At 41.5% G+C, this 144,179-nt stretch overlaps 2 protein-coding genes across 10 annotated transcripts in view; one reads left to right on the top strand and one right to left on the bottom strand.

Moving 5' to 3' along the window:
* The window catches only part of dnah9 (dynein, axonemal, heavy chain 9), a 162,337-nt gene extending 145,603 nt beyond the window's left edge, over positions 1-16,734 (top strand). For both annotated transcript variants that reach the window (XM_031323915.2, XM_036001345.1), the window contains 5 exons: positions 2,708-2,878; positions 7,594-7,776; positions 13,879-14,132; positions 14,216-14,351; positions 16,112-16,734. In XM_031323915.2, the coding sequence (XP_031179775.2) occupies positions 2,708-2,878; positions 7,594-7,776; positions 13,879-14,132; positions 14,216-14,351; positions 16,112-16,339 (972 nt within the window). In that variant the 3' untranslated portion in view covers positions 16,340-16,734. The remainder of the gene's footprint in view (positions 1-2,707; positions 2,879-7,593; positions 7,777-13,878; positions 14,133-14,215; positions 14,352-16,111) is intronic.
* A 19,776-nt stretch (positions 16,735-36,510) lies between these two features.
* Positions 36,511-112,398, bottom strand: LOC116067480 (protein shisa-6). 8 transcript variants are annotated; one of them, XM_036001319.1, is made up of 11 exons: positions 112,298-112,398; positions 111,019-111,916; positions 108,852-109,012; positions 99,197-99,298; positions 57,809-57,847; positions 45,485-45,547; positions 44,327-44,347; positions 41,126-41,278; positions 38,817-38,920; positions 37,726-38,614; positions 36,511-37,694 (listed from the first exon to the last, which is right to left on the bottom strand). In XM_036001319.1, exons 2-10 carry the CDS (start codon positions 111,540-111,542, stop codon positions 37,733-37,735), a joined length of 2,049 nt encoding a protein of 682 aa, XP_035857212.1. In that variant the 5' UTR covers positions 111,543-111,916; positions 112,298-112,398; the 3' UTR covers positions 36,511-37,694; positions 37,726-37,732. The 8 variants fall into 8 exon arrangements, with proteins under 8 accessions (XP_035857212.1, XP_031179782.1, XP_031179784.1 ...); XM_031323922.2 differs by having other exon boundaries at positions 36,511-38,614; XM_031323924.2 differs by lacking the exon at positions 41,126-41,278 and having other exon boundaries at positions 36,511-38,614.
* Positions 112,399-144,179: the final 31,781 nt, after the last annotated feature.

The raw sequence follows: 144,179 nt of genomic DNA, 5'->3' as shown, positions 1-144,179 counted from the left end.
CAATAACAATAAAACTCTTCCCATATGGGTGCCTGGGACATAACAGCTTGTAGTTTGTTATATAAATGTTTCTGTGAGGTGGAGCAGCTCTGTGGGTGGAAAGAGTGTGCCTGTAAGTCTAACTGGCAAACTCTTACAAACTCTCAAGTCATCTAACAGGGAAAGATGTAACTGGAAAGGTGGAACTAGATGAGTCATGGAACACACATAATATTGATATAGATGCGGCACAAAATGCTGTAGATTTTGAGCTAGCAGCTATGTACCTCTATGGAAGGTGGATCAGCCTTTCCCAGCATGCCTTAGGACAAACAACACCAGTCCATTACAGCGCTATCATTTATGTAGACAATTCTCATTGTTTTGGTTTGACAGACTTTAATCTTTAAGTATTGTCTCACTGCTCGTATCAACCCATCTAGAGCCGCACCAGGCAGCTGCTTTCAGCGCCAAATCCACTCTGATGACCCTACTGTCAGGTACTCTGTACTCTACCTGCAGATACTCTGTACTCTACCTGCTCAGGTACTCTGTACTCTACCTGCAGGTACTCTGTACTGTACCTGCTCAGGTACTCTGTACTCTACCTTCTCAGGTACTCTGTACTCTACCTGCTCAGGTACTCTGTACTGTACCTGCTCAGGTACTCTGTACTCTACCTGCTCAGGTACTCTGTACTCTACCTGCACAGGTACTCTGTACTGTACCTGCACAGGTACTTTGTACTCTACCTGCACAGGTACTTTGTACTCTACCTGCTCAGGTACTCTGTACTCTACCTGCTCAGGTATCTTATTAGTTGAGACATTTTATATAACCCTGCTCTGCCCAACAATTAGCAATGCTAACTGTAGTTACTGTTTTGTAATGTACAGTGCCTACGTTTTGGTAAATTCTTACTACCTACAATCTCTGCACATTCATGAGCTTGAGCTCCTGGCAACATCAGGTTACTGCTTCGCCTCACCTTGTCCGTCAGATATTATTATTTATCAGTAAACACAAAGCTTGATTAAACCCTATCTGAGGTAAACAGAAGTGACGAGGTGGCTGGCGTTCCGGTGTGTGCGCCAGTGTGTGTTTGTGAAGCTCCGACGTGCAGAGAAACGGAAGAAAGTAGCTGCAGGTTGACCAAAATGAAGACTGAAAAACACAACTATTTTGGTACAAACATTTACTAGTCATGTGGCGGATAGTCCTCTGAAATTAACTCGCCAAGCGGAAAATTTACCCGCATTTGGCGACTGGCAGAGTTAATTTCGGACCCTGCACGAGACTATGGAATGTTAATGTACGTTACTCAGCAACAGGTGAAATAGGGGCAAGGTTGCGCGAATAAAGTTAAAATGAATTGAACTTTTAAGGCGAGGAGCGAGAAGCGAATTGCCTGTATGTGTGAAAACAGCTTTATCTCGCGCATCTGTTTTTTTTTTGGTTTTTTTTGTGTGTGGAATATATAGCATAATTATATAATTTTGTCATTCTTTCAGTGGGGGCGGGCCGCCCCCCCAAAACAATGGTAGGGGAAACACCAAGGCCAGACGTACTGTGGTCGTTTCACTTTTGAATTTGGAGTGTTTTTTTTTAATACTTCATTCTCTGACAGCTACAACCAGCTTTACTGGTGTCCCTTAAGAAAAACTGACAACATTTCCATGAATAACAGTGGTACAGAAAAAGTGATCTTGCAGACAGTCCAGATTTCCCCCATGAGGTCCCCGGGGAGGCAGAGGGAGTGGGGTGTACCACTTGTATTCAATTTCCCCCAATTCGGGCGCTCGGTGGTCACATCCTGGCTGTCATAGTGGCTCCGGTGGGAAGCACTGGAGCGTTTTACATTTGGCTGTCACCACACAGCCAAGCTGAGGGCAGAGTAGCTGAGATTTTGGCCAAAGAACAGGGACTGTAAAGGCCTGTGGGTCCCTGGGGGTCTGTGAGGCCATCGCCTCCCTCACAACCATCCGAAACAAACTTACAGTATATTTAGGAGAGGAGAGGGGTGGGAGGGGCAGCAAGAAGGAAGGTGAATCAGCAGTTTTACTCCTCTTTCAACAATATACAGGTGTATGCAATCAGCAAACGTTAGCCAGCAGGTACAGAGGAGATCAAACCAGCTGACTACAAAGTGTTTCTGTATTAAAAGCCAATCTATTTTCCATCAAAACTTTAATCAGGACATTGTGATTAAAGGGATTTTTATATAATGTAAGTGCCCCACAAAAAGCAGCCTTTTTCAGTTGAGCTTCCACTTTAATCTGCACTAACTTAAAAGCATATGGAAATTCATTATGGACTAGCAGATGGGAAATGCCACATTTCCTTCTTGTTGTGGTCATTAACAGTCTGTCAATTGATCCTGAGTGTTTGTTTCTCACCCAGAACTATCTCATCATGTATACGCTTCCATTCTTGTCCTTTGTCAGCAGTACTAAGAAACATCTGAGAGAGAAAAAGACTACTCTTCTGCCACGAAGTAATGGACTTGCCAAACTGTATGCTTTCAAAAAAAATAATTAGGATTATTGTTTAAATGTTGTCCTGTTCAGCTCAAAAACATGTATTTATGTTGTTGTCATGTTCAGGCTTCACAACATTTCAAGCTTCCTTAAAGTTCTGAATTTGAGGTTCACACAGAAATCCATAAAGTCTAGGTGAGGATTGATTTTGATGACACAAGAGTTCTGACATGGCTTTTCTTCTGCTCTAGTACATTGATCACACCCTACCTGCCGAGTCGCCCTACCTGTATGGCCTTCATCCCAACGCAGAGATCGGCTTCCTCACACAAACCTCGGAGAAGCTTTTCCGCACGGTGCTGGAGATGCAGCCCAGGGACGGAGGAGTCGGAGAGGGTGGTGGGACCACGCGTGAGGAAAAGGTTAGTGATTATTGGATGCTACATGTCCAAAAGTACGCAGACTACCAAACATGAGCGATTGTTGAACATTTCACCCCAAATCCATGTGCATAAATCTGCTGCTGTTGCAGCCAGTGTTGACGCTAAGGGTGTGAATCTTCACTGGTCTCACGATTTGATTCCATTACGATTATCCTGTCAACGATTCCAATCGATTCAATATCACAATGCTTCACCTCTTCAATTAATATTATTATTATTGTATATTGCTACACATGGTTTTCATCAACAAATTCAAGCAGTCAGATACAGTATGTATGAACTCCCTTTTTTATTGTATCTGCTCTTAAGGCCCGGACACACAGAGCCGATAACCGGCCGTTGGACAGTCTGGCGAGGTCAGTGACTCCAGTCTGTTCGGTGTGTTCCGTGCCGTCGTCCGTCCGAGGGGCCGTCGTCCTTCATTTTGGCCGATTTGACATGTATAATCGGTGGGGCGGGCACTGCCGGCAGTCGGCCTCAAATGACCCATCTGATTGGTAGAGTGCTAACCTGGAAACGGGAAGTGGAATGAGTGTGACTAGAGTCTCTCAAAATCTGACGAAAATCTTTTAAAGGTCCCATGACATGGTGCTCTTTGGATGCTTTTATATAGACCTTAGTGGTCCCTAATACTGTATCTGAAGTCTCTTTTATATAGACCTTTGTGGTCCCTAATACTGTATCTGAAGTCTCTTTTATATAGACCTTAGTGGTCCCTAATACTGAATCTGAAGTCTCTTTCCCGAAATTCAGCCTTGGTGCAGAATTACAGCCACTAGAGCCAGTCCCACAATGAGCTTTCCTTAGTATGTGCCATTTCTGTGTCTGTAGCTATTGAGGAGGAGAGAGGGGGGGCAAGGTGGAGGGTGGGGGTTGACCAACTGCCACTTTGCTCGTTTGAAAGCCATGGTGTCTCTCTCTCATGGGCAGGCCAAATTCTCTGGGCGGGCAAAGTAGGGGAGGTAACCTTCCTCCTTATGAGCTCATAAGGAGCAAGATTCCAGATCGGCCCATCTGAGCTTTCATTTTCTCAAAGGCAGAGCAGGATACCCAGAGCTCGGTTTACACCTATTGTCATTTCAAGCCACTGGGGGACCATAGGCAGGCTGGGGGAACGCATATTATTGTTAAAAAAACTCATAAAGTGACATTGTCATGCCATGAGACCTTTAAACTGACCTTTGTTGAACACGTTTCGGTGAACTATTTTAGTACAATATGAGATCGTATTCTGAACAAGCCGCCATGACAGTCTGTCTTTGAATTTCCGGAGAAACCAGACCCACATGACGCGTTCGTCCAATCAGCTGCCGGTTTTCATTTTTGGGCGACAATACAGATTAGCGCCGCCTGCTGTTATGGAGACGTATTACGTCTCGTCGCTTTGGTGTGTTCCGAGGCACTTTTTTGACCAATTTGGGGAGACTGATCAGCCCAACTGCCTTTTCTGCCGACGTTTGGCTGTCAGCTCTGTGTGTCTGGGCCTTTAAAGACACTTCCTGAATGTAGCGGAGTCTGAACACAGCAGACAACAGACAAAAGGCATAAACACCAAAAAGCAGCGAGCGGAAAATCAACAAGCAACATCAGTAGGCAATAATCGATTATGGTCTGTCACTGCATCCATGCTGAATTGTCCAGGTCCGCATCGCAATGCATCGATACAATGATTCATTTCAACACCCCTAGAGCCTGCTCATCCCAAAGCTGTTGGATGGGGTTGAGGTCAGGGTTCTGTGCAGGCCAGTTAGGCCTGTCACTATAACAAATTTTGCTGGACGATAAATTGTCCCAGAAATTATTGCGATAAACGATAATATTGTCGTTCTGAGACCATTTTCATCTAATATAATGATAATGAACTGGAAGACATTTTAAATATCCACAATAAATGAACAAAACAACCAAAAACAATAAATAAAATGGACTCTCAGTCTCTGTTAACAAAAAATGCACTGGAATAAAAAACAAACACAATCAAAAACAATTAATAAAATGGAAATTTTTTCGGCCGCGATAATTTCCATTTAAAATTTTTATTTATCATGTGATTAATTCATTTATTACATATTGCGACAGGCCTAAGTCCAGTCCAACATTTCTTTATGGACTATGTGCACAAAGGCAATCTTGAATGGTAAAACAACTACAGAGTTGGAAGCAGACTACACTATATATGCTGTAGCATTAAGATTTCACTGGATGATGCAACAACCAGGAAAAGTAGCCCCACTCAGGTATGTAGACAAGGAATAGGGCTGAAACTAATGATAATATTTATTATCTATTTTATCTGCCAGCTCTTTTCTCAATCATTAGATTAATAAAATAAATAAAGATAGATAGATAAATTACATACTGTACATTTCAGTTTTGGGAATTGTAACGACTGCACCATTCCCTCAACAGATGTCTTGTGCATCAATTTATACTCATTTTGCCAAAAAAAAAAAAAATACAGCATGACGTTTATTTACTTACTGGAATTGTTGGGTGTAAATTATAGAGTGTGGTCTAGACCTACTCTATCTGTAAAGTGTCTTAAAATAACTCTTGTTATGATTTGATACTATGAATAAAATTGAATTGAATTGAACTTGTTATGACAGACCCACTCACAGGTCTGTGAGGTTTCGGGGGTAAAATGGTGGCATTTGAACTAAAGTTATGATATTCACCCCTCATACCGCCGCAGATATGTAAACCAAAGGCTTTCACCAAGCCGACTGTCTCTCTAAACTCAGGGCTGAGCACCACATCCTAAATATATGCTGACAACAGGTGACATTCTCTGTAGCTGCTGCATACTGAATAGAAAATAAATTGCAGACCAACTGTTTGGGGCCTCTGGCAGCACCCAGGGTGATTTTACAGGGGATGGCGTTTTCTGGTTCAGTGCTGCTCTGAAATCAAGCTTATTTGAGTGTAAAAGCTTAAACAAATGTTCTGTCAGAGAGAGTGCAGCCTTGTGCACTCCCTCAATGGAGCAAGTGTCACTTTTTTAATATCATGAATAAGGGTCTTGGTTGTAGTGTTAGCTTAGTTAAAAAGTCATTCATGCTTACTGTTGCCTGAAACAAGCTGCACAATGTGAGTTATGTATCAGGCTTTCTTTTACTTCTCTTCTCCATCGGACTGATTTCTTTTCTGAACCTTATTTTTAATAAAGGCAATTATGCTTGTGAATGTATTTGGTTCAGTGTAAATTACTGGTGATAAGGTTACATTTACATTTCAGTCCCCTCTCATCCTGAAACCCTCCCCAACAGTTCCTCCTTATCTTATCTTATCTATCTTAACATCACTCACAGCTCTCCGCTCCACACTGTCCTTTTGAATGCACTGCAGTTTAAAATAACGCCAATAAACAGCTTTGGCCAATGGCTGATGTTTTACTGTGATTTTCATCTTTAAAAATCACTAAATGACAGCAGAGGAGCAGACAAGTCTTTTAGCATTAGTTCCTAGAAAATGTTAATGCTTACACATATTGTGTGTGAATGTTTCAGCACTAATGATACAAGGAAATGTCAGACTTGGCCCCATGATGCCATGATTACAAGCTAACAGAGTTCACCTACAGTGGTTTGGTTCATTTTTGTTTCACAAATCTTTATTATATATTTAATGCAGAACTTCAACAACATAATACAACAACATCAAGGTTAATGGTATTTCTGGAATCATGCCGAGATGTGCCATTTTTTTTAAAGTTACACACCATTTGACACAGTTCGCCTAGTCTAGCATTAGTTTGTATGGCAAGACATACTGTAAATCAGAGAGCCTACTGTCACCGGAGACGGTTTCTGTCACAGGTCTTATTTTACATCCATGACTGTCACAGCATAAAATAAAGGCAGAGCGCAGCAGAGCTCTACACCCGGCCGGCAGCTGCTTCTCTCGGCCAGGAGCAAAGTTTCGCCGCACTGCTCACTCGGTTCCTGCTGCTAACGTTCCAATAGCTGCACAGTCTCAAATAACGTAGTGACTATTTATTTTCCAACCTCGTACAAACACCCTTTGTCAACAGACTTGACTTGGTCTCATTAGCTCTGAGTCAGATTTAAACTTAATCCTGGTTCAGTTTGTTCTGTTTATTTAAGACTTTTCACAATAAGTTTCCATGGTAACAACTAAACTTGTGTGCGTGCGTGCGTGCATGCGTGTGATGACAGCCATGCTTACCAACGAGGCTCACTTTGTATTCAGCATGCCCAGTAGCTGCCAAACCAAGATCAGATATTTGAACTGAAAAATCCATAGATATGATGACCTCATATCCTTTGTTGGGCACCTAATCCGTTGATTGATCGCGAATGCTGGCTGCCTTGGGAAAATGTTGACACGGGCATTAGCTTTCATCACTTACCCACCAAAATATGATGTGAGCATTGATTTTCTGGAGGGATTAGACGGTTATTGAAAACAAAGAGCTGCCTTGCAAAATATATCTTCATGAATATTTATGAAACTGTCTATTTCAAACTGTAACGCTTTCTCAGGCTGTCAGCGTTGGCACGACTGAGTTCATCTAACGCAGATAACCCCAATCTCTCGTGAGTCTTTGATTTCATGGAGCATTCTCTCCTCTTCTGTGTCTTACCTGAGTATCTTCGTAACTGTAAGATGAATTAAACAATGTTCTTTTTTTTTTTTTTTTGCTGCCAATTCCCTCGCTCCCACACTATCAGGTGCGTGTGGTGCTGGAGGAGATCTTGGAGAAGCTCCCGGAGGAGTTCAACATGGCCGAGCTGCTGGCGAAGGCGGAGGAGAGGACTCCCTACCAGGTGGTGGCGCTGCAGGAGTGTGAGCGCATGAACCTGCTCACACAGGAGATGAGACGCTCCCTGAGCGAGCTCAGTCTGGGACTCAAGGTGAGGACAGGGGATGGTGATGGTGAATGGTATGATTACCAGCAGGGCTGGAGGAAAATATGCAACATGCGATAACGTTGTTGAATATTGCAATAACGATATTATTTGCGATAAATAAACAGATATTAAAGTGTTCTCGGTTCTGCTGCTTTCAGTATTCTGCTAAAATAAAACAAACTGCTTGTTGGGACACAATGGAAGTTGTTCATTAATAAACATAGATACAATTGCAATTATCTCTTTCCAAAATTCTTGAATGAGGGTGCATTCCCAGAGGCAGTGGAACAAACTACCCTTCTGTATACCGCACTTGACACAAGTGTCCGGTGTATTAGGGTGGATGTGATGTAGCAACTCTGGGGTAATGTATGTTCTCATCACCCATTTATACTGGAGGAGTTTGAACCTTGTATTTATTGTTTGTATTTGTCCCTGAAAAAATATATCCTGCCATTCTTCTACAGTGATTCCTTCCGTAAGATCTGAACACCATGCTAATCTTTTATCCTCTGAGGATTCTTTTGATGCAGCTATGATGATCTGATAGAAGTTTGTGATTAGTCCAGCTGATCCATTATGGTTCAGAACTGTCTTTTCTAAAGAATTTAGACAGGGAAGATTTACAGAGTTCTGTGTCTTTGTTAAGAAGCTCCTTATCTGAAGATACTTGAAAAAATGTTTAGAATCAATACTAAACTTTTGCTTAATCTCATTAAAATTTAAAAGAGTATCATTCTCATACAGATCTGAGATTTTACTGATACCTCTGTCTGCCCATAGCTTAAAACCAAGGTCATTAGTACCTGGTGTGAAGCTTCTGTTCCCCCAGATAGGTGAGAATTGGGATAAAGGAGCATTTTCCCCAAGATAACTTAACACCTCATGCCATACTATCAGTGTGTTTTTAACAAAGGGGTTTGCAGTGTGTTTTTTCAGAGTGGATAAGTTTGCTGAATAAAGGTAGAGGTATAAGGGGATTTTAGAAGTTGTGATTTCCTCCATCCTTATCCAGTGTAGCGGTGACTGGTGTTCAAACCAACATGAGGCTGCTCTTAGTTGGGCCGCCCAATAGTATCCCTGGAGGAAAGGGAGCTTTAACCCACCTGTCATATGGTAAGTACAACAGGGTCATACGCAGTCTTGAGCGTCTACTGTTCCAAATGTAATTACGGAAAAGTTGTTTCATTTTAACAAAGAAATTAAGAGGGGGGGCTAGTGGAATCGATTGAAAAAGATACAGGAACCTAGGGAGAATATTCATCTTCAGGACATTAATACGTCCAATCATAGAGAGTGGTAAAGATTTCCATCTGTTAATAGATTATACTACTGACTCGACCACAGGATTGTAATTAGTAGATACTATGGATTCTATTGTAGGTGTGATTTTAACACCGAGGTATGTAAAGCTATCCACAATATTCCTAAAAGGTGTACATAGTGGAGGACACAATCTCTCAGTTCTTTTTAGAAAAATGATTGTAGACTTAGAAGCATTAATCTTATAACCTGAGAAGCTGCCATACATTCCTATTCAATTTAACAGAGTTGGTATAGATTGTTTCAAGTCTGTCAGAAATAGAACTATGTCATTGGCAAATAATCCTATTTTATTTTCAATATTATTAATTTTGATACCAGTTATCCCACTGTTGCTTCTAATCGCGATTGCTAAACGTTCAATGGCCAGTACGAAAAGAAGAGGGGACAGAGGACATCCCTGTCTTGTACCTCTGGAAAGAGAGAACTGATCTGAAACCCTATAGTTGGTCATTACTGAAGCCCTTGAATCGTAATATAAGATTTTAATCCAACTAAGGAAGTAGCTGCCTATTCCAAAACGGTTAAACACTTCCCATAGGTATTCATGCTCGACCCTATCGAAGGCTTTTTCCGCATCAAGCCCTATCACAGCCGTATCAGGTGTTTCTTTCTTGGCATATATAATATTCATCAGCCTATGGATATTGTGAGAGCCCTGCCTTTCTTTAATAAAACCGTTTTGATCCAGAGCAACAATAGTTGGCAAGTGTTTTTCTAACCTTCTAGCAAGAACTTTTGCTATTATTTTTGCATCATTGTTGATTAAAGAAATGGGACGATAGGAGTCACACTTTGTGGAGGGCTTTCCTGGTTTTAATATTAAGGTTATAAGTGTGTTCCGTAATGATGATGGCAGTTCACCCTTTACAAGTGATTCTTCATACATGTTCAGCAAAGGAACCAACAGCATGTCCTTAAATTTTTTATATATTTCGATAGGAATACCGTCAGGGCCTGGTGCTTTCCCTCCCTTCATACTGTTTATGGCCTCTGACAGTTCAGACACTACAATTGGGGAGTTGAGCTCCTTTTTGGCGTTCTCGGATAGGACCGGCATTTCTATCTGACCTAGGAAGCTGTGGAGTGCGTAAGATGTGGCTGGATTTTCAGACGTATACAATTTAGAATAGAATGACTGGAAAGAACTATTCATTTCTTGTGGATTAGTAATTGTTATCCCTTCCTTTGACTCAATTTCTAAGATTCTAAGATTCTGCATTGATTTTAAACGCCAGGCCAAAAGTTTCCCTGCCTTCTCTCCTTGGTCGTAGAATGTCTGTTTCAGTTTCATTATGCTATATAATGCTTTATCTGTGGATAATTCATTATACTGTGCCCTTAGAATTACCAGTTTTTGTCTAGTCTCTTTTGTGTCATTAAGGCTAATTTCCATCTCAAGGTCTTTGATATTTTTTTCTAACTCTATCAGTTTTAGACGATGTTTATTAGAGATGCTGCTTGTATAACTGACCATTTGCCCTCGTATATAGGCCTTAAAAGCCTCCCACCTCGTAGACGCTGATGTTTGAGTAGTATTCACTTCAAAATAAGTATCAATATTGGTCCCAACAAATTTGAAGAACTCATTATCATGTAGCCATCGTGAGCTTAATCGCCACATGGTTGGACCCTTAGTAGCTGTCTTAACAGTGTAATTGACAAGTAGTAATGCATGATCTGAAATGACAATACTTTTATACATTGTGTCATTCACATTGGGTATCATAGGCTTAGAAATTAGGAAATAGTCTATGCGGCAGTAAGAATTATGGATAGCAGAGTGACATGAATATTCCCGTCTGAAGGGATTTCTATGTCTCCAAATATCACAGAGATTTAACTCGCCCATAAAGTGCTGTATTATCTTTCTACTCGAGGTGTCCACACCTGATGACTTATCCAGTGTTGGGTTGAGAGTACAATTAAAGTCTCCCGCCCCACAAATATGACCACGTAGTGTTGAGAAAGTTAGAAACAGGTTATTGTAAAACTGCGTATCATCATTGTTAGGACCGTATAAACATACCAAATTAATATCTTGATTTAGTAAAGAGCCTTGGACGATAACAAATCTCCCTGCAGTGTCTTGTATGGTATTGTAAACCCGTAGTGGGACAGATGAGTGTATAAGTATTGCTACCCCTCTTGCTTGAGAGGAGAATGAGGCAGATATGACCTGACCTGACCACCTCCTTTTTAAAGGAAGATATTCGGTGGAAAGCAAATGGGTCTCTTGAATAAAAGCTATCTGCGTGTTTAGTTGCTTCAATCTAGATATTACTTGTTTTAATTTCACTATCTTCCTAAGACCCGAACGTTCCATGAAATAATATTTATTGTAGTGTCACCGCTCATGGTGATGTCAGTAAACTAAGCTTGTATGCAATCACCTTTTTTAACCATGCCTTGTAAGAAAAAGAACAGTGTGCCTTCAGAACAAACAAACAGAACAGGAATTAGTATGTCATTTCTGTGTCTGTAGCTATTGAGGAGGAGAGGGGGGGGGGCAAGGTGGAGGGTGGGGGTGTGGCCTTGACCAAAGTGAAATTTTCATGCCATAGGACCTTTAAAGGTCCAGTGTGTAACGTTTTTAGTTGTTCATTATTAAAATCTGTGTTGCCAGTTCACAAACTTGTCCTTTTCATGAATATTTACCACCACCATCAATTCCAAGTATTCCTATTGGCTTCAAATTTTACATTTGCATGAACTGGGGTAGACGCTCCATATTCATGCGCCATCTTGAAATACTGCTCCGCCTTTCGCGTTTTCGCTGTCACATGATAAACTCGCAGGTGCTGCTAATGCTGCTAATGGGTATCGTCGCTTCCCCGTCCGGCAAGTTTGAAGAAGGAAACATGGAGGACCACACATATTCAAAATCCAAATTTCAGGAACAGGAGTCTTCTTCGCCCAGAAAAAGAAAAAGGATATTGAAAAGCGCAAGAGACTGGCATCATCAGAAAAAAGCGTGAAGGCTACCATAGCTGTAATACGTACTTTGAACTGCGTGGTGGTAGAAATTCCCACACATTGGACCTTTTAAAGGGAATTATTTCCATCTTCCTTTTATTGAACATAAAAGGCAGCACTTAAAAAAAGAATGACAGTTACATTTTAAAGTGCAGTTTTCTACTGATATTTTCTTCTTTCAACTAACATGATAAAAATCTTTTTTGTGTCTTTCGCGATGTGTTTATTGCACCAGTTGACATTGCGATGACGATATGTTGTGCAGCCGTAATCACCATGGTAACAGCATGGACTGTTGGTAACCACTGTGACCACACTGACATCGCTGACAATAGCTTTTCTAGACCGAATGGGGCTTATTTCCTATTTTGTTAAAGATGATCTAAGACAGATCAGATCCTCAATGATCCTGCTCATCCTCTACATCACAAATTCATGAAGCAGCAGCAGCAGGTCAAACGGGCGATTTCTGCAGCAGAAAATCAGAACTACGAGGTTCAGCGAATGATTTGTACCTACAGAATAAGAACAATGAACGACTGAAAGTGTCTTTGCAGAATAATGCAACTCTCTGGCTCTTTACCTTCTCTTTTATCACTGTGATTCTTGCACTTTAGATAGTCTTTTTTAGTGTTAGTTATGGATTGCTTTATTGTTCTAGTGTTTTATGTATGTGTTGTATATTGTATTGTGCGTACTGACCATATTTTAAAGTGTCTTTTTCGTTTAAGGAGATTTGTAAGACCATGTGAATTTCCCTTTGTGGGGTATTAAAGTTTACTTAAACATTTGACTTCGATCCTAAATCACCCTCGGGGGGTGTCCACAGATCCCATCCTGAGAACCATTGGCCCAGCAGGGATGCTTATCAGAGCATGGTCATGAACTTCAAGTGAATTGTCCCTCAAAATCCAGCACAAACCCTCACTTCTCCTCAAGCCCTATGATTCCCACCCTTTGGCTCGGCGACGGGCTGCTGCATTAGTGTTCCTGCATAACTAAACCTTTTTCTCTGTTGTTCGTCACAATGAGTCAGAGATTTGGCTTGCAGAGGAGCAAAGAGGAATGAGACGTCTGCGTTCTGTGTGTCAAGCCTGACTGAGTCAGACGAAAAGAGAAAGAGGAGGAAATGTGTAAAAGTGTTTGTCGGGAGTTATGAGGCTTGGATCTCCCGACACTACAAGCCTCAATAAATCAGATCAGTGATTTAAAAGCCTGGTAGACTATTGTACCAGCAAACGGAATCATATTTGGTCTTTATAGTGGAATAAATAGGAGCTATCAGAAAGTTCGCCTCAGTGAGATGGTGCAGCGTCATATAAGCATGGTGTGTTGCCAAGGTGAAAGGTTCACTGTGTTCTCATTTTTTATTGTGGCAAGATCTTTATTTATAAAGGCAGCGCTACTGTACAATATTGGCTACCAACCTGAACTTTAACTTCAACCAAACCAGTTTTGCAACAAACAGTAGATTTTGACCCGAAGAGGTTTCGTCAAAAGGAATTGGCTATTGTAGCTTAGCCTTGTGCTACCCTTAGCTTAGCCGAGTGCTAGCATGTTCCAGGCTGGCCTGTATGTTAGCAGTTAGCTCTCCATCCACAGCAGCTAATAAACTAGCCCTACGAGGGCACATGGATGAGATTCACTGTACCAGGGAATAGTGGAGCGTTGCTGATGATCGTTTGTCCTTTCAGCAATACAAATATTAACAATAACCTTGGAAATCGCTTGGGCAATGATGTTTGGCTGCAAAATGGATGATTTCAGTTGGTTATTGAATATTCTCCCCCCCCACCCCCCTTTCAGGGAGAGTTAACCATGACGGGTGACATGGAGAACCTTCAGGATGCTATTTTCCTGGACATGGTGCCAGACAGTTGGACCAAGCGGGCCTACCCCTCCATGTGTGGCCTGGTCCTGTGGTTCACCGACCTGCTGGTCAGGATCAAGGAGCTGGAAGCCTGGTCCACAGACTTCGCCTTACCATCTGCGGTGTGGCTAGCTGGCTTCTTCAACCCACAGTCCTTCCTCACAGCCATCATGCAGGCTATGGCTCGCAGGTAGGGCTGCGGTGCACTAGGACATGGAGGTTGTAAATGTAGACAGTGAGTAACCACATTAAATCTCTCTGTTTGAATGGCAGGAATGAGTGGCCTCTGGACAGGATGTGTCTGCAGTGTGATGTCACCAAGAAGAGTCGCGAAGACTTCACGTTACCGCCCCGTGAAGGGGCCTACGTGCACGGGCTGTACATGGAGGGCGCACGATGGGACACACAGGTACACAAGTTCTTCACTGATGGTTTTGTTCAGCTGACGCCTAGTCTCCAGGGAAGGCGTGGATACAAGATCCACAAAAGCACACTTTGATTCGCAAGCACCTCACACAGAAATATCCCTTTACACACCACTTGTGATGATGGATGGCAGACTAATACATGAACATAAGGTGGGCTTACCTTAAAAATGCATCTTTAAACTGAGTCAAGTAAAGTAACTTTGATATTTTCCACAATCCCTTTGTGGCTTAATTTTCTGCTTTGCATCCTGCTTGCGTTCAGCTGTCGGAGCGCACTGCATTACTCAGCTTCCCAGGGCTCTATCTATCTACATACATACAGCTACTGTATACGCGCCCAGCTTTCAAGGAGCATCCCTGTAGACTTCTTAATTAGGGAAGGTGCAGAGTGTGCACTTGAACACTTAGATCACCCTTTAGAGGAGTGGTTCCTTTTTACTTCATTAACGTTGGAGACACAGGCAAAAAGACAGGCAGACAGACGAGCTGCTCCTCACAACTCCTTCTCCTCCTCCTCCACCTCCTCCTCTCCTCATGTCCTCTCCTCAGCCCTTAAGGCCACTGGCGGCGAGTAGCCGAGAGCGCCATGGAGAGAAAGCAGTGCTCCATCTGGACGCAGCTCTGAGCAGCCATACAAGCCACAGATCTGTGATAAACCTGCTCATCTTTATTAATGAAGCTTGCCGTTAATTCAGAGGGTTTTCAGACATCAAAAACAGCTACATACTGTATATGATAAACGCCTTGTGTGCTAAAAGGATATTGTTTTTATTTAACCAGGAGAGTCTTATTGAGATTAAGCTTCTATTTTTCAAAGGAGACCGGGTCGAGACAGGCAGCCGCATGAAAACAAAAACATAGCTACAGACAGAAAACACAAAAGACACATTAAAGAACATTAAAAGGAACTAAAAATCAAGCAAAGGGAAGGCACATTACAGGAGGGAGTCAGTTTGTAGACATCTAAAGAAGTTCTTTAGGACTCGAAAGCCTTTAACGATATGACAGACATGACACTGTGTCTGTGTGATGGACACCAATGAATAGTGATGAATACTCCAGCTGAGTAATACATTGTTATTCTCTCAGTATGTATATTAGATTGTACAATAAAAGAAGATATCTGTTACCATAGTAACATTATCGTTTAACGTAATCCAATGAATCTCATTGAGCTCACGTGGCCTGATGTAAGATACCATTATGTGTATTTACCCAAACAGACATTATGGTGTTTAACAGCTCTCTAAAGTTTATAGCAAATGCAGATGTAATTAGGGCTTTGTCCTCTGAGTTTTTTTCCAAAGTCATCAGGATTTACATTTATTCCTGAAAGTCACTGTGCATGCATGGTGAAACTTGTGTTTGTCAGGCGCTGTGTAGGAGGATTAATTAATGAGACGGACCGCTCTGTTTCTATGTTTTCGACTTCCAATCACACTGACTTTCACCACTCTTCAAGGGTACCACAACATTGTGTTCTGCAAACTGGATGCCTAACATCGTTTGTGCCGCCCAATATTAGTCAAACACCTTTTCTTTTCTCTCACAAAGGAACATTATTAAATTCAGCCTCAATGGCAAGTACAGCGTTGGATGACGTTTTCACTGTACCTCAAACCAATTCCTAACTTCCCTCAGCTGTGAAATGTTTCTGTCTGTGGTTGACTGGTTTGTCATCCTCCCTCCCTCCCTCCCTCCCTCCTTCTCCTTTCTCCTCCACATTTCCTTTCTCTTTCAGACTGGCATGATTGTAGACGCCCGCCGGAAAGAGCTCACCCCGACCGTTCCTGTCATCTTCATCAGGGCCATTCCTGTGGACAAACAGGACAGCAGGAATGTGTACCAGTGTCCTGTCTATAAGACCCGCCAGAGGGGACCCACCTACGTATGGACCTTCAACCTGAAGACCAAAGAAAATCCCTCCAAGTGGACTTTAGCTGGAGTGGCCTTGCTTCTGCAGATCTAGCCAGAGTTGATGAACTTTCTTGTGGTGCCATCAGGGCAGAGGGCTCCATATGAAGGGAGACCACGGAACTCTGTACACCCAATGACCAGCAGCTTATGGAGGCCAAAGTGTATTGCTGCGTGACTACTAAGTCAGTGTTCTGACTTTATGGCTCATCTCCACATTTAGCATGTGACCAAAGTAAAAGAAGATGTAAACACACTGTAGCTTTAAATATTGGGGAGACATGTTTCTTGTTGTCACATTCCACTGTGGGAGCAGCATGACGGACAGCTGAAGGCATCAGTAGGAAGCGAGCTCGGTTACTTACTGTAAGAATGTAGTTAGTGTAGAAGCGCGCAACACAACTGTACTTGAAAAAAATATTAATTAAAAGTCACTACGCCAAAGGGAAACACGCGGTGAGATGAGATGTTTATCTTTCACCTCGATTAACTTTAGACAAAGCAGCACCTTATCGCTTAGTTTCAAAGAGAGAAACAAACTAATACAGAAATGTAGCAAGCCAGCCTTTCTCCACAATGATTATTATATATATTATTGTTATTATACCCTTCATGAACAGTTAGTCTAGTTAATCAGTGCTAGAGCTGTAATCGGGCCTTAAAAGTTCAGCCCGACAAGGCCCGAGCCCGACAAGTACATTTTGATTGACAGATTTTTAAAAGCCCGAACCCATTTACAGCCCGACTGTACAAAAGGCCGTCTATCAGCAGTGATTAGAGTGCATGTCGGAAAATACCGCGGACACGCTCTTCACACCGTGAGCGGGCACACGCACCACTCGGCGGAAAAGGGAGAGAAAGAAAAAAGAGACTGCGCCCAACGCACACAGCTTTTTTGTCTTCCGTCAAGAATGAGTAATTTATACATTTTTTAACATTATTTATTTATGACTGACGGAGGCTATAGGCCACTTGGAAGTTGGAACAAAGAAATAAAATAAGTCCTCCAGAAGCCAGCCTCTGTTTCACCTCCTCAGCATCCATTTTCACGCTAATCGAAATGCTTCACCTGACCACTCGTTTACTGCGCAACTCGGAGCCCGAGCCCGGCCCGAGCCCGTGTAACATGATAGAAATTAAGACCAGGCAAAGATCTTCAGCTCTAATCAGGGCCTAGTCTATATCCACGACGTTCCACTTCCGGGATTGTTCAGGTGCCCTCGAAAATCCCGCCGTATGTCCCTCATTTTCGGCCGGATGTCCGGTACCTTCCTCTGTCTTTGTGTTGCCGTTCTAAACTCTGGTGGATTGATGAGGACTATGGTTAACTGCTCCTCAGATCTCTGCAGAGTAAATCCAGACAGCTAGCTAGACTATCTGTCCAATCTGAGTTTTCTATTGCACAACTAACTTTTGAACGTACACATCTTCCACCAAAACAAGTTCCTTCCTGAGGCTATTTTGCCTTCATTGAGTCCGGCACTTAGCACCACCCAAGACGATTTTGATTGGTTTAAAGAAATGCCAATAAACCAGAGCACGATTTTCTTCCATCCAGGAATGCTGTGTGGACCTGTGACACCTTGCCCTCCTCCAACGATGCCTTAGAAGAAAATGAGTTACAAAGATGTTGACCTCTAAGTGTTTGCTTTCAGCTCCTTCAGTGTTCCCTGATGCGTTGCACTGGACACCCTGTACTGCTCAACTTGTTTACCAGACCGCCTGTCTTCAAACTGTCTACAAACCCTGAACCGGATCTTAAACACCAAACTAGGAGGAGCCCTGCCTCACCAGCAACCATGTAAATGTTGATTGCCTTGAAGTTTCTGCGTGAGGGACTCCAGTCGGTTGGAGGTGTCTCTTTCACCAGACTAAGACTAACTTAATTACCTTGTTACTCATCGTAAAACACACTTTATTCAAAATGGACAGAAACAAAATAAAACTCCACAAACCTGTCTTGGTTAGTCTTTCCTCTGTTCCAACAATCAGCAACTCTGGTTTGGTAAAATAAAATCCTTAACTCACCAAGTTAGATGTGAAAATATTCTGGCTCTACACACTGTTCTGCCCACCGAGCAGGCAGACTGTTAATTAAATTAACTAAATAAAATGTCAAGAAATTGCCCAAAAACATCGACCTGTGATAGATAGATAGATATCACCGGTTGATGTTTTTGGGCAATTATTTTGTCATTTTATTTAGCTAATTTAATTTAAGTGCCTCCGAAGAAGGAGTGAGAGCCGCTGCTCGGCTGGGAGAACAGCGTGTAGAGCTGGAATAAGGATAAGAATTAAGGATTTTATTTTACCAAACCAGAGTTGCTGATGATGTACTCATTTGATCACCGATAGCCAATCCAATCGCCCAACCCTAGATAACAATATGTTAAGTGGCGTTGTGAGTGAAGGCTTTATGCTCCTGACTGAACCCTGCAGAGCTGAGGGGAGTATTTAGCATCAAGGACACACTGAAGTTTATGCAGCTGGGCACAGATGGTGACTCTCCTCATTCCACCCACCCTGTTAGGTCACCTAATGATTGTCTTTAGAAATGCAATGTGCCATATCCTGTAATTACCGCAAAACAAAAATACTGGTGAAATAACATCTCACTTGTAGATTCAGAACTTGTAGATTTTCTCTGTTTGCCCATATTCATTTCTGGTGTCATGTCCAGTGGCAGGAAATCTGGACGCATCTCAAGAGCAAAATCCAAAGTGTCACATTGCGTACTTCCCTTCATTGATTCCAAAGGGTAGAATTGCCTTTAAATGCAGCTTTCTGATCTTCAGTAGTTGAAGACCAGTAAATCATCCATGACTAGTTTGTAGACTTTGTTTGAACTATTTTATGTAAGTGTATTGTGTAAATTACTAAAATGCTAATTATCTGTATGTGTTTGAGGAGAATTTTGAGCGATATCATGTATCTGTGAGTCACTTTATGAGGAGGTGTTATGACGCTGCAGCTGATTGTGGAATATCACAGAATACATTTAACTATTGGGTGATTTCACACAGTTGAGCTGAATCCAAATCTGTAAAACTACCTACACTATGTGCACATTTTCTAATCATGTCTTAATTGATCATATACAGTATATATTTTTGTATGTACATGTATGTATAATTCATTTTACATTTCCACTTTCTTCTCAAAAACCTCCACAGTAAAGATGTTTTATCTCATCATTGCAGCATTCTGCATTTGGTTTTATTTTCACATAATGCAATAACAATGTGATAGACATAATATATCCATATAAGTGCCAATATGCACTCATCCTCTATCTCCTGTTTCCAGTCTCCAAGTGCTGCCTCCTCTCTCTCTCTCCCCGTCCTCCCACTTCTCTCCTTTCTTTCTCCCTTCTCCCCATTTGAGATGAAACAACCCTCTGCAAATCAGAAAGTGTGGAGTCTCAAAGATTTATCCCTCAACGGCAACAGTGGATGCACATGCACGCAGTACAGTATAAGCCAGCTCTTTCTTCGCTGCCCCAGCCCAGGCTCCCCGGAGTCTCCTTTATCTGGTTATTGGACAGCCTTAACAAAGAGGTGTGAGGAGGAGGTGAGGGGAAGTAGGAGGAGGAAGGGAGCATGAGGCAATTTATGTAGAACTCCAAAATGACTCCTTCAGGTGACGTTATGAAAGTAGATTCTGCTTGTGCACACATGCAGCTGTAGTGTGGCATTGCACAGGAGACATATTCTGGCCTGTAGTGCAGCAAAACTAATGTGTTCATGTATTAATACCTTACTCCAATTGACCCTTTGCTAAGCCCTGACTCCCTTAGTTACTGTTGCTATGTTCTAGCACGGCATATATGCCATTTAATTAAATTCAATTTTATTTATAGTGTCAAATCCTAACAGGAGTTATTTCAGGACACTTAACAGATAGAGTGGGTCTAGACCAGACTCTATAATTTACAAAGACCCAACGATTCCCCCCAAGAAACAGGCAGAACCTCAGACAGACCCTGGTTCATGGTGGGCGGCCATCTGCCGTTGCCGGTTGGGAGAGAGAGAGATATTTACAATAATAATGGTGGCAGATTCACTTCTCAAAGTATTTTGCACACAAGTAAACAAAAGCAGCCTTTCATTTCCAGCCGGTGACCGTCTGAAATGATGTGTAGCCAGCATTAGCTAGTTGCCTAAGTCCTCCTGCAGCTGTGTTTTTTTTTTGTTTCCAGGTTTAAAGGAGAGAGCCCAGTAAAAAGCCCTTTTAAATGCACCTGACAGCTACATACATGGCTACATACATGGGATCATGCTAAAAGAGTCTACGTGTCCCATCGTCACCAGTTGATGAACCATGTATAAAACATAGAAATAAAGGAGCAGTCTTGTTCTTGTGTTGCAGGTTGCAGCCAGCTAGTATTATAAATGAAGTTTACTGTGTTAGCATGCTAACATTTGCTAATAGCACTAAAGACAAATTACAGCAGAGGCTGATGGGAATGTCATTAGTTTTGCAGGAATTAATTAGCAAGTATTGGAACACTTAAAATGTGCAGTATACCTGATGATGGAGATAAATGACACATCAGGGATCACAAAGTTATTACAATTCATCCTGAGAGAAACATGAATGTCATTGTAATCCTTCCAGTAGTTGAGATATTTCATTAAATAACATTTGGAACTCATGGTAGCACTGGAGATAAAGTCAGGGAATCACCTAAATCATTAGGATCAATCATCTACACCATGGATATCTGTTCCATTTTCCATGGCCATCCATCCAATAGTTGTTGAGATATTTCAGTCTGGACCAAAATGGTGGACTGACAGTTGGTCATCCATAGAGCCATGCCGCTAGCATGGCTACGTAATTAGTGTGACATATTCTAATCTAATGTCTAATGAGAATACTTGGACAAGAAACACAAAGATTATACTTTATTGTTCATAAGGCTGTAAGGATGAACCAATGTGTTTGGCAAACGTAACGCTGTTTCAGCTCCAATGAAGAGTAGGGTTGGGTACCGTTTGGATTTTTACGATTCCGATGCCGTACTTTTAAAATGATTCCGATTCCTAAACTGATTCTTGAAAAACTGAAAAATGACGTCAAAGAAAGGCTCTTTTATGAATTTTTTTTTTTTTAATTGAAAATTATTTAAATTTAACAATATATTAACGTTTTAAAGTACTTAAATATATAATAAGTAAACCTAAGTCACCTAACACATAACTACAATAATTTAACAAATAACAGTTACACTATTAACAAGTAACAAAATAAATGTTGTTGAGTTGGTATGCCAACCAGCTTCAAACTTTAGCAGTTCTTTTGCAGAAAAATGACCATATTTGTCTTCTCTGGCAAGATAGACACCTCTCCTGACTTATGGCATGTCCTGCACAGGAGAAAACTCTTTCAGATGGTGTCCAAGAGGCCTGTAGGCCTACACACAGGTATGAGTTTGAAAGGGCAGACAATTTAGGTAGGCTGTCCCCCTCCCCTCCACCAGGCTACAGGGTGTTGTCCTGAACGATAGACTACCAGAACAAGTGTAGTATGTTTACTAGCGATCACGTGCAGTGAATGGTTAATATGCTTTTACGTCCGTTTTGGTGAGCCCAGAGGGAAAATATGGCATTTTAAAAGTAGCCTACATTTACGATAGCTAGCTAACGGTAGACTACAGAGAAAGTGTGACATTTTTACATCAATTTCGGAGCGTGTACAAAAAGCCATCTATCAGCAGTGATTGTAGAGTGCATGTCGGAGAATAGCGCGGACATGCGCTTCACACCGCGAGCAGGCATGTGCGCCACTTGGCGGAAAAGGGAGAAGGAAAAAAGAGTCTGCCGCTTTCCGGTGCGACAGAGGGAAAATATTTCAGTCGGAACCGAAATTTGCGTTCTAATAAGGTCCAAATACTACCGTTTGCGTAGGAACCGGTTCCATAGTGGAACTGGGTTTCGGTACCCAACCCTAATGAAGAGCACAGATCTGCTAACGTTAGCTTAAACTCTGATATAGAAGTATCTCCGCTGAAGAGCACAGATCTGCTAACGTTAGCTTAAACTCTGATATAGAAGTATCTCCGCTGAAGAGCACAGATCTGCTAACGTTAGCTTAAACTCTGATATAGAAGCATCTCCGTGTCATGATTGTTTTCTGTTATGTTCCGTTTCCTGTTTTATTTTGTAGTCTGTCTTGTCTCCCTTGTCTTGTCTAGCTTTCTTCCTGTCTTTGTTTGTTTCCCGCCTTTTTTGATTTGTTGTTCCCTCATTACCTTGTGTATTTAGCCTCTCTGTTTTCCCTTGTCTCTTGTCGGATCGTCTCGTCTTTTTGCTGTGCGTTCTGTTTGTTTCTGCATTCCCTGTCGTGGATTTCCTTTATGAATTGGATTATATCTCCAAGTAAGTTTTGCTTATCTTTAAATAAAACTCTTTAAACTGCATTTGGGTCCAAACCTTGCCTGCCTTCGCACCAGACGTGACACTCCGCTCCTGTTCCAGCCATACAGAGACACATAATCCCACAAAATAATGTAGGTAGCTAAAGATATGGTCCACATATATTACTACTGTAGCTAGTTAGTTGCATGCTGCCGTTTGTATCGTACGTTTCTGTTTAATCTGGTAATCTGCATCTGTGCTTTTGGTTTTGCAAAGGCTAAAAAAAGACCACCTTCCTAATTCGTTATCGCTGCCATGTGTGCCGTTTATTGGTGCTCATGGAGTGTTTCAGGCCCAGAATATCAGCCCCTTTTATGGACCAGAGTCCTCTAACTGCCCCTGCAGACCGAACGCGCTGTCCTGGTGCAACATGAAAAGCCAGATGCTTTGGAGCAGTTAATGATGGGGCTTTGCAGACTACGCCAGCTACAGACCCTGGTCTCAAAACGCTAAAAACTGTGTGATGATTCATATTATGTATTTGTAGGTAATATGAGTGTTTGTGACACGCTACTGAGGTGAAAATGCTGGAGTCGAAGGAGGGGATCTATCAAAGGGTTCATGCTCGGAATGGAAAAGAAGGTACCTTTAATCATCTGCTTGGGTGAGACGTCAGGCGGTTGCTAGGTTACAGGTCAGTGCAGAGAAGCTTCTAATGCGAATGCTGTAGAGATGCCTTGGTGTGCATAATATGTAAGCATCCAGAGACCTAATTTCAGTGAGATGTGATAATGCTGTTGCAGCGCTCAACAATAACTAATAACCATGAAGAGGATGCCTTGAAATTCCACCTTTGCTTTCTGATTACATGTGCTATCCATCACATCACATGTTCTACTTATACACCTACACAGTGACCATCTCACAGAAGGGAGTGTACAATCCCCAATTTCAATGAAGTTAGGACATTGGGTAAATAGTAAATAAAAACAGAATACAATGATTTGCAAATCCTTTCCAACCTATATTCAATTAAATACACTACAAAGACAAGATATTTAATGTTCAAACTATATTATAAATATTCACTCATTTTTAATTTGACGCCTGCAACACATTCTAAAAATGCTGGGACAGGGGCAAAAAGACTGGGAAAGTTGAGAAATGCTCAAAAAACACTTGTTTGGAACATTCCACAGGTGAACAGGTTAATTGGTCATGATTGGGTATAAAAGGAGCATCCCTAAAAGGCTCAATTGTTCACAAGCAAGGATGGGGCGAGGTTCACCACTTTGTGAACAACTGCGTGAGCTAATAGTTCAACAGTTTAAGAACGTTTCTCAATGTACAGTTGCAAGGAATTTAGGGATTTCATCATCTGTCATCATATCATCAAAAGATCCAGAGAATCTGCACGTAAGTGACAAGGCTGAAAACCGACATTGAATGCCCGTGACCTTCGATCCCTCAGGCTGCACTGCGTTAAAAACCGACATTGTCAGTTAACACAGTTCGCTGCTACATCCAAAGCGAAAGCCATATATCAACAACACCAAGAAACGCAGTCGGCTTCTCTGGGCCTGAGCTCATCTGAGATGGACTGACGCACAGTGTTTTTGGAAAGCATGGACCTCATGTCCTCTGGGCCAAAGAGGAAAAGGACCATCTAGATTGTTATCAGCTCAAAGTTCAAAAGCCAGCATCTTGTGATGGTATGGGGGGGTGTTAGTGCCTATGGCATGGGCAACTTGCACATCTGTGAAGGCACCATTAATGCTGGAAGGAACATACAGGTTTTGGAGCAACATATGCTGCCATCCAACCAAAGTCTTTTTCAGGGACGTCCCTGCTTATTTCAGCAAGACAATGCCAAGCCGCATTCTGCACGCGTTACAACAGCGTGGCTTCATAGTAAAAGAAGGCAGGTACTAGACTGGCCTGTCTGTAGTCCAGATCTGTCTCCCATTGAAAATGTGTCGCGCCTTTATAAAGTGCAAAATACGACAACGGAGACTGTTGAGCAACTGAAGTCGTACATCAAGCAAGAATGGGAAAGAATTCCACCTACAAAGCTTCAACAATAAGTGTCCTCAGTTCCCAAACGCTTATTGAGTGTTGTTAAAAGGAAAGTTGATGTTACACAGTGGTAAACATGCCCCTGTCGTAGCTTTTTTGGAACGTTTTGCAGGCATCAAATTTTAAATGAGTAAATATTTGCAAAAAAACAATAAAGTTTATTAGTTTGAACATTAAATATCTTGTCTTTGTGGTGAATATAGATTGAAAAGGATTTGCAAATCGTATTCTGTTTTTATTTACGTTTTAAACAATGTCCCAGCTTCATTGGAATTGGGGTTTGTAATTCTTTCGTGGTCACTTGGTGTAGGAGAGACTGCCATCACAAATTTCTGTCAGTTTTTTCTTGAATCAGCTGAATCTTTTGTTATATTCTTCACTGTTTCATGTTACTAGATATAACAATGATAACCCAGACTACGACGGAATATTAACCGTTTATTAGCCCAACCCTTTACAGCAGCATGGCTAACACCAACAACGGAAGCTAAGTTACCCACACTCCATCAGGTGTATCTCAACTACGGATCTAATAGTAGCCCAAAATACACAAAATCTTTCCTTCTAAGTGGTCACTTCTGTGCTGTTTTTGCACTAAACTTCCCAGAGATCACTTGTCAACTAAACAGTGTGTCTACCATGCCTTCCAAAATTCACATCACACTCCCTCAGAGTGCTGAGAAATGTGCCGTCATGACAACCAAAAGCGCTGGCGAGACACCTCGCTCGCACTTGTTCTCACAGCAGGCATGTAGAATGCTGATAAATAGCACAATGTTGTCTCAGCCTGTAATTCCAGCTAACCCATTCTCCTCACTGCTCTGACCCACCAGAGTCGGCAGTGGCAGAATGGTTGGATTAGCTGCAGTCAATCCTGGTCCACTATGAGAGTCAGCTGCTGTGCAGGCAAGAGCTGCAAGAGGAGCAATTTTTGGCTGGGGTTGGAGACTGGGCTAATTGGCTTTGACAGAGCTGATGAGTTGCTAATTACATGTTTATCTGAATCTGGCATCTGTCGTAAAGCAAATGTCTGTTAGCTGCCTACAATCTGTGCATTATCACAAATAACTGGGGTTGGGTCCTGCATGCAGGGAGATAAGCAGCTCCAGCACCTACTGTGTGCATGTCATAATGCCAATGATCAGCTCCATCCACATTTAGGCTGCCACTTGTGCTCCAACGCGCACATTGACATTTTTGTGAATAGCATAGTTGCAGTTATTATTTTGTTGGTCTGATTTTGAATTTTCAATCTATTAAAATAATTAAAAATTCTGTAATCTAAGGCGGCGTATAATTTGATTTTAGAGATGTTTAAAGATCCAGTTCAGGGTCAGGAAAAAACAATATTTGTGTCTCTGAGATGTCTGCCTTCACCCTGTTCTCACAGGGTTAAAAAAAAAATCAATTTTGAAAAAAATATCATTCCTTTGGATTACTCTGTCTTCATAGGGATTATGTCTTCGGTAAAAACATGTAGTTCCAAAGTGAGTTTATGTGTCCACTCAGTCAAATGTCTATGTTTTTTTGGGTTACCACAGCCTGTAAATGTGAGGTACAGTATATCTCCACCTGAACAAACCGCAGATACACCCGTACTTGATGTGAGAACCTGCTTGCTGGGCTACACCTTTGTTTAATAATTCAAACTGACGTGAGCTCTTGTTTTTGGTTGCTGCCACCTGAAATGTTGCTGTTCAGCTATGTAACCTTTCTCTGACCAGGTAACCTCACTGAGATCCTGAGAGGCAGGGCACAGCATGAAAAATAAGAAGAGAGATAATACACGCAACAAAGCGCAGCAAAGTCATCTGAAGAGATGAGGCTTTCAACTTTCAGTGTCCTTTGAAGTTCTTTCCATTTCTAAAGAGCTCAAGGCAGTCTTCCCAGGTTCAGTATTTACTGGTGGGTTATGAAGGGATCTGCCCTGATCAACAGTAGTTTTAAATTGGGGGGGGGAAGATGTACTGAGGCAGCCTTTAGTGTGGACTTCTCATCTTGTTGCTACTGAGGACCAGCCAACCTGCTATGTATATGCTGTAATGGAACACAGGACACAGTGGCAAACTGCATTAAGTACTTTTAAGGTGGAATAAGCAGCATGAGAGTACACATCACTACATCGTAGTCAAACGCAGACATGATGGTCGATTGCACCATCAAGCTACAGTTACCTGTCCAAATCGACTCAATGTGCAAAGTGCAATTTCCCCTGGGGATACATTTCTAGTTTCAACACACTAGTGACACGCTTCAGAAAAGCAGCAATCTTGTCCCACTCACTCCTTGTATTGGCACATCCTGACTACTGTACCCTAACCTGTGTATTTCTTTTAAGCTTAATTTTGCAAAGCAACTACATAAGCGTGCCAATGCCTTGTCTTAAAGCAACACTAGAGAACTTATATTCCACTTCTGTCCCCCTACAGGTTGGAAGCGGAATTGTCCCATTATGTCTCATTTGAACTACAGATCCTTTACCCGATCTGGCAAACTTGCATAGTGCGGTTATAACCGGTAGAGAGCCGCAAAGCGAATACGGAAGTGCCGTTCACTCTGTTACGAGTTGATGAACCACTGAAACGATTTTTGAAACATTTTAAGTTACAAAAAGTTCTCTAGTGTTGCGTAACTCTCGCCAAAATGCAACCTAGGGTCTTTTTGTGAATGTACCCGAGTCAAACTTTTGTTTAAAAGCATATTTAGGACGGAAGCCTCACTTTTAAGATTTACTGTATTCTCGTTTTTCCGTAAAATGGCCTTTTGAATGGGAGTGCTAGGGGCACTTTTATGCTAGCCTCAAAATAGCTATTTTTAAAACACTAAGAAGGCTCGACACAACATGAAACTTTGCTCAAAGTATCACCAGGGGCTCTACACATGAACACAAGCATTGAGTTGCTCAAAACCTTTCTTTTTAGTAAACTCTGTGTACACAAACAATGTTGTCAATGCTTTTAAATGAAAGCTTGACTCGGGTACATTCACAAAAACACCCTAGGTTGCATTTTGGCGAGAGTTACGCTTTAACTACTTCTGTCTGCGTGATGCGTCTGGTTGTGCTACTGGTGTCAGTCGGCACTAGATGATGCAGGGTCAGCGTGTGTTGCACTAAAATGAAAGAGTTTCCCTGCTAGCCATTCTCAAGTGCAGCAGGTAGAAGTGTTCGAGGACGAAGAAGTGGCACAAGAAGAGAGTGACAAGCACTTAAAATCCAGGTTCAAGAGACTGAAGAAATGATGCACTTGAGCATACTGCAGTCCACTGTATGTCTGCTGATAGGATGTGTTGGCAGGGGTCGGGCCACTGGAATGTTCTTTTCACCTTTTGCAAGGTATCCACAGCAGCTTTTTAAAAACCTGAAAAACATTAATCTTTCCCTCTATTGTTGTCCTAGTGCAGCAGAATGCTTTTCAACCTTGTTCACCCTTCCTCGAGTTTGCAGGCCACACCAGACCAGAGTGTTAACTTTCTATGAGGAAGATAAAATCCAGAATGGAACAGCATTTCTTCTTTGTTTGTCAAAACCACATCCTGTGAATGTCACTGGGAAATTATCTGAGAATCAAAACTGAAAGATTTATTTCTATTTTAAATCCAGACATGACAGTGTCTCTGACAAAAGCAAGAGACAAATGGAAAACTACAGAGGGCAAACTAAATTTTTAACCAACAAATAAGCCCAGGTCATGTTTGCAGTAAAAGTGGAAGAGATGGGTAATGAAATACTTTGTTGAAGAAACACGTGCCATATGAGAAATAACTGATTATTTAATGGAAAGCCCTGTTCTTGGCCAGTTTCCTCCGCTTGAGTTGCAGTGCTTGTCCCATGCTATCGTATCCATCTTACCTATCACGCTTCAGCTGCTCTCCCAGCCATAGATTCTTTTCGATTGCAGACTCATATTTTCATTTAAATGCTGATGGGCTTGAGGATCAGTGTAAATTGGAAACCAAAATTTATTCCATTTTTTTCTTGTTTGTTTGTGGAGGAGTGCAATTGCAGGCGCCGTTGTTTGCTGTGAGAATTGTCGTTCGCACCTATGGATTGTCATGAATTTATAGAAGGTCTGAAATTGCACTGACCAGCATTAAAGTCAACCATATTAATTCACATGTCAAACTGAAATACTGCCCCGGCCAACGCTGGTGCCGAATATTATGGTGAAAGTGTCAGTTTAAAATGTGTTCCTGGCTGTGACATACTGTCAGATAAGGTGTGTGTGTGTGTGTGTGTGTGTGTGTGTGTGTGTGTGTGTGGTGTGTGTGTGTGTGTGTGTGTGTGTGTGTGTGTGTGTGGAATCAAACCTGGAGTTGTAATTATATAAACATTTTTCTAAGGCAGAACTGCTCTGGAGGCAGAAAATATCTCAGTGGCTGCGTAACACCTCAGTGGGCGGGGACAAAAAGGATGTTTACACCCTGCAAGCTCGTTACCTGGAAATTATGAAGAAGTTATATTGATAGTAAATTGAATTTAATCTTCATATCTATCCTCATTAAAAAGATTATTGGTCAAGCTGCTTAAAGGCTCTGACACACCAACCCGATTATCGGCCGTTGACAGTCAGTCTGGCGAGGTCGGTGACTCGAGTCTGTTCGGTGTGTTCCGTGCCGTCATCAGTCGGAGGAGCCGTCGGCATCCATTTTGGCCAATTTGACTTGTTGAATCAGCCAGTGGGCAGCCGGACTCAATGACCAATCTGATTGGTGGAGTGCTAGCCCTTGACAGTGCTTCTTCGACAAGAAGAAGCCAGAGAGCTGACAACGCCAGTATCTTCTTATTACTAGCCATCGTATTTTCTTCCGTTCAGCAAGTAATGATAACAACGATCCTTCTTGAGTACTATCAAAACTCTCTGATGAAAACAATGACTGGTGACAGCGTGCTCTGTGTTTACTAGGTCTAGAGAGATGTTCCGTCGTTTCCGGTTTTCATTTTTTGGGCGACAATACAGATTAGCGCCGCCTGCTGTTATGGAGACATATTACATGGGCCAAGCTCCAAGAAATACTACAATACCCATGATGCAACTCATGTAGTTAGTGTAAACTTATGCCCACGCTTTTAAAATCCACGCCTCCAGTTTTTAAAGCTAGCTTTGTGTTATCCATCAATCTGTAGTTATATGTAACCTAATCTTCAAAGAAACTGTAGCCAAATGTGGTAGGTTTGCAGTTTGTTCTTTCTTTCTTTCTTTCTTTCTTTATTTTTTTAATGATCTTTTTATTGTTTTAGGCAACATGGAAAACAGTTCAGTGATAATTCAAATAGCAAATTGATTGCAATTAACAATGCCTTTCATAACTCTCAACCTCCCACCACTTCCCATCCACCTTTGTAGTGTGACAGTACGTAGAATGAATTTAAGAAACAAGGGGAGTAAAAAACAAATAAATATTTGAATAAATAAATAAAAAATAAATAAATATATATTTATTTTAAAGGCATTGCATTTGCATTAACAGTAGTAAAAAGGGTTGCAACATGGGAACAGATGGGGACTGAATTATTAGCTTTAAAATGTCAATAATGAAAAGATGTAAAACATTGTACGGTCTGAATTTATTTTCTAGCTGAAAGTATGAATAAGTAGAAAAGAGAGAGCGAAAAGTTTAAAGTTTGAATGACGTTTGTAAGTGAAAGTATGTAAGGAGGGATAGCATTTTGAAGTGGAAGAAGCCATAGCTAAACATTTTGATATTTGAATGGTCTTTGAAGCTGAAACTATGCAGAAGTAGTAGGCGACCGAAAAACATACGGAAGAAGGGGAATAATAAAGAATCGGATAACAATACTGTGAATGTTGCTGAATCAGCATGCACACAATTAGAATATTATTAAGTTTGAGGAATAATAGTCATTTTGCCGAACTCGCTGCTATTGCAGCACATCGGCACTCTAAAAAAAGGCATGAAAAAATCATAGTATGGTATGATGAAAAAGTCAGTAAAGCATGTCGAAAATAGTCATTAAAAAGTCAGAGTATAGCATGTCGAAGAAAGATATTAAAACGTTATAATATGGTATGTCAAAAAAAGTGATAAAAAAGTCATAGTATGATAAAAAGTGATATGAAAGTCATTGTATGGTATGTCTAAAAATAAGTCACAAAAGGTCATAGTATAGTATGTCAAAGAAAGTGATAAACTCATAGTACACACTGTTGAACAAAACTTTAAAAGTCATTGTATAGTGTGTCAAGAAAGTGATAAAAAAGTCAAAGTATAGTGTTATATTCGAGGAATCGTAATTCCTTGACAATAGTATGTCGAAAAAGTGTTAAAACAAAGTCACAGTATGTCTAAAAAGTGATCAAAAGTCATAGTATAGTATGTCAAAAAAAATTATAAAGTATAGTGGGTACCTGGGTAGCTCACCTGGTAGAGCAGCCGTGTGCCCTGCTACGCCATGAACCACTACAACTACTATTTCTAGTCACTGTTCCCATTATCTTTATTGTGACTATTATTGTCACTGTTCATCACACCCCCAACCGGCACCGTCAGACACCGCCTACCAAGAGCCTGGGTCTGTCCAAGGTTTCTCCCTAAAAGGGAGTTTTCCACACCACTTAAGGTTTCTTCCAAAAAGGGAGCTTTTCCTCGCCACTGTCGCACTAAATGCTTGCTCTTGGGGGAATTGCTGGAATTGTTGGGTCTTTGTAAGAGTGTGGTCTAGACCTACTCTATCTGTAAAGTGTCTTGCGATAACTCTTGTTATGATTTGATACTATAAATAAAATTGAATTGAATTGAATTTGCTGCATGTCTTCCCCCTCTCTTTCTCCCCTTTCCTGTCTACAGCTGTCCTGTCTATTGAAGGCTAAAATGCCCGAAAAAAAACTAAGAAACTATATTATAGTATGTCGAAAAAAGTGATAATAAAGTGATAGTATAGCATGTCGAAAAAAGTGATAAAAAAGTCATAGTATATTACGTACAAAAAGTGATAAAAAAGTCATAGTATGGTATGTTGAATATAGTAATGAAAAAGTCATAGTATATAATGTCGAAAAAGATCATAGATAGAATGTCGAAAAAAGTGATAAAAAAGTCATAGAATAGTATGTTGAAAACGATCATAGTATAGTATGTCAAAAAGTGATACAAAAAGTCATGGTACAGTATGTCGAAAAAAGTGATACAAAGTCATAGCATGGTATGTTGAAAAAAGTGGCAAAAAGTCATAGTATAGTATGTTAAAAATTGATAAAAAGATCATAGTATGGTATGTCGAAAAAAGTGACAAAAAGGCATAGTATAGTATGTCAAAAAAAGTGATAAAAAGTCATAATATAGTATGTCGAAAGAAGTGATAAAAAGTCATAGTATAGTATGTCGAAAGAAGTCATAGTATAATATGTCGGTTAAAGTGATGAAAAAGTCATAGTACAGTATGTCAAAAAAAGTGAAGAAAAGTCTTTTTCGACATACTATGACTTTTTTATCAATTTATTCAACATACCATACTATGACTTTCTATCACTTTTTTCAACATACTGTACTATGATATTTTAATGGCTTTTTTTGACATACATACATTATGACTATTTTAACATGTTATACTATGACTTTTTTCCACTTTTTCTGACATACTATATTATGACTTTTTTTGACATACTATACTATGACTTTTTAATCACTTTTTTCGACATACTACACTATGACTTGTTAATGACTTTTTTCAATATACTATACAATGAATTTTTATCACTTTTTTTGACATGCTATACTATGACTATTTTTAACATACTATACCATGACTTCTTTATCACTTTTTCGTCATACTATACTATGACTATTTATAACATGTTATACTATCACTTTTTTCGACATACTACACTATGACTTGTTAATGACTTTTTTCAATATACTATACAATGAATTTTTATCACTTTTTTGACATGCTATACTATGACTATTTTTAACATACTATACCATCACTTCTTTATCACTTTTTTCATCATACTATACTATAACTATATACTGTTATACTATGACTTTTTTTGACACACTATACTATGACTATCACTTTTTTTCGACATACTATATATACTATGACTTTATTAAAACTTTTTTCAACATGTTATACTTTCACTATTTTTAACATACTATACTATACCTTTTTTGATATACTATACTATGACTTTTTATCACTTTTTTGACATACTATGACTTTTTTTATTACTTTATTCGACATAACATGTTATACTATGACTTTTTTCGACATAATATACTATGAATTTGTTATCACTTTTGTTGACATACTATACTGTGACTTTTGAATCACTTTTTTTGACATATTATACTATGACTTTTTATCACTTTTTTAGACATAATTTACTATGACTTTTTTTGACATAGTATACAATGACTTTTTTATCACTTATTTTTGACATACTATACTATGACTTTTTAATCACTCTTTTGACATGCTATACTATGATCTTTTTAATGGGTCGACATCCTATACTTTGACTTTTTAATCACTCTTTTGACATGCTATACTATGATCTTTTTAATGACTTTTTTTCGAAATACTATACTATGACTTTTTTATCACTTTTTTCGACATAGTATACTATGACTTTTTTCAACATACTAAACTATAACTTTTTTCGACATACTATACTATGAATTTTTATCACTTTATTCAACATCTATACTATTCATTTTTGATAATTTTTTTTAATAATTTATACTTTTTAATGATCCCCAGTGGGGAAATTACAATTTACTCTGTTTGTTGGAACACACTACACACACGTCTGAAATACACACACATGTTCAGGTCCTATACATTCTGTGTCTTGCCTAAGAGTGGGCGGGAACGGGCGGCTAAAAAAAACCACTGCGGGATCGGGCTGAGCGGCGTGAGGCTTAAAGGAACACGCCGACTTATTGGGACTTTAGCTTATTCACCGTAACCCCCAGAGTTAGATAAGTCCATACATACCCTTCTCATCTCCGTGCGTGTTGTAACTCTCCATCTCCACCGGTAGCTTAGCCTAGCACGGATCTTGAAGGTAATCGTTCCAACTAGCCTACTGCTCCAAATAAGTGACAAAATAACGCCAACATGTTCCTATTTACATGTTGTGATTTGTATAGTCCAGCGTGTACAAATAACAAGGTCACATGATACACAGCCATCTTCTAACCGTATATAAACTGGCCCCGAGCAGAGAGTAGCAATGCTTCGCCTTTCTGAGAATATAGTTCCCAGTTTGTATACGGTTATAAGATGGCTGTGTCTCATGTGACCTTGTTATTTGTACACGCTGTGACTAATAGTCATAGTATAGCATGTCAAAAAAGTGATAAAAAAGCCATAGTATAGTATGTCCCAAAAGTGATAAAAAGGTCAAAGTATAGTATGTCAAAAAAGCCATAGTATATATAGTATGTTGAATAAAGTGAAAAAGTCATAGTACAGTATGTCCAAAAAAAATATAAAAAATCAAATCAAAAAATTGACATGAAAAAAGTCACATTATAGTATGTCGAAAAAAGTGATAAAAAGTCATAGTGTTGTATATTGAATAAAGTGATAACAAAGTATAGTATGTCAAAGAAAGTCTGGAAGAATGTGCAAACTCCACGCAAAAAGGCGCAGCCCCAGACTGGGGATCGAAGCAATGGTCAGAGTCTGTAGTGCCTACTTGAGTAGTGCTAACCAATGAGCAGCCACCATGCCACCAAATATAGTTTTTTGAATACAGTCAAAACATACTATGTCGAAAAAAGCCATTACAAAGTCAGAGTATATTATGTCAAAAATAGTCATGGTATAGTATGTCAAAAAAGTCATAGTATATTATGTCAAAAAAGTGATAAAAAAGTCATAGTATAGTATGTCAAATAAAGTGATAAAAAAGCCATAGTATAGTATGTCCAAAAAGTGATAAAAAAGTCATAGTATAGTTTGTCCAAAAAAGTGATAAAAAAGTTAGAGTATAGCATGTCGAAAAAAGTCATAGTGTAATGTCGAATAAAGTGATAAAAAATTCATAGTGTAGCATATCGCAAAGTATGTCAGAAAAAGTGATAAAAAAGTCATAGTATAGTATGTTGAAAAAAGTCATAAAAAAGTCATAGTATAGTATGTCAAAGAAAGTCTGGAAGAACATCCAAACTCCACACAAAAAGTAAAAGCAATTCCAACCCATTAAAAACAGAAAAAGCCTGAAATAATCACTAAACTTCAACAGTAATTACACAAAAACTGTAAAAGAAGGAATACGTGTGGCTCTTGTCATTTGGAGGCTCACTGAGCCAAATGTATAAGGCAAATTGCTTAAATGACACATTGGCTGAAAGTACACAAGTATATCCAAGTTTTGACGTATAAATGGTGTATGAGAAGTAAGAATTGTGGCCGTGAGAGCGAGTTAAAGAGAAAGTTTTAAGACGATGTTCTCTCTCCTCTGCACTGTAGCTGTGACATCACGAACTCAGCAGACCTTAAAAACGCAGAAAAAGCCTAAAGAAGATCTAAACCTAAACAGTGATAAACACAAAAACTGTAAAAGATATCAAAAAGCTGAATCATTCTAATAGCTGAAGGTTTTGTGAATTGTTTGAATGATGTTTGTAGTATGTTGGAGGAGTAGCATTTCGAAGTGGAAGAAGCCTGAAGAGGATATAAAGATCGCTCTATTGACTTTCAATGTAAAAAGAAAAAAGCTTAATATTTAACAAAAGTATAAATGGCAGAAAAAATATGAATAAAAGTACATATGTCCTTAAAGAGCTGAACATGTTATTTGACTGGTTTTTGTAGCTGAAAGTATGCAGAAGTGGTAGGCGACCGAAAATCGTTGAATCAGCATTCACACAAATATAATTGGACATTACCATTAAGCTGGTAGCCAAGCTCCATTTCATTAACCCTGTACTTCACTTAAATGGAAAACAGGTCCTACATACTGAAATTGAAACACTGAAACAATGTAACCTAAACCGCTAAAAAAAACGTAACTTCTCAGCCCAACCAGGCCAAGTGAGCCTGGTTTCAATTAAGTCGAAATAACACCATATTCTGTCCTACAAACGGTTAACATTCATTTCTTATAACAATGATTACAATGTTTCCTTTACCTTAACCAAGTATGTTTTTGTGGGCTAGGGTTGCTGCCGTGTCTTCCTCCGACCATTGAGACACGTCAGTAAAACCTTGGTAAGCTGGGGGCTTACCTAGACCGCAGCTCCTCTAAACGGATCAGCTGTAGAGGTGTTCACTTTTATCTTAACCAATCAGAAGCGGCCATGAAAATCACGAGCCAATCACTGCATGACATCCCTGTTTTAAACCTGTCTCTCTCTGCTGCTCAGTTGTCATTTCAGGATAAGAGCACAACCCTCCTCCTCCCCTTGCTCCTCCGGTCTTCATCCCTCACGGCTCCTGGGTCCTCCTGGGTCCTCATCCGACGGCGCTTCGCTTTTGGTTTTCAGGCGCCTCGCGCCACCATCAGTGTCTAGACTCCATCGGGGGATTATCTTTCGGCTTTCTACCCCTTTAAAGAATTTATATTTTTTAAATAACGATAGAGTCTAATCTCCAAAGACTGTACATTTCAAATCATGCATATGTACAATAAATCTTTGCATATCTGCAACGAAGTCTCTCCTGATTGAAATTTCCCTTTATCCAGGAAAACTGGTTTTATACTCAACCAGTGAAGTATTTTGTCCCTCACTGCAGACGCCTGCAGAATGTGAAGCTAGAACTCACAGTGGTAATGTGGTGTATCAAACACACAACACAGACATGTCTCAAAGAATAATGTTGAATGTTTAGAAAAATATGGATGGTTTATTTGACCCTACTATAACAAGCAATATGATCCATTTCCATGATGTTCAACTTCTGATGTCAATGGAACACAGTCTACATCCAAATATGAACAGTGGTATATCAGTTAACAACACATTCATTCACTTTTCGTCCTACAAACAGTTTTTCAAAGACACACAGTATAGTATTAATTGATCCCGTCAAATACTTGTTTAAGTGGGTTTCTATTCTGAACTCACAAAACAGTGATGATGTATAGTTGTTCTTTAAGAATCTATTGAAAACAGACAGTCTAATACAAAGTCCATCCAGTACAGACTTGTCCATAATACTGCTTCTAGAATAGCTTATTTACAATCGTCTACTGGAAGCAAAAAAAAAAAAACCTGCCATTGCTTTAAGAACAAAACAAGCTAACTGTCACTATTCAAACTCAACAAATCAAAAACAAAACAATATTTTTTTGATTGTGCTTTGTAACCGACAAAACCACTTCGTTTTTAGAAATGAAACATCTGTCGGAGGCACCAAATAGAAGTGCTAATAACATCCATTTCAATTTCTCTCATTGAGATTCACTAGAGCTATGAGTAGGACAGGGTGTACAAATGGTTGTATTTTATTCATTTATTTATATATTCATAAAGTTATTACAGGCTCAACCTAGTTCATCACCTGTGATGGTGTTGTGTTGCACAACAGAAGTCACAGAGAAGTCAGTCTATGTGTTTAACCATGCAAAGCCCTTTAAGATTCGCCAGAAAAGGTCACAGAATAGATTTGTTGGACAAAGTGGGCCGATAAAGGCTAAAACAGACACAATCAGTGTTTTCTCACTAAACCACACACAGAATGAGGCTGTAGCCTGTGGATGAATAGGGTAATCAAGTGGAAACAATTATAGTGGAAAATAATAGGCAAGTTAGCTGGATAATACCATCCCTCTCTCATCCACGACCCTCTCTGGCTTCAGATCTAACAGGGCCTGTGTATGCAGTGTACAGTGTAACTCGTTTTTCCGGTCTCTCACAGTAAGCTTGTGGATGTTCTTGGTCCTGGAATCTCTGACTTTGCAGGAACTTCAGTCAAAGAAAGTGAAATTGCCACCATCCTACTCTAAAAGAAGGCCAGTGTACCCACGTACCTCTATCATCCCCACCTCTGGCACACAGCAGTGCACCTTCCAGTGCAGTTCAGGTTGTGCTGGCTGCCGTTACACAGTCACCTCAGTCTTGCTGCCTGTGCGGTAGTGCTGCGGCTGCGGCTGCGGCTGCTGCTGCTGCTGCTGCTGCTGCTGCTGGTGATGTGGTGGGATGTAGTGGAGCTGTTCCATAGTGTGAGTCCGTCTGGTGGCAAATGCCTGCCTCTTGGTTGCTGTCTGGTTCATGGCTAAAGTGTTGGAGTGCCCACTGCCTCCCGCTCCCAGAGCCCCGCTGCCACCGCCATTGTTGGAGGCACTGGGATGGGAGTGCATTTTGGTCATCTTGTAGCGGTCCATAAGAGGCGTGGTTGGTACGAACACGTCTGTGTGCGAGATGGCGCGTGACATTGACTTGTCGCTGCCATGAAACCCGCCGGAGATGTTGCTTACCATGCCACGCTTCAGCGACATCATCAGCTTGTCCGGTGACAGCAGAGGATCCTGGGATAGGAGGCGGTCTTGTGAGTACAGCCGATCTTGTGAATAGAGGCGGTCTTGAGAGTAGTGGCGGTCTTTCGAGTAGAGGTGATCCTGTGATAGAAGTCGGTCCTTGGAGTACATGCGGTCCTTGGCGTACAGACGATCTTGGGAGGTGTGGCGGTCCTGTGGGAAAAGACGCTCCTGGGATCGAAGACGTTCAGCAGACAGGAGCTGTTCGTCTGAGAGGATCCGGCCTCCATACGGGGACATACCATTAGAGGACGTGCTGTAGTCTTGCTGTGGGTCTCTCTGCGGGGACAGGACGCGGTCCTGGGACATGGCCCTCTGGACGCGACGGGGCCTCTGCCTTTGTTGAGACTGTTGCTGTGAAGACTGGGACTGGGGAGGGGCCTGGGAGATGGAGGACTGCGGGGGCTGGCTCTGGAGCTGCTGCTGCTGCTGCTGTTCCCGGTGCTGTTGAGCAAAAGATGAATGAGGTGAGTTTATTCACAAGCTGAGGGGGAAAAAGCTCTGCCACCCACCACTGCAGAAATGAAGAGAAATACCAGCTATAGCTTCTAACAAATTCAAATCTGGAGACTCAGAGATAGCACACCTGCTTTGCCTTTTAGAAAAACATGACCTGGTTTAGAGGCCTGCACACTTATGTACCCACCTGGTCTTGAGTCATTTTGAGAACATGCAAGGGAAGAGTGCCTCTTGCTGCCAGGTCGGGCAGGTGGCGCTTACGAGTGTAGTAGTCGTCGACATCTTTATCTGCTGTAGAGGAGACAGGAATAAAATGACAGAATCAAGAGGTGAAGAGGAGATTCAGGGAGTGAAAGCAAAAGAAAACACGGGAAGGTGTTAGAATGCAAGGGGAGAAATTGGATAAAGTGGGATTGGAGAACATTGTACACAATGCCGAGAAAAGTGTTGGCGGACCCATCTGTGTTTCACCTTTCCAAGCTCATGGAGGGGAATAAAAAAATAGAGAGACATAGGAATCACAATCAGACTGTAATACATGCTAGGCACATAACAGCTACACATCCATTTGGGATTCTACAGGCAGCTCTGCTGTAGGGGCAAACTTTTCAAAGGTCATCTGAAACATGGTCATATCATACAGATACGGAGGGAAGCACGCAGGCACCTCATATGTAGTACATGCTGGACAGCTGTCTATGTATTGTTGAATTTATTCATCACTTTCCATTGAGAATGTCCTTGAGTGGATGTGTTATCCCTATTAATGTGTACAAACAACTACAACATGCATTCAGAAGCAGATCAAAAAGACAAGAAAACATTTCCAGAGACAGTAGAGTGTGGGAGTGAATGTATCATCAACTGCATGCCACACAACAAAACACATGCAGAGAGACTTATCTTTGAATACAGAACCACACACATAGTGACGCACATTCACAAGAACTCTGTCAGACATCTTGTCAAAGAGACGAAATGCAGCTCAAATTAAAAAGTGGAAACAATAAGTCCATTGTTGTAAAGATGCACATTCTGTATTCTTTCTGAACACTAGCATGAATGTTTCACCATCATGTCATCCATATGGTGGGATTAAATCATGGAGAGCAGACATCTCCACCTTGTTGAGAATTGGTAGATGACTCTGAGCATGTCTTTTTCAGCAGTGTTCACACCACCTGTCAGGATTACACTCAGCCAAAATCCCCTTCAGCAGCGAGCCACGGCTGCTTGCTGCAAATCGATTCATTATGAGAGATAATAAAAACAAGATGTTCCTTTCTCAAGCATAATAGTCTTCAGGATTTGGGCAGGGCATTGCAAACTCATCAACTATATTGCCACGGAGCGAATGAATAACTTGTGATGTATACTGTCCTGCCCTACAATGGCCTAAATGCTTTTCTTCAGTTTGATACCAATTTGCATTAATAAGCAGTAGCATTCTTCTCTTTTATTATCCCGACAATGAAAACGCTGCTCTATCTTCCCTCCAGCACAATCCAACATGATCTATCAGTGTGCAGACACTAGTTGAGCAACAAAAAGAAACTGCAGAGCCTTTTGTCTATATGCTGCAACAAATAATTTGCTTTGGAAGCAGAAACAAAGTTGGGAAGACTGAAGGACACTGCCTTAGGATATTATGTCTCTTCTGTGGGCTTCCATCTCTGACTAGTTCTTTCATTTGGTTTTGTTTTACAGCCTAAACTATTACGTTACTTCTTCACGCAAAAGGACCGTAATGTTTTTTTGTGTTTTCTCCCAATAACTGAGGACCAGTAAATAGCACTGTATCCTGCAAACCTGTTTTGCAATTTAGTGTGAGGTGGTGTCTGGCAGCTAACAGGGGGAGCCAGTGTGGAGTAAGCCCTGATGGGATGAGTTGTAGATCGTCATCTTTCAATTTGACTGCACGCCAGCAGTGAAGTGGGGCAGTCATGATGAAATTACACAAGCCTTGAGAAATATTTGCGTTCCACTCGGAGAACATCATGAGATGAGACCTCATTACGCAGCAGAAATCCAGCGTAGCACCACTAAATCAATGCGGAGCCGAGTCGGGCACAAGAAGCCGCTTAATGTACTTATACGCTCCAAGAGAAGAATAGTGGCTGCAGCCTTTGAGTGAAGGCAAGGGAAGCATTGAATATCAATGACTCACAGTTTCTTGAGATGACTAGGCTGATTTCATGAAGGATCAGAGTTGAGGAATGGGTATTTTCTGATTCTGTTTCAGGCCCTCTCCATCCACTGAAATGATCAATGGGGAGTTGCAAAGATCTCCAGGCAAATGTGTACGAGGACTTTACTTTCGACTGTTTGATGTCCTTCGTACAACACGCTAATCATTTTCACAGCTGAAACACTTCGGAGCCGTTCAGTAAGTCCCAGTCAGGAGTCAGGAAAGCACACTTAATGCAGTATTTCTGTCATGCAGGGCATCAGGGCAGGGAGCCTACTCTTGCATTAGTGCAGTGAACTTGGACCTACTGAGTTTCTTCAGGGATGAGAAGCGGCTGAGGTCGGCTTTGACGGCCGCCTCATAGGAGGGCGGCAGGTGAGACAGGCTCTGGAAGGAGCGTGAGAAAGACAGGTCGTAGGGCTCCGTCTGCGAGGTCAGGATGCCACTTATCCGATTGTTTTCTGGAGACACATACATACATATACAGACACAGAAGAGGGAAGAGAAAAGACATGGGCAGACTGGCTACTCCTGTCCCCCCACCCCCCCAATAAAAAAAGCTAGCAGGTTTAGATCATTATGGAAGACCACCTGCTGAGGTAGAGAAGGGAAGATTGAGCTGGCGGGCAGGCTGGAGCTTTAGTGTTACAAACATTTCCTGGAGGCAGAGGTACTCTGAACAAATCTCAGAAATGATCTCTTTGGTATGAATTAAGAACCCAGGGTTGGATCTGTGGAAGTATTCTCTTTATTGTGCAAGGAAATTTGGGTTAAACATACTACAAAAAATATAAACCAGAATTTCTTGAGACCTCTTTCAGGTCTAAATAATTCATTGTTGTTGCCAGGGCTGTAGCTATCATTGAGGACACAGAGGACATGTCTCTGGGACTTCAGGCGTTTAATTTACATATTTTCTTTTTTTTTCTTCTCTTTTTTACATGTATACGTTTTTAAGGCTTGTTTTGGCATCAAGTTAGGGTTAGGGTTCACATAGTCTGGATCAATGGAAGAACATTTCCAGGAAAATTGCCTGACATCCTACGCGTGGCTCACAAGCCAGATGTCCCTCACCGCTCTGTGGGTGTTACCGTTCTCAAAATCCCTTCGATACAGGTAACAACAAAGAACTTTGAGCTAGCAAGCTACACGCTGAAAATGTCAAGTTTTAAAGATAATTTGATTGTGCAACAAGGCAGGCCTGCTTGGTTCTTTCCGGAAATGATTGTAAAAATTTACAAAGAATATGTTTAGGCTATTTCCTCTCTAACTGGGACGTTTTGGGACTGATTGGTGGGATTGCTGTGGATGGAGTATACACAGTGATAAACAAGTAAGAGCTAATGAAGTTTAACCATGTATCCAGCTAATTTAAATAGCTCACGTTACTGTATTGTGTCAACAGTTAACTTAATTTAATATTGTATGTGGCGTTTTCTTTTGCGGGGTGCAAATGTTCCACTAAAACAAGTTCCTTCCTGAGACTATTCTGCAGAGCCCCCGTCTCTGAAAATGTATTTTCCTCTTGCCTTTTATTTAACATCATTTACTCAAGAAAAAAGCTTTAGTGAGAGAAATGGTTGCATATCTAAAACTCCAACTTGCTGATGGCAGCGATGGGGGAGTATAGGCGGCCACATCAGGCACTCAGTGAGTGTTTGGTGTGGGACTGACTTGACACGTGGCATGGTTTGACGGGAGGAAACAGCGGTCCAAAAAAGAAAAGAGAGAAAAAAATAAAAACGAGACAACACACCAAACAACAGATGTGTGCTGCAGAGTGACCCTGCTCGGGACAGTGCTGTGATGTGATCTGGGGCTGGGCAGGCAGCAATGCCTGGACTGGCTGCCGCTGATGTGACGTGATATGATGCCAGGAAGACGCACAGGAGGGGGGATGGGGGGAGGGGGGGTTGACTGGACCAAAGCCCTCTTTTATTTTCTCTTTATCTCCCTTCCTCACATGCACGCACACAAACATCTGCAGTCTGTCCCATTCACCACCATCTTCCTTGCTCTGTCAATCTTATCTTTCCTACCATGCTGCCACCCACTTTCCTTCGCTCCTTAATTCTTTCTTGTCCATTCAGTATTCCCCTCTCTCTCATTTTATTTCTCGCTCCTGCTCTATCTCGCCCTCCCCAGTGGGCTGTGAGTCTGTCACGCAGTGCAGAGCAGCGGGCATGGGTGCGGCTCCACACCAGCCTCCAATGGAAAGATAAAAATAGGGCTTTAGTAACTGCTGCAGGATGGAGAGAAGGAAAGGAAAGAGGAAAAAGAGATGGAGATTAGAGAATCTAAAAGGAAAAAGGAGACTGAAATACAAGAAGGAAAGAATATAGTGGGATGAAAGGAGGAGGGGAGCTTGGGAGAATAGGACGGAGGGGTGGTGGCAGGGCCGGGCGACAGCAGGGGGTCCTGGGAGAGATCTGTGACGGGACTGTCTGCCACACTGCATCAATAAGGGGAGAATTGACTTTGGCATGCTGTTAGCTATCTCAACAGCAAACATTTCACTGCTTCATCACGATGGACAGTACAACCACACAGACCTGACTCAAGTAGTCTTTGCAAATCTTAGCTTAAACTTGTTTTTTTAAAGGATCTTAGGAAGTCTGGAGTTATTTTTCTTATTACCAACAAATGCAATGAAAAGACCAAAACCAACGATTCATTGATTGGTAGTGTCTCTCTACTGTGCATGGTGCACCGGGGGACATGTTCCTGCATCAAGATGAACATGGACACATACACCTGTCCTCATAACCAGACTGAATGAATTCATTCTGCCTGGCACTTGTGGGAAGGAGGGTTTAACCTCTGATCTAAGCTCTGATTGGTCAACTGTTTTCCCATCCAGTACAAATGTCCGTCAGTAAGCACCACGACAGAACTATGTAAATCTATGAACAGAAGATGTGGTCGGTTCTTCAAAGGTCTGGAATCAGGCTAATATATGCATTTCTGCTGCCATTATTATTCACTTGTGCATCAAATGTGTATTCATCCACTGCTAAAAAAAAGTCCCCAACAAATTGACTATTTCCCCTTTATTTAAAAAAAAAAAACGAGGTTAGTTTTTTCCAAAGATTGAAGTCTTCAGTAGGAACCAGTGGGCTTGGGTCTAAGTGCCACAGACAGGGTGGGAAGTTAAAAAGTAGAAATGGTTGGTTTTGGTCTTTTTTTGGGAATAGTTTGAAAATAAGAAAACTATATAATAACACAAATTATACTTTGTTGCACATTTACATGAAATCACATGAATTGACTTTCATATGCTTTCATGAGTCAAAAGGATTCTGGATACTTTCTTTGTCCCACATGACAAACTAAGACACATTTTCTTGTTGAAGTAGGTTCAAACAAACTTATTATTTTTAGCAAATGGTACTTAAATCAGGTCTGAAAACACAGGAAGACACAAACGCTGGGGTTGGTTTGTGGTGTAGGTGAACACAAATGTGTGCTGGAATGTAATGAATGACTTTTACACTAAGTGTATGACTTACCACGTCTCAATGATCGGTGAGCTACCAAACCCAAGTGAAAAACAAATATTTCAGAGACACGTTGATGGTGAGCAAAACAGAACCTACAAAGACCTACTCCATATTCAGCATGGCTAGTAAATAAATAATGAAATCAACACTACTTCCAGAGGCAGTTATGTACACTCGTGTTTATGATTATGCATTTTCTGTGATTTGCAGCTGTAACTCCTGGCTGTTTCAGTCAAAACCTGTTGGGGGGATTTTTCATATTTTCCATAGATCTCCAAGGCATTTCTCTAAAGTTGTGGTTTGCTTATCTGTGTGTGTGTGTGTGTGTGCGTGTGTGTGTGTGTGTGTGTGTGTGTGTGTGTGTGTGTGTGTGTGCGTGTGTGTGTGTGTGTGTGTGTGTGTGCGTGTGAAATGGACTACATGGACAATTATGTCCATTAGGAAGAGGCCATTCTGGCTGCAGAAGTCAAGCATAGCCCTGAATGCCTGAGAGCAAGCAAGCCATGTGTAATATTTGTGGTTGAAACAAACAAAATATAAATCAAATGGCAACATAAGAGTGATTTAATTAATATAGAAGGTAGTGAATATTCTGCTAATGGCATCTTATCTCTGCTGTCCTTCCTCTCTCCAGCCTCCAGCTTGCTTCCTTACGCAACTGCTAGTCTCCACATCGGCCGGTCTGTGACCCCGGGCAAGACCTCGCCTCGCTCAACAACTGTTCAAACAAACAGCTGCATGACGTCAGCAATAAAAAACGATTCACGCTGATGCTCCTGTGAGGCTATGGTGATAACTTTCACACGCTCTGTCAACCAGAGGACATGATGACCTCGACAGAACATTAACTTGATCCTCCGCCAATTGTATTCCCTTTCAAAAAGAGATGGACGGCGACTGCGGCCTGATCCCACTCACAGAAAGATGTTCATGACTATGGGATGTGACACGTCTATGATACAATCTTTAACGAAAGAGCCTAATTTTAATAACGGAATGGCTTCGCAGTGGGGTGAATTGAAGAGAGGACCATGTCAAGGGGCTTTTCACACATCCATGTCAAGCACTAAATTCAAGTCAATGCCTTGGTGGCCCAGGTGTCATCACAAACACTGAACTCAGCTGTGAATTCACTTGAATATTCCCACTGCCCCTAGTGTGTCTTACCATTCTTAGGTGTACGTGTAGGGCTACCTAGAGCCACATGGTTATAGTTGTGCTGATGGGTACCTGCAATGACAAAAGCAATGAACATCTTGTTCAGTGTCCATGAGGAATGCTCTGTATCAGCTCACATACAAACTGTTAGCAGTGGGACGGGGACAGTCAAAGAGATAATTCACCAATTTTGATGTATGCTTTTCACATAATTCACACAATACAGATTGATGTACAGAAATTTGAATTGACTTTTATAGTATACTCAAGTCACGAAGCCAATATCAATATTCTGTTGCTGATTAACTTATTGAGTGGGTGAAGTATCCCTTTAAGTTCCTCAAATTAAGTGAAAGGACATAAAAAGAAATGAGAGACATTATGGGATGAGTGAAACTGCAGTTGTTGTAGTCCGCTCAGTGTTACCCTGCAAAACATGTTCACATCAATCAGAATCCAGAAAGTCAGAGATTACAAACACACAAAACCAGAGCTGTATAACATTGATCCCATCCTGTTCTGGAACACACTCCCATGCTCTCTGGGAAATGTATTACTTGAGAGTAAAGACACACAGACTACAGTAATCGGTGCATTCATCATGAAAAGATGCCTCAAAAACAATTTAATTTAAGAAACCACAAGCCAACAACAACAAAACATTTTTATCACCTTGACAACACACAAACAGCACTCAAAATATCACCTCATATTCATAAACGTCAAGTAAAGAAAGGAATCTACCAAAACGACAACACATGGCAGCACACACAGATGCTTTGCTAATCTAGTTACAAAGTGGAACGTAGAAGTATTATTGTGCCAGCGTTTTTTGTTTGCAGACACATCCTCACCTGACACAAGCACACACACACATACACACACAAACACACACACACACACACACACACACACACACACACACACACACACACACACACACCCTTCGTTTTTCTGACAGTCGCTGTAAAATGTTTTCTTATAATGATCTTCAACATAGAAGCATGGGAGTCTCCCACTAATGCAACAATGCTATAGGTTAACGTTATGACCATCACTTTTAGGTATAAGGTAGGTATATTAGGAATTTCTTAGTTCCTAAGAAATTATGTTTTGTCAGTCAGGCACAATACCCATGAGCCTCAGCAACTATTGCTTTGCAGAATAGGTCAGAAGCTCGTCAGAGGCGTAAATCAGATGAACTTAATTGTAGATGTGATCCAGAATCCAAAAGTCAATTTATTTACCATGCAAATTATCTCCAGCTTCCGCACAGAACAGAATTTAAACCCCGTGGGTGGATGTTTCTTATCCAAATGCACCTTGGGAGATGTAGTTATCTTCTCACCTCAAGCTTTTACCTTGCACTTATACACCTGCAATCAGAATGTTTCAACTGAAACAACATTTGGGTGGAAAAGATCCCTCTTGACCATTGAAACCGTAGTTTGACAAACCAAATCTGAATCTCAGCTGTAAAGCATGTATATTCTCTGTAAGTTATGTGCAGTGATTTTTGCTGTTGCTTTTGTTTGCATGTGTTTCTGAATGTGCTGATGTTTTACTTATATGCAGTATTTTTTTGTGACAGTTTTTTTGTTGCAGTCAACGATACAATTCTTTAAACATTTACACACTCTGTCCCTTGTTTCTCTGGCTCTCTGTGTGCATGAATATGGTCTAATCAGCAGTAGCAGTCTTCTGTGTTGTCATCTGGGAACGCAGAGCCATTTTAATTTCAAACTCAGAGAATAAACAACAGTTCAGCCAATCATCTCTCCATCCTACTGTGCAGGAGTGCTTGTGTTTGACAGGGAATATGATGCAGTGGTACAGAGCTCGGCTGGGCACCGCAGTGTGGAGGTGCTTTAGTTGAAAGATGGGCCCTTTACAGAGCCCATTGTACTGAGAAAGCTGATGAATGACAGCTATTCTCAGGATTGCGTAGGGCAGTGTGTGTGTGTGTGTGTGTGTGTGGGTGGGTGGTTTTGTACGTTTGTAAGTGAGGAGGAGGCAGCGATAGATGGAGACCCCGTCGTAGAGTGTTGCTGTCGCGACACGTTCATTTGCTGTCTACTGCTGTGCCTGTTTAAAAATGCATTAAAGCCAACTACTGAAACAGTCATTTACATCTGTCACAGGAGTGAAGGAGGAGGGGGAGGCCCGCTGTTCTCACATTATGGGTTTCAATATTTACTCAAGCAATGGAGATAGATGGGATATGTCTTCTGTGTGCTCCTTCACTGGCTTTCTCTTTTTTCATATAAATGCCTAACAGTGATTGTCACAGAAGAGTTGTTTTGAAAAGGGGGAAACTCAAAGTGATCTGAGACTGTCTCACTATCTGTGTAACAAGAGTAATTGAACCTATAGCCAGGATGTAAAAGCTTTTACAAACTGTCCCTTTGACATAAAGAAGGTGCCACAGAACAAAAAAACACAGAAAGTGTTTCCAACAGAAAGAAACTAATGCTCAAAGTGCTGAAAATGTAGTTTACATTAGGTCTGTTCACACAATATGTCATTGTCTGTGGACGGATGGGGTAAATGTGAAGGGTCTTTTTGTTATTTAACAACTCTTGCACGTCCGTCATTTCTAAAGTAAAAATCCTAGAACAAATGATGAGTAGAAACATTTAAAAATCTTTCCTCTTCAAAAATATAAGTGCAAGTTTTACAGACTACATTTAAAATTCCTGTGTGACACCACCTACAGATATAATTATCATTTTTGATATAATGTATGAATACTTAATGAACTGCTCAATTCACTTAGTTCACAAGGCCAGAGCACATGAACGCAACAAAGTTTTAAGTTTCAGCAAGTTTTTCTTTTCCAACCCTCCTACCTAATAGCTTTATATACTAGTAATAGATAAATAGTTGGAGCAAATGTCACTTAATTATTGTAATGGGTTACGTTTACTGGCACAGTTTTCCCAGAATAGGATGTTTGACAGTCCAATACTGCAGAGAAGTCATAGGATTGTTAATCCTGTGTCCCACACACTTGGACTAGGTTAGCTTTTGTACCTATTACAAAAAGCTAATTGTTTTCATAGTCTTTCCCTAACCTGAACAAAGTGCTTTGGGCTGCCTAAACAACCATAACAGTGTAAATCATGCTTCAACTGACAGGAGCGGCTGTTGTGGGAAAAGAAATGAAACATATGGAGCTCAGCGCAAATTCTTTCAGGAAGACTTCTAAAACATAATCACTTTCTCTCTCCTCTAAACGGATGTAGAGGTGTTCACTTTTATCTTAACCAATCAGAAGCGGCCATGAAAATCACGAGCCAATCACTGCATGACATCCCTGTTTTAAACCTGTCTCTCTCTGCTGCTCAGTTGTCATTTCAGGATAAGAGCACAACCCTCCTCCTCCCCTTGCTCCTCCGGTCTTCATCACACACGGCTCCTGGGTCCTCATCCGGCAGGCCACTACCGACGGCTCTTCGGTTTTGGTTTCCAGGCTCCTCGCGCCACCATCAGTGTCTAGACTCCATCGGGGAATTATCTTTTGGCTTTCTACCCCTTTAAAAAATGTAAATAACGATGGAGTCTAATCTCCAAAGACTGTACATTTCAAATCATGCATATGTACAATAAATCTTTGCATATCTGCAACGAAGTCTCTCCTGATTGAAATACATTTCTTGCTATGCTGATAAAAAAACATTTTAGGCAGCATCACGCTTCCAACAAAACCGATATGCTAATGCAGATCAGTTACTACTGTACATGCTGTTTTTTTTAACACAGGGTTGAGATGTCATTACAGTCATGGTATAAATACAAAGGCTGATCTGCTGTGATGTCGTTCATTCCAAACAGGTATCTTCACGTGCAGCCTACAGCCAGTAAACATATAAGGAATTACTTCTACAGCAAAAGGAAAATCACTCCACAGGATTATCCCCAATATATTGAAAGAAGACTATAAAATGATGCACAATATTTATCCCCCTAAAGCCTGATTTATGGTTGTGCGGAGGCTCCATGCAGAGCTTTCGCCGGAGCCTATGTAAGTGGCCTCATGTTTATACTTGTGCATTGGTGTGTGCCTCGAGCCGGCATTTGTGTGTGTGTGTGTGTGTGTGTGGTAGAGCGAGGGAGAAAGTGAGTGACGGCGATTAGCTTTGGAGCGAGTACCGACTCTGAAGTCATAGTGAGAGGAACAAAGTGTCTCCCCTGTTCTTTCTGACCACGGTGAGAAATCTGGAGCAGGAAAAGTTAACCCTCTCCTTGATTTCATGTTGTTTATGGAGAAGGAGAAGCAGGAAATGAGTCGGGGGGGAAATGCAACGCTACCAAGCCATGGCCACTGTGTATTTAAGTACCTTTCTTATCAGGTTTATTTATGTTATGTCATCATTATGTAAGGTTGTAATGCTCATTGAAAGGAAATGACTTTGCCTTGTTTATATATTTCTTTAAGTACAATGCCGAACTGTTCTACATTTGTTTGTATCACATGATATTTGTGAAAATATCCAAATAAAGTTGTAAAAAAAATAAAAACGTCCAGCCTACACTATGTATCAGGCAGTACTGGACATGTCGTCAGTCCAGCGCCAGGCATGTACAAGTATGTGAAGAGTACTTAAGTCAACCCGATATTTGAATTATTATTATGAGAATCTATAAACTGTGACATGCTACTGGAAAATAGTTGATCCGCTAATTCTGCAACTTGTAGCTTCTCTAAAACCACAGAAAGACAAACTTCACAAAAAGAAAAAAGAAGTCAGAACTGGCCTCAGGATGCTGCGGCACCATTAGGAGGAATAAGAGATTCCATGTTTCCTTCATCCCAAGTGCTATTGATGTGCTTAATAGCAAATAGCACTCTGGCTGCATTCCTTGTACTTCCCTTGCACTCTTGTACATGTGTACTTGCACACGTCTGAATTTCCATTTCCCTGCTCTAGCTCTGTGATCGATTGTGTTTCTGTGTCAATGTTGTCTTCGTGTATTCTGTTTCATGTGAATCCTGGTTGCAAAACACACTTCCCCTCATTCTCCCAGAGTTGATCATTAGCAGGTATTATCAGCACAGCTCCCCGTCTTTCACCAAAAAGTACGGTTAGAGAACCCTGACTCGGACCGATTCTGTACAATGTTCTTGATCTCTGAGAAGTTTTGTCTCAATCTGGTGATTCAAGCCTGGTCTAAGGGGTCCAGAGGGACGGGCCAAGCTGAATGGCCCACTGAGAACAAGCACAGGAAGAGTCTAGCTCATTAAGAACCTGGAAAGCCATGTTCAGTGATCCCTCCGTAATCTGGGACCAATTAACCGCATTGAGGAAACAGTCCCAGTACAACCAGCAACCCTAACCTCTCAGAGCCATGCAGCTGCTTATCGTCTCCGGCCAGCCCACCATGCCTCTGCCCTTCTCCCCTCTTTGAGCTGACATTGCCAAATAACCTCCACACGGCGTGTTAACATGAAGCAGCTCGAGAAAATATGTCGATGATGAAAGGAGCTTACAGTGAGGGTGGGACCCCCTGGATACACTGCTGTCCATTAGTCAAGCCAGTGCTGTTATACAGTGGACTGATTGAGTATGATTGACATGTTTTCCAGATCGTTGGGTTACACAGGGCCCTTATTTGAATTGCTAAATGGATGTTTTTCTGTCAGTATGTTGATGACGCAGCTGTGTGTTTGCCAGATTTAATGTCTGAATCAAGCATATATCTATGATGGGTGGGCCACAGACACATTATTCCGGATACAGTCGCCCTCACCTCCGCAACAAGATTAGTCACATTAAATTTCCCTTGGCTTATAACCGATCTCTGGAGAATACCTCCTTGGCAAGTTTGCATCCAGATGGCACACAAGTGACTCAGTAATCTGACATTTGGCGTGGCATTTTGTTTCATATCACACTTCCAAACATCACATCCCTGTACAGCACACAGGGGAGGCAAGAGATGGCATGCTGAGCCGGCCACAAGACACCTTGAATTCAGTGCCTCACATGCTCAGAGCTATCCTGGAAACCATCAGAACATTGATTTCTACGAATTAGCATTCTGTTCAACAGCCACATCATGATATCCAGTTCGCTCTCTCTAAATTATTTGTGTGTGTGAGTGTGTTTGGCCACTCTTTTGTGTTTCTATGAATAGGGAAGTCTTTCAGAGAGTTGAAATGAAGCAAATCTCCGTGACAACTACAAGGGAGCAAACAAACGTAACATACAAACAAACAAGCAAGCACATCAGAGTATTTGCTTAATCAACTGAGCAACCTCCAGGTGTGAGCTCCCACATGTCAGACCCAATACAAACACTGAGTAAGTGCATTGAACAAATCAACGATTGGATGTGCCAGAACTATCTTAAATCAAACGAAGAAAACACTAAGGTAGTTGTTTTCGGAGCCAAAGAGGAACGATTAAAAGTCAGCACAGCTTCAATCGGCAATGTTAAAAACAACAGACAAAGCCAATAATCTTGGTGTAGTCATGGATTTAGACCTGAATTTCAACAGCCACATTAAGACAATTATAAAGTTAGCCTTTTATCACCTTAATAATATATCAAGGGTTAAAGGACTTATGTCTCAGCAGGACTTGGAAAAACGTCCATGATTTTATCTTCATAAAATTTTTATTATAACTAATATAACATTTTATCTTCGAATACTGTAACGGTGTCTTTACAGGTCTCCCTAAAAAAATCAATCAGACAGCTGCAGCTGATTCAGAACGCTGCTGCTCCAGTCCTCACTAACACCAAGAAAGTAGATCACATCAGTCCAGTTCTGAAGTCTTTACACTGACTTGCTGTCTCTCAGAGAATTGGTTTCTAAATAGTACGGTTTGTTAAGCACTGAACGTTTTATTTCTGATCAGCTGCTCCATTCTGAACCCTCCAGACCTCTCAGGTGGTCTGGGTCAGCTCTGCTTTCTGTCAGAGTCAGAACTAAACATGGAGAAGCAGTGTTCACTTTCTATGCTCCACAGATCTGGAAATAACTCCCAGATAACTGCTGCAGCTCTCACTTCTTTTAAATCAACGCTGAAGACTTTTTCTAAGTAATTGTTCATTTCTTACACTGCACTGTAACTTTTATTCTTGTATTTCATACATGTCTGTCTATTTATATTTGATCTGTTTTAATATTCTCTTTAACAAATGTTTTTTTAACTGACTTTAACTGCTCTTTAATGCTGTTTTTATGTAAAGCACTTTGAATTGCCTTGTTGCTGAAATGTGCTGTACAAATAAAGCTGCCTTGCCTTGATAAGTATTAAAATGATGTGCATCACATGCTATGGCCTTACAGTCACAAGGATGCAATATTATTGACCACCGTTTGGAGATACGTGTTACATAGCACTCTCCACCACCATCATCAAAACACCTGTGCACTTGGCCAGTGAAGTGGGTGTGCTTGTCGGATTGTCGGTTACAGAAAATGACTAAATCTGTTGGATGCACAATTCTGACTTTATGTTGGTGTTCCCTTTCATTTGTCACCAATGTGTACTTACTATACACAATTTATTTCCTAAAGTTGGGGGGGTGATATGTAACCTGAGCTTCATACTTTTACTTTTAAAAGAATTTTATAAGAAAGAAGAAAACCCTGCAGCAGCGTATGCCCCAGATGTAAGCTAGCAAGCTGTAAGTAGACATGGTAGAAACCGTGGTGGACACAGACAGACTACAAAACACTGACAATACAGACAGACAGGCACAACTTAATGGAAACCCTAAAGGCTTGGTATCTCTCAACAGCATAGAGGGTGGGTGGGTGGGGGGGGAGCAGAAATACAGTGGACGCAGGATAAACTGACACAGACAGCAGATAAGAGAAGGAAAAGTATGAAAAAGGAGGCTGTGGTGGGGCAGTGGGATGAAAAGAGGAGAGAAACATGGGCCAGTGATCACAAGGCAGCACCCCCCCGCCCCCACCACTCCAGACTGCACACTGCCCACCTCAGATCTATTAGAGAGCTGTGCTGCTCTCTAAAACCCACAGCCCTGCCATCCCATTAGCCCTGCCAAGTGGAGCCACTGGAGTTCTGAAAGGCCCAGAGGAGGGGGTGGTGGGGGTGGAGGTGGTGGGGGTCCAGAGTGCACTGTGCATGTGTGTGACAGAAATGAATGCGGATATCTCTGTCCTATCGGCTCTGTTGTCAGCCGGTGCTACCAGCACATCCCTGCCCTCCTCTCACAGCACAGGAAGCAGAGGAAAGGGAAGCCACCGTGGGCTTGACATTTAAAAACTGACAAAAGTGTTCACATTTAATCGCTAAATGTTAACTGCCATAATAGCCCAACTTCACTCGGTTAGTAGTGGACAAAGCTTTAGGCCCCTAGACAGAAGCTCCCACCTCCTCATTGATTTCACTGGCAGAGCTTGAGGCTTTAAGGGGAATTTGGGCATTTTTCATTCAACCTGGACCCTATTTTCCCATGAATGCATGTCTAAGTGACTAATGTAAATGTAAATGTAAACAAACTACATTTATATAGCATTTTTTCATTCATTCATTCAGTCAGACTAAAAGTGCTGTTTTTGCCACTGACAGGCTCAGATTGTTATTCAAAGTGTCTGACTACATTATGGGAAGATGGAATCTTCTGAAATCTTGCCAGGTGACTTGCTAGTGGGGAGAGAGGAGATCCGGGGAGTTTGTTGTTTTGGAGTACAGACACTGTAGCTTAGTTTTATGTAAAAGATTTTCAATTACGCATTTCCAATAAGTTCCATTTGTGGTGCAGCTTTCATAGACGTTACCTTTGGATAGGGACAGGCTGAAGTTGAGGCTAGTTGTGCTACAGCTACAAATGCAGACAGAGCAGAGATAAGCTAATGCTATTAGCTGAAGTTATTGTGTTGACCTGGCATCAGTTAGTTATACAGGAAAGCATGGCAGGATAATGGAAACTTCACCATCTTTCTATAATGTGGAGAGACACTTTGAATAACAATCTGAGCCTGTCAGTGGCAAAAACTGTTTTTTGGTGGAAGTACACTGACGGCGCACATTTGTCCTATAGCCAGCTTCATGGCTGCCGGTTACAGCGTTCTCGCTTAATACTGGACCAATTTTTGTTCACATTAGTCACTTAGACACCAATGCATGGGAGAATAGGGTCCATGTTGAAAAAATACCGAAATTCCCCATTAACCCAATTGCAGCACTGGTGATAATAATTATAAGTCATATTTAAAGTATTTCTAGCTCTGCTAATTGTAGTATTCAGTGCTGATTCTTAACTGACTGGCTACTGTGAGTCAGTTTGGACTCAATCTAAAACAGAGATTTACCCTGGCAAAATCTTAACCTATATCTTTTAAATAAATGTCTCCTTTTCATAATAAAAGTCTGTTTTGTCGCAGTTTGAAATGAGAAGCTAGTGCAATGGTAACTTGTTTGACAAAGGTAAAATGAATTGGGCAGTTGATGATTAGCAGTGGCTGCCATGACAACCAAAAGAACGCCACCCACAGAAACTCAATCTTCATCAACAAATATGAAACAGCACTTTGTAACATTGTAAACCTTGTACAGCCTGCTCTGGCAACACTGTATTTGACTATACACACAACTATATCAAATAATATAATAATAATATCAAATGAAATACTTCTCAAGAGTCAATACTTGCAAACATAGAAATTAAAATTTGAATGTGCAGTGAAAATAGAAGACAGGATTAAGAAACTACTCAGCTCCAGCTCCAACATCTCCACATTCTGAACTCAGCATATTGTCTGGCTCCTCAAACTCAGTTTCATGTTTTTATAGCATCTTTTAAATTATTCAGATAGAATTGTTTTTGTGTTATGTGTTAATATCAGCCCATTCATGCCAGGGTCTTTATTTGTACCATATATGTTCAACTCCTAAATACAGTTGCTTGTGTGTCCCTCCACCTCAGCTACTGATATCCAGAACCTCATCATACTGTAGTTTGACAAGTTCATCGCTACCAAATCCATCTGCTCTCAGACAAGAAAATCCTGTTTTTTGAAACCTCCTAAAACAAGTGTGAGGTCATCACAGTTTATTTAAAGCTGAAGTCATCTCTGTTGAGCTGAGAGGAACTGCTCCGGAGGCTCCTCACTAAATCTTTCACATTATACAAAGGCTTTTCCAAATCCCCAATTCCATATGCATGTAAAATAACAAATAGCCTAAAAGTGAAAATGGCTATTGCTTGTATTTCTGTGTCATGAAAGCAACAGAAGGTGCATTACATTCAGCAGGACTGCAGGGAAAGAGAAAGCACTCTGGGAAACACTATCAACAAATACTTAAAAATTAACAAAAGCAAAAAGCAAACTCTGATATATTGTTTTGTATTGCGGCTAAAACCATTTGTATAAGTAAAGTCTGCAAAGTTCTAAATAGCTGTGCATGTCGGTTAACAATCTACATCTCATGTCTGCTAATGAGTGAAAACCAATTAACACATGTTTTGAATTGGTTGAAATGAATAGCTACACTGATTATCATCATTATTATCATAATCATTATGCATTCATAGATAACTCTGTTAATGAGAGTCACTAGAGCTACAGATTGCAAAGTTCCTGTGTTCTTCCAAGTGCAATAACACACCAGTCCAGACTGTTTCTGTATCTAAGTATCACTCTTCATCCCATAACTCACAATCACCCCCAGGGCACCAAAGGCCAAGCAGTCACTTGACACGTCGCTGCCTCTGCAGCTTGACAAATGTGCCATGATAGACCGAGCAGGGATAGGAAAGGGCAGGAGGTTGAGATGGACTTCATATCCAGTTCATTTTGAAATGTGATAGACAGTGAACCCAGCATGGACTATTGTGACCCTGTGTGGTAAAAGGTAATAAGAGATCCATTTTATTGAAGTAGTGCTTCATGATGGTCCTACGGCACTCGTCTGCTTTCACCCTGTGCTCTCAAAGCTCAGATGATTCGCCGGGTTTAAAGGTAATAATCTTTCCTGAAAATCAAACAGTGTAACAGCATGACATCGAAGGAATAAAAAAGCCATTTCTCTCAACAGTAGATTGACATACCAGCCGACTCCATTTGCGGGCTGTTGAAAAGCAGACTTCCTTTGAGAGGAGGCGGAGGGCGAGGAAGAGGTAGAGGAGGAAGAGGAGGGTCCGTATATCTTAAGCAAGGATAAGCACAGATTTATCTGATGTCTTCTTAAAATAAAAGAAGTAACATCATCAAAACTGCCTTTATCCATGCCTTTATAGACCAGCCCTCCTCTCCACTGAGACGGACAGAGTCGAAGACCACGCACACCATAGAGGTTAGGACATTCATTTCGGCCAACACAGAAAAAAAAGCTTCAGTGAAACAATTCAAAACACACATTTCAAAGAGCAGGAATTAGGACAGAGGAGTGAAATGGGACCAGTTTGGTTTAAAGGCACAACACAATGAGAAAAACAATGTGGGCCAGCTGCAACAAACATCAAGAGGTACAGAATATTTTTGTTTATGTCCTAGTTTGGTGAGTTGTAACATTAATTAGGCCCAGACTCTACTCACAGAATGGAATTTTTACATGAAGTTAAAAACCAAAAACTATTGTGTAATTGAAATCTCCTCTTTACAATGTTTCCTTGAAGGCGAGCCCACATCACCACACCATTAATTTAAACAGTACCAGATAGGGGTGTAACGATGTGTGTGTGTGTGTGTGTGTGTGTGTGTGTGGAACATTGCGTCTGTGGAAACAGAAACAAGCATGCTAGCCTTAACTATTCGTCCATCACAGGGCTACATATGTTATATTATATTACATGCATTTTAGTCAGTCCGTCGTGCCTGCTCTGTAAACAAGCACAAGCTAAATCCAACCTGCAAATATCCACTCCTCACTTTCAAAAGATGACTTTGGACAGTCCCAAGCTAATTGCGTCCTGGTTCCAGATCCATACTGAACAACACTGTGTATCAACTCTGTTATCTGAAGCCAATAAGTGTAAAGTTCATTATAAACCTGCTGCACTTGTCTTAATCTTTTTATTTTTTTTTATCAAACTGTGAATGTTGTGTACCGTTACACCCCTAGAACCAGCGAACATAGACTGCACACATTACTCAACACACGGACAGGAGAGCTACATGTCAGGGGGGGAATACACAGGTTAGAAATATACATAGAATATACAGTAGGTCAAGGGAAAGGCACTGCACTACAGGTAACACTCCAGGTGTAAGCTGCCTCCAAACACTGATCAGATGGTACTTCAGACTACCACTTTTATGCCTTAACAGGTTCATAAGAGAAATAGAGAAACCATTAAGAAGTGTTTAGAGGCAACTTTGACCTTTTAACAAAAAACAGCCATCCCTACCATGGTGACTCTGGGAGCGGACTGGCCAATGGTTATCTCCTGGAAAACAGAATCGAGTGGTTATTTATTAGATTGTGCTGTTGTAATAGACAGAAAAATACAGTCACATTGAACAACCGGCAGTTAATGTATTTGCATTGAAAAGCTAGGACAGGGTTAAAGTCACAACACTTGTCTGGGTTATAAGTGAAACTGACCCTTTTTGTGAAAATAGGGAAATTGTGACACGCAAACAATCAACAGCATCATTATATGAATAACATCTCTTTAGTCAGTCAAATATTGCCCATGTTACAGCAACAGATATGTGGAAACATAGTGCAGGAGGCTGCCGGAAATGAGTACAACTTTAGTGTTCGGATATTGATGGTGTTAAATTTTTCAACTACTGGCTGATGCTACCTGACACCATGACACAAGGCATCAAATCATTTCTCTCTCTCTCTATCTCTCTCTCTCTCTCTCACACACACACACACACACACACACACACACACACACACACACACACACACACACACACACACAAACAATGCTACCAAGAGTGGGGTAAGAGAAAGGAGTTAGAGATATGAAGAATTTGAAGATAAAAAGAGAGAATTGGAGTAGGAGGAGAGGATAATGAGAAGAAGGGAAGAGAGGTAAAAAGTCGGCGTTGTTCCCGCAGCCTGACAGCGCAGGGCTCCAGCCATGCGCCACTTTGATCCATCACTATTGATTTACCATCAGCTTCTCACGGCTGCTGCCTCCCACACGGGCGACACAGAGCCACAGGGATGTGTTCCCCGGCTCGGAACCATGTGCACACCACATCTGACCTTAAACCCACTGACCGTATAAAGCCTTATTGTTTGGCGTCATGATAAGGGGTGGGAGTGCTGCTGTAGATACACTGATAGTGCATATTGTTCCATATCAGCGTACTGATAGCAGCAGGAGGTTTAGATGAAACCCCCTGTGAGAGAAATATGCAAATAGCACATCTCGTTCTCAAGTACGCGTAACACAGCATCAGCAGAGTGAGTCGCATTCTGTAGATTATTATTATTATTATTATGATCCACTCTTTCCTTTTCAGATTAGCCCTTCTCATCAAAACAAGAATATGTATTGTACATTAAAGTGAGAGCATATCCTTTACAAAAAGAAATAGCACATCTGCTTTCTTAAAAAGTTATTTTCATTATTTTTTATTTCATATTTTCAGATATATCTTTATTTTCAATTAAAGCATTACATTCATAAACAATAAAACACACTCTGGCTCAGTTCAATACACTCTACAACCTTACTTGGTCTGGTATGACCAGTAGCCTAAAGAGGCTATTGTTAGCTAAACTTTATATAGATATTCTGACATTAGGTGCTGTTGGGGGCAATATATGGTCTGGATTAACAGGAGTACATTTCCAGGATAAAGCCTGATATGCTCGATTGGTGGGATTGCTGACGAAGTACACACGGAGATACACTGGTAAGAGCCAATGAGGTTTAACCATGAATCCAGCTGATTTAAATAGCTCACGTTACTGTATTGTGTCAACAGTTCATTTAATATTGTATGTGGCGTTTTCTTTTGCGGGGTGCAAATGTTCCACCAAAACAAGTTCCTTCCTGAGACTACTTTGCAGAGCCAGCCTCGCTGCGTCAACAACTCAGAGCGTTTTTTTCTCCTATCCCAGAATGTATCTGTGGCGTAGCCAGACCTCAGAGATAGAGCTGGCAATGCGAGACTAGGCGCAATGTATACACTTTAAAGTAATTAATAAGCTCCTTCCTATTTCTCCTAAATAACATATGCCCATATTCCAGCCTTCCTCTGTTACAAGTTGTATCGTCATTGCCGCGTGTCACAGAAACGTAAGCCCACCCACGACCTTTTCCTAAACCCAACTGCCCCGTTATTCCCGCGTGTCACAGAAACGTAAGCCCACCCACGACCTTTTCCTAAACCCAACTGCCCCGTTCTTCCTGCGTGTCAAACATAAGCCCACCCACGACCTTTTCCTAAACCCAACCGTCCCGTTCTTCTCGCGTGTCATGGAAACGTAAGCCCACCCATGACCTTTTCCTTAACATAACTGCGTCAAAAGGGACGGCAATAGTCCCGACCAAGCGCGTTTAGATAAAGCACGTTTTATGACGCAAAAGGAGACTTTTAGCGTCAATAACAACGAGAAAGGCACCTGACAAGCATCCGTATTTTACGAGATGGGAGTGAGAATCTGTTGTAAAAACACTGTAATATGTGTTATGTATTTGATGTGTGAATGTATTTATTATCTTAAAGTGCTCATAATATGCTCATTTTCAGGTTCATAATTGTATTTAGAGGTTATATCAGAATAGGTTTACATGGTTTAATTTTCAGAAAACACCATATGTTTGTTGTACTGCACATTGCTGCAGCTCCTCTTTTCACCCTGTGTGTTGAGCTCTCAGTTTTAGCTACAGAGTGAGGCATCTCACTTCTGTACCATCTTTGTTGGGAGTCGCACATGCTCAGTACCTAGGTAAGGACTACTAGCCAGTCAGAAGCAGAGTATGAGGGCGTGCCACGCTAGCAGCTAGGCGAGCATTATAACGTGCGTTACAAAGTGACGCATGTTCGTCACTGAAGAAAAGGCTGGACTACAATAGAGCTGTTTGGAGCAGTTTGTGAACAGTGTTTTCTGTTGGAGATGGTAAGTCCCTTTGGGGTGGACTTTGGGCTTTTTCACTTTGGATGCTTATTACATGCACAAAAATGATATATAACACAATAGAGGAAAGGGGAAACACCAAAACGCATAATATGAGCACTTTAATGTATTCACCTGTTGTTAAATCTCTAAAGACATTTTGGATTATTTTACAACAAAAAAAATACAATGGTTGACATTTCATTTCATTTTTAATTTAAAACATTTTTGATAGTTCTTGAAATCCCGCCTTCGATTTATTCTGGTCATTGTGCCCTCACGAGGCAGTGAAGGCATCGCAGCAGAGGAACAGCAGAGACCACTGACAGCAAGCTCTTACTGTACTCTTTTACTGGAGATTCCTATGAGATAACCTTGAGCGTTATTCCAGTCAATAACTTATCGATGGCTTGATAAATCCATCAGGCTGTAATGCAAGGCTGACATATTGATGGCTGCAGAATGTTTTCCCCCAGAGGACACACTCTGTCATCTCCTGCATCTTTTGTTTGGTCCGTATGTCTGCTGGGGGGGAGGGGGAATGGGGGGATAGAGGTAGAGGAATGGTGGACTCAGTGAACTCGACTATACAGGCTTAACGCTCGGGGAAATCTGTGGCTGTGCTAAACCTTCAGCTTTAGTAGTTGTATTTTATTTGCATTGGTTGTGGTAATGCATGTAATTCATGTGTTAGTGACCCTGCTATATGAGCCGCAAAAGACCAAACTCATCAATTTGTGGTCTTTCACACATCAGTTTACCGGCCTGAGTGTTCCCGCGTGGTTACTTAGAACCAAAATGTGACCTCAATGCCCAGACATTAGTTACAGTTCTCCCAACTCAACATCTTGCAGTGTATTTACGATGTGTACAGTATTTCAGTCAACAGAAACTTGTAAGATTGAAGAATGCTACAGGAAGATTCAACATTTCCTTTAGCGCTGCACAAGAAAACAATCCTCTCATTTCGTGTAAAGCAGTCAGTCATTTCCATGCACTGCAGGGAGAGGAGGGGAATCAAAAGGTTTCAAACTGACTGTCAGTGGAGATATGAAATGTTGACACTCTAGCAGGGCTACAAATGACATAAGTGTAGTTGGCAGCTCAAGTGTAAACATCATTGGTTATGCTCCTTAATTGGAATAAGACTGTGTTTTACAGTCAACTTCTACACCTACATACAGTGAGCAGGAGTGGTATTGGCTGGGACAGCATCCCTGAGGGGAAAAACAACTTGGAGTGAAAAGCTGCAGAGGAGTCTCTGCACTGAGGAGACCTCCCTCTCAAGGCCAGCATGCCCACCATCAGCACTTAACAATGTTTGCTCAGGTTTTCAGCTCAAGGTAACTGGTTCTACAAGGCTCCGCTGCATTTCCAGCCGCCCTTACTCGGCTGGCCTTGACATATCAGCAGGGCTATCTCCTGAAATCAATGATGTGGACTCAGCCCACAAAATGTCAGCCGCAAACGTGTCATGTGTTCACAATATACACAAAGCCAAGGTAAGAGGATTTATTTTTCAACAACTTTCAGCAAAAAGAACTGAGGGCAACACTAACTCTCTGGTAGGAAGCTATGTGCGGCCGAAAGCTTTTTGGTCCTACTCTGATCTTTATTGAGCAGTACTGTATGTCATTTACAAAATACAAAAAGCTAAATTTATTTTTTGCTCAAACTTCATGTAGCCATCCTAGCTGTGAGTTTCATTGATAGTAATGGGCATTTCAGTGTTTTCAGGCTACACGATGGGAACAGTGACTCCAGGGGCTTCTGCCATGCTGTGATGAATGTCTCAATAAAGCTAAATGCTTTTTTATGACTGCAAGACTTCACATACTCTTGCATTTCATATTAACACATATTGTAGCATATGTAATTTCTCATAAACCATGTTTGCTAATGTCACCGATGCATTCAGCTCATGAGCATGGAAGCTGAAACCGCATTCAAACAAACTGCTCATGAATTTATTGGCACAATCTGAGGAGTAAGATTTTGATGATTGTATGATTTAAATGTTACGTCCAGTTTATTACAGCTTGGGTCTTGTTTTTGTAGTTTTCTATAATTTCTCTCAGTAGTAATCAAGTTCATTGCAGAGATCTGACAACACGGCGTCATCACTAAAAAGAAGTCAGAAAGGGAACAAAAAACAACCCAGTACCCTGGTAATTACCCCCATATTGGACGTTCAGGCCATGCAGTTGCTGAATCTGTCTTCATTTCAGATCGACAAAGGTTAGTTTGAAAGATTTTCGTCTACGTCTACTGGATAGTCGCGTCACGTTCAACGAATTAATTTGCATAAAGAGGGGCATCGGCCAGCTTTTTGACGCGCAGCATTTTTTCAAACGCAGTGCTGCCTTCCCGGAATGCTTTGCGTGCACGTTGAAGTTGCTTGACGTCACCCATAGGAATAGAGTGGAGCGCGGCGCGACAGAAGCGTTGTACAGTCAAATGGATCTGTACCGTTAGCGTTGTTTTCAAAAAAAGATCTATATAAGTCACTCAGGGTTGCCAGGTCCGTGGTTTTCCCACAGAATTGGGCTACTTTTAAAGTGTTGCCGCGGGTCCGCTGGTTGGGTAGCCCAGACCCACATAGACTGGATGTGCCCCGCTGCCCATCACCTGCCTCTCTTGCCAAGGCAGCAAATGGACTAGTACACAGTTTACAACAAAACGGGCTAGTTTATGCATCAGTGAATTGGTCTACAACCTAACAAAGATTTGTTTATTTATGATAACATACTGCATCTAATTACACAAAGCAAATTTAGTACCTGGGTGAAATAACTTTAACGGGAAACTGCTTTTAATGTTGGTACACTAAACAAGTATGGTGTTACTTTGTAGATATTACAATACATTAAGCAATTATAGTAATGCTGTTGGACTTTAAAGTGATCATATTATGCTAATTTTCAGGTTCATAATTGTATTTAGAAGTTGTACCAGAATAGGTTTATGTGGTTTAATTTTCAGAAAACACCGTATTTTTTGTTGTACTGCACATTGCTGCAGCTCTTCTTTTCACCCTGTGTGTTGAGCTCTCAGTTTTAGCTACAGAGTGAGGCATCTCACTTCTGTACCATCTTTGTTGGGAGTCGCACATGCTCAGTAAGTACTGCTAGCTTGTCAGTTGCAGAGTATGAGGGAGTGCCATGCTAGCAGCTAGGTGAGCATTATAACATGTGTTACAAAGTGACGCACGTTCGTCACTGAAGTAAAGGCTGGACTACAATAGAGCTGTTTGGAGCAGTTTGTGAACAATGTTTTCTGTTGGAGATGGTAAGTCCCTTCGAGGTGGACTTTGGGCTTTTTCACTTTGTTAACCTATAATGTGCACAAAAAGATATATAACACAATAAAGGAAAGGGGGAAAGCCAAAAAGCACATAATGAGCACTTTAAAATCAGTGTAATGGTTGGTGTAATACATTTCGGCAGGGGAATATTTTGAGTTCTGGTGTTGGGCTTGTTTTGATTGCCCATTGGGCTGGTTTTGCCAGAATAGATTGTCAGATTGCATTCAGCAGCTAAAGAGACAGAGATTCCAGCAGGAGCTATTGGAGACCAAAAACAGCTGAAAGACAGAGAATATTGGACTGTCATTCATCAGGTGGACACAAACACAAACTGTAACTGCTGGTGTAAGTAAGAAGCTAACACTTTCACCATTTCCGTTCAAAAAGGGATTATGTCAGTGTTGTGTTCACAACTTGTCCGCTAAGTGGCCCCAGGTTGTACACAGGAGGGATTCTTGCCACCATTTTGAATGTGCTCGCTTTAGGTTTTACCTCCAAATAAAGTGGTAAACCCTTAGCTAGATGCACCCAGTCTGATTGTGTTTCCCTCCTGGTGGTCTTAGTACTAGCGATGTTGCTATGTTCCGACACAGCATCGCTCAGCGATTACTTTGGCGAGTATTTCATTCTAACTGATAACAAAAAATAACAACAAGCCAAAACTAATATTAGCTTCAGCGGTTTGAGCCGATCGAGTGTCACATGTAACGTTAAGTGTTTTGTCCTCGCACTAAGGACTACCAGGAAGTAACCCTCTGTTGTGGCTCAGCATGGGAATACGGGGAACACAAACAGCGAACGTACTAAAAAAAGACTAACACTGGAAAATACCGACAATATGTGGCTGCTGTCGATATACAGAGGTATTGCTTCATGGCCAGTATGGAGAGGACTCTTTTAATGTAGATATGACATGTTAGTATTTTATTAGGATTTACTTGAAAAAAGCACAACCTATTCCCAAAGTATCTGCTTTGGACTGTAACTATAATAAATAGTTCAACATTTAAAAAAACAAAGTGCATTTCTTTGTCATCTGCCATCCTGGTTGTTGATTTCTTTCAATCAACACCTCACTGAGCGAAGACGCACTCCGTTTCTTGCTTTGCTAATCACGGTACATTAGCATATTAACATATCAATTGGCACGAAATAGTGTCTCTCTGTACCTGTGGCAAAACACTGGGTGCAATATTATGTAGTGTACTGGATGTGTGATTTGTTTCACCCCCCCCTCACCCAACACACACACACACACGCACGCACGCACACACACACACACACACACACACACACACACACACACACACACACACACACACACACACACTAACGCTCCCCTGCTGGGTGTGTTGGATCGCTATCAGTCCCTGAGAAAGCAGCTTACATAACCACGCTGCCAGCAGCAGCCCACGTCAGCCTCCATATTAGATGATAGAATCTTAAATGGCTCTTTGACAATGTTGCATCTCACTCGCAGTTTATGAAGACAAGGCCACTTATAAGTGTGAGCGCGCGTGTGCGCATGAGAGCGAGGGGCTGTGCGAATGCTGTTTTGCTTGTAAGTGATGTTAAATAAGATTTTGTGTAGTGGAAAGGAATAAAAGGGGATGATGTTGGATTGTTTCACGGAGAAAGGCTGAAGCTACTCGGCCAACTTTAGAAGCAAAGAATAGTTTGGATTTGTTTGTGCTGGAGCTTATGCAGTTGTTTAAGACATATTCTCAGGGGCTTGAAAATAATGATGTTAAATATTTATGCTTAACTGGTTCAGGGGTTGGGATTGTAAAGCATGAAAGCTGATCGTGACGCGATTAACAAAAAACGAGTACAAAGTTGCCAGAGTTTACCCGTCTTTTTGCAGGGGAGAAAAAAAGCTTTCTTCATTAACTCCATCTCATACAGCAATCCCCCAAGCTCAGATAGAGTAGGGCGAGCGAGCAAGGGAAAGATTAAGAGAGGGAGAACGCGAGCAAAGATTCGATAAAGAAGGGGAGAGTCTTATTTCAGTGCTTCACACACTGCTGGATGATCAAAGTAGAAAATGCTGTTTTAATTCCAAGAATCATATCTCATCTCCTGTCCACAAGCTCATTATAGAGAATTATGCTGCAGGACGGGCGGGGTGGGGGGGGGGAAGAAGAAGAAGAAGAAGAAGAAGAGCAGAAATTGTACTTAATACGATTTTGCCAAGCACTGATGTACAGCTAACCTTTCTCGACTTGTTGTAGATGTTGTACACGGGCGATGTGGAGGCCTTTTCTCAGTGGTGCAGCTGGGCAGCAGGGGGCCAAGCTTGAATACAACATAATTTGACATCGTTATAGTGAGTAAGTTGTAGTAATAAGCTACGTTAGTCATCTCATTGCTCAGCCCAGGTCCATCAAAGTTGCCTTTCAAAAACTCTAAAGCTGCCACACCCACACGCCACATCTGCTGCATTCAGGGTTACCTGGTCTGTATGACAAAACCAATCAAAACCAGCCCAAAACCAGCCCAACAGCCAATAAAACCAAACCTAGACCAGAACCCAAAATAATTCCCTCCCAAAACATATTACACTAACCCTTACACTGCTTTAAAGGTCCAACAGCATTACTATAAATGCTTAATGTATTGTAATATCAACAAAGTAACACCCTAAATGTGTAGGGTAAATAGTGTACCAACATTAAAAGCAATTTCCCATTAAAGTTATTTCACCTAGGTGCTACATTTGCCTTGTGTAATTAGATGCAGTATGTTGTCATAAATAAATAAATCTCTGTGAAGATGTAGACCAATTCACTAATGCACAAACTAGCTTTTTTAGTTTTGTTGTAAACTGTGTACTAGTCCATTTGCTGCTTTGGAGAGGCAGGTGCTGGGCTGCAGGGCACGTCCTGTCTGTGTGGGTCTGGGCTACCCAACCAGTGGACAAAAAATTCAACCTGCGGCAACACCTTAAAAGTAGCGCAATTCCGTGGGAAAACAGCAGACCTAGCAACCCTGGCTGCATTTAACACGTGTAGGAATAGAAATGGAGGCATTGTGGTTGGAGGAGCAGCCAAACCACGGTTGGGAGGTATTTACTGTGTTGACCATCAGAAGGCCAGCTTGCAGGACACAACATGTAAATAAGACAACTCAGGAGTTACTGGAACTGCCATTTTCGCTTCTGTCTCTGCACTGAACAAACAGAACCACTGTTGCTTGATCTTGGGGGGAATTGTTGGGTCTCTGTAAATTATAGAGTGTGGTCTAGACCTACCCTATCTGTAAAGTGTCCTGAGATAACTCCTGTTATGATTTGACACTATAAATAAAATTTAATTGATATCAACCCTCCCTTTTTTCCCTCTTGTGTATCAACAACCCTGTGTTGTAAAATGACAAACTCCTGACATTTCTTTTAAGTAACAGAGCAGGATGGGATTATATCATATGTTAAAAACATATTAGCATATGATTACTGAAAGTACAGTGGATGAATCTTAAAATGGCAGCAGTGTGTTTTTAGTGTGGGGGAGGAAAAGTGAGCTCTTGGAAAACGTAAGCCAACTTCCTGTAGCCTCTAACACTGTTATCACTCGTTTTAAATGTCAGAAAAAAGGAGCAGACATTTTGCAGTGTTTATGTTTATTTTGACTTCACAATCATAAAATAGTGTTGTGACTAATGACTCAGTATAGCGCAGACATTAGTGGTTGCCTGGCAGCATTTAAGAGCCGCAATCCAATCACCATTTTATGCTCTTTCAGTCGTCTGGTGACAGAAACAGAGAGATATGTAAATAGAAACACTTTAGTATGGTATAGTAAGCATTACATGAGTTTGGTTGTATTGAAATCATAGACTGTTAAAATAAATGAATGGAGCTTCCGGGTCTGAGAAGTGAAGCCAATGCAGAAGCTCCTTAAAGCTGAATTCTCTCTAACTTCCAGCAGGGAGAGACTCCACCGGTTCCAAAAAGAAGTCTGTTTCTATAGAAGTCTATGAGAAAATGAGCCTACTTCTCTACCTCAGTAAACATTTTCATAATGAGTTTATGGTCTCAAACGCTAGTTTCAAGTCTTCTTTAATATAGTATGATATTCATTTAGTAAATGATGCTCCCATTTATTTTAAACTATACAATAAAAGCAGTGGATGCTTTAGGACCTGTCAATCAGCACAGAGGCTTAGCAGTGCTAACCATGCTAACACTGTGGACATTAAAATAAACCTCAACTTGTTTTTGGCTGTTGTTCCGTGTTTTCATCTTAAACTTTGACCCTCTCACTGTGTGTTTTCACTTCAGCAAAGTTAACTGGAACATTTTGGTTGCCCAGAAATGTCTTGTTCAGCGTTCTGCCAACCAAGCTAGCCAGCTAGCGCTAGCAATAGCGCTAGCAATAGCAATAGCTGGTCTGGGAAAGTTTGCAGATTTTCTGTACTGCCGTGCATGCAGTACCTGGACATCCGTGTTAATCCGCTGGATGACTCGCTTCAGAAGGGTTGAAAATGGGCAACTTTACAGCATTTAGCGTTTAGCTTAGCACAGCACCATTGCAACCATTAACAACACTGGCTTAGCTGCATCATCCTCCCCAGCTCCCACCTCTCACAAAAAAATGTCACATCTGGTTGCAAAAATCAAGATGGCCAACTCTTCACAAAGGCAGTCCACAAACTAATGGGTGACGTCACGGATGCTACATCCATTACTTTTACAGTCTGTGATTAAAACACAGTTTAGGTGATCACAGAGAGTAGTAAAGGTTAAATTGCAACTGAGACTCTGAAGAGTAACTAGGCTGTTCCTACAGTCTGGAATCCCTGACACCACTGACCAACACCACACCTAAAGAAAATATCAGTCTTTAATGAATGTTTCCACATCTACTGTGTTTTAATGCAAAGTAAATGTGTGATGGATGAGTTTAAGCCTGAGGCCTCCAGCTGACTGAAGCCACAGCTTTACCAGCTGATGTCTGCCTGATATCAAAAACCAATAAGAAAAACCAATCCCCTAAAGTAGATGAATGGCCACAGGATGACACCTGATGTCAGGTTGAACAGCAACACCGAGCATCGAGGCATGACCGTCAGTCCCCAGTTCTGCCAGCGCTTGTATTTTTTCCAGTGAGCGACAGACATACCTGCACATGCACATCCATCTATACATTACTCCTCCAGCTCCCCATTCAACAGCATAATCACGCTCAGCAGGGGCTCCAGTCATTACAGACAGTTAATTTTAAACTCATTAACAACGGAGCCATAACAATAGTGCGCACAAAAGCAGAAGGTGTGGGTGGACTGCCTTCACGCAGGAGAAAAAAGAAGAAGAAATGTTGGGTTTTTCATAATCAACTGCCAGTCATTTGCTAAGATAAAGGTTTCTTTAAGTCTGCATAGGGGACAGAAGCCCACAGTTGCAATTAGCATATTGCTGGAGTTTTACAAAAGAAACATAAGTATGCAGTGTCATGACTACGGAGGATTGGCTTCATGAATAGAAATGTGTTTCTACAAAAGACAGAGGAGAGAGTTGAATTAAAACCCTGACATAATCATTGAAAGTTACGATTTTTCCGTCTCCTCTGTCCTCCCGGTTGAATAAGGAATAAAGAGACAAAAGGTTGGATGGATTTTCTGTACAGTGAGAATATCTTGGTGACCATTCATACCCTCTAGGATCTTTTTCACTGACTTCCACTTTGATTAGCTTTTGGTGATTTTTTACCATGAGTTAAAAAGTCAATTTTTTTTGGAGCATCACAAATTCAAATAAAAATGGTCAGAGGCAGGTCATATTCCTGGATGTGACAGACAGGATATGGTGCTGCAACAGCAGCAGTCACACAGCCTGAAGCACAAAAGCCGACAGCACTTGACAAGGTGTGCACAATTGGCTTCAGTCGCAAGTGAGACAAATGTGAATATTGATTGAGTCCATTTAATCCACCTCGGCACTTATTGATATGTCAATCATTCTGCTAAATCTAGTAAAGTGTATCAGTCTTGCGAGCAGAACAGTGGCCCAAGGACACCGCTCATTTCTTCGTGTTTTAATTGCTGTTGGCACTGCACGATTTGACTCATAATGAGTTAACGAAGTCATTGAGATTTAGTGAGCAGCCACAAGCTACAGACTTCCTGCCGAGAGTAGTGCACCATTCAATATGGCTTGATTAACATTTGAGAAAAGTGCCAATAGTCACATCGGCTGCACTGATCACAGCAATTTTGATTAAATCATGGCCTGCCAGATCAGACTGGAGGGAGCTCGGTGGGCTGTAATTTAGGATGAGGTTTATGGCACCACATGTAGGCATGGTAATAGTTCATCATGATTGGATCTCACAGGGAAGTAAATCCTTTTCTCTTTTTTCCATTTTCTGCTTTTTGAGTTCACACACACCATACCATATACTGTACAGTGCCTATAAAAAAGTAGAAAATTCCGCAAGAAATGTTGACAGTGTGCTATTTGGTGCACAATATGCCAATGCCAATGTCGTTGAAATGCCAATATTACCAGTACTAAGTAAGCTGTATCATTGAGGTTCATAGGCCACACGCTGTGTGAACTTGTTGCTATAGTGATTTGTGCAGTGAGGGAGTAGAGGAGGGAGGGAGAGATAGTATGTTGGACAGGTCAAACGTGTCAATTTAATGATTATTATACCTCTTAAGTTCCTTCTGTAATTCAAAAACTGAGTCCAAAAGCTAAAATATTTTCATCTCCAGAGAATCTTCTGAACATCAACATGTTAGCATACTGATGCTCACATTTAGCACAAAGAACAGCTGTGCCTCAGTAAAGCCTCATAGAGCTGCTAGCATGATTCTTGTTGGACACTGATCAACCAAAAAGGCTGTTAAATGTCAGATCTCTACAAAGTGATCTAAATAATTACAAATATAAAATACAAAATACATGTTTGCACATTAATTCACCCCGTTTAAGGGGTAACAGCTAAATCATCACTGGTGCAGCCAATTGGTCACATAATTAATCAAATGGAGATAACCTGTGGGTATTCTATTCATCGTGGTATAAGTAGAGCTGTATCGAGAACAAAGGTTATTAAAAATTTAGGGAATGGATACAAGAAAACCTCCAAGGCACCGTACCTTCCTTGAAGTCCAGTTAATTGAGTCATTAAGAAATGTGGAGGAAAGAATGTGGCACCTCTGTAAATCTGCCTGAGCTGTCTTTAAAAACTGAGTGAGCCAAGAAGGAGAGTAGGGAAGGAGGACACCAAGACACCTATGTCAACTCAAGACTGTCCTTACAATAAAATCATTCAGCAGTCCTTTCAGCAAATGCCCCACAACGACATATGTTTATCTTGAAGTGACAAAGCCTTTACAACAGAAATCATGTGACGTTATAGATCACTAAAGTGTGCGTAGGGAGGATGGTTGGCTTAACAAAATGTTGGCCTTTAACATGTGAGACTGCTGTTACCTGTTTCCAACTGCATAGGGCTGGGTATCGGTACTTGATATACTTGATATAGTAACGGTATCGACCAAAATAACCAAGTACCAAGTAGTATTAAAACTTCTCCAGTTAATCGATACCTTCATTCGATTTGACACCCAGATCTAGAAAAACTGACTATTTGTTCGGTTTTGCTCGCAGCCAATCACTGCAAGCGTCCTTCCATTTAATGCGATGTTAAGTGCGGTGTATTTTTTAAGATAATTTTTTGGGCATTTTAGGCCTTTCTTTGTATAGGACAACTTAGACTTGAAAGGGGAGAGAGAGGGGGAATGACAAGCTGCAAAGGGCCTCAGGGCGGAGTCGAACCTGCGGCTGCTGCGTCAAGGAGTAAACCTCTAAATATGTGAGCTCTAGTGAGCTAACCAGGCGCAAAAGTTTGGTGTATTTGAGTTGGCTGTTCAGCGTGCCGAGATGCTTCCATTCACAGGATGGATATCGACTGAAATATACAAAAACGTATCAAATGAAATACTCTGTTGGTATCAGTATCATTTTAAGGATCCTAATATTGTAATGTTTGTTTTATTGTAAACGATACCCAGCCCTAACTGCAAGGCAACAATGTTTTATAAACCACGACTGTTCCCTCACCTAAACTAAGAAGTTATTATTGTCATGACAACAAAGGTACCTTAACCTTAACAAATTAGTAATTGTAACTTAGTAATTGTAACTCTAACCCAATGTTTCCCTAAATCTAACCAAGTCGCATGTGTTCCTAAACCTAAGCAAACTTCAACCATAGCGCTGTCACATCATAAAACTTGTATATTTTTCAGCAACGATGTGGAAGGCACAGACAAATGACGCTGTCCTGCTTCATCAGATCAAGAAACCCTTCTATGTATATACTACAAGGATTGGCCATGTACTTCACCAGCTGCAGTTAAGTGGGAGAGTGCCAACGAGTTGAAAGAGCTCACATGACATGTTACATACATTTTGTCAGAAGACACGTGGGAGACTCTGAAGTCAGCTAGAAAAAGCTTCTGTGGTCAGATGAGGTCCAAATGAGCCTTTTGGCCAGAGATATTGGCCTGATATCAAAACTTCCAATGGGAGTGATACTGTAGTACTATACTTTCTGCATTATTTATTTTAGCTCAGGTAATGAATACAGAAATCACAGATAACATCTGGATGATAATTTTGTACACTTTCCTGTAAAAAAAAATCTCATAGAGCACACTGTTCAAAAATAATCTGCACATCATCATGAGCATCAAATCCCCGTTTCGTGCTGTGGGGATCCTTCCTTTCTATAATAATTTCTTTTAATTAGAATGATTTCAATTCAAATCAAGCTTGCTATATTCTCTAATGAAGAGTAAAACTTAAAAGATTTAAATTCCATCTACTCTTGAAAAACAGTGACTTACCCCACAGCAACAAAGAGAAAAGGTACAAACAGGTTTTATGTATTCATGCCTTTTTTTAAAGATTTGATGTCAGGTAATTGGTGTGCCAAGTGTCCCGAGCGATCAGTATTCTTTGTCAGCGACTTAGGTAGGGCGAGTCTCAGTCGGAGGCAGGGGAGATATCTGACAGAGCCTTCCCTCTGATCTAATTAAGTAATAACCTCGCTGAGAGAAACCCAGAATGAGCAGAGAGAAAAATCTATAGAACTCATTTCCAGAGATGCAGTGGCAATTTGTTTCAAAGTGACAAATATTGCATTTGTTGGATGTACAAAAACATAAATCATCATATGAATTTGTTATGGGGTGAAGGACCCCATTTTACATTGTTGGTCATTTTGCTTTGCTAAATTGGCACATTAGGGCTTGTTGGAAGGACGTCTGTCTGTGTCCTCTAGAGTTTTTCACTCCAACTCTGTGCTGTCGTCTAGCTTCAGTGTACTCCTGAACTAGCAAATCCAGGGCTCCTTGTGCAAATATTTCTGGGCGCCTGTTGAGATTAACATCATACAGCATAATTGAGAGGCACTATGGAGAAGAGGCCAGTCTGCAGATTGCAAGGTGATGGGACTGAGGACTCCTGTGGTTGGAGAGGAAATGTTCCCCGCTGTGTGAAATGACATGTGCACAGCAAAAACTGCAACACAAACAACTTCAAATATCCCAGATTTGAAAAGAAAACCAGGTATCGTCTCCTGCTCCCCTTCATAATAAAAGGATGGGTTGGCCAAGGACGCCCGCTTGTGGCTTTTGTTTGGGCCAAACACATCAAACTCTCGGACAAATAGTTTTTTGATGGTGTGCAAGCAAGGCATGTCTTTCTTCTTCCACCATTTCTCATTTGATATCATGTAGGGAAACAAATTGAAAGGTGACTGAAGTGTAAAATTACTGTTAGTATATTGTAGCTTATTATGCACTGGAGCCAAGCATGAAATGTTTACCCAGGGAAACAGCTCAGAAATGTGCAACATGTATGTGTCAATGGATGAAATACAATGGGTCTTTACGGGTGTGTTTAATTATTACATTCTGCAGCTCTGGAGCCAACGTGCTCCCTCTGCTTTTGACAAAGCGTCATATTTCATGTTGGCATGCATTTCAGTCAAATGAGAGCGAGTCAGGTTGATAGATTGAGGGTTTGTAGAGATGATGCATTTCCCTTGTGATTGCTTTCATAGCCATTACTCACAGCACAGGGTGATTAGTGGGCCGGCGGCTGACACCTTTGCTTGCGCCTGTGCGACGGAGATGTCTTATAGGAGGGTCCGGTTACCTCTGCCGCAACACTGATCTTTGATTGCTGGGCTCAATCAATAGGCCAAAATAATGGATTATGTGCATCCTTATCAATCAGCCTGCCAGGGGAAGAATGTCATGAAGGACAAACAGCAGCTATTTATGAAAGAAGACTTTTAGAAATATCACTCACATTCTGTCCTCCTGGATGTCACTGTGTTAACTGTTCAATGTATTTTGGGAGGAATATGTCTGTGCTGACCTTGCCTAGCCTCTGCACACAGTGAGAGAATGAGAGAGAGCAACAGTGACAAACTGCTTGCTTGACCCTTAGACTGAGGTGACATCCACGGACACCAGCCTGTTGGAGAGATTTAGGATACTGGGGCTGGGTTATTTTATCAAGAGATCAAGTTTGAACGAATGACATTTAACACACACATACATACAGATTAATCTGTGTGCAATCCATGCATCCTAATGCTCAACTACTCTAACTAATCCCTAGTGGTTTAGTGGTTAGGAGGAAATGCTTTGCGGGTTGCAGTAGCTCAGTTCGTAGGGAGTTGGATTGGGAACTGGAGGGTCACTGGTCTCCCCTCTGGGGATCAATAAAAAGTATACATTAAAATGAAATTACTCTGAATGAACATTCATGGTGCATCAGCTACCTCACTGAGTGACAAGTGGGCAGATTGTTTTCTACTAGTTGTATATTTTAAAGGCTCTGAACACCAGCAAAGTTGTTTTTAGTTCATCTGGTGATTGGACCTCTTCTACGGACTGTGTGGTAGTGTACAGACTGTAATTGATTGACATCTTCCTGAGTGTCCTGTTAGCTCTGCTGCACCTGATATGGCTGGACAAATGACACCTTTATCATTTTTATTGGTAGATGAAGATTTGTGACCTAATAAATTCCCGTCAAAGTTCTGGCCCACCTTCACCCTGAGCAGAGTTTAATCACCTGTGAGGCTTTAAAGGTAGCAAACATGTTACCTTTGGCACCTTTGGTCTTTTCAAATCCTAAATGCTTCCACATTTCTGATTGCTGTTTTTCTTTTATGTATTTTTTTTGACAGTGGGAGGGGCTCAGTTGGAAAGCGATGACGTCATGTACTTCGGTGCACCACAACTTTATTGTCTAGCCGAGACAAGAAAATCCTCTTTGGTCTCACCCAAACAGATACAAATCATCAGATTACAGATAAAACATTGCATCAATGCAAACATACACACACATACACACAGTGTACAATATTCTTTCTATGCAGAAAAGTGCAGATTAGTGCAGTTTATTCATTAGGTTTATTGCATTACTACATTTAACATTTTGGTCAGACAACAGTTATTATTTACAGCTTGTAAACCCATTATAAAGGGCGACTCATTAGAAATGGTACCAAATTGGCTAATTAACAAAATACCCTCAATTTAACAGCATTAAGCAACCTCCTGCATTAAGAAACCATCACTCAACTGTGCACATTCTGATACTGCAGCTATTTGTTTTGTATATCACAATTATTGTATGGTGTATGGACATGATTGTGTTAAAGAGAAGTCATTTTATTTGCACAAATGCATCTGCTCCAGTCAAACTGCATAGTCAAATTCAATTAGAACAAATTAGAGTACATTAGTGATGCCCTATTAAATGATTAGGGGAAGTTACTTGAGCGAACACTTACATAAGACCTGTTTTTTTTAATATAAATATATCCTTTAGATCAGAGATCTTCAACTGGGGGTCCAGGACCCCTAGGGAGTCCTCAGAGTCACTGCAGGGTGGCCTCGAAATTATTATTTTTTGAAGTTTTCTTTCAAAAAAATGAATCCAACATTTTTTTGGCAAATATAAATCCCCACTGATGATAGGCTTACTGGCCTATAGGTAAGGTAGTCACCAAGGTAGCCATCCACAGATACTGTTAATCCCAAAGGATTCACTGTGCCACATGTACAGTATGTTTACCATTAAAACATGATTTATAAAATCATGCCAACAATTATTATTTCAATAGCTTAGTATTCTATGCAAAAAAAATATTTATTTATTTATATATATAATATATGTAGTAATGGATCCCTGCTCTGCCTCTCTTTCAGTTAAGGGGTCCTTGGTTTAAAAAACGTTGAAAATGACATTTCCTCAATTAGCGTTCTTAAAATAGAGTCCGAGATGGCAGCCCCGGGTTAGTTAGCCAGCTCAGCCCCAACACCCTGAGAAATAGGCTGTGGACTTGGTAGGTCTCTGGGGGCTCAACTCGAACAACCAAGTCAGACATGAAGTTTGTCACGTGACCCTAATTGTGCATTAATCACTATCAAATTCCATTCTGTGTCACAACAATACACAGTGTGGGTTTTGAGATAATCTTTTCAGGCCATTCATCAAAAGCAAGATAGTTTAACATCGCAGCACAAGCACGGAGCCAGCAAGGTCTGCAGAATCAGTCAGCTCAAAGGCTTGAAGTCAATGTGCTGCCAGCACTGTAGATATCATCCACTGAAACACTTTCTATTTTTTACTATATTTCCCAGAGGGCATTGTGGCAGCTGCATGGCTGATTCCTCCTGGTTTAATTTAATATCTTCATGCTTCACTAGATTGCTGTGTCTGCCAGATAAAGCACCATTATCAAGAGAAGGATGGAGGAGGGAACAATGAAAAGTCAGGTGGAGTTTGGGCCAAAATCTGGTCCAACTGTGTTCCAGACGACAGAGCCGGACGGTATCAACTTCCTGCGCTGCTCAGGTGGGTTCCAGCGCTCAGAAGTCATTCCTGAGATAATTCAATCTAACTTCCAGCGAGCAAATATTGACTCACTCTCTTGTAAACATTTAATTTCCTTGGAACAGCTGATGAAAGGACCAAACACTAATTACCGGGAATACTAATTAATGCTTGAGGAGATTAATAATTTAAAAGTCACTTTTTGTACAACCCAAGAGTATAATTTCCTAACCTCCCGTCTTGGCACAAAAGCCTCTGAATTATTCTGTCCTCTGGTGTACAAAATAAAGCTATAGGGTGAGATCAGCCGCCAGTGACTCTCCCCGCCGAGGGAATGAAGACAGCCATGAATTTTTTTACCTCTCCCGAGATGGACTGCAAAAGAGTTCCGAGCTGTTTAGACTGAACCTGATGTAATATTGATGGCGCTGGTCAGGCTGGCACAGACAATGCTCTGAGTAGACAGATCAATGCCACATCAAGGGAATAGAGGCAGTTTAGGGAAGGGAGCACAATTGAACTGGAGGCAGATCTACTCTGTGTGGTTGAAAATCAACAGAAAGGATATATGGTAGGCTACAACATAAAGCCTCAGCAGGCTGTGTGTCATCGGGAGAAGTGGAATGACACCGAGCAGACATGATTAAGATAGCGTCTTTACATCCACCACCAGTCCGGTTGTTTATGTGGACGACGTTATGTTTTGCAGCATCACAAGATCTCACATCAGTGTCATGTTGTTGCTGTCTCTGTGCATGGTGTACCCACCAACACCTTGGGTGTCAGCCTTTGCGGTTCATTGCCCGCGCCTGCAGGACTCAATTCTCTCTGCAGGGTCTTTTTGTGCTTTTCCACTATCAACTAACTCAAAGAAAACTCTGGCTGTAAATTGTCTGGGTACAAAACACATTAGTACATTAGTCTTTTATTTTAAGTTTCTTTCTAACTGCAGTTATTAAATTGAATGGAGGACTTAAGTGCCCTTAAGTGTTTGGCGCCCCATGGTGTCTCAACACGAGCTGAAAGGATTGAGTTTAGTTCTGCCATTTGATTGGTACACTGCTGACAATGGATGTGATCCTGTATTCATGTCACAGTCAAAGCACCTTGTTTCAAAGCCGAGTAAGAAAATGTGTGAGAAAATATAAATCATGATGGTGTAAGAGTAGCGTTTTTATTCAGGGGTGGTAGACTGGAAGCAATGTGTGTGTAGTATCTGTTTTTTAACGGCAGTTTGGTCGCAAATTTTGTCGATTGGCTTTTTGTTCTGAATTGCTTGCTTGCAGCTTTTCATTGTTTTCTATGGCCGCCTTCCAGCTGTGACGTGGCCGCCGGAGCTGATCGCAGCCACTCTTTGATGTCGTTCATAACTGGACATTTAACAGTATTAACTTTATCTGAAGGCTACAGCACAACAAAGTAGCAAATAACAAACAAACACAAACACAATTAAAACAGACAAAAAAGGAAACCATTTAACTACGTAGCCTACCAACTTAAAATGGCGGGGAGGCAAAACGCTCCACTTCTGCATAACGCTCCCAGTGGTATAAAGCGCTGCGGAGAACGGAATAAAACGCGGTCAGAGCCAAAACGCGGCACAGCGGCATTAGGTGGAAACCAGGGCACACCTCAATTCTTTTAATATGTGTCAAAGTAGAAAGCTATCATACTTTTGCAACAGAAGCGCTGCAAAACCATGAGCAACAGTGCTTTAGACAGAGAGAGAGGGGGACTCGGCCGAGAGATTGCGGCGTCCGTCTCACTTTTCTTTTGCATAGCAAGAAGCTTTGTCTATAGGTAAGTGGTGTACAGTAGGCTCTCCTTGCTCTTTGTTAGATCATTTATGGATAATTGCAGTCCGTTCAACAGTGAAATTTCAATTAGTCTACTCTGCTCTGCTAGCCAGGTTTTTCCTACATATAAACCCAGCCTTTGAACTGGGTTATTTTATTTGACGTTCTCTGCCAGACCGCCTTTGATGGAGCTCAGGCTGTGTTCCTGGAGAGATATGCCTACTGGAATCCCCTCTAGAAGAGCAAACCCATGATATGACAGAATCCAAGCTGCATCTTCAAAGTGGCATATACCAAGTTTAGAATAGCAGGATGCCAAAAGTACAATAAATGTTTTCAGCCAAACTCCGTTTAGCTTTCTTCCTCTGAGAAATGTTGGCCAGCCCAGGCCGTGTTGTTACACAGCTTTTAGGCCTTCATTCTTATTCTTGTTCAATGTAGGCTATTATTATCCTGTTATTGTTGTTGTTATTATTATTATTATTAACCTCTTATTTAAGTTAGAATCGTACTAGCTTAGTTTTCCTACGAAACACTTTTTTGAAAATTTAATTATCTTCGAAACGTGTGGAATAAAAATCAGATATTTTAATTTTTAAGTGGATAACCTGCATATCCTTCTGCGTTTTGCAGTAGCCTCAGGCTTTGTCCTTGGTAGGCTGGTCTTGTTTTCCTTTGGAACGATTCATAAGAATGCTTCTTGTTTGACACCAACGCCAAATTACCGCTCTCTGATTGGCTGGTGTTTGTGATCAATAACGAGACCTAATTAAAGTTTGAATGTCAAATTTCAAACTGTTGCATTTGTTTAACACTCATAAATGTAATTTCTATTCACATGGCTTTTTTGCTCCCTAATGATAATGATAATGATATTCCAACTGTCATGTCTGATGTCATGGTTTTTTAATGATATACACTGAGTTATAATCAACATTAATATTCTAGGAAGACATTAGCCTACTTTTTAATTGATGGGGGCCGTAAGGGACCTGAATTTTGGATAGGGGGGCGCTGGCTGTGAACCACTGTGTTAGAGCTATTGCTGCATACTATACACAGATACATAGTTTTCATTTTCTCAAAAAAGGTTATGTGCATTGGAAACCGTCCTTTGGCACTAACTAAAAGCTGGTGTTGCTATAGGAGACACAATGTCAACTTTTGTGGTGTGCTACCGAGTCACATACCGAGTCACTTACAGAGTCACGTACCGAGTCACGTACCGAGTCAAGAACCGAGACAGTGTACATATACATATATATACATATATGGTCTACAAACCGACCACTGTAGTCCCAGTCTAGAGCTTCTGAAACATCCCAGTCTTGCCTCTACTGCTGTCAGCATTCCTGGGGGGGTCTGCCGTTATGTGCAAAATAAAACAGACCAGCCAGTACCCAACTTCTTCAAAAGAAAAAAGAGACTGAGAGCATCGACACACTGAAAATCTTCTGTTTTGCGCCGGCATATGGATGTTTCAATTTTGCCATATTTGCCTGAGGGGAATTCTCCCTTGAGCTAGCTATTCCTCTTTCTTCTGCTCCTCCTCGGGGATCTCGAGCCCCCTCCACCACCGCTCCTGTCATCCCAGGCGTGCTCGCCGGGAGCCTTTTCTCCACTGCATTCTCCCCTGGCTTCTGTCACCAACCGCTGTCTGAGTGTCTCAGCTGAGTCCCTAACTCCCGGCGGCTCCCGCTAGCTCTGCAGTGCACTGTGCCAAATGTGAGGTAATTAAGACACAGAAAACTCCTCCACTCAGTTGGGAAGAGGATTGAAAAGCTCATATCTGTCAGAAGCGGCAGCATGCTGCTAATTTTGCCTCATTTGAAAGCGCTTCAAGGGTGTGCCAATTACTATGTGCATACTATAGGCAGTGACATGTGACTTGCATGGCAGCCATGTGCAGTCTGGGGAAAAGAAAAGTTGTTTTTGCTTGATTATGTTCCTCCTCTGTCACCTCTGTCACTACATACAGGCTACAGTTAGATATTTACCTTTTTATCAAACATCAGATAGCAGTCATGATGTTTGAATTTTATTAAATCTAAGATGCCCACATCTGATAAGGTCAAGATGTCAAGATTAAGGTTTGACAGCAGCTACATAAAAAGTCCTGCAATGAAATTGAAAAATTAAGTACTGCTCCAAGGGTGCCGTACCATGGTTGACGCTGCACTACGGGCTGTGTTGCATGTCTGTGCTGTGTGTATAAGTGCTGTATGTTTAAAGAGGGGTTTGCGTAAAGGCCCATCACAGTAAAGGCCTCGGAACACACCAAAAGCGACGAGACGTAATACGTCTCCATAACAGCAGGCGACGCTAATCTGTATTGTCGGCCAAAAATGAAAACCGGCAGCTGATTGGACGAACGCGTCACGTGGGTCTTGTTTCTCCGGAAATTCAAAGACAGACTGTCATGGTCGGCTTGTTCAGAATACGATCTCATATTGTACTAAAATAGTTCACCGAAACGTGTTTCTGAAAACATTTTAAGCGAGAAATAGGCCATGCAGTTGCTGAATCTGTCTTCATTTCAGATCAACAAACGTCAGTTTAAAAGATTTTCGTCAGATTTTGAGAGACTCTAGTCACGCTGATTCCGCTCCCCGTTTCCGGGTCAGCACTCTACCAATCAGATGGGTCATTTGAGTCCGACTGCCGGCAGTGCCCGCCCCGCCAATTATACATGTCAAATCGGCCAAATTGAAGGACGACGGCCCCTCAGACGGACGACGGCACGCAACACACCGAACAGACTCGAGTCACTGACCTCGCCAGACAGTCCAACAGCCGATTATCTATGTGTGTCCGGGCCATAAGATACATTTCAACTGCCAATTACATGTACCTTGTGGATCGACAAATGAAGCCACCAAAAGTACAATCCTCCAACACATATCTTGCAAAACACTACATACTGTTTCTTATAATAAGTACTTCGTTCAAGAATGAAATCTCTTGCAATCATTGGGAAAACACTTCTATTCATCATGCAAAACATACCTGAAATTGGCAACACCCACACACACACTTATACACTAATTGAACACCAAGCAGTCCGAGCATTAGCACTACTCAGGTAAGCTCCCCTCTTTTGTGAGAACTTTGCAAATGTGGAGGCAGCGAGAGGAGGAGGAGTAGGAGGATGAGGACAGGAACAATGAAGGGGACCAAGCAACAGAAGAGACATATTTCGATGACATTAGGACGTGTCATAAATCATGGCCTGACAATGAGCGAGGCTGGGCAGAGTCCAGCCCAATCTGAGTTGCTACACCATAGCATGAGACTGTCCTACCTCGGGAAACGACCCCATAAGTCATTTGTTGAAGCAGCAATTACGACCCAAATATATGTATATAGTGGCAGCGCCCTCTATTCAATTCAATTAAATTCAATTCAATTTTATTTATAGTATCAAATCATAACAAGAGTTATCTCAAGACACTTTACAGATAGAGTAGGCCTAGACCACACTCTATAATTTACAAAGACCCAACAATTCCAGTAATTACCCAAAGAGCAGTTAGTGCAATAGTGTCGAGGAAAAACTTCCTTTTAGGCAGAAACCTCGGACAGAGCCAGGCTCTGAGAGCGAGACTCTCTTGGTTCCTCCCCCGTCTTCCCCACTGCCTGCTGATTGTCGTATCGGTACTGGACTGTTCAAGGGTGTCACCATGGCAACGTGCTGTGTTTTCGCTATAACATTCTGCGGACTGGGTCACTAGTGGGACTGCCGGGCTGTGCGTTTCTCAGCAGGCCAAACTCCCCCAACCTACCCTTTCCCCAGTCCAACGCCTTCGCAGCCAAATGTGCAACTGTACATTTATGTTATGTTATGTTATGTTATGTTATGTTATGTTCAGCAGTGCAAATGTACTGTTTGTGTGCCTATGTGCTGAGGTGTTTTTTTCCTGTTCCCACACTGTTCTTATCTTTATGAGGATAGTCTGAGAGTTGCTTTTTTTTTTCCCTCTCCTCTCCTCATGTGATACTGTATTCTCCCTGCGAGAGTTAAGAGAGAGTTGTTTTGGCGCCGCATATATGGCGACTCGGTGTGTCTGTGCGTGTTGCTTTAATGTGACATGCACCTACAGCATCAGGGCAAATTCCTTGTGTGTATAAACGTACTTGGCAATAAAGCTTTTTCTGATTCTGATTTCTGATTCTGATTCTGATTCTAGGTGGCCGGGTGTCTGACGGTGCCGGTTGGGGGTACGATGAACAGTGGCAAATCCTCTAGTGGCCATAGTAGTTATGATAGTGCCAAACTCTGCGTATGGAGGCAGGTCGGGGTGGTGGATGGGTCAAACAAACACAGGACGTTTCTCAGGAGACCATTGTTTGTGTCCCCTTTCAAATAAAAGGAAATGTTTAGAAAAGTTTTTTTTACCTTTACGGACCAAACGGAGCTGCGGCAAGTTCTGTGTCACGTGCGTAACCGTGAGTGACGTAACGTAGCAAACTTATTGATTTTAACACAAACCACCATTATTTTCTAAACTTAACTAAGTAGTTTTTGTGTCTAAACCTAGCCAAACTGCAACCGTTTCACAACGTTAACAAAATGTGTAAATTCACAACCATTTCCTACCTCCGCTAGGGTAATTTATGAAACGCTCCTGTGGGTCGTATTAGAGGGGAGGAACAAACGACCGACATGGTCGTATGGTTTGAAGGACTTGTTGGGCAGCATCCGTAATACAGACATTTAGACTGGAGGACAGGTATGTCTTCAACTTTCTACACTAGACTGAATTGGTACATATTATTCTGCATCACAGTATGACACTGTGATGCAGTATAGCAAAATAGAAAGGCTTCCATATATATACATATTATATATATTATAGCCTTTCTATTTTTGCTATTTTTTTGTATATTGAAATGTAAGTAGATGTACTAAACTCGAACAATCTTTCACAGAATTAAAAAGGTATACAAAGTACTAAAGACACAGAAGTAGATAGTAGAAAGTACATCAGTGTGTTGTTGCTGCTTTAAAAGAGTAATTGAAATGGTGCATGTGTGTATCATTTTGTGTTTAATTTTGACATAGAAGTAAGATTTGTATTTCCAAGTGTTGTGTCTTATTGGCTTATTATTATGGCATGTGTTTAGTTATGACACAATGTGTCACATTATGCCACAAGTGTGTGCACAATCTATGTCTCTTGAACCTTTGCACATTCCCTCAACCTCCTTTTCACATCCTGCACTAACCCATACAGCCTTCTTTTCTTATTGTTAAACAGTTATATTGTACATATCTGTTTATTTATTTATGTTCTCTTACATGTACAGTTTATTTCCTAATATGTTTATTTTGATTTATGTTTGCACCATCCACCATGGCAAATTCCTTGTAAGTGTTAACTACTTGTCAATAAACCATTTTCTGATTCTGTAAGCAATCCCAAAAACTGTAATTGGAAAAATCTGCATTCCCAAACCTGAAAAAGATGTAACAGACAAAAGCTTGATGTTCACTGTGACTACACAACTAAAGCAGGCGTCAGCAGTCGGCTCAGATAATAAATGGAAAGCAATGGCTACCACATCCTTTAATTTCTAGAAAGCCCGCAGTATTCTGATAATAATTTTGATAATATATATCATCTAGAGCTAACAATGTTTTGAAAATATATACATAATTTGTAGTACATGGGCGATAACATGCAAAAGCACTGGTATGGTGCTTTAATGTCTTCACTTACTCATAACTGAAATGGTTAGGGACCGTTCGGTATTTATGGAATGGACCACCGGAGGAAGATAGGGGAGGGTCATGTCTTTTTATTCTTTGTTGAGGGGAGGGTCATCCAATTTTTTTAGTCTAGGGGGGAGGGTCACCCAACTTTTGTATGAATGAGAACAGCAACATTTCAAAGTGGCTTGCTTGGTGCATATTTATCCATGTAGCTCCATGTAGCTCTCACAGTATCGGCCCCTATCACTAGCAGATTGGTCCCTCCCTATTTAGTCAGCCAGACCATTTGAACTGTAGCTTTAGAGACCGTGGGATTTCCCAAACTGAATAAATCCCGCTCGCACATATAAACACAAAACTGCTTTGCTAGCTCCATCGTGTTGTAACTAAGATATCTGATGAAAAAATAATTGTATTCATTAGCATGATTGTCGTACTGTTTAGTTCAAAAACATCCAAAACACCGTGCGAAAACATAACGGACCAGACGCAAGCTTTTATTTTGAAAAGTCAAAGCTTGTGGACTGCACCAAGCCGGGAGGGCATAAGACGAGAGGTCTCCAGACTGCAGCCATACCCGACTCAAAAATCCTTTCGGTCCCGGTGATATTATATATATCTTTTCAAGGCATTTGAGAAGGAAGGAGTGGTAGCATGCAAGCTCCCAAATTGACACTCGTCTGAGAAATTAAGTTTTATATAATGTTCAGCTTTGGCAGCTTTACCTATATGCTAAAATATGCAATGACTGAGGAAGCCTAGTGACGAGTCCATAGCAACCAGTGTTGAATTTGTTACTACCCAGTGTGCTTTGCTGAATGGTCTCAATGTTTTATTGTTTTATTTCATGTGAATACTAGTTTACTAAATGAGTAACTTAGTATTTGAAGTAATGCAGTAATGCAAGAAGTGTGCATTTAGTTTCCATGCTTATTGTGTTTCCACAATCAGTTGGGGAGAGTCATCCCTTTTTTCCGTATCATTTTGGAGGGTTCCAAAATGTATTTCTGGTGAAGGGAGGGTCAGGTATATTTTGACTAACGATCCCAAAATTCCTCCGGTGGTCCCTGAAATAAATAAAGAACAGTCCCTTATGTCGGGAAATAACACCTCGGCGAACAGTAATACCACAGCTACGTCATGCATAGACTAGTTCTGGTTGATTGATGATGAAGCAGTGTGAGTGCCTCCCCCTCCTGTGTTTTCACACCTGTATCATATTCCCTCCATGGCTCCCTCAGTGTGGGGTAACAGGATGGCTCCATATATGTGAGAACATCTCCCTTCAACAGACACACTCCCTTCCCCAAGCCCTAATGGCCCCGAGGGAAACTTCATTATTTATCGTTTTGAAGGGACCTTTCAGTTATAATACCTCAGCCCCCCCCCCCACTCCCCTGTCTATTACCCCACAGTGTGGGTGGGTAGATTGAATACCTTTAGCCTCTATCAGCGATAACTCAGGCGCCCCGCCATGTGAGAAGTTCACAGAACCTGCAATTTGGCACTCTGGTTGGAGAGGGCCAAGAACGCTGCAGCGTAATGTGTGATAGGGGGATGGAGTCAGTGACAGCTGAGAGAGATGTAGGCATGTAAACATGGCTCGGATTTCTCTCTTCAACCAACGGCTCATGGAGTAGTTCAGCATCAACCCAACGGAGCTACTCTCGGCATGTCCAGTCTCTCACGTCTCGTGTGATTATTTCAAATTGGAGCCTAATGCCAGGTGTGACATGGTGTTGATCCCTCATCCCTCCAGCTTGCGTGTTGCGTGAACAACATAGTGAAACGGATGGCCAGGAAAACACCGCCTACTATATGAAGAGGCCGAGAGACTCGGATTGGTATTAAATATATGGCAGAGATACTAGAAAGGTAGTTTAAAGGTTTGGTCGTCCCAGCTCAGCGAATTGGTTATGTTATCATAGCACTCATTTACTGAGAGCCACAAACTAAAGGTGTCTCATAATGTTTTATCATCTGTGAATGTGAAATTAGCAAATTGTTTAGGTGCTCAGTAAACAATTACCCACTGTAAATTGATAATGATTACTGATTATCACAACCACAGGAGACATTTCTCATTCTCTACAAAGACACAAGGGCTGCTAAAAATGGTTGTAGGTCTTTGCATTGGTAGGTGGATGCCTGTGTTTTTGCATGTGTAATAGGTGGATGTATACTTGTATTACAAAGTAAAGTAGTACAATTAAGCAGTATTGTAGTACTCAAGACCGATCTTGGTCTTAAGACCACTTTTTGAAGGTCTTGTCTTGGAATCGACCACATTTTTACTCGTCTCGGTTGAAGAGGACTTGGGATTTTATTTCAAGACCACAACTATAGGGATTTCACTCAACCGCCTGTGTATCGTCTGATTTATGTGTTAACATCATTACTGTGATTGGATGTAAAACTTCCTGCTTCAAATGCAACCAATAACTTGACTAATTTCTAGTTTGAAATGTTTGAAATGTGTTACTGTTAACCCCCGTTCCCCGACCCCTTAACACGTACTCCCAAAGTGAATGTAGGTGACAGAAGAAGAAGCTCTAACTGTCTGGGAGATGTCAGCCAAATCCTCAGTAATATCATTTCATTTATATTTTTAAGAGTATATTTGCAAAACAACATCTAAAAGAAAACACACAGCAGTGTGTAAATTCTGCAATGTAACGCTAACCGAAACCTACAAATTCTGCACTGAGTAAGAAAGCATCAGGAAAGGTAAGCTAATTGTAAGTGACGCTAGCGAAGCTAGCTAGCTAAAGTTATCAGTCTGCCTCTGTACCAAAACTCTCCAGTAATCCCTTCACCCCTTACTCAAAGGGATTTAGCGAATATTAGCTATACAAATTAGCTAGTTGTGTATATACTGTATGTTTCAGTTGTTTGTTTTGGTCTTGTTCTTGTCTTGGTCTCGATACACTCTAGTCTTGGTAATGACTTGGTCTCGGTTTAGGTGGTCTTGACTACAACACCGCAGTTAAGACTAGGGTTTTGGCCCGGGTTAGGGTTGTGGTTAGGGCAAGTACTGGTAAGGGTTTAGGTAAGGGTAAAGGGCCGTCCACACCAAGAATGATAACTATAAATCTATACTTTTAAAAATCGTTCTAACTCCAGTGGATGGTGGAGTCCACATCACAACTATAACGACAACGACACTGGAGAACGATATCGTTGGGATCACTTTTAGAGAGATTTGATGTACGATAGAAACACTGACAGCCAATCACAATCAGAATTACAACATGTCACGGCGGAGAGAGACACGGCGAAGAAAGACACGGCGAAGAGCGACACGGGGAAGAGATTTGTGGCACACAGGTGGTTAGTGGCGTGACTTTCCCCTCGGCGCTCCTCTGCACAGATCTGTCACCGCCCGCCCGCTCTCATCCCCAGCTCTCTGCAGCTCTGTACTGTTTCCTGTTTCCTGGTGAAGCCCTGGGGACCGCCGGGAGACATTTTTGGTTCATAAAATGTACCTGAATACACAAATATGTAGGATATATCTACAGACATTCCTGTAATCGCACATTGCAACGTCTGCTGTGATGTATTATTATCAGCTGGAGCGTGACGTGTGTGCGTATGACGTCGCTGTTTGCAGAACGTTATCGCTCAGCAGTGTGATGCTCACATCGTTATAGTTATAGTTATGGTTATAGTTATCGTTCTTGGTGTGGACGGCCTTTAACTCTAGATAGATTGAAATAAAGTGTTTAAAATGTGCATGTCTTAACTGAAGAGATGGAGACGACATTAAAAACACTACCTCTGCTCCGACAGACTCACTAACTCCTAACATTTGGCCAGAATCGATCAAAAAACAAGAAAGTCTGACAGAGCAAATTAACACTAAACTAAAACACACGCTCCCCTTTACCTTTTTCATCTGCTGGAAATAGATTTGGAGATGGATCCCAACCCAGAGCTGATACATTTTAATTTGATCCCTCCCATGCATCATTATTTTCACAATGCAACTAGCAGTCTTAGCTTGTGTGCTCTGAATAGTAAGTTTACATTCAAATTCTGCACAGAATACAAAATCCCCCCACCCCTATACAACAAAAGGCAATCATTCCATTTGTTTTCCCACACAATGGCCTCTGGATAATAGTAATATGGGGGTGGGGGTGGATGGAAGAAAAAGCGACCAAGTTATCTGCCTTTCCCAGTCTCCGTCTCTTCGTCATGAATAATAGATTACAGATGAGAGCGGGAGTTTGCCTTGCAGGGAGGTGGGTATAAAGCAGTGTGAGGTCAGCACGGCAAAGCCAAGATCAGTCTTTTACCAGGCCTTTCTCGAACACTTGGAGAAGTATCCTCAAAACGCCCTATTTATAATGTCTCTTTTATCACTCAAAGCAACTCTGTGAAGGACATGGCTGGTCAATACACAATGTCATGCTTTTCAGCACGAGAAACAGCTTGGGCCAGCTTGTGCAGCGCTTTGCTGTTGAGCTCTTTACCTATTTTATCCATCCTTAACCTTAATGCTTGTTATGTTGGATTCTCAGCCGGTGGGGAGCGACTATGGCTGATTAGCAGGTTAGACGTACTCAGAGAAAACTAAAATCCAAATAACCACCACCTTGTAATCAAACTATGACACTGTGTGTGTGTGTGTGTGTGTGTGTGTGTGTGTGTGTGTGCGTGCGTCTTTCAAACTGATCCTGCATGCACAAAAGACGTCACACGCAATACGATGATGTAAGGGGCTCTGTACAGCAGAGGGGGCGGGGTGGATACATCCGTAACAAGCACGCGCGGAAAGCCTACAGGAACATCGCAACATTTGTGTGAGTTTTCCATATTAACTTTCACCACTAATAACTTATTACAAGCAAGCAAATAATAAACGGTGTTGAACCTAGTCTTGCCAGACCTTCCTCCACAGCCCTGCTGTCCAGCCCTCTGAGGAGCAGTTAACCACAGTCCTCAGAAATCCACCAGAGTTTAGAACACCAACACAAAGACAGAGGAAGGTAACGGACATCCGGCCGAAAATGAGGGACATCCGGCAGTATGTAGTAGTACAGTGTTTTCCTCTGAGGTAGAAGTACACAGTAAGTCAGTAGTATTCAGTGGGGTTGCATATTAAGTGCTTTGGGGTCATTCTGTAAGTTATTTCGGGGTACAATGGTTCTGGAGAAAGCTGCAAGCAGCAATACAGGAGTCTTAAGCAATCGGCCCGTTCCAAACAGGCACGTTTGGAACGGGCACTGCACTGGTTTAATTAATGTAGTCAGGAGTGAGAGGCATCTTAAATAGGGAAGGTTGAAAGAAAAAGGCTCGACACATTCCTTTTAGGAGTTGATTGACAGCTCTCAGATCTGCGCCCATGTCTCGAATCAGAAAGAGCATTTACTGCTCACGTTTGGTCATATAAAAATCAATTAAAACTAAACATTGGATTAAATTCCCTTTGTGTACGGCGTGAAGAAGAAGAAGAAGAAGAAGAAGAAGAAGAAGAAGAAGAAGAAGAAGAAGAAGAAAAGCCCCAGTGTGCAGAAGCTTGAAATTCAAAGACTGGGCCCCGAACCAAAACACAATTCATCTGCCCATGCCAACCTCCTTTCATCTGCTAAGGCGTTCGCGGGGGAGGCAAAATGGTCCACAGGGATGGATATTTGGGGCAAAGTTCATTATATTTCAGAGCAGGCCATGGCATTTTAAGTCATCTTATCAGTTTTGGTGGACCTGCAGAAGTGGGTGTGAAGGTGTGGATTTAAAGTGTTCTTTTCATCAAGGTCGGAAAGTTAGAGGACAGGAACTTTGATTTCCACGCGCTGTTTGTCCTCCACTTTAAAGGATGATAAATATTTCATTGTAAAAAAAGGAGTTAGTGTTACACTTCTTTAATTTGACTCAAACGAAAAGTCCTGTTGAACAACTGGAGGAGGGTTTAATCCATTATACAGTTTCATTAAACATATCTAAAACTCCTGAGCTTGCTAAATAAACGTAAGCAGCAGTAGCAATCCAAAGATGTGATGCTTCAGCACACGGCGGATTCCAGACTCCACTACACTTTATTTGTGTGCAGGACCCCGTTGATCAAAGATGATGAATAACGAATCTAACAGAGGGAAATTAGCATGAAAAAGTCCCTGCATTCCAACTGATGCATAAAATATTTGCACTTACTTTAATGAGTGGCGATAAAAGTTGCCATGCTGTGCACATCTTGATTGATGCTGCGTATTAAGAGTATGCTACCGTGCCCAAGCAAACATCACAGCAGCCCCGACAGCCCATTGTCTCCAACTACCTGCCTGCAAGGACTCTCTATCTCTTCTCCTGCCATTTAACTTGCTCTTAAAATCCCTTTTCTTGTTAAGCTCGCTCACTTTTTACCACTCAGATATTCTGTCTCTGCTACATTTCTTGCATATTCTCTTCGCCCATCTCTCTCCGAGATAAAAGCATGCTTTCTCTTCCCTCCAGCATATTGTACCATGCTGCCAGACAAATAGCTCCACTTGTTTCAAAGTGGCCACAACAGAAGGACAATGATAAGAGAGCTGTCTCCCAAACTGTCATTTCCTCCGTCTGCCCCCACATCTCACATCACTGTAATTGACTGCAGTGTATGTGGAGGTGCTATTGTTCCTCAGGATACCCAAGAGTCGTGTCAGGGTGGCTTGTCATTCACTGACCTCAACATATTTGAGTACTGGTGGTATTTTGAAAAATGCTACAAGGTGTTTGTCGCATGTGTTCATTTCTCAATACCCAGATCTAGTCCTTAATTCAGTCCCTGGGCTAAAGGACACCAAGGATAGTTACTGAGATGTTCAAACGAGGGGGAAGAAAAGTGCAATTAAGTGTCAGCGCCTTTTCCGCTTTTACATACACACAGCACCTCTGTCCTTCTCCTTGCATATTCAGTAGAGCAACAGATATAGATGTCGGGCTATCGCTCCGTATTGCGTGCAAGAGAAATCTGTCTTGATCTCTCTTTTCTGCTAATAAGTGCCCAGGCCCTGCTCTCTCCTAGACCTTATTAACACTGTCTTATTGGTTATTCCACAGAGTGCTTAGCCAGCAGGTCAGCCCTGCCACCTCCCTCTCAACCTGACCATCAATTCTTATGAGCGAGTACACTTTTGCCTGATCGGAGTGTGCTGTCAATCAAAAACAGCCACCGAGCGTAAAAAGTGAGCCGGCTGGCCAGATTTTCAGCAACTAAAGCTAATTTGGGGGCACAGATTGCTCCCTGAAGTGGGGCCTGGTTTCAAAGTGTTTAAAGAGGAAGTTCTGTCAGTGTGGGAAGAAAAGTAATCTTTGGAAGGAGAGCAACCAGTGATTTTCTTATCATCGCTGGCCAACACCAATATCTTTTACTATAAAGATAATCATTCACTTTGCTGAGACTTCTATGGTGTGTAAGGTGATCACTGGAGGCTACTTTCAGCAGCCTTGCTAGCTTGACTACTTGTACATTAAAAAAAGTCATCAGTGGAGAAGCATACAGTGCTATTTTTCATAGCAAAGGGAAAATACGGTATGGGATGTTTTTGTGTTGTTTTTGCTGAATTTAGGTTTGACATACAAAGTGATGTCCCTTTTCTTTAATATAATCAAATGTAATCCTCTGTCGTCATTTGCAAATGTTGCGTTGTCATTATGAGAAACAAAGACTACAGAATGTGACATTGAACTGTTCACGGATACTCATGCTAAGATAACCTCTATTTGTGCAGATTTGGAGAGCCAAAAGTAGTGGCAGAACTTAACGCACTGCCATCACTGTGGTGGTATTTCATTTTTGTAAATAAAGGACTTTAGGTTCTAACTGCTTTTGTGCAGCTTTTGCTGGTAAATGTGTTGAGGGCTCCTGTAGAAACTTTTACATACAGAAAATGCAATCACTGAAATGTCATTGGATAAAGAATAAAATAAAATCTGCATTTTTCACTAAAATTCATGCCGGTTTAAATAGATGGCTCAATGTCTTATTACCTGCCTGTGCTGTTATAGACCCCTTCAACTGTAACCTTAAATAAAGAAAACGGAAAAGAAGTAGGGATAGACCAATTATCGGTCTGTTTTTTGGCAGTTTGCAGATAATCTGTATCCGTGTTTAATTTGCCTAATAACTGATAAAGTTCATGAATTAAAAAGTGCTCTACTTTGGCTTGGCTACAGCTCTGACTTAATGTCCCCCCCACAACACTATCTGACTATCTGTTACTGGGTGTTATGTTCAAAGTTTGTTATTCATTAAATAATATCACTTAAACAAAGTTTTGTGTTGGAGTTTGTAACATTCCAAAGTCTTAATTTTGACTTAAAGAAATTTCATTTTCACTGTAAATGCGTATCGGGTCCAAATGGTTTCATTAACTACTGATAATCGATATCGGCCTTGAAAAAAACAGTATCGGTCGATCCCTAAAAAGAAGACCAAAATCCTTTGCTCCATGAAATCACTTTCACTTTAATTCATCTTCACTCAATCCTACAATGTCATGTGTGTCAGTGTGTTTTATTAAATGTGTGTTAACAATGATAACCATGTAAGAATGCATGGTTATCTTACTGCTAACTTTCACTGTAAGTATAAATGTGTTGAGTTTGACGTTCAAAATGAGGTTGGTGACGAGAGTGGTGAGAGTCAACTCAAACTGCTGAAAGCTGCTGAACGGCTCCTGGTTGTTTTCTGTGGGTTCATCACTACAAACCACCATTTGTTAATATAAAAAGTTTGATTATTGCAGCTTTAAAGATGACGCTTTAGCACAATGTCCCCTTAGTTTACTAACACTGGCTCAAGGCAACAATGGCAACCTCCATCTGTCATGAATATTGTAGCTGTCCTTCTACACTCATTTAGTTGTAAATAATATAATAATAAAACGTTACTGTGGTTTTATTTCATAGATATTTGTCAGTCTAAAGAGGGTAAAAAGGCTTTGCACATCTCATTAATGCAGCTAAAAATAACACAGGCCTGGCCAAATGTGCAAACCATCAGTGAGTCAGTAAAGCTGGCAAACTGAACTGAAGGTTGAAGTGAGTGACTGTTTGTCTATACTATTTGATCTGCTGGAAAATGTGAGTTTTGCATCAGAGATTTCATTTTCCATCTCTGGTTTGATGATGCGTTGGAGCTTTTCATGGCCACCGAATGAATCAGTTCCTGTCTGGGATGGCTTTTTACTCGTGTAGCTTAAACAACACCAAAAGTTTTCACGGGCGGATGTTTTCATCTTGTGCCTCATCATCCTGGAGTGTTGATTACACGGGCTGGAAATGACGATACTGCCTGTGGGCTTGTTGTTCAACGGCTTCTGATTCATTCGGAGAAACAGGAGATGACTATTTCACAATCAGAAGGAAGTACTGAGACGCAGAGAGGGCCTTTTTATACTCTGTCATCAAGTTCTTCACAAAAGGTAAACAAAAAGTACAAATTAGAGGCAAACAGCTGTTAGAAGGCAACAGTATGCTTTGTTAGATCTTCTCCCTTGATAGTCCCTACGGCCTCTTAGTACTGCACTGTGCTACTGTACAACTTGCTGCATAAGGAGCACACCAATCAGTCTCTCTTGCAGTCGTTAATGTGCTGAAATTGCACAGTAAATAAAAGTTCTGTGATAACATCCCCCGCTAATTCTGCTGCTACATCACCATATCCACTATTCCAGACACATCATATTAATAAAAACAATAATTGCCTGCCATGAAAACCAATTTGACTTCCTCCACAGGACAGAATTAAAAGTTGGGCTTAGCAAGGTAATGAAGTATGGCACACGCTAAGTCAAGGATCGAGGCTTTGTCTGAGGTAATCACTTCTCCGGATGCTGTGGCTTGGCTGTGTTTCATGTCAACAAGACTGACATATGGAAAAATAATTAAAACGGACGCATTCAACCAATTTCAGCTGGCAAGCTGCATTTTTAATACCTTATCAAATTTGCATGCTGGCTGTCAATCCACTGTCCTGTCTGAGGTAATCCAGCTACATCGAAGGCAGAGATTCTCAATCCCAAGCGCCCGCATGCAGAAACACACAGAACTGTGTGACAATGTGACAGTGATTTACAGTGAAGAGGTTTGCTCGGTGACAGTGAGTGAGTAGAAAAGTACACCGCAGTTCTTCTGTGACAGAAACAATTAACATAAGCCAGCAATTGGGCTTCAGTCTGCGTAGGCTACAAGCGATGATGTGCTGTAGCGTTGCATCACCACTGCCAGCAAAAAAGGGGAAGCTCCCTCTTATCTATCTTCTGAAAGGATGTTTCCAGAGAACTTTTATACAATCTCTGAAGCTTCAAACCGAGTTCTGCAGTTTATACACCCAAGGCAGCGTAACAGTGCAGTCCCATCTGACAGCAGCACACACACAACAGATCTGTGAGCATCCTCATTAGTTGGGCTCCGTTTGACAGAAACCTCAAACTTGCTGCCTCCTAATTTTGGACAAGAGGACAACAGAATACAGAGGAGCTGGGCATGTGTGAGGCGGTGCATCGATCTGGACAGATGGCTGACGGGACAGGAGCAAGGTAAGAAGCTGTGCATGCTAAATAAAGTTTAGCACTACTACTTGTCACTCTGGGAAAACACTAGGCTGGAGGAATTTTGAAAAACACAAGTAACAAATAAAAGTGACCCTATGTGTTTGTGCCATCAAATCTTCCCCAAAAGAAAGAAAAAAATAACATAAAGCATTCACTCCAAAATCCCAAATCCAAACCACCTCTGCAGCCAGTATTTCTGGATGTTCATCGCTGTTTGGACAAAGCTGGGACTTTGAGCAAAGGGCCACTCACCTTCACACTACACCTGACTCCATACAGGAGCAGGAGGTTTCGGGAGGAGACATTCAATTGTGAAAAAATTAAATGTTCTTGTGCAAAAAAGCTTGTCTCTGCTGGTGGATCTGAGGAGATGTGAATGGTCTGTAAGCTGCTATGAAGGTGACTATAAAGCACCATTCTCTCATCTCTCATTTTACACGTCTTTGTTCTCCCATATCTCCCATATACTGTTGCACAAAGCAAGGGCATAGGTTTTGTCTCTGCATTGGGAGGGACAGATTATACCCGGGGGGTGTGGGGATCCTCCCCCAGAAAAAAAACCTTAATTTCCTAGCCTGACGTTGTCATACTCAGATTCTAGTCAGAATATGAGTCTGATACTGCTCCATTGGGCTGTGATTATGGGGCGTGTATCAACCAAACCAGAAAAAAAAATGCCTCTGCACTCAATTGGATGGACCTACAACCAATCAGAGCAACGGAGAGTCAAAGGCAGGCTTCGACCAACCTCCGAGGAACAGCGCCATGTCTTAAAGCAACCATGGGCTTAGCGGCCAATGGTGGAACTGCACCCCTCCCAGAAAGACTTTTTTGCATGGCGAAAGAAACTTATATTACCTATATACCTATATTTCAGCGGATCATTTTTTTTGGGGTACATCAACTTACCAGCCCAAACACTTAAAGGGTCCTTGTTTAAAACGTCACGTTTTTAACATTTTTAACATTCACTAGTAGCCGAATCCAGAGTTATTAAACTAGGTATGACCAACGCGAACAATGTGTATACATACGTGATCGCGGTTCTCTGTTCCTCTTTTAAAATGAATGCACTGTCAATCTTCTATAACAGACGCGATGGCAGCCACCTTTGTTGTAAACAAATTCAACCCAAGCGCTCTTTGGTAACGAGGTTGATTACGTTACTGTTGATCATCAGTCCATCATGTATAAAGCCCGCCCTGACAATTTGATTGGTCTGAACAGCTCTTGTTCGAGCATAGTCGCTACACAACGGATCAAGTCTAGACCGAACTTCCCAACCTCAAATGTTGTGGGCGGGGCTAAGTTTGGCTGGCATCCAGGCTATTAATTTCCTGCATTTTGGTGAATGTTTATGCAACAATTTGTGTAGCACAAGTAAACAATCCCTTGTTAGACATTCCCTTGTTCTTCAGTTCCTTGACACTTGCCGGGACCTCTTTACCCACCCAGTTTAAGTCAGACATCAGGAATCCGTCCCTTGAAGGTCTGTCATGGTACTGTCATTATCGTGGGTTTGTATTTTTATTAAGTCTGTTTCCTGTTTTATTTTGAAGGGTTGAAGATTAGTTCCACCTGTGTTTTGTCCCCCTTGTGTATTTAGTCTGTGTTCCCCTGTCTCATCTTCAGCTTATCTTCATTGGGGATTGGAGTTTAGTTTGACCTGCCTGTTTTTGGACTTGAGAAACCTTTGTGTTCATTGAACGATCTAACTGCACCAGTCGTTTCTCCTGCTCCCTGTTCTTTAACCGTGGCAATAAGGGAACAGCTGAATGCAAACTTTTTTCAACTAGAAAAACAACATCTTATTATTATTATATTATATAATAGTTTTCCAATATCTTCCTGCCAGACCAACATCTGCAAATTCTTTCAGCCTACGTCTCAATTCCTTATTCACTATTAAACCCTCATCATATGCTTCAATATAGAGCACTATGTTGTTGTGTGTCAGATGGAGAAATGCAAAACAATTCTAGACTTTTGCTTAGATTATTACTTTCATCTGGCATTTATATAAATGTACCTCTTCTTCTTCCTGACCTTCAGCACTACTCTGTTAATCTCGGTGAAAGATACTTTGCATTTCCTATAGCTCCTTCACAATAAAAGCTTAGTTTAGCCACTTCCAGTGTGAACACAGAACCTGCTTAGAAATTTAATGCAGTATGACCTTAGGACACAAAAGAAAAGTCCATCTCTGTGCACACGAGACATGGTCACAACAAGTTCATGACCCTTTTCTTAAGGTTGGTGAGAGGCATTTTGGGAAATGTAGGATGCCGTGCACTAACTAAAGTAGAATTACACAGGGTAAGCCAAGGGGAAGGTTAGTACGCCACAAAGATGCATTACAGCAAACTCTTGGACTGCAGTATGAGAGTCTGGCTTTTAGTTTGCCATCCTGGCGCTCACGGCAGATCTCATGTAGAGTTCAGCACGCGGTTGTTTTGTTCCCCAGCGCACAGATGTGAAGCATCCAGCTGCTCCGACGCTCAGCAACACTCCCTGACCTCACCTGTCCTCCCCTAGGGCTGCGCTGCATGCACACACACACACACACACACACACACCTACAGCTTCCCATATAATTAACAAGCAAACACACTTTCCGCCTGTATAATTAAGCACCGTAAGAGACGGCGTGCTTACCCAAGCCAAAGGACTACATCAGGACTCGAAACCTTGTTCTGTCAGCGGGGCAAAAAAAACAACTGAGACGCAGCAAAGAAGACATCTGTTTCCAGATTAATGTGAACAGAATTTTTCCACTGACTGGCCAGTGATATCTATGAGCGTTCTTTTTGTTCCCAGCGTTGTTACTCTCTGCCAGAGCAAACCAAGCTGTGCAAACCTCTTCAAAACTAATAAAGCTCAGTATGATTTAACTGGACTGTTTAACCTTAACGTGACTCCATCTCATCACTGCGAGTGCACATCAGCCCACAGATATGCTGCGCTCAACATTAAAATCCATCCACAGATTTTGGATAAATTCAATACTGGGATCAAGTGATTTACTGACTACTTGTAAATCGTTAAACTGGACAGATACATAATTGTGTGTTGTCAAAAACACTGAATATGCTGTAGGTAGGAGCAATTTATATCCTCCAATCAGTGAAGGAGAGAAGTGCTGATTATGTAGCTGAAGCCATTTTGCTTTTGTGGAGATAAAGAGTGCTTGTAAAGAGACTATGAGAGAGCGGGGGAGGCTTGGTTAAACTGTTTTTCCCTCCACTACCCTGAAGTGATTGTACACTTGTGAAATACTACAGATTATACCAAGCAGCAACAATACCCAAACCAAACTTTCATTTCATTGATTTTAGATTGCAATCCACAGTAAAACCCTGCCTCTGGGCCCACAGCAGTCCAAAAGAGACGAAAGAAGAATACTGTTCAGAAAGTGAGGCTCTTGCACATGCTTTACATACTTTTTTTGCAAGAAATCTTAGTGTCAGCAGACCTTTCCAAGATCTCAATCTGTCACGTTTCATTTGTTTCTGCAGCAGAGGAATCAAAGGCTACCCGCTGCAAGAAAACACAGATTTCACTGCACAGATGCTCAACACTAAACCATACCCCATGCTGTTGTTGTGACAAGTAGCCGGAGATGCCAGAGTGATGCTATTATGATATCTGTACAGAGGGGAACATCTATTTAAGAGAATCAGGATTCATAAAACCTGGGGAGGGGGGGGGAACAGCTAATAAATTAGATTTCATGTAAACATAAATATGGTTCCCCATTAGAAATAAAAGTGGAGAAGCTGGAAATAAATATGCAGCAGTGGAACCAGATTAGATCTAATGTAACTATGTCGGTTTTTACTAAAGCATTCACAATCTGGCACACACACATTCAATTAAACATTGGAAAGCAGTATCAGGTAAAGGTGTTACGCGCACACACACACACACACACACACACACACACACACACACACACACACACACACACACACAGGGGCTGATTTGTGGAGCCAAAATGGATGGGAATAAATCACTAGAGCTTGGCCAACATGGCTGCATACTAATCAGTGTATTACCTCTGGGAAAACTCTGCCTGCCTCCCGACTAATGGCTGCATGTGTGTGCTTGTTTGTGTGTGTTGTGTGTGTGTGTGTGTGTGTGTGTGTGTGTGTGTGTGTGTGTGTGTGTGTTGTGTGTGCGAGTTCAGAGTCACCTTCTCCACCCTGTAGTCGCCCATCAGCAGCAGTAAGTGTGTGTCTGCTTGTATTTAATTGCAAAATGCAGAGGCAGGAGTTCACGTGAATTGCTTGGGAGGGAAATTGAATCGGCAAACATTTCACCTATTGTCCGTGTCTTGTTGTTGATTACTGGTATTGCAAGTGGAACATTACGCGGGTCGCTTTAGCATTGAGCAAGTATACAGCGTAGTGTTTGTAGAAAAGAAGAGTTAATTTGATCTCCTGTGAGAGAGAAGAGGAGAAAAGGCAGAAAGAAAAGGTACTTTACCTTTCGGATGGCCTCGACCCAACGTCACAAAGCCAGAGGAGATGAAGCTGTGAAGCTCAGCGCCGCCACTGTTTCGGACGCTCTCCTTCCCATAGTGGAGACCTGTTCACACATGCACACGCACACACACACACACACACACACACAGATATAATTATACTGACACATAGTGTCATTTAATCATTAGCAACATTAGCAGCAGCTAAAACAGTGGTTCCCAAAGTGGGGATCTGGACCCTCCCAAGAAGTCACAAGATAAATCTGAGGGCTCACAAGCAGAAAAGAAACATTTATGTGAATTACTTACAAATTAAATTAGAATTCCTGGATATAGTTTTAGCTCATAATTCCATTAAATATTATTCAAATAAAACAGGAAAACAATCTCTCGCTCTCTCTCCCTTTCTCTCTCTTTCTATATATATATATATATATATATAGATATATATTCTTTATTTTTTTTTCTTCTTTTTTTCTTATATATATATATATATATATATATATATATATATATATACCGCCACGGCCCTGTCTGTGCAGCCACAGGCAGAATACATGTATATTGACTAGAAGCAGAGCTCACAAGCACGATTTCCGCCCGTAAACCTTTAGCTGTACACTGTTAGCAACATGTGTGAGGTTAGCACAACAAGCTGATTGGCGTGCGAGTCACTCTCACTATGATGAGCATAGCTGAAATGGCGGAGCAGGAAGAACCGCCTGCAGGTTCCCGCTCAGCTCCAACAGCAGTGGAGAGAGAGGACGGTGTGTCGGCGTCGCTTCACATTTTACTGCTTACGCTGCAATACATAAATGTTTGGGTACCATTAATGTTTATATACGGCCAGGGTGAAACTAATTAAAACACTCCTCCTAATTAACACATTTCATTTTGTATTTCATTTTGTAGGCTTCAGTTTTCAGCTTCACACAATTAGATTAGATTAGATTAGATTCAACTTTATTGTCATTGTGCAGAGTACAAAGTACTCTGCACAATGACAATAAAGTGCATAGTACTTTGTACTCTGCACAATGTACTAATTGTTGTCTTTGTACACAAAGTACAAAGACAACAATTAGAAATGCTTTTCAGCATTATAGCCTGTTGTGACCTGTTGCCTTCTGGGAAAGTGTGTGTTCAGTGTTCGTCCAGTGTAATACACACGTTTGAAATGCTCAGATTTTTTATAATGAAAATAGATTACTGAAGTTGCCAGAGGACAAAATGTCCCCTCAGTCCCAGCAGGAGGATTGGGTCCGTTCCTCACCTTAAAAGTTCAATTAATTTAAACGTACAGGCCTGCTACATTACACATGTAACGTATGTGGAGCAGACGTTCCAACACTACGCTTTTACTTTAATTAATGAAACTGGCGACACCGGGCAGAGAGCAGGGTAGTGGTGCGTCTGCTCCGCGGATCTACAATAAACCTGTTTAACCCTCTTTAACCCGACTCTTTAAATTAACTCACGAGTCGCGAGTCTCTAGTATCATTAACTCGGATCAGTTGAGTCCTACTACAATTCAATTTAAAATGATAACAGCGCCACACACAAACCTCTTGCAACATTAGCTACTACTAGTCCTAGCCATCTTAGCTGCCATAAGCTTTATAACTTACAATTTCGTAAGCAACCACAACTCCACAAGTCAACTCAAGCGACTGAGTGAGCAGAGACACAACTTCCCGACCCGCAGACTCAGAGCCGGAAACATTGCAAGCTCGCAGACCACTAGAGAACTCACGAGCCCTGGACGACCCACGAGTCCTCGCTGACTCACGAGTCCTCGACGACCCGCTAGCCGGCGAATTAGCCGGCTACGTTGTAAGTGGATCATTCTGTAGCAGACAAGCGAGTGAACTTCACTCGAGCTCAGGGTAAAGCAAATCAACAACAAAAGCCATTCTTTCACTTCTGAAATAACATACAATGTTCTGCACGTAGCCTAGCTAGGCTCACTGTAGGTTTTGGTGTAAAATGTAGTATGTTAAAATGCAATTACGTCGAGCAGACAGTCCGAAACATTGCAAGCTCGCCTCGGCTCGCCTATAGAGCAATACTGACTCAAGTGACTCAAGTGACTTGCACAACCCGGATCAGTTTAGTGAGTGACACTGAATACCCCGAGTCCTAGTCCGAGAATCGAGTTTGCCAAGCCTACTCTACAAACCTAAAAATAGGACAGTCTTCTATTTATATTTTTACACGAGGTGTGTGCGGCCCTTTTACACAGAAATGGATCACAGTGGTGTAGTAAGTGTCTATATTTCTTTTAAATTAAACTACCGATATACAGGAAACGACTTAATGACTGTGAATGAGCATATTGGCAGTTTCATTTTGAGAGTTTCTGTTTTTATTTCTTGGTTCCCTCCCCTGTGTCCTCTGATAACTGCTGATAGTAGATTGACGTTTTCACAGCTCTGTGCCGGCTCCAAAAAACTGAAGAAACAACAAAAATCCCAAAGCAAAAGCTCTCCGTCTCACCTGTGACTCACACAATCCTACGCCGTGTGGCGCTCCAGGTAAAGACGGGTAAAAGATACATTCAGCGGCACATACGCTCCGCCAACGGTCCGCCGACATTACACGTTCAATGTAGGCAAAGTCGCGCAACCCCCACCCCCAACAACTTTTTGGGGGAGAGTCACCACCCTCCACTGGACAAAAATCCTAGGGGAAACACTGCATATGGAAATATGCTGGCTCTATACACGCTAAAAGTATTGTTTATTAAAATGGAGTCTGGTGGGTTTGGTGATGGTGATGTTAAACAAAAAGGATGTTACTCTTTAACAAAACAAGTCTACCTCCGTAGGGATCCTTTCCATAATGCTGTCTGTTAGAGATAAGAAAATAGTGTTTGGCTTTTCCATCACGTTCTCAGTGGCACCTGTTGTGTTTTTTTTCACAGTGTCGAACGGAGAGCTTCCGGTGCTGTCTTTTCCTCAGGCACAGATAAGAGGGGAAATGGTGGAAAAGTTAACCTTACAAGCAAACCTTGTGCAATGATCCTCAGAAAAAAAGCAATATGTTAGAGTCACCCACATACCAATGCACTCTGAACTCAATCACAGCTTTCTGTGCGCTGCTGTCACGGCTGCACATGGAGGATCTGCTGGGATTGTCTTCCCATTCAGTCATAGCAACAATTCTGTGTGTGACAGACACACACACACACACACACACACACACACCATGTGTCTTCCTTTGTCACCTTTGTCATTGGTAGGCCACTCCACGAGCCACTGCGACAACCCTCCAATCGGAGAGCCCCTTCAGAAGCATTCCTCCTGCTCCCACTCCCAGCTCATTAAGGTGAGCTAGAGTAAAGAGCCTGCAGGGGGAAGCTACGCATTAGGAATTTATCGTCCTTGATACAAAGAATATCGTGACTTTCACCTCAACCATGTGCTGCTGAGGATTCATATGTTAATACTTTTTTTAATCAGACTTCTTCACTGGACACCTAAACCTCTGAGTTACCTCTGAGAGCGGGAACATGTGAATAATAAGATAATTATATCATGAAGCGAGCTGGATGTCGCACTGCATCGGGGAGGTGATCCAAGGTGGATGAAGCTTTAACACAGCCAGGCGGAGGTCATTTACATGCTACATAGAGTTTTATAGCATTATCAGATACCAATCTGCTGGAGTGGACATCATCTCGATAAAGTTGTTCAGCTGGAGCTCGGCATCGCATATCTTCCTATCTTTATCTTCCTCTCAGTCTGAGATACACGCTGGAGCTTTTGAAATGCCGTCTTGGCAAATGCATGCCCCCTTTTCTCTTAACCCTGCCCCCGTCCTCCTGTGACTGTAATGGTGCAGTGCAGTAAGTCCTGATCCACAACCAGTCCATAATGAAATGGTAGCGCTGCTGGAAAGAGATGCTGATGGATCCCTGCCTCCACACCTGAATGCTCTTCACACGCACACACATGAGCACTCAGGGGGCCAAAGGTCCAGCTGCATAATCAGGGGCAATAATGAGATCTAGGGCAGGAGACAATTAGGCAGGGTCTCTCAGATGCTGAGGTTTAACACAGGTGCACTCAGGAGGAAGCTTCTATTAAACATGTTGATGCAGTCAGCAGAGAACATGTGGGGGGGGGTGATTATCTGACCAATGGGGAGCCAGCGAGGTCACAGTGGACAACATGACATCATGACTTTGCGTAAACATACACGACATACAGTGGCGTGTTATCTGTACGCATTTTGAGCTATCCGCGTGTATGTCTACGCTGTATACAGCGGACGGCAGTCTGCAACGTCACAGCATAAACATAGACGCCACTTTCTAAAGCCACGTGGCGTGTTATCGCGAGGCTACGTGTTATCGCGAGGCTACGGTTGGGTTTAGGAAACGTCACACGCAGGTTGGGTTTAGGAAAAGAAGAACGGGGTTGGGTTTAGGAAAAGAACAATCATGGAAAGGAAACATCACACGCGGGACACAATTACCACTCTCCTGGGTGAAAGTCCTGTGTTTTACCCATCCTCCACCCCGACCAATCTCCCTATGCGGATTTTCGCCCTTTCATAATACTCGCTACAGTGTAAATTCACACGCAATCGCAAGGTAATGTAAGTCAATGGAGGCCAAACAGCGTTGATAAACACGCTAAAAAGCGAGTATGCGTCTTGATAACACGCCAATAATGGCATACGAATTGGCGTGTCATACATACGTCACTTCATGAGTTCAGTCTGCAGTGGAGATGTTATGTTCTGTGTTACACTGTAACTGTTAATTGGAGGGAATAGAGGGAGGTGTTTTATGTGTGTGTGTGTGTGTGTGTGTGTGTGTGTGTGTGTGTGTGGGTGGGGTGGGGGGTTAATTATTGTTTTATTATTTAGGCAAAAATTCTTGTTTGGATAACTCACCACACACAAACATACACACACACACACACACACACACACACACACACACACACACACACACACAGCTTCGTGCTATAAAAATATCTGAAGGTCATGTCAAAGCTGCTAAATAGCTGAGATGTTATTCTATCATCAGGACCACTGATGGTCCACAGCAGCTGACCTTTGAGCGCTCGGCTCAGACTAAACGAACCGACGGCTCCGATGTTTGCAGTGCTGGAGGAGCTCCGACACGGAGAGACGCTGGCCGCTCCAACATCGTCATTCCTATATTCTGCTTATTCTGGTTCCTCTGGTGCAGTAAACACAGAGCCATAACTCATAATCCAGTTTGCCTATTCTTTGTTTTTTTTTTTGTTTTTTTTTGCAGGAGTGCTCTATGGGAGAAATTGTTTTTCTTTGGTTTCTGTTGAGTAAACTGAGACGGCGGAAACAGCTTCTCTCTGCACTACCTGAAAACTATATTTCATCATTCTGCGTATTAGGAAAATGTCAGAGAGGAAACCAAGCAACACTTTTCAAAAAACAAAAAAGAGAGGCAAATCTTTGCCTGTGGTGTACGGAAAATAAATCCACTTCATCTGAAGAGAGCTGTGGGCCAAACTGCATTACTGGAGAAGCAGTTATTGTTTACTTTAACCAGAGGCCAACTCCGGTAAAGGTATCTCCTCCTCCCTTTCAAGGTCTGCTCCGTGTTTTGGCCGGGGAGAGAGAGAGGGAGAGGGGGGCACAACACGGAGGATCTGAGCGCACAACAATGCAGAGTGGATGCGAATAGAAATAGCAGCACTTGCGCTGGTATCATATTATGCAGCCTGTACTGTTTTGCTTTGGGCTCTGTTTTTTTTAAAGGAATATCTCGTTCTAAAAATGCAGGGACGTTTTTGCAATGCACCAAGGGTACCATGTCACTACACAAGGCCTGCAATGTGAAAAAATAAATCAGCATGTATTTTTAGAACTGAGTCTAAACAAAGCTCTGAGGATGAAATAAATTATTACTGCTGAGAGCAGCTGGCATGGTCGCATATGTTGAGGATGAAAGAAGGAACGGATGTTATTCCCACTCTTGACATTAGTTAATAGGATCCTCTTGGGCCCTTTAGCCACTTGCTTTGTGAGGTCTCTCCACCTGATTTAAAAGTGTCTGAAAAAGCCTCCGGATGTGAAGTGCCATTTTTTCTCTCCTTATGAGGCCTGCCTCCACGCTCTGTGCCAAATGTCCATTTAGGCGCACATGAATATGCATTTTCCAGAGAGCGAGTGCACCTTGGAGCCTGTGAAGGCATCGAGCGGAGCTCCCAATTTATATGCACACATTAACAACGCTTTGGTTTGGTTTTACGCTGTCACTGTCTTTCATGTCCAACCCCACAAGGACTGCCATGGTCCCCCAATGAAGGCTGTGCTACACTGAGCTGATTTGTGTTGTTGTTGCAGTGATTGTGTACAAGCAGGCAAAATAGTCCCAGCCAAGCAGAGAGACAGATAAAGTGATGCTCGACCTTTACTGAGTATAAATGCATGCAAGGACTTAGTGAACGCAGCCTGCCACGTGCAGCTGTGTGTCCGCCGTGCACGGCTGGCTACTGACCATTAGCGATAGACTGATGCAGCAGACGAGAGAGGGAGACACTAAGTGAACCAACGCAGACTGTGGTCGTGACCAACACTGAGCTGCAAGAAAATGTTCCCAGCAAGTGTTTGATAGACGGCGATGTGGCAGAAAGAGGCCAGCATGGCACACAAGAGTCTGTCGGCCCAAACACCGCTGAAAGTATGCACAATTTATTATTTAGAGAACAAGAAGCAAAAATATTCAGCCGTAACAGCTGCATGTACTGTATCAGCTGCTCTGGTGTTTGGATCCCATAACTCAAAATGTAAATGTAAAAATGTTCTGCAGTTCTGTCAGAAAATGCTCGGTGAACTCTGCACTGCACACCGCCATCCTGAGGCAACAGAAAATCTTTTAAAATATCTAAATGCATGTCTGATGAATGGAAGGAGGAGCTGGAAGTGGCTCCACATGTGGCACACGGCCAGAAGAGCGCCAATATAAATATAACTGTTACGAGATGTCTTTCAGGAAGTTTACGTGGTTAGTTTTGCTAAAGGTCAGAACTGCTATGACACTTGAGGGGGCGTAGGAAAGCAAACGCTCATCCAGGCAAGCACAGGTCTCGTTCTGAAGTTAAATGCATGACGCAGGGACAGGAGACCAATACCATTAATGTTACGAGCTAGGTTAGCCTTTAGTAGCTGTGTTTCTTTGTTCTACGAGCCCGGGTTAGCTTAGCATTGTAACAGTAACTATTTCACATCGTTAAATCAAGATGACTTTTTGGAAGAATACAAGCATGTGTCTGAGAAGCATCATCAATGTTTTAAAGACATAATTACTTTTTTTTGTTATCTATTGCTTAACTGTGATTTTCCATTTGGCATTGTTGGTAGGCTACTGAGGAATTCCTTGCCCAATGATGGAGATGTATTCTGTTTTTATTATAATAATTTCAGTGTTTTGTCTGTCTTTGTGGAAGACTTAGGTGCGTGTATTTGGGGGGTGGGGGGGTTTAGGTGTCCTTCCTCAAGAAATGTGAAGTTTTTCAATAAAACAAAAGTAATTTCCCCCAAACATTGTATGCCATTTTTGTTTTTGTTTTGGGTTGTTTTGGGTCCCCTATAGTCGGTTTGTGTCTCTTTGTGGTAGTTTTGCTTCTCTTTTTCTCATCATTTTGGAGCGTTATTATCACATATCTGTGTCTAAAACGTTGGAAAAGCTAGAGCAGAAAATACATTAATAACATTCAAAAAGCTTAAAGACAAAACTTGAGAAAAGTCTTTTAGTTACATTCATTGGGCTTAGTTGCTGCCCGAAACGGCTCAGGTGCTGCACCTAAACCTTATAATGGCAGTGAAACCCCTGGATTGAATCTACTAATACTGACACAGACACATGTTGTTCTCTAAAAGGCTGAGGGGAACCTGATTGGGTCTTGCAGGCGGCGACAGCGAGGCAGTTCTGTAGGTGTCCCCTTAGTGCCACCACGCTCCCGGTCCTCACAGAACTACGTGTTTCTGGGCGCCTGGGTAGCTCACCTGGTAGCACACTCGCCCATATATAGAGGTTTACTCCTTGACGCAGCGGCCGCGGGTTCGACTCTGACCTGCGGCCCTTTGCTGCATGTCGTTCCCCCTCTCTCTCCCCTTTCAAGTCTAAGCTGTTCAAATAAATGCCCATTAAATTAAATAGAAGAAATATATGTATCTTAACCCAATATTTGCTGTGATAGTATGAACAGCATGTTGCTATGTTGTAGTGTAGGGTGGGAATGACCAGAGGCCCGACCATACCATTATCATACTTATGTCACGACATGATATTATTGCGGTTTTTAACATGTTGTGATATTCTGCAATATATTGCAGTTTATTGCCATTATTTTTCCAACTTTAAACGATGTCCCCAAAGGAAAACTTTGTCAACATCTACAAAGTAAAACGATACATTTCTCTGTTTGTTCTAGTGGACTGAAAAAGCAATTCATTTTATTATTCTAGTACCAAAAAGTTAAATTCTCATGTGCAATAGATCGATACTTGCCGTGTATTGCTACAGTATTGCCACGGAAAATATTATGATAGTATGCTGTATCGATTTTTTCCCCACCCCTAGAAGTAATGAAACAGAGTGCAGAGAATGTGATGATCTCTGTTTCATGAACAACAGCTAAACCGACATTCTTCTATGTTAATTCATAAAACATGTTTTGAAAAATACAGAAATATTACGAAAAGATTGAAGAGACCATTATGCACATCACTGTGCTCCAAAATGTCATCTTTTGAGTTTTGGAGAAATATGTCAACCCAGAAAGGAAAAGTTAGTCTTTCAGTTTTACTTAAAAGTTCAAAATCTGCAGATTTGGAGATGTACGTTTTTCACTGGACAGCGACATTTCACTGAATAATAATTCTTTGCTTGATGTATTCTACCTATATGTGTTCATAAGTCTTTTTAAAGCTAACTGCACACACATAATTTTTCGGCTGAAATCAACAACTACACTTTTCCCCATTGGAATATTTCTTTACTTATCATTAGCACTCATCTTTCTGTTTTTCTTTCCATCTCACCGACTCCTTTGTGTTTCCAATATCTCATTATTTTCCATCCGTGTCTCTCTCCTTGAGTGTCTTTGCCTCTTTCGATCTGATAACACCTGCTCTGTGGAGGAAGCTGACTGGCTTCCCCTGGACCAACCTGCTTTTCCTGCACCGTTTTTGTCCATATTACCGATTTATGCTCCCTGCCTGTTGTCTGAATGGCTGGGTTAAACCACGCCGTGTGCACACGGTGTGATTCACCCAGTGAGTGACTGAGAGGCCATCACTTGCAGCCTGTCAGAGAGTGCAGGGCCGCGCTACCTTGCCAGCCTGTAATTATCTCCTCTAGCTGGCCCGTCTTTTTCTCTGCCGCTCTCTCCCTCGCACTCTCTTGCTCAAATCGGATGATTACTGGATGTTAACATCGGAGATTACACTGCTGAAAGGGTGAGCACAGTGGATGCTCTTTGGAGGGGAAGGCAGAATCTTGCACCGAAACAATCAATGTATTGCAAAATGCTGTACAAAGACACACTCAGAGTGAAACCGGCCTTCAAGCTGTGTTTGACCAACAGTTGTGACACATCAACTAGTGGATGCTTGTGAAGCTGTGAGTATTGAGTGGAGAGAGAGGAGAGCTCTTACCGTGGTTGGATTTGGAGGTGTGAACAGGGGTGTAGTGGTTCTTGGATGAGGTTCTGAGCGGCGTGTTGTCTTTGGGCGAGCCGTTCATCGCTGCAAAGTTCTCACAGTCGTATTGCGAGATGGGGATGGGCCCCTGCTGCCTCAGGATGTCTGCGAGGGCCCTGCAACCCGAGAACAACAAACAAGAATGGCTGTTAATGCTGCACCATGTTTCTCTTCTTGTACAGTTTTTATCTCTTAGTGCAGCTGAACTCAGTTTAAAATGAAGTGCTAGCACGTCTGTTTTCTGCACGCCGAATGGCTGCTAATTGTCAAGACAGTGTTGTGCTATTATGGGTAATTCAGGGCTGTGCTGTTCTTTTTTCTTTTTTCTTTTTTTTATACATCTGGGAACATGACGAATGTTCATTTGCAAGAGAATCAACATTGGATGTGTGAGTATCTTGTCTAATTGGGTTGAATTTGAATGTTTTTCAGACGGCACCAGGTGCATGTGGAAGGATGGAGTCCTCGAGGGAGGAGAGAGAGGAAGAGAGGGAGAAGCAATCACGATGAAAGAAAGTTCAAAAAGTGTTTGTTTGCTTTTTCTGGCATTGCTTTTGAAAGAGGAAATCAAATTACTTTCGCAGCGCTGCAGCAGCTCAAAGCTTTTGTACGACCACAAATGTATCACCGACCGTAACCTTTGCTTTTAAATTAATATTTTAGCTTCACCCACCCCCCCCTTCCTGTTCCTTATTGAATGTGCAGCGGTGCATGCATGTCACACGACCTTGATACAGCCGCAACGTTAACACTATCCATTATTCACAGTCTTAAGATTGCTCAAGTGTTGAATAATGCATCCAATAAAAAAAAGCTATTTAATCTTGAGGAAATAATGTGTGTCAGCATTTGTTTACTGATGTAGGAACAGTCTACAACATGTCCACTCTTGGTATGGTGAAGCCCCAGGAGTCAGCTGAGGAGCTGAGATGCAATCATTCACCATGGTATCCCATCTCTGCTAAACATTCTTGTCAAAACCCCACCTGAACACACCAGACAGCCCTGTGCTGATGTGCAGAGGATGTTTGACAGCTGGCTGCCTTGACTTGGTTGCCTAATGAGCAAAATATCTGGGCTATAGTGATTCAAACATGCAAGACGCCATTTTTATCCCAGCTTAACGAAAAAATATAACGCAATAGTTATTATCCAATATAAACGTTGGGCATCAGGGGGCGAATAATTCGAGTAAGTTAATCACTGTTTTATTATTTAGGCAAAACTGTCTTGTTGGTGTAACTCACTACACACACACACACACACACACACACACACACACACACACACACACACACACACTCACACACACACACACACACACACACACACACACACACAGACTTAGTGCGTTTCACTATCTTTGTGGGGACCCATCATTGACATAATGCATTCCCTAGCCCCTTACCCTAACCCTAACCATAACCTAATTCTAACCCTAATCCTAAAACCAAGTCTTAACCCTCAAACAGCCCTTTAAAGTTGTGGGGTCCAGCATTTTGGCCCCACAAGTATACTGGACTCCCGGTTTTTGGATCCCACAAATATAGTTAAACAAGAACACACACACACACACACACACACACACACACATATTCCATGTGCACCAGTCTGCCACAATCACTATAATAGTTCTCTTTTAACTCCTCGGTAATTATTTGTATCTTTCCTTCCCATGCACTTCTTTGGGATTTAACATCTGTTGCAATTCTAATCTGATCTGAAAAATTCAAACATACTGTCAGCATGATTAATAGTTCACTATTTCTAATATAGGGAAATAAACACTCTGACTTAAGATATAAATATAATAAGTTGCATTAGTACATCAGAGACTACTGCATTAACATGGCTCTAGGCTTGTTTCTGACATGAATCTTGACCTTTGATCCCTTAGAGCAAACAAGTCTATACTGTTATAGGACCATAACAGTCATGGTCTATATATCTAGCACGTGATGAGCTCTCAGGATGGGACTTTGTTTCCCTTTCTATCTCACTGAGGGGAGAACATTGTAAAGTAATGATGAGCAGAGTAAATATTTGTGCTGCAAACACACTGCGTGGATTCACAAGTCATTCTCACATAATACGTGATTGAAACTGTCTTCTGCCCACTCACCTATGTATATTCATTTCCTGAGGCGGCTCTGTAGCTTTGTCGTAGGCGACTTTGACCGACACTCCCACCACTATGATGAAGGCTATGATCCCACAGGTGATGTACACCGCCGTGCTAGTCTGATCCATGCTCGGATCGTACGTTTCCCCGGTCGGGATGGGGTCAGGTGAGGGTCCCGTCTGCACCCACACCGGCTTCTGGTAGTTCTTGCATGCTTTCTGATCCAGCCGGTCTTTCTTGTACTCGCAGCAGAAGCGCAGGTAGCACGTCCCGCAGCAGTACCGGTGGTCCGTGTTGTTGCACTCGAACAGTTTGTCATACTGCCCGCTCACGTCGTAGTAGCCCAGGCATGTGTCGTGGTTGCTGGCGGGCGCCGGCTGCGGGGTCTTCTGCGGGACGGCCGTGGGGACCGCCGTGGCTTTTGGAGCCTTCCGGGGCGCCGGCTTGGGCTTTTTACCGCCTGTAGCGGCGCTCAGCACGCACAGCGGGTATATTAGCAGCAACAAAAGGTGTCTTATCCCCATTGTAGTGTGAATAACTTAAGTCTGATGTTTCGGCAAAGACACTTTAACTCTAGTTAAACATGTAGGGTTTAGTCGTGCGTAAGTTTCGCCGCCGAGTCTTCCCCTGCTCGCTCAGTCTCCTGTGCCGCCGTCATGCTGAAATCAACTCTGTGTAGACGGATGTCAAGGGCATTTCTCGGCTGCTATTATGCAACGGAAAAACTGCGACCCATCGTGGTAGCAGAGCATCGTATCCTGACTGGGAGGGGAGCTGCTGGGTGCCCGGGCTCTACGCTCTCTCCCTCGGCTGAGCGGCGTGTGAGAGCCGCGGTGCGTCGCTGTCCAAGGTGCTGATTCCTGGAGCCCCAGTCACTTATGCTCCAGTCAAAGTTAGGCTGGAGAACAAATAAGCCAAATGGGCTCATTAGGTATTATCACCACGTCAGAGTCACGTCATTATTTATTTAGTAGGCTTCTACACGTCCAAATAACTTGACCGATTTTGCCATGAGAATACATCCCATTTGGAGTCGTTTTTGCAGTTTGCATGACACATTCAACATGACAAAATCTGTCAAACACAGCACAAACATCTTCCAAATGAATGTGGTATGTCATCTGTATGTTAAGCATCACAACATACCAACGCTGCACTCAACTGGACGTGACTACAGGACAATTACTGATAGTGTTTTCAAATACAATTAAAATATAACTTGAATACATTGAAATTTCTTGATATATTCAAAGAGTGACAGTGTAATAAGCCAGCCTACCTCAGTTAAGATACCCGCTGGGGAGTTGCTCTCTGTCTGTGTCTCTGAAAGTGAGGAGAATATCAGAGCTGTGAACCCCCCCCCCCCCTCTCTCTCTCTCCTCTCTCTCCTCTCTCTACTTCTTCTCTCCTCCTTATCTTTCTCCCTCCCTCCGTATCTTACATCATTTTAGTGCTGGCGTCAGAACTCAGTCAAGTAACCAAGCAAGAACACAAGCCTGCTTGTTGACATTAACATGTCAAAATGAAATGGCTGCACGGACCTTTGTCCGCAGAACATGTTTGTGGGCTGTGTCTCTCCGGCAACCCCCTCCACTCTCTTAACACTGGCCTGTTTATTTGCACACAGTTGCTCAACCTTTTGTACTGCTGGCTTTTATTGCAGCTACATACCCATAAACAAGCATCATTTTCAGGATGAAACAGTAATTGGCTGTGCTCTCTCAGTTAACACACTCATTATTTCAGATACAGTCGTTCATATTGGTCTGTAGCCAAGCCATGGCACCTGGGGGATTATGGAGAACTGATAGGGCTAGATTACCAGTCAAGTGTGTTTCAACACTGCTACGCTGAAATGAACCAACGCTGTATAGCACACTCCTACACACAGCTCTGTCCTTGTTACAAAAGCCTTTTATTCTTCTTCAGTAGCAACTATATCCATGCTCACCAATGAAAACATTGTATAATTATGTGTAGGTCTTTCAAAATAAACTAATGAACACACATCTAACAAGGTGTAGGGCCTGTTTATGATGACAAACTGCTCTCAGTGGCACTTTGTAATCGGCAAGTGTTGAATGCAAATATGATGCAATATAGCTCAGCGCTCTCTACAAACTACCGAGGTTGTCTTGACATGAGCAGCTACAGAGAGGTGTAACTGCAGGCCGAGAGCGGGACCTTAAATTGGAATTATCCGCCTTGGATAGGAACACATGCAACATGAAGACCATACAGCACATTGTTTCTGACAGACAGCAAGCTATAATGACGTGAGTCAAAGGAACACTGGCTTAAGACCCAGGATAGATAGTCTGGAGGAGCAAAATCTAAAAGATGAAAAAGTTTCTCTTTATCTAGACACAGTAAACTTGTGATCACGGGTGTTTACAGTATTGTGAACATTGTTAAAATCTTATTGTGTTCATGTGCTTTAGTTTAAACTTTGCATTTCAAAATCAATTTTCCAGCAATCTTATCACGACATCAGGTCCAGGACACATTACAAGATTTTTCCAATTGTAAGTGATAATGGAAAAACTGAACATTTGGAGTCTTTCCTCCTCTATTGCAAATTCAGTTATGGCTGTGTGAATGTCTTGCCGTGAGTCAAGGCTTGAACAAGAGCACACCAAAGGAATGTAGAAACACTTGATTAAAAACCAAATACTGTATGTTTCCCTGCCCATTTGAAAGGTTTGGAGTGACATAATTTATCCAGTATGTACAATGCAACTAGTGTAGGCTGATTACAACCACTCTGTATGTGTGTGTGTGTGTGTGTGTGTGTGTGTGTGTGTGTGTGTGTGTGTGTGTGTGTGTGTGTTTGCCTAAATAATAAAACAGTGATTAACTTACTCTAATTATTTGCCAAAAGGCACTTTTATAATCAACCCTCCCCCCATGTGCATGTCTGTGTGTGCGTGTGTGTGTGTGTGTGTGTGTGTGTGTGTGTGTGTGTGTGTGTGTGCGCGCGCGCGCGTGTGTGCGTGCGTGTGCGCGTGCGTGTGTGTGTGTGTGTGTGTGTGTGTGTGTGTGTGTGTGTGTGTTAGTGTTTGGTGAGTTACACAAACAAGACAGTTTTGCCTAAATAATAAAACAGTGATTAACCTACTCTAATTATTTGCCAAAAGGCACTTTTATAATCAACCCTCGCCCCATGTGCATGTATGTGTATGTGTGTGTGTGTGTGTGTGTGTGTGTGTGTGTGTGTGTGTGTGTGTGTGTGTGTGCGTGCGTGCGTGCGTGCGTGTGTGTGTTCGAGATTTTACTAAAAGTCTTGTTTGCAGTATTTAAAGTGGAAAGGCAGCACTCAGCAGGTCAGGAGGTGAGAACACACTCATTAAAGCTGCTATGTGCCAACTGTCCATGATGACATCCTCTGTTTACTGTAATGAGTGCAGACTCGCCACAATCAGGAAAATGGCCGTGGCCAAATCAGGATGAAAATCTTGCTTTTAATCACAGTGTGTTCCCAGCTTGGAGTAGTGACGTACAGTGATAACCAATCACAACACAGCATTGCAACTATTATTTAACTGTATGTTGTTCCCCTCTTTAAAAATCAACATGTTCAGTAGCAGGGACGTGCACAGACATTTGGAGGAGCTATTGCTCTAATCTGGAAAAAAAGCAATAACGTAGCATTTTACGTTACTATAGCTAAGGCAATGTTGCGCGACGTGATGCAAACGTTACAAGCTGAAGCTGCACTTTATTCAAAGCTCAAGTGGATTTTTTGGTTACTATTCACAGGGCATTTTTCATAATCTCTATAACTTTAAAAATTCACATAAAGTCAGAAGTGTGAGAAAACAAAGTCACGTGACAGGGGGCAGTGGGCATCGCTGAGGGCAAGATTGCATGATATAGCGATTTAATTTGATTTAAATTTGGTAATGATGGTCGTATTATCGTATTGATGTAGCCACAACAGCAAAAAAAAAGAAAGAAAGAAAAGTTTATTTAGGTTCTTTCACCAGAGGGGCAGTTAAGCCAAACAGGGCAAACGGGCAGTTGCCCGGGCAACAATAGCCCGTACCTGTGCAGTGGCTCAGGGATGATGTCAAGCTTGTGAAGAAGAAATAATCTTGGTTTTGTTCTTTTCATGGGATTTGTTTATATTAAAGAATATAGAACACAGACTTATCCTTAAAATATTTTTACCTAAACTACATTTATTTGTAAAATATCCAAAGACAATTCATATGTCTGTGCAATTGAAAACAATGCAAAGTGATTATTATGTGACCTTTAAAAGCTGCCTGAATCCGGCTCCATCAGCACGGCCTGTCAAAGCCAGCGGTGCCAGCTCAGATATCGCTGCTGCAGATGGCGGTCACACAGCTGACCGCTGCCTTGCAAGCATATAATATTGTTTATAAAACAAACATAAACCCAAGTAAGACTTCTCTATAAGCTGAGAGCAGAAGACTTTCAATGACTGTGTTACTTTCACTGCTGTCACCCTTCTGTCGCTAACCCTCCCTGCTTCCCCTCCGGAGGAAATACTGAAGGAAGGTGGAATGCCAGCTCTCATTAGAAAAGGGATTTCAAAAGCTCCCTGACAGGAACAGTAGGGGAAAAATGCTTTGCATAAGCATCTTTTTCACTATCACCAGTGGTGTGACTGGCAGCAGGTTAGGGTACCAAAAGATCCTTATTTAAAGTCTAAGCCCTTTCCTATAAAACTTACAGTATCTCCTGAATGGCTTATACACCTTCAGCACATCAGGCTGAAGTTGATAGACTGACTCAGGAAATAGATTTGTCCTTCAGGACACTAAATTGGAAGACATTTTGATCAAAAGCACTTTTTTTTTTTTTTTTTCCATTTACTACCTATCAAATGAGTCCATTCAATAAAGGTTTTGCACACTGAGTGACATGCAGGGAGGAAAAGAGTGTGATGATATTTGTGTCTCAATCTCAAACCAGCAACGCCGCTGATTGGGAGGCTGAGAAGCAGTTGCTTGGTAACCACGTTTTACGATGCCATCCATACTCGTTGTAATGAAAAATTTAAACTCCTCAGTACTGCACTACTTTCTAGGACTTCAACATGAGATTTACTCAGAGACATATGGATAAGGGCATCACATAAAAGCACACAGTGGTGCAAAATATGCAAACACACAGCAGGAATACAGACCTTACTGCTATTCCATGATTGATGAATCCTGTTACTGTACCTCGTAGGCCTACATGGCCCTAAAGCAGCCATAATGTACAGAAGGAAGATCATGTTTTAGCCTGAGTCTTCTACATCCGTGTGCTGCCGTTTGTGACCGACTGGGATGATGTTCCATTAATGTTTCAGATCCATTTCTGTTCCTGCAGTAAACATGATTGAGGATGCATCGTGTATGAGGGTGTATTTGGTCTTATTACTACATCCCTGCTTTTTTCTTATGGGTGTATGATCACTGCTGCTATTATTGTATGGATTCACAGTGTTTCCCATACATAGGTTCTGCTCATAGACAGTATACCATGGACCAACAGATCCCATTGCTCTGGATGGAGACCAGTGAAAGATATTGGAAGCACTTTTCCGGTGAGCGCTGAGCGTTACTGTGCAGCCTCCAACTGAGAGAGACGACGTAAATGTGACGTGAGCAACCTGTCTGAAAGTTGTAAGTCTTCTGGTAGCTGTGCCAAGAGAAATCTCAATCATTCCCAATCTTGCAGAGACGGAGAGTGTATGTAAGGAGATAACATGGACACAGGCTAATTATTGCTAACTAAAATGCTAGTTAACATTAATAATTAAACCTAAACAGCCAAGTAGAAACTGCCTGCGAGCTTCTCCTGTACTATACGGTAATTCCTCTACTATGCGACAGTAAGTCGCGTGGTTATGACACAATCGTTAGCCTATTTTTATAAAACGTCTACTACGGAGCGATAACATGAGATACAAGGTAATGGAGCATTTTATACATTGTCGTGTTTCTTTAGAAATAAACAATGGACAAAAAAAGTCTTTAAACGCTTCAGATGTAAAGTTATTCGCTGTCAAAGTGACATCAAAATGAATGGCAGTCAATGGAATGCTAACGTCGGGTGATCGTTTGGTAGCATCAAAATGGCGCCATAGGAGGTTTGAGTTCTGACCCCCTTGGTTCAACTTGGTCGCACCGCCTAGGTAGATTGAGACCCGCCAAAATCCAAATTACATTTTTTTTCCCAATCAACAATGTATTTTTTACAGCGCACACAGACCAGCAGCATCCAGCCCCTCCCCCTTGTGAAGTCTGCGTGCATGACGGCATCAATGCTTCACTTCAGGCTAGAGGCTAGCAGCACGTGTCATGCGTGGAGTCTCCTCCTCTCGCACGCATCACACCGGGCCTCCTGTGTGCTGTAGGCCTATTGTGTATCTTAAGTGCAACACGGAGCTTGAAGATGTAAAGAAAAAAAGAAAAACAGGAGAATTAACTTTGAGATAAACTGTGCTACATCGTGTCTCCCCCATCTGCAGCACTGTTGTCGGCCAATGCGTCAGCATGCAGACCCTCGCTATTCGGCTGAGGGAGCAGCTATATAGGGTCGAGTTCGAGTTTTTTTTTACGTTTCTTCATTCGGATCCATTTGCGATCCGTTCCAGTCTGAATAAACAAACAGCGTAGTTTACATGCTTTGTCCTTGTTGCATTATTCATTAAGATAATTCTAAACAGATTTCTGTAGTTTAAACAACTCGGAATTGTAGTTGAGAACGTCAGTTATAACGGCCCACATATTAAAAAAATGTCGGGTTTAAATCGGGTTTGGGCTCATAATTACAGTTAAAGTGCCCATGTTATGAAAAAATCACTTTTTCTGGGATTTAGGGTGTTATGTTGTGTCTCTAGTGCTTCCACACACATACAAACTTTGAAAAAAATCCATCCATGCTGTTTAGAGTGAGATACGGTTTCTGAATGTGTCCTGCCTTCAGTCTCTGGGTGAGCTGTTCAAAATCAGGACGGCTTGTGACGTCACAAGCCGAAACGAGCTGGCTACCCGCAACCATTAGCTCGTAGCGTTAGCATGCTAATGCTAATGCTAGCATGCTAACGCTAGCATGCTACCTCGTTCTCAATAGCAAAGCACTGCTACAACACACACAAGTTCACCATAATCTACAAAAGAACTACTTACATGTGCGCCCTCATTTAGAAGTCTCCCAGCTAATCCTGCTGACCGAAGTTGTAGAAGATTTTGAAAATTAAACCATGTAAACCTATTCTGGTACAACCTTAAAATACAATTATGAACCTGAAAATGAGCATAATATGGCTGCTTTAATATGTCGGGCCGGGCCGGGTTCGGACACAATGTGCACGGGCTCGGGTAGTGTCGGGCTAGATTTTTTGGGCCCGATCTACCCAGTAAGCACACATTCGTCGCGGCGACGTATTGGCGATGTAATCAAAATGCATCGGGGATACGTAGTATTTTGGTAGTTTGCTCACTGGCACGACGTCCCTGCAACATCGCTGCGCAACGTTTCAGCGACATATAGCCGCTCTCTCCGCGACGTATACATATATACATCGTTCTAACGTATGCCATACGTCGTAGAGATGCAGGCAATATACATCGTTCTAACGTATGCCATACATCGTAGAGATGTAGGCTTATAGGTCGTTCTAACGTATGCAATACATCGTACAAATGTAGGTTTATATACGTCGTTCTAACGTACGCAATACATCGTAGAGATGTAGGCTTATATACGTCGTTCTAACATCTGCTATACATCTTACAGATGTGGTCATCTTCCTGTTATACATAGTACAGATGTCAGGCTCTACATCCACCAGATATCATTTATACCGTCTGCAGATGTCAGGAGCTATATACCGTATATGTTATCCTAACATACCTTTACTACCTTTAAATGTTGATAAAATAAATTACAAATTACTTACCTTAGTACACCGAGAAGATTTTAGATAGGGGGCCTAATTAACATTTTACTGCTATAACTTCTACTACTTTATAATAAACTATAGCTACAGTCTAATAATACCAGTCTAATCTGTAGAAATCATAGTCTAGAAGATGACAAACAATTATTAACCTAATTACTTGAAAACATCTTAAATCACTCTGTAGGATCGCTGGTATAAACAAGACCAGTAAACATCTCACTTTTTGCTGAACAAACATTTATTTTGAACTATATAATTAATCAATATAAAACATACAAAACAACATAAAAAACATTAACAAATATTAAAACATTAAACATTAAAATAAAGAATCATCTAATGAAACTCTTTGATGGCCTTCTCGGCCTCCGCTTCCATCGGCGCCTGGAGGACCGGGTTCCTCATTACTGCTGCTGTAATAAAATCGTTGGATTCGAATTATTATCATACCATTTATTTTGTTTTATCTAGTCTTCTCAGTTTTCTATAGAGGTAAATATAGTATAGAATGGTTTCTGCACAGCAAGTGAATAAGACACTGGTTTAATTTAGTGGAATATATATATTTAAAAAATTTAATAATTCTGGATTCGCTTCTAGTGAATGTTAAAAATGTTAAAAACGTAACGTTTTAACCAAGGACCCTTTCAGTGTTCGGGCTGGTAAGTTGATATACCCCGAAACAAATTATCCGCTGAAATATAGACGTTTCTTTCGCCATGCAAAGTCTATGTGAAAAGTCTTTCTGGGCCATGGGGTGCAGTACCACCGTTATCCGCTAAGCCCATGGTGACTTTTAGACTCGGCGCTCTTCCTGGAGGCTTGGCCAGACCCACATCAAGATGTTGGGTCTGGGAACTCTCCATTGACAGGGCTCAATCCGAGGGGCGGGATAAACGGTTGTCTTTCAAACTCCCTCTGCATGCAATAGGATAGCGCTACAACCAGGCTGATCCTGCAAGAGATCATAAAGTAGTATTCACTCAGTTAAATTGCAGAAATCTACCACAAACATTCATAAAAAAACAACTGTTCAAAAATATATATATATATATATATACATACACACACATATACACATACACACACACCCACAAAAACGTCTCCGGTAAGTAAAAACCTTAACCATCATTATTAAATGATCAAAAGACTACAACATTTTTTGTGAAATCAGAGATCTTTCTTACTGTGCATGCATTTTTTTTTCCATATTTAGCTTTGCGTTCCCCCATGTCCACACCAAGGCCCAGTATTGACAGCTAGAAACTTTGTATTATGAAATAAGACATCCAAGGGATGCATATAATTCTCCCAGTCTCTGGTTGAAGTAATGTAAACAAAAAATAAGTATACGCAAATTACACACCTCTCCAAGTATGATGAGAATGTCATTTTTCTCCCTGAACAGGATTGGCAACAGCAGGATTGCAGCTCTGAAATCAATCCCTGAAAAATAAGTAAAAAAATAAAAGAAAGTGTATTAGGTGAATGTACAGTGTATTTTGGTTGGTTAGGCCTTATCTTGTCTGAAGACAAATAGAAAAGAAATTAAGCTTAAATGGCTCCACAACACTAGGGGTGACCACGGCTGATCAGTGAGTCACTTACCAGGGACATCTTCGGTGAGGGCAGCATCTCTTTCCTCCAAAGCCAGATCTGCAAGGGGAGATTTCCTTTGAGTCAGTCTAAGCACTGTGGGTACTAGGATCTTAAAGCCATCTTAAAATCTTCGGCAGATATTCATTCTGCAACACAGCACAAACAACAAACAGGAAACATGTCACAACATTATCATAGGATTTTAAAATTAAATTTCAAAGAGAGCCTTTAGTAATTTAATATGAACTCCAACACAAATATAGGGAAATAAAACATGTAGACAAACCCTGCATGGACTTACAATAAAGCAATAGTCTTAAAATGTATGGCAAATTAACCAAACTGTAACAATACTGTTACAGTAAAAGTCCTGCAGTGTAAATGTTACTTAAGCAAAAGTCTGTAAGTATTATCAGGATAATGTAGTTAAACATTAAAACATGTTAGAAAGTGTAAAGGATCCAACCAGTTGTGTGTTTAATGGACTAATCATCTCAGTTTACTTTAGAATCAAACATCAGATTTTATAAACTACATGTGTTCTGTGAGCAGTAATCTTAATGTGTAAAGTAACTAGTAACTAAAGCTGTAACAGATGAATGTAGTGGAGTAACTAAAGTAACTAGTAACTAAAGCTGTAACAGATGAATGTAGTGGAGTAACTAAAGTAACTAGTAACTAAAGCTGTAACAGATGAATGTAGTGGAGTAAAAAGTAGAAAGTGGAATGAAAAGAAAAGACTCAAGTAAAGTACAAGTACCTCAACATTTAGACTGAAGTACAGTACTGGAGTAAATGTACTTAGTTACATTCTACCCCTGCGTTCGGACTACAAAGACTGTGCAAGATTATGCATTACAGAGTGTACACCCTAATGCATAATGTTACACTACATAAACTACCGGAGCCAGGTGAATTCAGATCCAGATAAAAACTTCTTCAGTAGTAACCTTTACATTTTATATTATTTATATGTCTATGAGATTATAGAGTTATTTTCCATGGTTCTACTTGGGCCTAATGTTATAACAATCACATAACATTACTGTTACCGGTACCTTGATTCCACTGTAGCCTTCTCTGAATGTACCGGGACAGGCTCAACGGTTAGTGTCACGGTTTCTTTCCACTGCTGTACAAATCGGTTGAATTTGGCTTGCTTCTTAAACGATCCTTCAAAGAGGTATGAAACCATCCTCTCAGTCAATCCATAGTCCACTGCTTCTCCGTCAACTTCATTATCTAACGTACAATACAGAAAAGAAAAACAGTAATGTTAACCACCACTGTGGTAACAGCATAATGTAACGTTACACATTTAAAAGGCACATTATGCAATCACGCTTCTCTATTATCCTCCGTTTGGTCCGGACCTAATATCCATATAAAAACACAAAGTAGGGTGCCCAGATTGCTCAGTTGGTAGAGCGGGCACCCATATATATAGAGGTTTACTCCTCGACGCAGCGGCCGTGGGTTTGACTCCGACGTACGGCCCTTGCTGCATGTCATTCCCTTTCATGTCTTCAGCTGTCCTGTCTATTAAAGGCCTAAAATGCCCAAAAAATAATCTTTAAAAAAAAAAAAAAAAAAAAAAGTATTTAGGCGAAAAGTGTCTCTCTCTCTCACACACACACACACACACACACACACACACACACACACACACTATATTATTATAACGTAACGTTAGGCCTATCTTACTTTTTTTATTAATGATAATAATCGGGTTATTTTGAAAACAGCAGCTAGCTAGCTAACGTTAAATGTTAAGCTTAGCTAGCTACTTGAAAGGGAGGTTAAGCGTTGGTCGGTTCTGTCAGTTAACGTTAACGTGACTGGTGTTGTAACTTGACGTTAGTCTTTGTAGGTTAATTAACGTTAACATTACATGGTTTTACGAAAATGTTCTAAGACAGTTTGACGACAAAATAAAGAATAAATCATCATTTCAAACCCTCACTGGCTACCGATAGTCACATTCCGCCCAAATGGCTTTGTTTTACCATTAACATATATTTCAGAACAAAAGACTTTTAGGCGGCAAAGACGCTTTTTATCGTTCTCCTCTGCCAGCTAACGTTTTATAGCTAGCGTTAACGTAAGTCAGAAGAAAAGACTTTTCGGCGGCAAAAACGCTTTTTTCTCCTCTGACGCAGTAGTTTTATAGCTAACGTTAATGTTAGCTAGCTAGCTCGATGGTCAACTGTAGCTAAGTACCGTTAGCTAGCTAAGTACCATGTCGTAACATGTAGAATGGCAATATAGGACATAATACTGCTAATGTTTTAACTAACTAACCTGTTAACGTTAATAATGGCAATCATCAATGTCGAGTGTAGCTAGCTAATGTTGACAGAGTATGAACTTGGCTAGTGCTAACGGTAAAGTTAACTTCCAACTTTGAATATTAACACCACAAACACAGATTAAAAATGCACATAATTTACCTTTGAATTTACTTCGCTCCTCTTCAGTGACCTTTATTCCAAAACGAAGTAATCCCGTGATTAAATCCTCCATTGCTAATGTCCAAGCGCCATCCTCCCGACTTTGATCGACACCATAGACTGTATACAGTCTATGATCAACACTGACGGAGACTGACAGTTGGATCACTGTCGATTCACTCATGTATCCTTCCGCGCTGAAGTATTTATGCTTCCGCCGAGTCGAGCTCTTGTTAGCATGTAGCTAGATCCTTTCAATAGAACACAACTTAAAGTGTTAACAATTATTTGTCTGTTTCAGTTCTAATATAAATAGGGTAAAGGGTTTGAAAATTAAATTCTTCAATAGGTTTAGTTTGTGAATATAAATATAAATTATTACATAGGCCTACTCCTCATTAACATGATTAAAAATGATTCAAAGGGACACTTCACCAAAAAAACATTCTGATTTATTTTGCCATTGTCTACTATGTGAAGACATATGGCTACTCAAAGATAATTTACACAAGTTCAGATTATTATAGAAAATAGCACACTAACACATTAAAAGTTGCTGGGCAGAATTCAGATTCACTGTCCATCACATCAACAGTGTGTGTAGTAAAGATGTCCAGACGCTCATTAAACGATGCTTCCAAATGACACGCAAACAACTGAGGAACTTTTAATACATCGTTCCGACATAGTTAATACGTCGCTGCGATGTATAGATTGCGATCATAATAAGACCTCCAGACGCTCAATAAACGATGCTTCATTATTCTTCTTTATGACCCGCGATCAATTGCAGACGAAGCGATCAATTGCATACGTCGTGCCGACGTATGTGTGCTTACTGGGTAAGCTCTACTTCAGGCTAGTAGCATGCTGCTGGTGGTTTTACCGTGGGATTAACTGTATTAACAAACTGTAGAAATGCGGCAGTCTCCTCCACTCCATATCTTTATAATGGAGCTATAATATCATTATAATGAATGCAACAAGGACATGTAGCTATAGTAGCCTACAAAACCGTGTGTTTACAATCCCAAAAACACACAAAAACAAACAAAGATCTAACAATTTTTTTTTTTTTAACTTTAGATAGCCTTAGTCTTATATGATTTAAAAGGAATTAGGAGGAGACAGTGTTGAGATTTGTAATAACATGTAACTGTCTCTATGGATCATTGAATTAAGGTTAAGTTACATATAATAGCATAGGTATTTTATCTGCTGAACCATAGCATTTGACAAACCAACCAGATTTAATTGACAAAGCATGTCATGGCTACACTTCATCTGTATCTGTATAATCTTTTAGTCTGATATGTTTAATATGTAAATAGTATCTGTTAATGTTATGTAGCCTCGTCATTGTTTTCAATAAATACTTCATAAACCTTCGTTTGACTAGTTTTTACTGAACCCAGCCATCACGCTCCGCGCCGTTACATTCTGCGCCACCCACCACCACAGGTAAATTCTCAACCTGTGGGAAACACTGATTTATATAAATGTTGGTTGTGTTGTTTTCATCACATATTCTATTCTATTCTACTTTATGTTTAGCCATATACACTAGTCATAAATGGTTTATAACACATATATATAATGTAGTCATAAGCAAATAAAGGACATTTGTAACGCAAGACTGCAACTTTTGAAAGAAGAAGACCACATTCATGCTGTTACTAGTCTATATTGACAAAGTTTAATTTCCGGGATTACTCCGGTGCCGCCGGAACTTCCGCTGGATGTCCGTCCCCTTCCTCTGTCTTTGTGTTGGCGTTCTAAACTCCGGTGGATTTATGAGGACTATGGTTAACTGCTCCTCAGATCTCTGCAGGGTAAATCCAGACAGCTAGCTAGACTATCTGTCCAATCTGAGTTTTCTGTTGCACGACTAAAACTACTTTTGAACGTACACATGTTCCACCAAAACAAGTTCCTCTGACCGTTGCTCTGTCCGGAGCTAGTGCCACCCAAGACGAATGTGATTGGTTTAAAGAAATGCCAATAAACCAGAGCACGTTTTTCTCCCATCCCAGAATGCTGTGTGGACTAGCCAGACCTTCCTTCGCAGCGCTGTGGAGGAGGGTCTGGCAAAGCGAGACTATCCTGTTACAAATAAAAAAGTTGAACTCCTTTGTCTGTGCCCGTGCTATTGTTTCACTACATGTTAGCGTTTGCCATTATCCTGTAATTGGAATGGATACTGACTACTCCCAGTAACGCTCTATTACTTTGACGTTCAGTTTAATGGACGGTTGGTATCAGTTTGGTCTGTGGACAGACTGGTCTAGCATGTTGCCTTGGTGCAGGGAGGGGGGGTTAGCCTAGCAGCCTAGGAGAAACACAACTTCTGCTGATTGCAAAGTTGTCTTATTCACATGTGCAGTCTTTTGTCTTAGCTGTGTTTAGAGTTAGAGGGTGTGTGACTCCCAGAGCGGAGGTCGGGACTTCTGGAGAGCTGTGTGTAGTCACCGAGGCTAAGCTAGCTACTGGACGGTCTGTAAATCCCTCTAAATTGTAGGCTGCCTGCTTGTTAAACCATAATGTCTCTTTTTCTATTTCTACACATGTTAAATACTAAATCTGTCGGGCGCCCATATATAGAGGTTTACTCCTCGACGCAGTGGGTCGACTCCAACCTGCGGCCCTTTGCTGCATGTCATTCCCCCTCTCTCTCCCCTTTCATATCTTCTGCTGTCCTATCAAAATAAAGGCTGAAAATGCCCAAAGGAAATAATCTTTAAAAAAAAAAAAATACTAAACCTGTGCCGTGTGGGTGTGGAGGGGTCTGGAGTAGTTAGAAGATAAGACAAGATAAGAAATGGAAAGGAAATTTGTCTTGGGCAAGAATCGCTGACAGCAACTGCATACAAACATATGCAGTAGATATCAACAGACAGTAAGTACATAACAATATTAGGGCTGTCAAACGATTCATTTTTTCTTAATTGCTTTATCACATGATTAAAATTCTATTGTTTTGCATTTCAGAACTGTTTTTAAGTACATATTAACAATGGAAAGCAATTCTTACCAGTGTATATTGATTGGGAATCATATGAATGCAAAGAAAGTTACTTTATGAACTTGACTTTAAGATTTGTATTTGTTTATTACTTATTTACTGTAAACAAAAGAAAAATGTGTGAATCTAGTCAGACATTTGAATCTAGAGTCAATATAGTGTGCAGTAACTCCTAAATAATGTTGATTAGTCACTGACGTCCAGTGATAACTGGTTAATGAGACAGCATTTGCACTTTGCAGCAGTTCCAGTTTGGCTGCTTTCTCCGTGTCATACAGGCTGTGTATGCGTGAAAACTACTGTTCCCTCGACGGCAGTGTATAAGACGGGTCAGAACATGCCAACGATAGTACGTCTTTAAGACCCGAGTCCTCTACGATGCTGACAGGTCTGCAGTTAGTTGCCACCAATTTTGCAAGAGCTGTAGTATTTTTTGGGGGATTTGGTTTCATCCACAGGTCGGCAACTAGCACTCTCCAGAATAGTGCTTTGCCTGAGCCTGCTAGCATCAACCTGAGTCACGTTAACTATACTACTATGCTTAGCTCATAGGTGGTAGCTCAAGCTTGACGTGCTTCGGTAATATTTTAATTCGGCTTTACACAATGTGCATATGGCTTTTAACTTGTCTACTGAGCCGTCCGGGAGTTTTGGAAAATAAAAAGCGCCATTCAGAATTGTGTTGCTGCTGTCTTTCTCCATCATGCCTGCAGCAGTAGGATATGTGTTCGGAGGAAGTATGGCAGCTTGATGACAATTAAAGGTGCGGCAAAGGGTCAAAATAGTAGCCCGTTAGGCACGACGCCAAGCCGAGTGAAGTGTAAAATAAATTAATAAATGGCGGCATGCGCTTAAAAAAAATTAACGCGTTATGATCGGCCCTTAATCGCATCACGATTAACGCGTTAATGCTGACAGCCCTAAACAATATATAACAAGAAAACAATGTGCTTTGGGACAAGCAAAGAATGAATAAGATCATCCACTAGTTGAGAGGATATTGCACAGGCCCTGATATAGTAAAGAATTGCATGTGCCCCATTATTAAGTAAGTTACGCATAATACTTTGATGGAGCTGGACTGAGGAAGGCAAGTAACCAGTAAGGTAACACTGTGCTTAGTAATTAGTAGGGGTGGAGAAAAAAATGTATACAGCATAGTATCGCGGTATTTTCCGTGGCAATACTGTATCGATACACAGACGCCAAGTATGAATCTATTATTATATATGTGTAGGTCAGTTTGTCTGCTTGACAATCCCATTTTGCAGCAATAAAATTTAAGTGAGATGAACAAACAGAGACATTGATCTTTTTAGATAAAACAGATGTTGACAAAGTTTTCTTTTGGGGACATCATTTGAAATAAGGACAAATTTGAAGTTGGAAAAAAGGTAATAAATTGCAATATGTCGCAGCATATTGCAATATGTTTAAAATTTCAATATTGTATCGTGACATAAGTATCGTGATGATATCGTATCGTGAGGCCTCTGGTGATTCCCACCCCTAGTGATTAGTAATAACATTTTCAATGAGTATTTGATTACAGTTCTAAAGTAACTTGTCCAACACTGGCCAAGTTCATGAACATCCTGAAACCTGTTGGTGAATGATTTATACAGCTAACAAATAGAGCTCTCAATCTTCCTCTACACTACCACTGGAATTTCATTTGTTATTTATTTAAATATTTAAATAATATTCAAATATTTAATGCTCAAATGCAGCCTGAAGAGGGAGATAAGCTAACATTAGCCAACATATTAATAAAAAAAATCACATTTGAATAGTAATTTCAGCATCCAAATAGTGTTGATTTTTTTACTATTCAAATAATATTTGACTTTCACAATTCGTTCCAACAGCCCTACTAACAAATGCTCTATAACACACTGTAAGTTAATGTGTGTAATCATATATCCATATAGGGTTCTGTTCTGTTAGCCTTGATACAGTCAGGCACTTCTTAGATGTGTTTATCATCAAGTTAAAGAGTAAGTGATTCAAGGCGCTGCAAAAATCAGTTCAAAGGCGCCTGCATTTCTGTTTGTGTAGTCATAACTGCAAGTTATGAAGTTCACAGTGACCAGCTGAGCAGAATAAAGGCTTTTTAACTGATTTTTGGAGTGCCTCGGATCTCTTTTTTCCCTCTGTAATTTTAAGCTTGCAATTATGACTAGCCATGCAGAATAAAGGCTTCAGGCACGGTTTTCGAAGTGCTTTGGATTTCTTTTTTCCACATGACCACCAAAAGAGCCTTTTTTCATCTGAAAAGGCTTCAAACTTCACAATCATTAGAGGCTAAGAAACACTTTAAGCTTCTTACTTGTTTATGGAATGACCCAGGATCAGTGCCGTGTGCATGCGTTGCCCTCAGATGATGCACATTACCTTAATGTGGGGGAAACAGAAAGGCAGGCCGAGGAATGCCAGTTCTTTCAGCAGTCAAGACATTGCTGTTACGCCACTGACAAAGCAATGTAGCGGCCCCATCTGAGCAGGCCACCATTGTTCTTGACTCCTCTTGTTCTCTCTCCAGGGGCCGATCCTTTATACATGCCATGTTCTTCTGCCATTACCATGACCCAATTTCTTTAGAAAACTGTGTTTCCTAAATTGCAGAAAGAGCCGAGGCTGGTACAAGAGCTTTTAAGAAGAACTGTCCCCTTGAGTTTAACTATGCGTGCTGCTGAGTCCTACTGCAGAAAGTGCTTTGTCAAGAATTTCTGATAATGCTCTTTGTTTTTTACCCCACAGGACTACAAGTCTGAACCATAGGCTTTGGGCTGGCGGAGAGTGGCGCTGGGCAGACAATTACAGCCCGGACAGCTAATCTAATATGGAAACAGAGCATGTATCACTGATTTAGCCTCATATGCTGTCTCCTTTCTGCAATAAGTGTAGTGTACTAATGCCCAATGAAACCAACTGAATGCATTCCATCACTTAGCGAGTACCAAAACATTTGAACCCTGTCAATATTTCTCTCAGCTTTCAGCCATTTGCCAGCTGCCTCCTCAGAACGAATAGTGTGTCAGGTCTGGAGTAATGAACCTTGCCAGCATGCTGTCATCACTTCCCATAACTGTCTTGTTAGTCTAAAATCCTGTCCCTGCTTCTGTCCCTGGCACCTGCGTTGGCACGTTATAATGTCTCACTAATTTACAGCCAGACTTACAACTGAGTGAGCTGTTTGATGTTCAGCGTTGGCTTTGGATCAGGGTCATATATTCAGAGAGCTCAGTGGATATAAATGATTATTACTGTAGTGGCGCTTTGTAGAATATAATGAATGGAGTTGAGGTGGAGTGTGTGTGCCTGGGGAGTGGTGACCTCATCTAGGAACTAAAAGCCTTCTTTCAAACTGGCATCAGTTACAGATTATGATAATCTGCTATAATTGTCTTTAGGGAATCTTGCGATGTTCCAAATCTACACTGTAAACAATGCAATGTGTTTGTGGCATTGTGGTTGTGACAAAACATTCTGAGCCACAAAGTACGATGGAGTCTGGACGGATTCAAGGTGAGACGAGTGGGATATGCTGAAGTACCTTTCCTTCATGCGTACATACCCCAAACAACTTTTTCTTAGCAACCTTGTTAAAGATGCACAAATACATATATCATATTACCAGGAGATCAAATAGCTAATGGGAAAGGGGTCACTTGTATTGATGGACCTACAAAGAATTATCACCTAACTCTGCAGTTCCCCTCAGCTCTATAGACCTTTTTAGTGTCTTTGAGCTGAGCTTGTTGTGGGTTTTGGGCCGCAACTCCACTTTCATCAATCTCAAATCTTGATGCAGCAAGCAGCTGTCCTCAACAAAATGACACTACCTGACCAGCAGCAAGCAGCAGACAGACACACTTAGAGACTAACTGGTGAGCACAGTGGAGCATTCAGCAGTAGCCAGACACATCATTCCAGAATGGCAGACAAATGTGCTCTTGTTTACTGGCATTTCTTTGAACCAATCAAAATCGTCTTGGGCAGTGCTAAGCACTGGACGGAGCCACGGCGCCTCTGCAAAATAGCATTTTAGTCGTGCAACAGAAAACTCAGATTGGACAGATAGTCTAGCTAGCTGTCTGGATTTACCCTGCAGAGATCTGAGGAGCAGTTAACCATAGTCCTCAGAAATCCACCAGAGTTTAGAACGCCAACACAAAGAAAGAGGAAGGTGATGGACATCCGGCCGAAAAGAGGGACATCCGGCGGAAAAATAGATTAACAGAATATCAAAACAACGTACAACACAAACTGAAAGTACAACCTGAATAAATAAATTAAAACAATTTTAGGATATTACTGTGCACTCATTGTACACTATCTTGTGTTGGTTTTTGAGGTGAGAAAAGAGGTTGGTTGTATTGCCTCTTACGCACACGTTTTGCATAGTGCCTTAGCTTAAGCAACATCTGTTGGCTTAAAGCCAAAGAACTTCCACGCTGGCGGGGAGGCATTATGTTTGGCTACTAAAGTTTCCTCTTCAATCTCCATAATTTCGTCGTCTCCCTGAGCCACACTCAGCCACAATGTTCCTACTATTCTGTCTCTTCTTTCCTTTCGCGCCACACACTCGCTTCGCACTCTCTTTCTGTCCTTTCGCTTCTCGCTTCTGTCGCTGTCTCTATCTCTATCTCTATCTCCCTCTTCCCTCACGCTGTCCAAGTGTGCCATGTGACAGGGCGACTGGCCAATGAAATATGCGGGCTCTAAATTGATCACAATACACAGCCACTGGCGCATCTCTCCACAAAATGAATGAAATATTGCATATTTTTTGGGACATTTTTTATATTGATATTGCACAACATGACATTGCAAAAACAACATTGAGTCGATATATCGTGCCCCCTTAATTGATTTGTTTTGCTCCTAAATACTGCAAACAAATTAACTGTGTTGCTCCCCCACTAGCTGACGGAGAAAGCTGGACTGATCTTTTCCCTCTCCTGTCCCTTTGCATCCTTTTATAAAAAAAGCAGAACAGATTAACCAGGTTGGTAATCATCACCTCGCCGTGTGCAGTCCACTGACATCACATTAGGATCTGGTTCTTTTTCGGTACTGTGGGAAACTCTGGCCCCCACATCGATGCATCAGCATGTGCAGCACATTTTTAAACGGATAATTTATTCCCATTAACAAACTGCACCGACAAAAAAAAGCCTCTGCAGCGTCTTGTTCAAAGCATCTGTGATCATCTTGTTTTTCTTGAGTGAGTAACGGTTTACAGCTGGTGTTTGTGATCAGATTAATTCCATCGTATTTCATGTCATCAGTTACTTCGTCACCCTTCTCACATGTACCACACTGTCTTTTTTTATGCTGCCACTGGGGGGGATCTGACATATTTAAAACCACATCACAAATGTGTGCGTGAAAATGTTATTTCTTTCTTTTTGAGCGCTTTAAGTAACAATAACATGAGCTTGCAGTATATGTTAGGGAATAAGGGAAAAAAAAACATCTAAAACCAAGAACACGTCCATCACATCTAAGATGACATTTGTCGATTCAGCTCCAGCTGAGCCTCAGGGAAACTTAAATGCTTCGCCTCACTCCGGAGGAGACACTTAAACTACGGTTAAACATTAATGACTAATTATTTAAACATTGTGCGGTCTCACATGCCTCCTTATAGTACGGCACAGTACATTCCTCAGCTCCCTAGGCTGGTCTGCTTATGTGTTCCACCAATTAGTTGTGCAGCCATCAGTTGCCACAGCGAACGCACTGGGAAGTCACCTAGCAGAGTGCTGCACTACCAAAGTTATGGGAAACGCAGTGAGCCCCCGCAAATCATGTCAATGCCTCCCAAAGGACGACTTTTCCAGATGCCTCTGTTTTCCTCTTCACTGATGCATTACAGCATGTGTGGGTGTGTGTGAGTGCGCGTAGCTCAAGTATGAATGTGTAAAAGTGGGTCACAGCTGCCAATTGATGGCGGTTTTCTCAAAGCAGGGGCTTTCCTTGAGCAAAGAGGAGAAATGAAACGAGTGCATCACCCTTGTCCTTCCCTTGCCCTCATCCAGCCCCATTTCTAACCACATGTTCTCTCGCATGGAAGTGAGAGGAACATGGAGGCGATATAGAGCCTAACATTTTCCAAATAGGCTATCATACTGATGTGCGTCCCTGCCTCTATCTCTTCATAGGCCTTTCAACTATCCCTCCATTTCTCTTTAATATCTGCTCTGTCTCCCAACCCCCAAAAGAGCATGTTTCCTAATCTTGAGGAAAACCCATTTTAGAGTCTTGTATTTTCCATTTCTGCGTAGATTGTTGGGCTGAAAATATTTTCTGAATATTCCACTTATTTTTCTTCAAACACATTCCTGCTAATAAAACCATGTGGTATCTGACTATTTACCATTGTGATCTAAGTTTTTGGTATAAGGAGGATGCATGAACTTTACTCTACATTTACTAAGAACATCTGGAAATTGTCAACATGAGTAGAGGTCCCCCCAAGACAGAAGATACCTTTTTTGGAGTTGTGCCAGATAACAGGCATTGATTGGCTAGTTACCTGATCCAATCATATACTTACAAAATTACGTCCTATGTTGATACAATGCATTGAGATATAAGTTTTGTCCACACAAAGAAAAGGCAGAGCGACAAATTTTGAAGATTGGGTCGGTCGTCTCTCCAGATATCCATGGGTCTGTAAATTGATGCTGAAAACTCTGATGAAATAAATCTTTTTATACCAAGAGCAGTGTCTACGAAGTTCCTTCTCCATACAACGGCAACACAGTGCTGCAACTAAAATATACCACAACCACAAGCAGACATTCTCTGCCTACATTTGACGATTTAGTATTATTAGGAGGGGATTACAAAAATCAACTAACAAGTGCTTCTTGCAAATATTCTTTTGCTTGTTAAATGGAGATTTTGTTTTTCTAACTTTACAAGTGAAATAACGCTGTCAGTTCCCTCTCTGTCTCCTCTCTCTCTGACTAAAGGTTTACATAATGAAAGCGCCTCAGTGAGATGTAGACAAGTGATAGGGTCAGCGAGGGGAGCATCCACTAAATTGAGACCGCACACATTATTTATAGAGCCTGACACATTAATACCAGTCCAGCGAGTGATGGTCAACATTATCAATGCAGTTTTCCAGCTCATTACACAGAGTTCTCCTGAGAGATGTTACCATGTGCTTTAGTGTATCGAACTGTAGAACAACACAGCTCATGAATATAGCAACATTGTGGACATTGATAATTGAACAAAGGGAAAACAAACCGAACAAGCCGAGGCTGAAAGCAAAAAGCCTTTTTGTGTTATGATTTGTAGGATTCTAATGAGCGCTCGCGGCTCTCTATTTCTGCATCATCCATATGTCCAGGGCCATATTCACATGTAAACTGCTTCAGCTACTGTATTTCCCATGAGCTGTTTCTGTTGCACTGCTATGGGGATTGAATGCTGCCTGAGGGCTGCCAGAAAAACAAAGCCATTCAATATCTGCTCTTTCTCCGTGTACCATATATTTGTTTTTTTCCAATCTTAGCTTGTCATTCAAAATGACGATAAGACATGGTCCATCTGAAATTAAATTGTTTGTCTGTGTTTCTGCTACAGCAGAGATGTATAAATTATTGAACATTTACAATTATTCTTTTTTTATAGATGAAATCAGTGTCACAAAGGAAGACATGCATTTTATGTATACAGGTTTGAAGGCTAATGGAGAGTTTTGATATATCCGGAAAGACCCTTTATTCTTCAATAATTAAAAAAATAAAAAACAGTTGTGACTGCAACTAACCTAGTTCAGATTTTAGTTGCATTGGTCAAACATTAGGCCACACATAATTACAGTATTATTGCAGCTCTGGAAATTTCTAGAATAATTTTTTTTTCAACTTTATTTTTCACAAGTATATGCACAGATATAGAAGAAAAAAAGGATATTGAAGCAAATTTCAGATTCATTCATGTAACATAAACTTTAGTACAGTTAAAGTGAAAGGTGGTATTCTTATTCTTTAATTAGATACAGATGTATGTGGAAAAATCATTCAAACTTCAAAGATAAAAGTTTATCATTTATGTAATGCTCTCTGTTGTTAGTGTTTTTAGGCCAGTGTGTTCTGAGTTCTGAGTGGAGATGTTTGCTTTCTGAGTGAGACTTGTTGCCAGGATTTTGGTCCACCGAGCTGATTTTGAGACATGTATGAAGTGTTTTAATGGTTGGAGTTTTGGAGGTGAGATTAACTGCTTGGCCAAGATCCATGTTGGGAATTCTGACTGTATGAAGAGTCTAAAATGGTGGCTTCAGTATTGACTGATGCATGTTAGCAATTTGAAAAAAACTGTAAAGTCTTGAACTTTTAGCCACTAAGGGATCCTGATGGAGGCACTAAAAGAAGCTCCGGGAAAGGCAGAAAGAGAGGTAGGGAAAGAGACAGAGACGGAAAGATAGAGAAAGCAAGATCATAGGTTGTACCCGTGAGTGAAGCTGGGAAACGACCTCTTCTGCCTGGATTACCATGCTCACATCAGACCAAGCCACAGCTCTGCTGAGTTGGCTTTGTGTCACTGGGAGTGTGCCTGTGTCTGCATGCATGATTGTTTCTATGCATATTTTCATGTGTGTGTACTTCATATTTGTATGTATTTGGGAGTATATATGTATGTGTGTGTGTGTGTGTGTGTGTGTGTGTGTGTGTGTGTGTGTGTGTGTGTTTGACATGTTGGGGACAAACAGTTCCCTGTTGAGACTCCAGAGAATAACGGCCACCGATTGACCTTCATTATGAGTCTATGTAAAGCCTGAAACTGCCTCTTATGGGGAAACCATGAAATGACAGGGGTCGTGCTTCACAGTGCCACCATAAATCCATAAATCTTTACACTACAGTTAACCCACACCAGGGTACTGTACACAGGCATATACAACATTCATCACACAAATTGTGATCTCTCAAGTTGTATTTTGAAATGTAAACTCATTATTTTCTTTTAAGCACTGCCAAATGTAATCTAGCTATTTTGAATAAAGTTAAAGCAGCCATATTATGCTCATTTTCAGGTTCATAATTGTATTTTAAGGTTGTACCAGAATAGGTTTACATGGTTTAATTTTCAAAAAACACCATATTTTTGTTGTACTGCAGTGCTCTCTCTCACTGCTGCAGATCCTCTTTTCAGCTGGTCTCTGTTTTAGCTACAGAGTGAGACCTCTTTTCTTCTTCTTCTTCTTCTGTACCATCTTTGATTGCACTGCACATGCCCAGTAGCTCAGATGTAGATCATGTCAGGTAGCTAGCTCCATAGACAGTAAAAGAAAGGCTGTTTCTACAACTTTGGTCAGTTACAAGGCAGGATTAGCTAGGAGACTTCTAAATGAGGGCGCACATGTAAGTAGTTCTTTTGTAGATTATGGTGAACTTGTGTGGTGTTGTAGCAGTGCTTTGCTATTGAGAACGAGATAGCATGCTAGCGTTAGCATGCTAGCGTTAGCATGCTAGCGTTAGCGTTAGTGTAACAGCCTGGAAATGCGAGATAGAAATGATCACTCAGACAACGATGTTTTCTCTCCGGTAGCTCCACCGAGAATTGTTGTATTTAAAATAAATGCAAAAAGATATTTGAATACACAATTACAACAATTACTCGCTTTCAGGTGAACATTAACAAAAATAGTAAAAATAGTAAAAACAAAAGCTTACATATACACTCTTAAATATACTTTAAATAACCAAAACGTTATTTAAACATATCAATTTCTCTGTAAAGTCTTTCTTACTTCAAATGAACAGTTTCCAAAAATAGCAACACAATACACGGTTATCTTTACTACACGCATCCATTTAACCTTTCAGGCTCTGTGTGCGCCAGTAGTTTAGAGTCTGTGCATACATACACAACGTGTACCTTTCATGTCCCACCTGTACCAATCTGTAATGGCCGCTAGGAGTCACGTTAGACTGGTAATATTTCACTAAGCACTTAACATAAATATACAGCTTCTAACACATCTAAAACAAAACCAAAATGCACAAAGAATTTCGCTAACATATTTCTTACAGTTTAAGCACATAAACATTCATTTTCATACCTGGAAATGCGAGATAGAAATGATCACTCAGACAACGATGTTTTCTCTCCGGTAGCTCCACCGAGAATGAGGCATCGCGCTGAGAGCTCCCGCTTCCGACCTTGCAGACATAACTAATCAATCACGGATCAGTTTTCTCAAAAAGGTTAAACTAACAGATCACAGATCCAACATCTTTAACAGGTAGCTACAGGTTAAACTATTTCAAAACTATTTCAATACCCGTCTAACGTGACTCCTAGCAATTTCAAAATTGTGTATCAAATCACTCTATTACATTAGCATGCTAACGCTACGAGCTAATGGTTGCGGTTAGCCTGCTCGTTTCGGCTTGTGGCGTCACAAGCCGTGCCGATTTTGAACAGCTCACCCAGAGACTGAAGGCAGGACACATTCAGAAACTGTATCTCACTCTAAACAGCATGGATGGATTTTTTTCAAAGTTTGTATGTGTGTGGAAGCACCAGAGACACAACATAACACCCCAAATCCCAGAAAAAGTGTTTTTTTCATAATATGGGCACTTTAAAGTCAAAGCAAGAAAGCTTGGGAAGCCATCACCTTATCATGGTGGGGAGGTTTGTATGTCCCTATAAACCGGAGGGCTGTTTGTCTGGAGCCTGGTGCTCCTGGTAGGGTCTCCCATGGCAAAGTGGTCTCAGGTGAGGGGCCAGACTAAGAATGGTTCAAAAAGACCCTATGAAAAATCGATAGAGAGGAGAAGTAATCCTGTTCGAGAAAGCCCGGGGCCCCCCTCTGGAGCCAGTCCCAGATAGAGGGCTCGTCAGCGAGCGCCTGGTGGCTGGGTTTCCCAGGGAGCCCGGCTGGGGACAGCCCGAAGAAGTGACATGGCACCTCCCTCTTCATCCCATGGACCCACCACCTAGGATCTGTTACCCAGGAAGGGCTTTCTGTCGGCACCAAGGTGATTCTGGAAAACCATCCGCCGCCTCAGGATGGAAACAGGTAACTATCCAAGCTGTGGGGAAGTTTGGGGTCCTTTGCTGGAGCTGCTGCCCCCGTAACCCAATCCCGCATAAGTGGATGAAGGTGGATGGATGGATAGATGGATTGATAGATTAAAGCAATAAAAAGCAAAGAATACAAATGAACATATTTCAAGCACTTTTGTGTCAGCTCTTAATGGGCTAAGTTTGCCAGTGTTTTAAAATAGCAACAAAATTAATATATTACAATAACTTAACTTTGATGGAAGCAGAGCTGAAGCTGGACATTGTAAAAGACAGGTAAGCTACAAGCTACAGTACAAGAAACTATAGATACAATTACTGAAAAAAATGATTCACAAACATGATTGTTTATTATAGAATGTTTTACAACAAATATGGTTTCTCTCTACTAGCAAGTAGTGAGGAACATGCAACAATGAACCAGATAAAGTAACAGGCTAACACATCAATATGATAGGGCAGGCAAGAGTATGCTTCTGGCAGTAATGTTGTCAAATGGCCAGGTAACTCTGGGTGGTCAACCCAGGAGGTGGAAAAGTTGGTGGAGCTTCTGCTCCACTGAAGAGACTAAACATGGCAGCAGATGAACATCTGAGCTGTGCAGAGTGACGAGGAGCCTGTAACCTCCCCACATTTTATTGTTTTGTTGATTACTATGACTTTTCGAAGATGTGACTACAAAGGTTCTGTTGCCACTGAAATTGTGTCAGTGAACCAGCATGCACAATACTAGGACCCTGAAACTGACACAGAAAAGAAATTTAGCCGTCATCAAAATGTCTTCTGTGAAAAAAGACATTTTGTCATGGCTATACTTTCAACCCGGTCTCACGCCAGTTCGTAAATAGTCACGTTATTTTGATTTATTGATTTGTGTACAGGTCACGATTTTCTCGTTTATTTCGTGTACAGGTCACAATTTTCGAATGTTACCATTTCACAAACTGCCATGACACAGGGCTGCTCTGGGGGACGCAACAACGGGGAAATTAAACGCCACATGCCGGCGACAACAACAGGACGGCCCGCCACACGGGGACGCGATCTCCAGGCGCAGGGACACGATTCGCGGTCTCTGTGGCACGCAACAACGGGGACATGAAACGCAACACAAGGAGACGGTTGAGGTTAGGAAAAGAAGATACTGGGAAAGGAACCGTCACACGCAGGACACGCCGACAACAACGGGACGGTTGTGGTTAGGAAGAGAATAACGTAGAAACGAACTGCAACACGCCGGACGCGATCCCCGCTCTCCAGGGTGAAAGTCCTGCATTCTTTGACCCATCCACCACCCCGACCAACCTCCCTATGCGGATTTTCTGCTTTTCATACTACTCTCTACCGTTGTCGTGCTGTGATCAAGAAATATGCTTCCCATTTAAATACATTAAATAAAAATTCTTAATCACCACACGAAAAAAAACAACATAATCGTGTCCTGTTTACGAATCAACAGATTCAATAACGTAACCATTTCACGAACTGCCATGAGACTGGGCTGATACTTTAGTGGATGTGAATTATAATGTGTAAGATAAATAAAAGCCAAATTATACTCTAAGTTCTTTCAAAAAGTACACAAAAGAAGAGTTAGCATAATTAGTATTGCTATATCAAATTCTGTATCTTTCTCCATGTAAAAACATACTAATCATGATCATTCTGAGAAGCTGTATGCAGTAAAAAAAACATTGGTAATAAAGTGTATTAAATATTGCATCAGGTAGAAATGGATAATACAATGTGATGAAATATGTATAACTCCTCACACACATATGAATGTGTAAGGATATTAGAATGAAGCTCAAAGTGTTTGGGTCCCTGCAGCGACAGCATTGTGATTCAAGGCCTGGTAGAACATTGCACCCAGGGGTCCTTGGGGGTAGGTACTGGGAGCAGCGAAGGGTCCTTTTCTGGATCACTGCTTCATAACACAATAAAGGGCCTTTTCTCTAGTCCCCAGTCTGCTCCGCTGTTTTAAAACTGAAGGACACAAAAATGGCCCACTCATCCCAAATACCGCCCAGCTCATCAAAACAGCCCAGAGATGGCTTGATGTTGGAACATAACGCACTTTTCTTACCAGAATAAAAAATGTGCATATGGCCGTCTCAGCATTCTTACAGGCCCTGCTCAGGGATCAATGTCATTGGTATGTATGGGCTGCCATACCCCCCGCCCACCCTCTGTAAGCCTCCAGGCATCGTCTTCAGCACTTTTCAATATGGGATCATCAGAAAGAAAAGTAAAATCTCCATGGTTTTCTTTAATCGTTGCATTTCTGCATGGGAGATGAGGAAAAAGACATATTCCATTGCCAGTCCATCAGTGATTTTATCGTACCTCATCATTATTTTATCCAGCCTAAGCTCAGATTAATGTTGTTCATCTTAGATAATCAGTGGGCTTGGTTTGGATGTATTCGTGTGATTGATCAGGCTGTTGCACTTTACAGAGCTGAGGACACCTTCAGCAGAGTTCATGTCCTTAGATCAATCGTATCTTCCTTCCAAAATTATTCTGCTACAAGCTCCGACGCAGGACTTAAAGCAGGATGTTTTTTGTGTTTAACTGCCTCAGCGCAACGTGGGAAATTGCCCTGGGTCTCTTGGCTACACATGAGCAGAATGAATGAACTAAACTGGAAAACAAATTCATGGCAATAAAGGGATGTTTCTCTCTCTCTGTGTTTTCTGTGGCAGACACATTTCTATTCTCACTTTTACAGGGTGAAGGATTTCAAGTGTTTTGGGGGGACAGCTATATTCATGAAAAGAAATTATTTATGAATATGTTTTATGCGCTTATATACAGTATTTGTTGTGAGCCACATTAAACACTAATAGTATAAAACAAAAACAAAAAACTCAATGTTTCATTGAATCATGTACTGCAGTTTTAAAGTAAAACACACACACACACACACACACACACACACACATAATCATTATCTGCGGTCATCATAACTGTCCTCTCTGTGGGGTCTTGCACCTGTGGGTTGTCAGATGGCTGTAGAGGCCAATCCACATACTTGAGTGGTAAGTGGTGGTGGTTGAGCCTTTTTTGCTCTCCTTTGCTGTCGCTTTGTCTCTGCGGCACGGCGAGTTCCATTTCATGATGTGCAACCCGCCCACTCCGCTCTGCATCAGTCAACCTGCTTGCTGCCCCCTCACAACGAGGGACAACTAATCACTCAACAAAATCCCGACAGTTTGCTGTCCTGGCTCCTAAATGGTGGAATGAGCTCCCTATTGACATCAGGATGGCCGAAAGCCTACGCATCTTCTGCCGAAGGCTAAAAACACATCTCTTCCGACTACACCTCGGATAAACATACAAAAAAATTAAAAAAAATGATATATATTTCTTGAAGCTGCACTTTCATATGGCTCTTTGTAGTTTTGCTTATTTAAAGCTAATGTATTTACACTTACTACTTGTTGTCTGGAGTTTGCACCTTCAGGGTTGAAAGCACTTAATTGGAAGGAGCTTTGAATAAAATGTCAGCTTAAATGACATGTTATGTAATGTAACTTCTTCCTGCATGGAATTCTTCTCGGAGCGCCTGTCCAGTGAAACGTGCTCTCAGTTGCTCAATGTGATTTGAAATTGCCTTGATATTATCCTTGAAATGTTTCTTTTTCCTGCCAGGGGCTTGCTTACTTCCTTTACTTGGGATTAGAGGATATATTTAGGGAGAGGTGAGTTGGAGATGCACATGACATGGCTGGTCTATCGGAGTTGGAACTGCATTTCTGTGGTGGTGATGGGGGTCATGTTTGCTTCCTCCAGAATGCTGATGTTGGGTGTGTGGGTCTCTCCACCCAGCTAATCCGGCGAATCCTAGTATATTTGGTGGTGTTGAAGTTCCAAGATGGTGGTGTTGCTTACTTTGCCTTGAACCTATTCAGGTTGAAGATCCTGCCATCAGTTTTGTACAGGACTGGAATCTCCTGTGGCAACTACATGCCAATGAGGTGGAGTATGGCAGCAATGAAGATGGCAAATAGGGTGGGTGTAATGATGCATCGCTGTTTGACCCTTGATTCCACAGGAAAGTCAGAAGACTGAGTCAGAACAAGTCAGAGCTGCTGTTACAGAGCACTGTGACTGATTGTCGTCATGTAGAAGCCTCAGTATTCTGATGTACTTATCATGGCAGCCATGTCTTGATAATATGCTCCACAGAGCCTGGCAGTCTACTGTGTCAAAGGCCTTTGACAAGTCTATGTAGGCCATACACAACGGTCGTTTTCGAACCCGCATAATATAATAGCAGTACATACTGATTTGGCCAAAATGTAGTATGCAGTATGCAAAGAAATGCAAAATCTGCAGTATTCCAAAAATTCCCAGATGTCGTACTGATTCAGAGAAAATCTCAGATTATTTTGTAATAAAATTCAATTTACTTAGGGTTCCCCGGGTTTTTAGAGCGCTTAGGTGCTAATGACGTAATACACTCATTTATTAGCGATGTCACTGCACAATTATTTGCATAAAGCTTAGCGGTTAGCGGTTGCAGCGAGGGAGAGATTACTAAAGCAAAACTTGGAGGAGCAGTTTTGTCACAAATGAGAATAGCTGGTCCACCTTAAAGCCAGCCCACGTTAAATTAGTTAGCCTGCGCTGAAGTTGTTGCTAGCTCTGTGGCTAACCCTGTGGTAGCAAGCAAGACACAAGCACAAGCAAACGTGCCTTGGGTCTTGAGGAGCGACAGTAAACTGTACACAGACTGTGCTGCTATGGTCACAGCTATAATTGTACTGCTACTTAATACTCACGGACAAACACACTTTCCTCTCTCTCCACCGCGCATTCAAGTGTTGCCTCTGCAGCAGTTTGCACAACATGCATGGTGTGTGTGTGTGTGTGTGTGTGTGTGTGTGTGTGTGTGTGTGTGTGTGGCTGCACTGTTTCTGCCGCGGTGTGCAGCAACTATCATGCGGCAAGTGCCAAAGACAACAAGGCTACATGGATATATAATAACAACAGTCAGCTCCGTGTCCAGATTCTCTCCACATTGTTTTTACCTTCATACACTCAAGCGGTGCACAAAAATGCTTTGGTGCTGCTCCTTAACAGGAGGCGTTCTCAGTATTGAAGGTATTCTCTGTGCTCTGGCACTACACTTTTTTCAATTAATTCAAGCCACTATATGTAGGATTTGTACGTGATTATAGCATCTTTAGAATTATTGTGATCAAAGGTTTTTGTTTGTAATGTAGGTTATGTTTTTTGTACTATGACTTGGGGGACCCATGTTGGGAATTGTGGGAATGTTTTAAACCCTTAACCCTTTTTCATTCATTTGTCTTTAACTTTCATAGTTTTCATTATGTCATGTCTATAGTTTATGAAAAGGACATTTATCCAGACAAAAATGTTTCAGATAAATTGTTTTATTTTCACTAATTTGATTTCACATCCATCCCAGCTCTGTTGCCAGTGATGTCGATATGTCTACAGAGGTCCTGTCCCAGTAGAGCCATAGGAGGTGTGTTGGGTTACCGACTTTATTTCAGACGCTGGCACATTGCACTGAGTTTGCTCAGAGGACCACTCCAACATGAGTGATCTCTCACTCTAGATGGGATGCAATCTGTCTTCTCCCAGGCTCTTTGTCTAATACTGCTAATTAGAGAAAGAGAGAAAACGGTCAATCCTCTCTGTGTGTTCTCCATACACTCTCTCTCCCCTTCTGTCCCTCTCTTTCTCTCGCTCATTGTCTCTACCAATTACTGGATTAGAAGGCACACTACCAAGAGTCACTTAGAAACCCAGGCATACATGGGCTGTCACTACCAATATAGGGCTAATGGTGACTATAACATGGCCTTGAAGAGCCCTGTAGTTGGTGACCAAAGTTGGCCATTAGCTGATTACTGCAGTTAGTGTAGAACAGCAGGCAAACAGCTACAAGTTTTTTATTCTTTATTTAGAATTACCCCTAAAACTAAGATAACACTACATTATTGTAGTGTTATCTTAGTTTTAAGAGTACATGTTTCTGTGTTTATACACAGAAACAGCATGTCTGAATGCATGAGGGCTAAACCTGATGGTACTCACTGACTCTGACTGTTAAATAGATTTCTTGGAAGTGCAGTGAAACCTGAACAACCAAATGAACCATCCAGATGGTCTATAAGACATTGCATATACATAGCAAGATATAATTTGGCTCTGCTTCTGTGCTTCTTTCTCACTGTTTGCTCTCTACACATCATTTTTTAGACGTAAAAGAATGGGCATCTCAATCAAAGGGTGTTTTCCAGCCAAGAAAACGCTGCCAAAACTCACCATCTGTTCCTATTTGAGGGCGGAGGTAGTAGAATAGTGTATTAAAGTAACTCCAGCAACCTTTCCTTGGAACCTCAATGTTAACCTTATTCTGTTGTGGTGCCCACCCAGCTATCACTGTTGCCCCTATGTAAATATCTTGTATATTCAACTAGCCTCACTTTTTAGCACCGTCTCTGCAGTGATGTGGTGTACTGGTACTGTATGTATGAATCACCTACAGGTAACAGATGGTTGAAAATCATCATTGAATATAAGAGGTGCGATAGAAGTGTGAAATGCAAGCTGCAGCGTGACCCTCCTGCAGAATCAATCAGGAAGCAATAATCATTCTGCATGATCTAATCATGTTGGCATCTGTTGTTTAGATATAAGATCTTTAATTCTCAACCTTGTACAGTATTGAGCCATGACATGATGGCAGTATTTCCCTTGGCAACGACTGGAACTACTAAGAAACAAGATAGGACAGAACTTTGCTTATAGAAACAGACTTTCCCTGGTGGTTGCAACTGTAGTTATGCAAATTTGACACTCGTGGGTATAGGCTTGATGACTCACGCATGGGACAATTTTCACAGAGATGTCTCTCTGCTCAGCACTTCAGTAGAGAGATGTGTTGATTTTCTGGCTCAGAGCTTTTTTATGTTGTTTTCCTTCTCATTTTGTCACACAAGAAACCTTAGAATTTCCCACAGATCCTACAAAATGTAGCCTAACTTTTGCCTGAATAAGTTGTGAGCTTAAATCACAGCAAATCAAGCCTCTTTTGAAGAGGAAAGGCCTAACCCCCCTCCCT

This window comes from Sander lucioperca, chromosome 5 (genome assembly GCF_008315115.2).
Source record: "Sander lucioperca isolate FBNREF2018 chromosome 5, SLUC_FBN_1.2, whole genome shotgun sequence".
In the NCBI taxonomy this organism is placed as follows: domain Eukaryota; kingdom Metazoa; phylum Chordata; class Actinopteri; order Perciformes; family Percidae; genus Sander; species Sander lucioperca.
Note: the sequence above shows the minus strand (reverse complement) of the source record. Positions and strands in the feature narration are given on the sequence as shown.

What these genes read in the sequence shown, in the direction of transcription:
- LOC116067480 (XM_031323922.2), bottom strand. Translation starts at nt 111,542, where the DNA reads ATGGGGATAAGACACCTTTTGTTGCTGCTAATATACCCGCTGTGCGTG. An exon ending in CACCTCCAAATCCAACCACG is followed by an intron (nt 99,299 to 108,851) that starts GTAAGAGCTCTC and finishes ATGTGTGAACAG; the next exon opens with GTCTCCACTATGGGAAGGAG. An exon ending in TCAAAATGACTCAAGACCAG is followed by an intron (nt 38,615 to 38,816) that starts GTGGGTACATAA and finishes TTTGCTCAACAG; the next exon opens with CACCGGGAACAGCAGCAGCA.